Source organism: Poecilia formosa, unplaced genomic scaffold (assembly GCF_000485575.1).
Source record: "Poecilia formosa unplaced genomic scaffold, Poecilia_formosa-5.1.2 Scaffold172, whole genome shotgun sequence".
Classification (NCBI taxonomy): Eukaryota; Metazoa; Chordata; class Actinopteri; order Cyprinodontiformes; family Poeciliidae; genus Poecilia; species Poecilia formosa.
Genome location: NW_006800111.1, coordinates 695,262 through 834,133, shown reverse-complemented (window position 1 = coordinate 834,133; position 138,872 = coordinate 695,262). Strand labels below are relative to the sequence as shown.

General features: G+C 40.1%; 10 protein-coding genes across 16 annotated transcripts in view; 6 read left to right on the top strand and 4 right to left on the bottom strand.

Annotated features, from left to right (window-relative positions):
- The window catches only part of niban1 (niban apoptosis regulator 1), a 13,770-nt gene extending 4,383 nt beyond the window's left edge, over nt 1–9,387 (bottom strand). The window contains exons 1-9 of the mRNA XM_007565120.2: nt 9,224–9,387; nt 5,767–5,897; nt 5,437–5,574; nt 5,235–5,352; nt 4,144–4,308; nt 1,635–1,750; nt 1,453–1,557; nt 263–425; nt 1–152 (exon numbers count right to left, since the gene is read on the bottom strand). The exon at nt 1–152 is cut by the window's left edge and continues 30 nt beyond it. Coding sequence (XP_007565182.1) covers nt 1–152; nt 263–425; nt 1,453–1,557; nt 1,635–1,750; nt 4,144–4,308; nt 5,235–5,352; nt 5,437–5,574; nt 5,767–5,897; nt 9,224–9,278 — 1,143 coding nt within the window. The 5' untranslated portion in view covers nt 9,279–9,387. The remainder of the gene's footprint in view (nt 153–262; nt 426–1,452; nt 1,558–1,634; nt 1,751–4,143; nt 4,309–5,234; nt 5,353–5,436; nt 5,575–5,766; nt 5,898–9,223) is intronic.
- A 1,091-nt stretch (nt 9,388–10,478) lies between these two features.
- olfml2bb (olfactomedin-like 2Bb) lies at nt 10,479–22,018 on the top strand. Its single transcript, XM_007565119.2, has 9 exons — nt 10,479–11,100; nt 12,834–13,106; nt 13,210–13,317; nt 15,692–15,838; nt 15,948–16,152; nt 16,222–16,635; nt 17,279–17,455; nt 17,967–18,163; nt 18,818–22,018. Exons 1-9 carry the CDS (start codon nt 10,837–10,839, stop codon nt 19,205–19,207), a joined length of 2,175 nt encoding a protein of 724 aa, XP_007565181.1. The 5' UTR covers nt 10,479–10,836; the 3' UTR covers nt 19,208–22,018.
- Nucleotides 22,019–27,859: 5,841 nt separating this feature from the next.
- LOC103146993 (tripartite motif-containing protein 16-like) lies at nt 27,860–31,790 on the top strand. The gene is made up of 2 exons (XM_007565118.1): nt 27,860–27,942; nt 29,570–31,790. The coding sequence occupies exon 2, from the start codon at nt 29,807–29,809 to the stop codon at nt 31,469–31,471; it is 1,665 nt and encodes a 554-aa protein (XP_007565180.1). The 5' UTR covers nt 27,860–27,942; nt 29,570–29,806; the 3' UTR covers nt 31,472–31,790.
- Nucleotides 31,791–32,459: 669 nt separating this feature from the next.
- dusp12 (dual specificity phosphatase 12) lies at nt 32,460–36,641 on the bottom strand. Its single transcript, XM_007565117.2, has 8 exons — nt 36,440–36,641; nt 35,421–35,685; nt 35,143–35,256; nt 34,747–34,865; nt 34,536–34,635; nt 34,330–34,421; nt 34,032–34,111; nt 32,460–32,820 (listed from the first exon to the last, which is right to left on the bottom strand). Exons 2-8 carry the CDS (start codon nt 35,681–35,683, stop codon nt 32,677–32,679), a joined length of 912 nt encoding a protein of 303 aa, XP_007565179.1. The 5' UTR covers nt 35,684–35,685; nt 36,440–36,641; the 3' UTR covers nt 32,460–32,676.
- Nucleotides 36,642–38,261: 1,620 nt separating this feature from the next.
- prg4a (proteoglycan 4a) lies at nt 38,262–47,957 on the top strand. 2 transcript variants are annotated; one of them, XM_016678014.1, is made up of 16 exons: nt 38,262–38,317; nt 41,569–41,664; nt 41,745–41,848; nt 42,046–42,162; nt 43,026–43,139; nt 43,687–43,746; nt 44,092–44,154; nt 44,410–44,520; nt 44,612–44,836; nt 44,970–45,065; nt 45,137–45,223; nt 45,296–45,435; nt 45,957–46,116; nt 46,268–46,366; nt 46,455–46,589; nt 47,523–47,957. In XM_016678014.1, the coding sequence occupies exons 3-16, from the start codon at nt 41,773–41,775 to the stop codon at nt 47,717–47,719; spliced, it is 1,680 nt and encodes a 559-aa protein (XP_016533500.1). In that variant the 5' UTR covers nt 38,262–38,317; nt 41,569–41,664; nt 41,745–41,772; the 3' UTR covers nt 47,720–47,957. The 2 variants fall into 2 exon arrangements, with proteins under 2 accessions (XP_016533500.1, XP_007565232.1); XM_007565170.2 differs by lacking the exon at nt 38,262–38,317 and having other exon boundaries at nt 41,534–41,664.
- On the bottom strand, nt 47,921–72,113 carry tpra (translocated promoter region a, nuclear basket protein). Of its 2 annotated transcripts, none has more exons than XM_007565114.2 (55): nt 71,846–72,113; nt 70,844–70,948; nt 70,692–70,756; nt 70,021–70,111; nt 69,757–69,860; nt 69,426–69,590; nt 69,229–69,321; nt 69,050–69,130; nt 68,874–68,961; nt 68,642–68,779; nt 68,439–68,533; nt 67,988–68,185; nt 67,791–67,898; nt 67,492–67,715; nt 67,228–67,391; nt 66,898–67,007; nt 66,633–66,781; nt 66,387–66,549; nt 65,447–65,581; nt 65,135–65,275; nt 64,802–65,006; nt 64,511–64,707; nt 64,289–64,429; nt 63,193–63,309; nt 62,903–63,106; nt 62,622–62,809; nt 61,525–61,672; nt 61,251–61,388; nt 60,939–61,070; nt 60,328–60,458; nt 60,021–60,231; nt 59,396–59,488; nt 58,870–58,983; nt 57,254–57,358; nt 56,933–57,124; nt 56,803–56,841; nt 56,426–56,623; nt 56,190–56,301; nt 55,892–56,085; nt 55,453–55,523; nt 54,636–54,835; nt 54,337–54,543; nt 54,082–54,203; nt 53,554–53,628; nt 52,435–52,653; nt 52,148–52,346; nt 51,887–52,074; nt 51,352–51,423; nt 50,483–50,571; nt 50,236–50,348; nt 50,037–50,135; nt 49,811–49,952; nt 49,621–49,718; nt 48,435–48,524; nt 47,921–48,250 (listed from the first exon to the last, which is right to left on the bottom strand). In XM_007565114.2, the coding sequence occupies exons 1-55, from the start codon at nt 71,994–71,996 to the stop codon at nt 48,213–48,215; spliced, it is 7,449 nt and encodes a 2,482-aa protein (XP_007565176.1). In that variant the 5' UTR covers nt 71,997–72,113; the 3' UTR covers nt 47,921–48,212. The 2 variants fall into 2 exon arrangements, with proteins under 2 accessions (XP_007565176.1, XP_007565178.1); XM_007565116.2 differs by having other exon boundaries at nt 55,453–55,520.
- Nucleotides 72,114–72,414: 301 nt separating this feature from the next.
- On the top strand, nt 72,415–78,157 carry odr4 (odr-4 GPCR localization factor homolog). Of its 4 annotated transcripts, none has more exons than XM_007565112.2 (14): nt 72,415–72,515; nt 72,886–72,985; nt 73,573–73,686; nt 73,872–73,964; nt 74,148–74,254; nt 74,335–74,371; nt 74,625–74,768; nt 74,857–74,952; nt 75,405–75,452; nt 76,054–76,173; nt 76,257–76,359; nt 76,675–76,878; nt 77,251–77,304; nt 77,885–78,157. In XM_007565112.2, exons 2-14 carry the CDS (start codon nt 72,887–72,889, stop codon nt 77,953–77,955), a joined length of 1,290 nt encoding a protein of 429 aa, XP_007565174.1. In that variant the 5' UTR covers nt 72,415–72,515; nt 72,886; the 3' UTR covers nt 77,956–78,157. The 4 variants fall into 4 exon arrangements, with proteins under 4 accessions (XP_007565174.1, XP_007565172.1, XP_016533502.1 ...); XM_007565110.2 differs by having other exon boundaries at nt 77,248–77,304; XM_016678016.1 differs by having other exon boundaries at nt 72,431–72,495; nt 77,248–77,304.
- Nucleotides 78,158–78,907: 750 nt separating this feature from the next.
- dpydb (dihydropyrimidine dehydrogenase b) lies at nt 78,908–90,264 on the top strand. The gene is made up of 25 exons (XM_007565109.2): nt 78,908–79,250; nt 81,502–81,612; nt 81,700–81,782; nt 82,611–82,698; nt 82,780–82,941; nt 83,128–83,324; nt 84,353–84,434; nt 84,535–84,622; nt 84,719–84,826; nt 84,995–85,164; nt 85,244–85,454; nt 85,671–85,855; nt 86,154–86,369; nt 86,453–86,617; nt 86,826–86,894; nt 86,981–87,064; nt 87,194–87,314; nt 87,448–87,567; nt 87,978–88,120; nt 88,548–88,602; nt 88,690–88,811; nt 88,994–89,143; nt 89,216–89,278; nt 89,401–89,478; nt 89,613–90,264. Exons 1-25 carry the CDS (start codon nt 79,206–79,208, stop codon nt 89,775–89,777), a joined length of 3,081 nt encoding a protein of 1,026 aa, XP_007565171.1. The 5' UTR covers nt 78,908–79,205; the 3' UTR covers nt 89,778–90,264.
- Nucleotides 90,265–90,789: 525 nt separating this feature from the next.
- ptbp2b (polypyrimidine tract binding protein 2b) lies at nt 90,790–105,737 on the top strand. 2 transcript variants are annotated; one of them, XM_007565108.2, is made up of 17 exons: nt 90,790–90,907; nt 92,328–92,349; nt 92,481–92,532; nt 92,830–92,993; nt 93,095–93,166; nt 93,256–93,327; nt 93,451–93,609; nt 93,769–93,879; nt 94,315–94,483; nt 95,008–95,085; nt 96,521–96,633; nt 99,491–99,524; nt 101,680–101,772; nt 101,911–102,027; nt 102,524–102,623; nt 102,710–102,787; nt 103,171–105,737. In XM_007565108.2, exons 1-17 carry the CDS (start codon nt 90,900–90,902, stop codon nt 103,298–103,300), a joined length of 1,572 nt encoding a protein of 523 aa, XP_007565170.1. In that variant the 5' UTR covers nt 90,790–90,899; the 3' UTR covers nt 103,301–105,737. The 2 variants fall into 2 exon arrangements, with proteins under 2 accessions (XP_007565170.1, XP_016533501.1); XM_016678015.1 differs by lacking the exon at nt 90,790–90,907 and adding an exon at nt 91,444–91,623.
- Nucleotides 105,738–122,842: 17,105 nt separating this feature from the next.
- Nucleotides 122,843–138,872, bottom strand: part of chd7 (chromodomain helicase DNA binding protein 7) — an 86,804-nt gene continuing 70,774 nt past the window's right edge. The window contains exons 26-41 of the mRNA XM_007565107.2: nt 137,457–137,546; nt 135,262–135,365; nt 133,562–133,691; nt 132,841–132,956; nt 131,502–131,922; nt 131,199–131,407; nt 128,578–129,540; nt 128,168–128,328; nt 127,139–127,393; nt 126,888–127,058; nt 126,573–126,806; nt 125,443–125,658; nt 125,210–125,350; nt 124,751–124,855; nt 124,485–124,665; nt 122,843–124,416 (exon numbers count right to left, since the gene is read on the bottom strand). Coding sequence (XP_007565169.1) covers nt 123,416–124,416; nt 124,485–124,665; nt 124,751–124,855; nt 125,210–125,350; nt 125,443–125,658; nt 126,573–126,806; nt 126,888–127,058; nt 127,139–127,393; nt 128,168–128,328; nt 128,578–129,540; nt 131,199–131,407; nt 131,502–131,922; nt 132,841–132,956; nt 133,562–133,691; nt 135,262–135,365; nt 137,457–137,546 — 4,498 coding nt within the window. The 3' untranslated portion in view covers nt 122,843–123,415. The remainder of the gene's footprint in view (nt 124,417–124,484; nt 124,666–124,750; nt 124,856–125,209; nt 125,351–125,442; nt 125,659–126,572; nt 126,807–126,887; nt 127,059–127,138; nt 127,394–128,167; nt 128,329–128,577; nt 129,541–131,198; nt 131,408–131,501; nt 131,923–132,840; nt 132,957–133,561; nt 133,692–135,261; nt 135,366–137,456; nt 137,547–138,872) is intronic.

The following is a 138,872-nucleotide window of genomic DNA, read 5'->3' as shown; positions in this document are numbered from 1 at the left end:
GAGAGAAAAGGTGGCGTTCATCTGGGTTCGGAGTGTGTCCTGCATCCCCAGAATCCCTCCTCCGATGTGTTCGGTTAGCGCTTCGATGATGGAGGGCATGTAGGGCATCACAGACTCGCTGCACACCTTCTCTGCTTCCTCACATATGTACGCTGGAATACATCGGGACGTATTGATAACACATCCAGACGTGCGTTTTGCGTGTGGTTTACAAAGTCGTCGTCGTATTTCCTGAGTTGACGTCAACATGGAAGTGTGTTACCTCTGACTTTCTGCACCAGGAAGTCCTGAGAGGTCACTATCTGGTCCAGGTTGGACATGATGAGCGCCGAGCTGGCCGACGCAGCCTGACGACACTCCTCCCTCAGCGCCTCCAAACCTGCAGTCAGCTGTTCCAGCACCAGGGTGTAGGTCGCCTGAACCGTCTACATATAGAAAAATACAGAATAATATTAAATCGGGCCATGAGACACCTCTCCTCTAAGTTTAGGGTCTGATATTTGCGTCTCATTGCCTCTTTCTGAGAATCGACAATGACCGATTTGGCCATATCTTTAAAAGTCGCCCCCGTCTTCCGGTTTAAGCCAGGAGATCAAATTCAGATTTTTTTTTTTAAACAGGTTTTGTTTTGCTACACAAGTTATTCTCAACTTTGTTGCTGAATGTAAATTACTCACAAGCTGACCAAGACGTCAGGTCACAAATGTTTTTTGTGATTAAAAGCCATAAGAAGTCAGACTGCAGATATAGATCTGTTGCTCACATCATTTCTTGCAGCGTTTAATTTAAAATATTAAAGTAACTTAGAGGAAAATGAGACATGATTGAGTCAGCTGCTGATGTTGCTTGACTTGAGGTTTAAGCTTTAGAATAATTTTATTATTTTACTGTCAGGACTCAATCTTTTGCTTAGACAGAATTAATTTGTTAGTCCCAACTTCAGATGAGAAAAATAATTAAAAGGTTGTGTTCAAACTGCTTAAATCAGCAAAGTAATCTTACTGTGTGTAAAACTTGCTCTAAAGAAAAGCGTTACTATCAGGTAAGATAAATATTGAGCTACCTCGCCACAATGACAAGAAAAATATTTGGCGGAGTCCCGTTGAGGCTACAAACACTGCACAGATTCTCACAAATTTCAGTGGCTGCGTCATGCTGCGGGCCGTTTCACTGCGAGTCATGCTGGTATAAACGAATACCTTCAAATAGATCGACTTCACCACGAATCACCATGTCATTGTCTAGAAACGTGGTTGGATCACTTGCTATAGTTTAATTTACCAACAGAACAACAAGATACTTCTGACCAGAACTTTCAACACTATCACGTTTTGGTTTTTTTTATTGTTATTGTTCTTGACATCACCGTGTCAGAAACGACTAATCGCTACCCAAGGCGACAGCCTTGATTTTAACAACACACAAAACACTCTGTTTGTTAGTAGGACTTACTGCCTGCCATTGTCGGATCCGTTCCGTCTTCTTGCCCTTCATCTTCGACTGAAGCTGACTCTGTAGCCATGACAACACTTCCTCCATCACCTGGCGGGCCAGCACCTGCACACACCCCGTACGTGAGGCCCGCTGCCGACAGCTCGCAGGCAGACAGGAAGCTGTGGGGTAAAGTTGCTGACCTGTTCTTCGGTGCCCAGCAGCTTCTCCCAGGATGCATAGCAGCCTTTCTCCTGACGGTACAGACGCAGGGCTCGGGTGTACGCCTGGCTCTCGTGGGGCAAATCCTGCCAGGGGTCTGAGGGAGGTAAGAACTTTGTTAGGACTTCTGGAAATGACGATTGTCCTCTTTTAAAAGCAGACTTACCGAGTTTTGTTTGATAAATTTGAATCTTTAAATTTCAGCTAGTTTATAATCATAGTGGAACTGGTGGTTTAGATTGGTTTGGTGAGTAACCACAATGTCCTACTTTGAGTGCCTTCTCTTTGCTCCCTGACATATTTCTGCTGTTTGTTGTCAAATGGTGTCGATTAGACGATGAAAAGAAAATATGATGGTAAATATTTTCTCCATCCCTTGTATTTTTCATTTCTACATCAAACCAAAATGTACCAATCAGCATTTTTCTTACCATTTTTAAATGATTTTTTTCCCCCCATTGAACAATAATATTCAATGTCAATGTCAAATTTATTTATATAGCACTTTAAAACGGGTATAAAACTGCACCAAAGTGCTGTACAAGAAGAACGACAACACAAATGACAAAACAGAGTAAAAACAATACATCAATTAAATGCCAAAGCATTTATTCCTTTGGATAAACGTTATATTATTAGGTCATTAGGTCCTTTTTTTTCTTGCTAAACTTCAGTGTTTTGAGGAACAGAGAGTTTCGTTTTCCAAAGAGATGTGACCTTCCATTCTGTCATCGTTTCTGTGAAAGCAGAAGTCCAGCGAACCATTCACCTGGCGGATTTGATCGGCCTTTAAGAGACATCATGACGCGTGTGTAAAAAATCCCAGGAGACACACAATCGGAGACACAAACTTAAACAGCAAAAACAATATAAAGGTAGCGCCTATTTACTGGAAACCTTTGGTAACATTTTTTAAAAATAATTTCTTTCTTTTATTGCAGCAGGATAATCTGATTGGTTGCGGTTCTCTGACATTGGACATTTTTGTGCTTGGCTTAGACAACTGAGTTGTAAATTGAATTTGTGGATTATTTCTAAAATGTCTCAATTCTATGATCAACTCTAAAAGGTTAGCATAAGAAAAGTTGATAACGTCTTTGTTATAACAGTGCTTATTGACAATGAATCTTACACCATCTGCTAATTTAAAAGGAAAACCCTAAGTGGTTGAAAAGTAAGAGTATGTGGGTTGTACCCATGAAAAACTTGACCAAATCCTGTCTGCTGTTGCCAAGCCGCCTTTTCTGCACCTAATCCAGCTTTGTAGCATTTCATGGAAGTTTGAAGTTTGACAAAACAAGACATGTTGATCATTCAGCCTTTTTTCCTCCATTTTTTTTTAACAAACAAAGGCTTCAGTAGTGTGTGGAATAACCTCAAATAACCTTTGGGGTAACTATTCACCTCCTTGGTTTTTCCCCATCTGGTTTCAATTCTACGCTTTCATCTCTTTGGTGTTCTTCGAACTTTACAAAAATGTTGAGAGAGTTTAGGAGATTAAAATCCAGTCCAGTAGAAATATCCTTCAAGAGCTGAGATTAATGACACCAATGAATGGTGATATTTTGTAGACTTCACAGTCATCAACTTTCAATACTCACAGTGATGACACACATTGTGTGAAGATATCAAGACATGTAGCATCAACACAGTGGTGAAACATGCTTACAATGAGTAAGGCGTTGCGCATGAATCAAAACTTGGACGCAATAAAAAAACATTCATATCCCAAGACCTGTATTCAAAATCTTTACTTTTCTCCCTGATATTTGAAGGGGATATCGATCTGTCGATGGTTATCCATCACCGTTTCATGTGTTGTAGCTTTTTGGACGATTAAATGAGCAGCAGCTACTGGTGGCTATTTATGTCTTACTTCCTGTCAGCTCAGGATGTCTTTGCTCAGATATGTCATGCCTTGTTTTCGCAACGACCTCATGACAACATTGAAGAGGGGTTTGTTAACTGGTTTGTATCCTTGCTAACCGCAGAGGAAGTGAGCAGCATTAATATTTTTATCTGTCGCCAAGGCGACTGCCACAGCATGAGTGACAAGCTGAAGCTTGCGCATGCAGCTGCAGCTTTCGAAACAGATGTCAAGCTCTGCTCTTCAGCAGGCTCAAATATTTGTGCTTGAAACAGAAATCAAACTCGTTATGAAATAGTTGAAATCTAACGTGTTCTCTTCCAGGATTGCCCTACGAGTAGCTCCATTCGTAGTCAAGTTAACCCCACGTCATCACGGCGACATCACCGTGTTTCTTGGTTATAACACGGTTATAACCATGTGCTTTATGGAAAGCACATAATCCTTTCCATAAAGTGGAAAGGATTATGTGCTATGTTGTCTGCCTTGAGTTTAGCTACAAAAACTGCACAGCATGTCTCCTACAACTGATCACTTTTGACATTTTGTTATATTTATCACCCCCTTACATCAATCTACATAATGTCACCCGTGTTGATTTGTGCTGTAGGTTAGTGTTTTACCCAGGTTGCGGTGTCTAATACAGGCCCTGAGGCCAGACAGGAAGTGATCTCTTTCATCCTCTTGTTGAAACAGGAAGCAGGTGTGGCCTGTGTAAGGCACATGCAGATATACAGCAAACATATCTGGAGATGATGCCGCTGAAGAAGAGGAATCCTCCTTCACTCCTGGACAAACAAGCATCCATGTTACAAATCTGTCATTTTCAAAAGATAGTATTGATCTTTGAATTAGCCTGTGTTTATGTCATGCTTAAATGATTTCGAGAGGGTTTTAAAAGACTCCTGATGCTGGATTTAAAATCTATAAAATACAAAAACAAACCGTAACCCATGTGAGATGTGACCAATATTGCATTCGTATGTTTTTCAGATTCGGTTACATGACTTTATGCCCCCAAAATAGATGTTTATCTTTAATTTATCCAAGTTTCCTTCATGTTTGAAAATTATTGCTGAGTCTTTTTTTATAAAAATAGCCTTTTGAAAAATGTGATTGCTTCTGTTTTTACCTCTAAAAAATATGTCTGTCATTGATCTCGTTTTTCAAACTTCTCAAACGTAGCGTAGTTTCCACTTCATCAGTTGTCTCAAATATACAACATGGCCGTGTGTGTTCGCGCTTGCCTTAATGTGTGAATTATTCTAACCATTACAGTTTCCTCTTTAAAAAGAGAACAAGATGAGGAAGAGTGCAATGCCAGGCTTGAAGTGTCAAAGTGATTGCATGGAACGCAGGCGATAAGTGCAGAAAATTCAAGATCGGACTGCGATCCTCTTCCTTCTGGTGTGCAAACAGCAAAGTTACAATTGATCCGGTCAGGATTTGTTTGAAGATCATTTGTTTGAAGATCATTTTTGCAAGGTCTTGATTTATTGTGATTTATTTTATTGTGTTGTGTTTCAAATTATTTACATCTAGCTTTTTATTCCTGAGTGATTACTTTCCTCCAAATCTAGTTAGGCTCAAAGTAATTGTTTAAATAATTTTTTTCCTATTTCTTATTTCTTATTTTTAAAGGCTGTGGCAGTCAGTTTTTCCATCAGTGAAGCTATCCGTGTCACTGAGTGGGATGAAGTGTCGTATAAAGTACCATTGAGTATTCCTGCACAGATTTTCTCCAGGTGAGCTCTCGACTCTTCCTCGCTGGTGAACACGACTCCCCCTGCCGGCTGCAGGACCAGCTTAGGTGGAGATCCACGACTGAAAGTCTGGACAACAACATCCAGGGTCAAGACACCATAATCAGATGTGACGTAAACAAGAAAAAGGGGGTTTATTCTGTGTTGGTTTACCTCCGCGCTGTCGTGTATTTCCACTTTGTAGTCTCCCTTCAAGACAACATATTTCTCCTTGGATTTCTTTCCCTGCTCATCCCAGGAGGACAGCTTAACGCTCCCCTGGTACAGAACCTCATCGGCGTCGTTCTTGGGCTTCACAGAAACACACAGACAGAATCACACATCACGTGAATTTATATGGCATAGATGGATAAACTCTGAACACTTGCTTGTGGTTGTTTTTTTTTTGTTTGTTTTTTTGCACTGATTGCGTAGATAAAGGACACCCAGCATGAATCTTAAAACGTTGTGCTGATTGGATACCTACACAGTTTCAGTTCCTACCTTTTGTGTGAGCAATAAGCCCTTCCCGTGTTTCTTAGCCTCCAACTCCTGGCGAATGTGTCCAAGGTAGGTCACGGAGTACTGCTGGCGGTAAAACCCACTGAAGCTCTGAAAGGCACCGTCAATGAGACCTGCAAGCACGCCAGGAGAAAGATGAAAAGGTCAAGCAACATTTTATCACTCAGTTCTCTATAAAACAGAGTATTGTAAATTGCTGGGGAAGCGAAGAATGACCTTCCAATTTCTTCCCACGATCTCGAGAAAGAAAAACTTGTTTTCTGGTCATGTGAAATAGTTACTTTGGTAACCAGTGGTTGCTTTTTGGGATCATAAGATGATTATTGCCCCCAAAAATCTGTGACTCTTCCACCCAGTTTATTGGTAAGAGACCTTATGCCCCTCTGCTTATTTTTCTCATGGGATTTTCAAGCCATAAAGATGCTTTTCTTCACATTGTCAATTTTTGTTTTCACAAGCTGATGGAACATTTTTTTTGTTGTCATTACAACATGACAGAACACCTTGTAATAGTGGCAATAAAACTAGCAATTTTTTCCTCACAATAAAACAGTGTCCTTTTTAAAACTTCTCAATGAAGATAAATGGACGCAAATTTAACGCTCTTCTCCATCCGTTCCAACATTTCTGCTGTTAAGGCAATAAAACAGAAATATGAAACTGTTTTCTTGGGTTCATGGGGTTTTAGCTTGTGTTATTGTAGAATAGCGTCCCAGTAGCTTCGCTGAACAAGCTGATTGGTCTTCAGTAGAGAATAGAGTGAGCTTCTTAATCGAGTCATTCTATAGATTTAAAAGTAGACGTTGCCCTCATATTTTTTAGTAAAATTCAAGAATCAAATCTATGGAAGATGGGCAGCCTCACTGCAATGAATAACATACACTGTGCTCTTAAGTTTATGATCCTCAACAAGAGATGGTATGTAATAAAATCGGCAAAAGGTTCACTTACTGAGAAAAATACTAAAAAAGGTTATTTATGCCCTTAAGTGCGTCCTGTAGGTCAACGCTGTGCAACAGTCTTAGGTAAAGAATGATTATTCAAACTAGTGGTGTGGTTTTTTTTATCTTTTCAAACAAAAACAAGTTAATAAAAACTGATTTTGTCATATCTTTTTATAAATGAAACATCATTCATGAATGATTAGAGTGTAATCACTCATGACTACACCCTTCACTGGACACACCACGAGTTACTGAACAGCAAAACTCTTAATGAAACTCTTCACTTCACTAACCATGAAAAGAGTCTGACCTTGTAAGCATTCAAAGTAAGTTTGAGACAAATTTGCTTTTGTCGCTCCGCTTCATATTTCGATTTTCTTGCCAAATTTCAAAGAAGAATCAAACGTGACATGGACACATTTTACTTTTAAAACTCGTTTGATCATATTCCCATTCATCTTTCAAATGAACTAATTACTGTCAGTCATGGATCAAGTTCTTGGGGGATAGAAAAAAACAGAAATTGGACTTTTTTTTTTAGCATTCATGGTCAGGCATGACTTTTCCAACCATGTTGCAATGGAAAAATAGCTGAGACAGCAAAATTGAAACGGATGCAATGTCCTCATGGGCATTTATCACTAAATGGAAACCTGCACCAGGACTTGAAAACAGCGACTGTGTACATAAACAAAAAATAAATGTGCAAAGGACCGGGGCTTGTGTTTAAAGAAAGTCTTATAACAAATTATTATTTAAAGTACTTAAGGCTCATCTTAGATTAATTATTATTTGATGCTTTCCTACTTAGAGCTTTTAAACATGTGTTGTAGCAGTTAATAAGATGTTAAAAAGTGGTGCTGACAATATCTTTTATTTATTTTATTAAAAACGTTTCCATAAAAAATCTTTTAAGTGAGTATTTTTTGATTACTGAATTAACTTCCGTCTGATTCATTTGCTAAAACATGAACACAAACTCGTAAAAAATAAAAAATAAAAAAAAAAGTAAAAAATTATAGACAAACCTTCCTCAAGAGGATGAATTAAACAATCAGTTAATTCTTAGTCTGAACTTTTCAGTGAAGTCTTTATTTTCCCAATTGGACAGTTTTTAATTTGATTACTTTGTTAATTGGCTAAAGGTCATATGATGTTATTCAGATGCTTAGCATTTATTAGCTTTTCTAAGAAACACTAGTATTGACATAATATTGATCTTTTACACTTTGTAATTCCTTCCTAATCCTACACGGTGCTCAGTCGGTATCTATGTGACTCCTATAAGCAGTTCTTAGGTTGAAACCCAAATTTAGAGCTACATCGTTATGTGGATCTTGCCAGGAATTAACTGCTAGATCTCCAAACTCGCTCTCTCCTGATTTGTTTGAATGTGGATTTGTCATAATCTCTTGCTTAAAATGTGTTTACTCTGTGAGGCCAGTATCACACATTCTTTGGCTCGGTCTGACTTTCATCTCACAAACTGACCCAAACGCAAGGATACACAGAGAAAGATCAGACAACCCATAATAATATAATAGTTGGAAATAGCTGTAATTACATTCTCGTTTGCAGGGAAGATTAGTGACAGGATGTGTCTGAGCTGATAACACGTATAGGAATGCGCACATGGAGGAATAAACAAAAGCACTCGCATTTAAGGGAACCGCAGTGTTGGATTGGTTTGTACTTTGTTGATCATTTTAAGGTAAAATTATCATGAATAATCTGCTGCTAATTCTTCCCCCTCTCTATTTATTTTAGACGGAAATCAACTTGGTGGTTAAAGTGGGTGAAATGCAACAGCAAGGTCCTTGGTGTAACTGTGGGGACCTTTGCTGATTTGTCACACTCCTGCCCACATTTCCTGTGTGCCGCTTTGCCGAACTCTTTCCACTAAAGTCAAATACAATGAAACTTTCTCATATGATCTCAGCACTGCAGTCTCCAGAACTGTGACAGAGTAATTTATAGCAGTGTTTCCATCATTCTGGGGAAATTATATTTGCCACAGGACTGTTTATAGTTCTTATTATGTGGCTTGGGTCTCTTTTAACATGTCACAATTAGGCTTGGGTCCCCGTTAGATAATCAACTTAAAAAGATATACATAAAAACTGCACAGATTAGAAGATAAAATGCACAGTTCAAAATGAAAGCCCTGTTTTTTAATCCATAGTTTTCTAGATATAATGATGTATATAATATATTGTTTGCTATGGGTACAGCTGTACCCATAGCTGTAGTAGTTTTTGTGACTGAAACTACAGCTCCTGTTTTGCAGCAAAAATTGAAGTATCTAAATCATTCAAACTTACGTCCCTGCGGCTCTAACTTCTCTGCTCTCTGTTTAACATCTGTCTTTTTTTGTTTAGCGGTTTCCTTCCAGAAATCCCATACATCAATGCAGATCACACGCACAACGCCGGAGCCAGTTACGCTGCTATAAACATCTGATAATGAAAATATAGAAAGAATAATGTCTTCGCTACCTTTGATGTGGTTGATTTTGGCCTCATCCAGCAACCCAGAGGAAGATGCTCCCATGCTGTATGTTTCCTTTTCTCGTCTACAAAAGTTGCATTAATTGAATTCGTATGCACTGTGTGCACAGGAGCACATGTCAAGTGAGTGATTTACCCTGAAGTGTCAAGAAGTTTGAGCTCAGCTCATTTCCTCAGTTTTTTTTCCTTACTCAGTGTGTGTGTGTGTGTGCGTGTATGTATAGTTGGGCGGGGCTGTTAAAATATGAGGTGAAATGTGTCAACAGAGCATCAAACTCAAATGTCACTCCTTTCTTTGCAGGGCCATCTGCTGGTAGAATGTGAATTGAAACATATTGTTTTGCACAATTTTCTACTTTAATGCAACTGTAGAAATATTATTATGACTGTAGAAAATTAGTCAATGTGGAGCATGAAACGGCTGAGAAGAGCTACAAAAAACTAAAATATGGATCAAAGTTTTGAAGCATATACACGCACCATTATTACATACAAAGTATGTCAAAAATCTGTCATTTTACAAAACATGTTACATAAACTAATATGTTTTAATTTGTATTCCATTACACAGAAAGTGACCAACAACAAAGTAGAAGAAAATCAAAATGCTTCAAAACTTTGATCCATATTTTAGTTTTTTGTAGCTCTTCATATGCGTGTAATACAATAACATTCAGTGACATTTGAACTTTATTTAGGGTTTATTAAAGACACTAAATGATGGCAGTGTCTGACTCCTCTTTGAATGTGGTTAATTCACAACACAGCAGCATCTATAACAACCAAGCTACTGCAAGCATGCTAATTATTTCTTGATTCATTATTTTAATTCCTAAAAGGTTCTTTTATTCGACTTTTACAGTATGTGGGTCACATTAACTGTGGAAAATATAGCTACTAAAATTAATTTTTAAAAATTCTTTACCTATTTTAGCTTTTTACTTCACAACAGCTTTTATATGCATTGTAGTATCCAAATCGGTTAGAAGTTTCATATTTTAATCTTTTATATTTTTGATAAGTTACATGATAGTATGTTTTTTCGTTTGAATGAGTTTGTGTTTTGTTCGAGAAAGGAAAGATTTAAAAAAAATGCTTTCAGGAATATGTATTTTCAATAAGCGCGCTTCCTCGCATCTGACCAATCAAGATCTCAGTTGGTTGCCTAGCAAATGACAGAGTTGTTTTGATTGGCTGGCAAAGTTTGCCTAGTGTTCCATCTGAAAAGTCCAACCTGGATCTTCTCTCAGGCGCAGTCAGTACCGTGTGGACCGCCTAGGCAGTTCATCTTACTGACGGGACGCCGCAAAAAACAGATTTAGAATTAATTTTATTGTAATATTACAGTTCGTCAAGGCCTAACTTTATAAGTTCCTTTTCTATATTAGTTTTAGTGTCTTTTATTAGGATTCTCAGTCTAAAATGACTATTTAAAGACACTTTAAACCCCACTTTTTTGGAACCCAAATTGTATTTCCGATAAACTTTAAAGCGTTATCGCACGCGCTTGTATTTATGTATTTATTGTCTTCAGTCAGGTAAGAGTCGCTCGGCTGTTTTGGCAGAATTTACCTGCAAACAGTAACCACACAGTGCTGTTTATGTGGAGGATGTGGCGCATTCTCTCTGTGTTGGTTTTTTGCTGGACTGTGCGCGGACTCGACGGTCTGGCGGCGGATACAAGTCAGGACCGGGAGGAGTTGAATTTGACTGGACCCAAGGAGCTCGGTAAGCCGGACAAAGGTGCTCCGTCCACGGGGAGAGCTGACGACAGAGGGCAGAGAGACGCTCCAGCTGGGAGTCTGCAGCCCACCAATGCACCTCTGGAGGATGAGCTGGACAACCAGGAGAATATAATAAGCCAGGTCAGTGTTTAATGCATGACTATCCACCTTTATTATTATTATAAACACGGCTTAATGCATTTAATTGGGATTTTATGTGACTTAACTCAAACTAGTACTTAAGACATCTTTTTTTCCCCCTACAATTTAAACGCTTATGGCATACTTCACCCCTTTTACTCCGACATCACTACTGTAAATTAATGCAGTTGAGCTAGCTGACTTTACAAGTCAGCTAATTTACAGAGAGATTACCTCAGAGCATCAAGACCAAGAACACACAAAAGGTAGCTTTAGATCTCACATTTAGGACCTAATGCTACTCAGTCCATCATCTGACATTGAACCCATCAAAATGTGGTAACCCACCTGAAATGATTGGGTGGGCAAAGAGAGCAGTAATCAGAGAAGCTGCAAAGAGAATCACTATAACTCTGGAGGAGTTTGAGAAGTCCACAGCTCAGGTGGGAGAATCTGACGCCATGCAAGCTTTAAGGCATAGACTCCAGTAAACCCAATCTTTATGGAGGTGTGCTAAATTTTCCACAAGTCACATAGGGGTACAATAAAACACTTGACGGAAGGTTATCTGGTCAGAGAAAATGAATATTAATACTGCACTTTTTGGTCTGCATGCAAATGCTGTGTGTGAGGTTATAACTCCAAATATATCCAACGTCACAGTGGCCTAGTTTAGATCAGGGGTGTCAAACTCCAGTCCTAATGAATGGGTGTCCTACTAACTTTAGCAACTTTGTTGCTGGCCCAATACAGCAACAAGAAATGTCTACTAATGGTTCAATATTAGATTCAGGTGTGTTGAAACACAGCCACAGCTAAAAGTTGCAGGACACTGATCCTTGGAGACTAGAGTTCGACACTTTTTGCTTAGTTAGGAGCATATTCATGTGCTATAATGGTCCAGTCAAAGTCCAGGACAAGATCCATTTGGAAAATTAATTAAGAGATATATGTTTTAAACTTTATTTTATATCACATGCAAATTATATTTGATATGAGGTAAACTTAAGGTTATCTAGCCATGCTAGCTCAAAAGGGTAGATCATAAAAATAGGAGTTTATATATAGTTAGAACCACACAGCAATGGTTTGTTTTTTCTTTCATCACTGAGTCAGTTTACTGTCAATCTTATATAACAAGCAATTTCTTGCTGAAGGTTTTGTGTAACTTTTGCAAAACTTTCCATTTACTTCATCTCACAAAAGCCACAGGAGACAACAAAGCAGTTGAGCATTCAGGACATAAAGCTTTAGTTTTCCAGTTTCATATTCAAAACTGTATTTGGGGACATTTGTACTCTCATCACATCTCACTTGCAAAATAGGTCAGCATTTTATCAGTCCTTTAATTAAAATCTAAACCTTAGTTTAAATGATAGGAAACACCAGACGTGCGTGCGTGCATGTGTGTGTGTGTGCTCACATTATGGTAAGCGTCTGCATCCATCTGGCAGCTGGTTATGTAACATCTTTCCAGCTGTAGGAGCTCCAAACCAAAAAAACTGCCTGTTTGTAAACGGTTATAGCTATCTTTTCACAAGAGGCTCATCTCTGCAGCAGTTGCACACCATCAATCATCCTTCTGTTTACTTTATATTTTGACCAACAGTGATTTTTATTTTTATTTTTTTGTGATTATGTTGCACAAACTAACAAATGGGTGTTTCCACTTTATGTCGACTGTCTGGAGCAGAAAGGAAATCCTGAAAAAAATCCCGGTTCTTCCCTTTCAGCTGCTTGGAGACTATGACAAAGTTAAAACAGAGTCGTCTGGGTCCGACTGTGTGTGCCGCTGTGTGGTTCGACCAGTCAAGCGCTCTGACTGCAGCCGCATTCATGACAGCGATCCAGCATCGCTCTCCCAGGACTTTTACACTGTGGAAACAATCACCAAGGGGACAGACTGCAAGAAGTGTGTGTGCATGGCTCCTCCTTCGGCCGTCAACCCCTGCGAGGGAGAGTACAGGTTTAAAAAGTTACAGGAGGCAAGCAAAGACGACATCAAGGTAGAAACCGAAAACTGGCTTTTGGTAACTGGTCAGGAAGGAGGACGTTTTCTATAAGCAATTCTTTCTTCTGACATTTAGTCTTGTGTTTGTCTTTTCCAAGCTGGCAACCATCATTGATTTATTAGAAGGATCTATGTATGGACTGGACTTGTTAAAGCTCAACTCTGTCACGACCAAACTGCTGGCCAGAGTGGACAGCCTGGAGAAGGTAAGCGAACTCAGACCCTATATAGAAACGATTAATCAGATTAATCAATTATTAAAATACTCATTGACTAAGTTTTAATTAGAGTTTGCAGACTAAAAAAAGGGCCAATTTCTGAAAAAACAACGTATTGAGCCAAAACTTTACAAAAAAATATATACATTTTGTATTGAAGATAAAAAAAAACTCTTCTTTGTCTGTAAATGTGTTCTATGCAGAACTCCACAAGTGGCGTAATTTTAGCTTCACCCAATTTAAAAAAAAAATCTCCTATCAAGCACCTTCTGCTATCCAAACATACTTTGGAGGAATGCTATGTTGTTGTATTTTAGGTAATGAAATATTTATTTTCTTATTTTAAATAGGAATTGAATTATTTGTTTATTTATATTTTTTAATACATGTTTTTCTGATTTTGCATAAATAAGTCTAAGAAGTGAAATGAAAAATATGCACAAGGTACCAGTAATTTGAACCTTTCTTTCCCAGGGTGAAATTATTATGCGACACTATAAATGTCAAAACGTTTTATAAAATAATTATTGAGTCTAAAACGTGCAGTTTGTTTGCAATCAACCTCGGGTCAGAATTATATATTTAATGTAAAATTTATGCATACATACCAACTGTCATTTAATTAAATGTCCCTAAGCAAGTTGCAGAGAACTCAAAGGCTTTTTGTTGCCATCAACAAGCTTTTGGCATAATTCTGCCTGGATATTTTTTCCAGCGTTTTTTGGCAGAATTGGCAGCGTTCATTTAACTTGGTTGGTTCCTGGCGCAGGCCCAGCTTTAAAGCACAGTCCACAGATTTTCAATGGAGTTGAGGTCGAGGCCATTCCAGGAGGTTAATGTGAGCCTGCTTTATCCTCTCCAAAACCAGTTTTGATGTATTTTTGGATCATTTTCCTGGTGGAACACCCCACTGTGTTTTTGTTAGTTTGTGTTTTTCACATAAGCAGTTGAAACAATCAGTCCATTTGCTCCAGCTCAGACACAAAACATCCCATTCAAGGACTCATTCCTTTAAAATTTGTTGTAAGTAAAAGAATATAAAGAAATAGCAGAGCAACAAATAAATAGGTGAGCAATTGTATGTATAAAGCAAGAGTAAAGAGTATATCACATGTATTTACAACAATGATTTCTGTCATTTGTATCTAGCTTTAGAAATTGCAGAAGATTGTATTTGTAGAACTGAAACATTTAAAGGTTCAAAGGGCATTCATTTAAATGACTAATTGTTTTTTAATAGGTATGAATCAGCAACTTTTGTCTTGATAAACCAGGATCACATGATTGTTTTCTTACATGTCTTAGTCAGTTTTATGATTTAGCATATTAATGTTTTTGAGGGCAAGCGGTCAGAGATTCCACGCCTGATAGCCTGGTGAAGTTTCCTTCAGCATCTTAAAAGGGTTGAGCAAGCTAATTTATAAACCTTTTGACAGAAACAGTTCATAACCTAAAATGAACTGCCTTGACACGATGCCCACCAGGTTTTAAAAGAAGTTTCAAGCTGTGGTGGCCTTGAAATATTGCAGATATTAAATCATTTCCCTTTAATCTGGTTATTTTCCACAAGCTTTGATCAAATCTCTGAAAGACATCAAATCTAGATGCATAAATAATAATAACAGACCCCAGATCCTATCTTACTTTTTTGGTGAAGATCTTTGAAAATGCAGTTTGTGAATAAATTTAACCCTTTATTCAAAAACATACCTTGCGTGCTTTTGAGTCAGGCTGCATGCGGCATTATAAATGTTTTGAAGGATGTACATCTTACTAGTGATGTGTTTTAAATGTCTGCATTTCAGTCACTCGCTTCATCTGTTGATTAAAAATATACAAATTGGTAAACTGGTACGAAGGGTGGAAATATCTCATAATGTGCTAAACTGGTTCAAATCCAATTTGGCAAATGAAATTCTGGGCGTGCCAAATAAGTTCCTCAAAGGGTCTGTTCTCACCCTGCTATTATTTAAACTTTAACAATCATATAAAGTCTCTTACTCAGTTTACTATCATTGTTTTAAAAAATAGGGAAATGGGTGATAAATTATGGCACTGTCTCCCTGTTTTTAAAAAGATTGACTTTAAAATGTTGCAAATTGTCAGTAAAGCTCGGATGGGTGTTGGGATGTACTAAATTTCTGAATAACTTGTCAAACATGAACCTTGTAGATTGCTAAGATCATCAGAGACACGCTGACTCAGTGTTTCCAAGTCCAGAGTTAAAGAAAGTGATTCAGTATTTTTGTTTTGATGCTCCTCTGTTCTGGAGAAAACTGCCTGAAAACTTGAGATGTTCAGAAATTGTGGAATCCTTTAGATTAGGATTCACATTTTAAGTGGATTTGTTTGCGCACCCCAGGTTTTTACAAGGAATTTCACTGAAAGAGCAAAAGAGAAAGAGCGCATAAAGGATAAAAATAAGGACAAAGACAAGAAGGTTCAGCTGAAGAAGAAGAAAACCAGTGAGTCAGAGCGACCTGGAGCAGCTGCCGGCAGCCAAAAGCAGGTAAAAAAAAGTCAATCAAATCAGAATTTAAGTAGCAAATATCTCTGTGAAGAATCTTATTTTTGTGGCTGAAAAGTCAAAAATGTTTAGTCCACATTTTATCTTGCAGAAGAACTTTGAAAGTCAAATAAAGAAGAACCAACAGCAAGATGGTCGTGTGCAACAGGAGCCAACCAAGAACGAGACAGAAACTAAAGCTTCTGTCAAAGACAAGAACACTGTGTTCATTAGAGGAGTGACCTTCTACAAGGCAGATGAAGACAGCTACAAAGAGGAGGAAGACGGGGACCAGAAGAAAGGAAGAGGAAAGAATGGTAGTGTAATGGTAGAAGTGCGCTATCATTTTCAGAAAGAGGTCATATAATTTGTTCTTTGTCTTTTAGTATTCTTAATCCCGAAGGTTGCAGAGGATTTGCTGAAAATCGACAAGCTGCCAACTGGTACCAAAAACCTTGAATCGTCACTTCCTGTGAAGCCAAACCACAAGGGCCTGAACAACATTTCACCCACTCGTCAGCCGAAAGCTTCAACCACCAGCAAGCAAACAACAAGGTCAACTCCTGCAACCATCAGAGTGACTGAGCAAATCAACCCTACAACTCCGCGACAAATGAAACCCAAGCTTCAAACCAAGAACGGAGATTTTCCCTCCACCACACCTGTCACCCCACACCCCACAGATACCAATATCCACCCACCCGGTGAAGCAAACCCCACCACGCCACAACCAAGAGCCAAAAGCCGCCTCAGCTGGACGGAGAGCCCCGCTGACCAACCAAAGGCCACAAAAATGCCAGGTAGAGTTGAACCCGGAGCTTTGATTTTGTGATGGTGTAGACGAATGTCAGAAGGCAAATTTTTACGCTTGGGAGAACATCAAAGTTATGACACGCGTATCAACAAGGCGTGATTTTCTCAAGGTATGAAACCTTGGGTAATTTTATCATCATGATGTTAACTAAGGAATTTAAAACAAAAATGCATAGCAGAATCTAATTGCTTTGCTTTAACATAGAAAAAGCAGTAATTGTTTCTTCTGCTGCTAAAATAATATCTTTTTAAGCTGCATTCATTTTGCCTTCAACATTCTTCATTGGAAGTTTTTCCATATGGGCTAGAAAATGTATATATTGTTTTTAAGTGGTTAGTTTAAACACTTTTTGCCAAGCAATGGAGCTTTAAAGGCAGCTGTACCTTAATAGTAATGACAGATTGAGTTCCTCTAGTTTGCACTCCTAGAGTGTGTTTTTCTTGAGTGGAAATATTCCTGAAAATGATTAAATTTGTCTTTCATGGACGTATGCAGGCACAGAGCGGCTACTCTGTGCTCAAAACATCCAGAGTAAAGGACAAAAGAACTGTAGCAACATCATGATGGAATATTTTAATGTTTTTGAAACCGTAACATTTTAAACCCTCTTCTTTTTCTTTACCTGTCAGGTGTGTGTAAGGACACAGTAGCGAGCATCTCCGAACCGGCCCGGCAGACCTCTTACGGTCTCAGTGATGGAGCCTGGATGAAAGACGCCCGTGGCCACGGCAAGGTCATCTACCTGACTAACGGTCACTATGGCAACAGCCTGCTGGAGTTTAGAGACATGGAGGCTTTTAAATCAGGTATCTGAAAGACCAAAAACCTCTAAGAGTCAATTTAATAAACACTTATTATGAAATAATTCTGCTAATTACTAACATAAGATTCTAAATACCAATTAAAACATCAACACTAACTATTTGTCCGATTATTAGGAAAATTTAAGTGCAACACTGATCTCTTTCTCTCTGACATGGTGCTGCTGTCTCTGCTCCTAAAGTAGATAATTAATGATTGATAATTCTCCTGTGCAGTTGCAAAAAACAAGAAAATTATTGTATTTTTCTTGAATTTGTGTTTGATAAATTTAAAATCTTTAGGAGATTATCAAGTGGTTGTCTGCGAAATCAAAAACATTGGCAGAAATAAACAGGGTGAAAGTTTAAATTGGAAAAACATTTCTATAATGCTTGTAACGTCATCTCTAAGCAATACATGTCTAATTTGCATGGTCTAAATGATTTCTATGAATGATTGACGAGTTTATTAAATACCATGAATTTACTGGATGGTGTTTTTACTGTTTGTACTCAGGCCAGATGAGTAATTCGTACAAGCTGCCCTACGATTTCACCGGAACAGGCCATGTCGTGTTTAATGGCGCTTTCTTCTACAACCGGGCGTTTAGCAGAGATGTGATCAGATTCGACCTAAGACGCAGATACGTGTCTGCTTGGACGACGCTTCATGACGCCATCCTGGAGGAGCAAACTCACAGGACTCAGACTGAAGTAAGCCTGACCTGATGCCAGATGAACCAGAATCATTGAAAATTATGTAGTTGTAGAAGGTTCTACTGTATGATACAGTAACATTGAGGGAAAATACCACATTATAACACAACTGCTCATTATTTGCAGAGTATTCATTCAAAAATTTAAACCTAAATGTATAACATGATCCCATTGTTTTTAGTTAATGAATAGCAGAACAACGACTCCATGTGGGATTCCTCACAGCTCGATTTTCGGGCCACATCATATCATAGATATAAAAATATGTATACACTCTCCCCAGCTCTGACAATGGAGCACTAAAGCATCTCTTATCGTCTTATCTGTGTGTTGATGGCATAGAGTGAGTGTATAGGTTCAAATTTCCAATTCTTGACTCCTCCAACTTAAACTTGGAAAAGTGTGAAGAGTGAATTCATCATTTTTGATCCCAAAAACCTAAATGGGTTAAAAAGCGACACTCAACTAGATTTAGCGTCATGCAGTTCAATGATGCTAAAGACCACAGGGCAAGTAAAAATCTAGCTGTTGTTATTGGCGCAGACCTAAACTGTTAAAGTCGAGATAAAATGTATCAATAAATCAAGTTATTAACCTTCTTTTCTGCATGATTTAAGTCCTCAGTAATTTGCAGCCCGTTTAATTGTCCAGGTGGAGTTTGCTGTGGATGAGTCCGGCCTCTGGCTGCTCTATCCCGCTCTGGACACGGAGGGCTTCCACCAGGAAGTAATTCTCCTCATCCAGCTCCATCACAGAGACCTGCAGCCCATCCACACCTTCCGCACGGGCCTCCGACGTGGCCGCTACGGCAACACCTTCCTGGTTTGTGGCGTGCTTTATGGAGTGGATAGCATGGAGCGTCGCTACGCCAACGTGACATATGCCTTCGACACACACACGCTTACGCACACCGTGCCGAGCCTGGCGTTCACAAACATGTACACACACACCTCCCAGGTGTCCTACAACCCACTAGACAAAAAGCTGTACGCATGGGATGATGGACACCAGATGAATTATGATGTCATCTTCGCTTATTAGTTTGACAGGAGGTCAGCCTTAGCGGACAGAAGAAATAAGCTACTAACAGAAGATTCGACTCAACTGTGTTTTGTTTAATGACAGCTGACATCACTCTGCTGCAGTCAGCAGTGCAACATTTGATCGGAATTTTAAAAAACAAGCTCTCTCTATGATTTATCTCAGCCTTTGTGTATCTGCCACTCAGAAACATGCAGTCTTTAAAAAATTACTGAAAAATTAAGCATGCATGACCCTTTAAATATCAAGATATCACAACTACTACAGAAAGTTTAGAAGTGTATATTTAAAGAAGAGTAGAAACTGTTGTGAATAAAGCATTGAGGAATTTAAAAAAATCAATACAGATTGATTTTTTTTTTTCTATAGTCAAAGCCGTAGAAGCTGATCCCAGATTAAAAACATCTGCTTTCTGGCGTTTTCCACATTTTAAGGGATTGTCAGTGATAACCTTTTGAAGTTAGCTCTAAATGGTTTTCCACTTTGCAGCAGCTTGTAAAATCCTGCAGGAAAGCTTCAAAATTAGAGTTATTGTCTAAAGTTAAACCGTAAGACAGCAAGTTTTCTATGCCTGACTATCCACCTTCATGCAGAAACGAGCCAGTCCTAAAGACTAACTATAGTCTCGTAACATCTGGTAGTTTTTTTGTTTATGAGCTTTGGCTTTCTCAGTTTAACTGACTAAATAAAGTTTTATGAAGTTACCTATAAAGGGTGTAACCCCAACATAAAAACTGATGAATCTGTAAAAACCCAAATCGCAGATAGCATTTGTTAAATTTTGCCACTTCTTTGCCAACCCAGTGTACAGACAAGGTTAATCGCGACTGATTGCCTGCAAGTTTTACTTTTTACTTTGTTAATTTATAATAAATGTCTGAAAAGACCAAAAAGTAACCTGCTCTTATCCAGTCCTTCTCTGTTTCTTTTTCTTTGTTCGTCATCTGCATGCCTGTCCAGCCTGTTGTGGACATTATTTTTAGGAGCTGATTTAGTTTTCCTGGAAGCAACAGAGCCACTGGAAGAATCCCAGAGTGGAAAATAAGCCCAGATGCTGGTGTACGTCCGACTGGGAGTGCTCGGGGCACAGACGAGGCCATTTATGTCTTAGAAAGCCTCATGTAGATTCAAACAGGGTGACGGGTAGCCATTTGTAATTCAAACAGGCTTTGCACGCCCCTCCAGCCTGGCTCGGTTCAACTTGGCTACCTTCCTCTTTTAATGTGAAATGGACTGTAAAGGATGTGAGTGAGTGACCAGAAGAAAAGTGTTTGAAGCAGCAGGAGTTTATATCTGCTTCATGGATAACATCATTGTCCTTTTGCAGCTTCAGACATGTGGAGTCAAAATATTTCACTAGACTGGAGGTTTACCTTCCAACACGAAAAGAACTGTAAGCATAGAGGGCTACATTGGAATAGTTTAGATCAAAAATATGTTAAAATGGCCTAATCAAAGTCACCTAAACCCATTATCTGTAACTTGAAAACAAATATTCACAAAAGCTCTCTTTCTGGACGTCCAAAGCTGAGAGAAATATCCCAAAAGACTTCCAGTTGTAATTTTGGTGGAAGATGCCTCTACCAAGTAAGGACACAAAAACATGAGACACTTTTTAGATCTTTATTTAAAAAAAAAAACAACCTTTAAAATCATAAATCATTTTCTTACAACTTGACATTTATGTTGCGTTAGTTTATCGCATGAAATCCCAACAAAAAACATTTTGTAGTTCCAGTGTGGCGAAACGTGGAAAAGAAATTGCGAATACTTTATGTGTCCGAATGAGGGGAAATAATTCTTCAAAATGGCTGACTAACGTATGCACGTGTTAAGTACAAACACATGAATTCCTGTACAAATGTTCCACTGAAGCCCTTTTAATCCTCAGGACATCAAGAGTTACGTAAGCTTCATGTTTCAGTGGTGGTCTGCGAGCGAGTCAGTGAGTGAGTGAGTGCGGTAAATAACCACCAAGCAGGATGCAGGAGAAAGACGCTCATTCAGACTCCTAGAGCTGAGCGCAATGGGGGCATGTGTGTGTTCTGTAAAACTGCCTGTCCCTTAACTATTAGCTCTCCACCTCATGAGAGCAGCAGGACCACACATGCACATCTGGGCACTCTATAAGAAACTTAAATCAAAGAAACAGAACATCTGCATCACAGCACACACACATGCATACAACAAAGAAAACTCTGGTGTTTAAATGTGTATCCCTTTGTGCCGCTGAGCTAAATTCGGACAGAGTAAAATAAAAACAGTTGGAGGCAAAAAAAAAAAAAAGGAACGAGATGATGGGGGATCAAGATACGCGGGTCATAAATGCACTCAGTCACTCGGAGGTCATTTATATTTAACTGTGCAAAATGACAAAGAGCGGCTGAGGTGGTTTAGAGTAAGAAGTCATGGAGGGAAAGAAAAAGAATGAAAATATATCAAGGCAGGGGAAAATAAGGCTGAGTGGGAAGATAGAAGCCAGAGGTCACAGGAAATGTGTGGGAATGAACTAGACTAGACCTGAAAAACTCTCAACTCAAAGTGAAGTCAGTGCGACTTTAGGGCAGAAAGCAAAGACATCATACAAACATAAAACATGTTTTATTACTTTTAGATGAAAAAGCTATTTTGGGGTTTTTCCTTGAAAAAGATTTCAGTCACTGACTTAGTAAAGTTATATAAAAAATAAAGGCTTTTGACTGTGTAAAGTACCACTGAGAAAAAAAAAAAAAACAAGTATATGAGGTCTCTGATGGATTGGTAGGACTCACTGGGAAACTATTGATTTGTTAATGTTTTTTTAATTTAGAGGGAAAAAAAGGCTTGGAGCAGATTCTCCAGATTCTGGTACAGATTTGTTCCACAGATGCAGCTCAACATTAGAAACAGGTGTGTGTCAATGCCAGTGGGGCTTAGAGTTAAATCCTCCATATGTGTGCTTTCAGTCTTTACCAAAACAACTACACACAATACGAAGGATTTCCCTCTTTTATCTAAACAGCTTAATTCTATTCAGAACTGACTCTTTGCTATTATCCTGACATCATTTAATTTACATTTCGACTTATCTCAGGGATTTGATAGAGCTGGATTCTTAATGGTTCTGTCTGTTCGATAAATAAATTAATGAGACTTTTTTAGCTGCACTTGTATGTATTCGTATTGAGACATTTTGTTTTACTAGTTTGACCTCTTAAGACCAGTGGTTGCACTAGATTTTATTTAAGGAATACCTGAGTAAGATATGTTAAATACAAATGCAGGCCACACTTTTCAGATTAAAAGAATTAATCAGCTTCAAAGAAATCTAGTAACTAGTCAAGATGTGTTCAGGAGTTTGAATAATTTAACGACCCTGCGTTTTTGTGTGTGGTAGGCATAATTTGACAGGAAGTACGTCAAGCAAAAGTGATGATGTTTACAAACTTTTTTATTTGATAGTATTTTTCTGAGGCCTAAATGCCAAAAATGATGCCATTTTATGCGCGTTTGTGGAGTAATTTAGCAAATAACTGCCTGGGATACAATGTGGGAAAGCCCTGGTCTAACTGAAGCATTGTAATTGTTTTCAGCATTTCACAAGGATTAAAGCTTTGAGTTGTGTTGTAATGTTTTAGTTTCCATGGAAACCCTATACTGTTTGAGAGAAAATACTAGAAAGCAGCAAAGCGGATGAGAACGGAGTGAGCACAGAGGGCAGAAATGAAAAAAATAATCGAGGAGAGGGGAAACAGGACATGTGAGATGAATGAGAGGAGGAGGAGAAGGAGACAGGGGAGAGAGCTAATATGCAAACCAGACATCAGGCTGCAACATCTGTTCCTTCACTTTGAGCACCTCAGACAGAGACGAATACGGCCAAGGCACTGATAGAAATAATGCTGCTGGCTTCTGCTGTGGAGACGGAGACGATGCAGAAATATCGAGCACATAAACGCGAGGAATCGGATGAAAGCTTGGAATATTTGGACGGCGATGTGTATTATTAATTCACACTTCAGTCACACTCAGAGGAAAATATATTTATTACAATGTCTGTCTGTTGCCTAGGAAATGCAAAAGAAACTGACAAAAAAAATGTGATGTGGAAAGCTGAGAAAGAGTTCTCACACTAAACTGCATGAACTGCACTTCTCAAAGACATTTTTTTTAAGACAGCCAAAAACTCCTTTAATGCCAGAGACCACAAATTGTGATAATCACTTTTCCCCTTTGGCCCAACAAGAGCAGCAGATTTCTTTTTGAGTGTAATTCCCATCCAAAGTTCCCATGAGCCAAGACACATGGAGACCACAGAGTACCAAGGTCAGGGGTTTAAACCTGACTCACATGCTCCATCATGTGACTCCTTCACTTTTAACACACCAGACCTGGAACTCCTTAATGGATCAGGTTTCAGAACATGGATCACTGTGTTGTGTTGCTAATATTTTACGAATTTAAATTACTTCATTGCCCAAAAAGGATTATCAAGCCAGGTTAGTTTGTGCAAAATGATGCACAAATACCTAATGAATACAAATGTATGTGTTATGTATTTTAGCTCTATTTAAAATTAATTTTAAGTTACAAGATGATGCAAATATGGAGAAACTTGAATAAGATTTATCTGAACAGCACAATTAAATAAATGAAACGCTGTATAGTTGACCTGAGCAGAAGCTTAATGCATCCAATGACAAACACTGAGCTTAAATTAAAGTACCATGTAAGAAACAAAGATAAAAAAGCTTCATAAACAGAAGAGATGGGCGATTTTAAAGGCAGTTAGAGAGACAAGAAATGTAAACTCTTAAGCTTAAGAGCCTTTTCTGGAAAATAGTGTAAATAAAAATTAGTCTTTCACTGTTTTTAAAAGATTAAGCCAAAAATATAGACAAGATAAGAGCATACCAGTCTCTCAGAGCCAGAGGGATGTGTGGATTTAAGAGAGCAAGCACAAAACCTTTTTATTCTTCAGTGAACAGATTCTAATCAAATGACGGCATTAAAACGTGTTTCATGACATTTAAATTGTTTAAATGTCATGATGTTTGACATTTAAACAATTTATTGACAAAATAGTAAATGGATTGAATTTAAGTAGCACATTTGCAGTCATACTGACCGCTCAAACTCTACAGACACATTCACTCACACTTATACAGCAACTTAGGTGGGCAACTTAGCATTAAGTGCTTTTCCCAGCAGCCCAAGCTGAAGTCACACACTGCAGCCTTGATGACTACTCTACCACTGAGCCACAGTCAATATTTCTGTTAAAGGGTGTGTAAATACTAGTTTACCTTGCTAGTACTGTGTTGCCCTTTGACCTTCTGAATTGTCTTAACTCCTCATGTCTTCATGGCACAGATTCAACAAAGTGTCCGAAACATTACTCAAATATTTTGGTTCATATTGACGTGATAGTTGTTGCAGACGTGTCGGCTCCACATTTATGATGTGAATTTCCTAAAGGTTCTCCATTGGTGGCACAACAACTTTGAACCTGAACAGTCAGTTGAACTAGAACTCCGACACCAGTGCTGCCCTACTGTTAAGCTACGGGGCTTGTTGTGCTTCCTCCTGCTTCGGAAGCAAAAAGCCCGAACCGTAACCCCTTACCTGGTCTCTGACACTAGCGACAGCAGACACACATAATACACTTGGAAATAAGTATGAAATAAGGTAAAAACATTGTCCATTAGAATGGATTAAAATGTTTAGATACTTAAATAGCACATTTTTAGAAGAAAAATGTCGGAGAATATTGCCTACTAGTGTAACCCAGGTTAACATAGCCTCACTAAAACTAAGCCTTTTATTGTGTTGTAACCCCAGATTCTATGAATATAGGTGCAGCCGTTTATCCCTCATGCGCAGCACAGCACTGAAAAAAGCTTAGTCCACGCCCATCTATTGTATAAACCGGTGGGGCCCGGTTTATACAGACCGGGCCCCACCCCGGTCTGTATAAATAACGGTAAGAGCGGACAAACGGCTCCCTAACAGCCTTTTTCTTCAGCTATTCAGGAACCAGTGAGGCTCACAGCTTAAAGGGCTGCGCCTATGCTCATAGCATCTGGGGTTACAATACGTAACCAACATTCTACCCTACCCCCAAAGTTCCCCCTCTGCTACTGGCGTCCTCCAAGGCTCCTGGTGCCGGCGACCCCCAAAGTTCCCCCTCTGCCACCGGCGTTCCCCAAGGCACCTGGTGCTTGGAAGGTGAGAAAAAATTTGGGGAGGTAGCCTATCAGCAGGCTTCACTGACCTGTCAAAGAAGCTTGTGGAAAACCTGAAAGGTGGAGGCCTGAGATTGCAGGGAGAAGCCCGAGAGAAGAGATAATAGCCAGGTTATATTTAATTTATTTCACTTTTTTATTTATTTATTTTTAGCATGAAAGTCCCACTGGATAAACATATTTTCTGTCCGTGACTCGAAACTGAGCTAGCTGCTAACAACATTAGCACTCTGAGGACAACCACGCTAGGGCATAAAAATAATATATCTTACCTTACATTAATGTGAGTCAAGTTGTGTTGCCTGCCAAAATAAATAAAACATGTTGGAGAAGCTTTTATTCATTTCCTTGTTATTGCACTCATTCTTAACGTGCTGTTAACTTGATTATTCTTGTTCTCCTTAAAAGCTGTGGCTAATAGTCAAACCACAAAAAAAGATCAACCAAGTATTTCAACAGCATTTGTGAGAGAAAAAAAAATCTGCATTTTCTCTTTCCAAGTACATCTGGTGTCTGAATCACTGAACTTGATTTCATTACCACAATAAGTCAAATGTCAGGTTTATTTGCTGACACTGCTGTAGACATTCAGCACCATAAAACCGGGAGCACTGGCATGGATCTTCAACACTTCTACGCTCTCAAAGTCTGCTCAGATAAACAGATCTAGTTCAGCTAATAAAACACGAGTACATCATGAACTTTCTTTAATTCAATTACATGCACTTGTAATTCATTAGCCCTGCACTTTAGATTTGTCTGCTACAGAAGACAGCAGACAAGATTGTACTGCTATGAATAAACTTGCTCTTGTTCAAACAGCCATAATGTTTGCATCACAATTCAGTAATAAGGTTTTTCTACTTTACTTTCATGTAATATTATTATTCAGTATTTTTATGCTAGCAGTGTTTTTGGCAAATATGTACATAAGCCCACTGCTTTATTTAAAACAACCATACAAAGCAGCTGCAAATGGATTAATTGTATCAGGAGGTTTCCCTACTACATGATTTTGCACCACTCTGATATCCACCGTGACAAGACCAAGACGAGACCAAGTCAAGACCAAGACCGAGGGAAGTCGAGACCGAGTTAAGACCAAGACCAGCACCCCGCGCTACATGACACGATAAAATGTGAAATATGATTGATCTGAAAGATTCACATTCCTATAAAAACAGCTAGATATTAAATACTTAGAGCTGAAATAAACTTAACCAATATTGAAAGCAAAACATCTCTACTACAATCTGCCGTGGTCTCATGCCATCCCTAAAAAGATAATGCCCTGGGCATTTGCCCATATCATTCATGTCAGAAACTACCAGTCTGCACCAGTAAACATAGCGATTAAGGCAATGCACTAACTGTAAACAATGCCCAACTATGAACACTGACCAAGGAGCAACAAGCAAGAAGTAACCAAGCACAAGGCGCTCACCCTGACTGTTCTGACCCTCTCTCCCGCGACATGAAGCAAGGCAGCACACAGTGCTGTAATGTCTGCCACAGGACAGGTGACAAAAACAATCAAAGAGCAATGTGCATGCTCTGCGTGCTCTTTCGTTCTTGTGTTTTAATTATTTGAGAGTTGAATAAATATCAATGTATATAATTAAATAAAAAATAATGATAGCTACTGCAGTGTTTGCAGAGCATTAAGAACAAAGAACAGCTCTTGGTGAGGCTCCAGTGCGATCTTCTTAGTAAAGAGCCGTTCAGAAGAATCGGATTATTCGTGAATGTCACATTACTATATTGCAGACCCTTGGACACAATGTTGTCCCACACATGGGACAACATTATGACTTACCAAACTGCGGTTTGGTAAGTCACGTTATTGCTTGGATTTTAATATTTATGGTTTGCATCCAGTGAAAACAAATGTGTTAACAAATAAACTGGACAGTATGCTGTACATTTATTGATATTTTCACAGTTGCGGTCTTGACTGGTCTTGAAATAAAATCCCGAGTCCTCAGTGCCCAAGACCGAGACCATCAAAAAAAATGGTCTCAAGTATTACAGCACTGGTCACAGCAGAACAAAACTGGAACAAAGTACAAAGATATTGCTGATTAGCTAATGGTTTGCAGGTGTGATAACAAATAATCAGCACTAAGAACTCAGAAAAACCCAAAACAACACAGAACCCTGACATGATTGTAACATGTTAGTCAAGGCGGGTTACTTTCTGGAGGCTTCTTCTTGTTAACAGGGTAGTTCTGGATTTTGAGGAGCTTCTGTTAAAAGGTCATAGGCATAAATCCAAATTAGTTATTCTCATGGGCAGTGGTCCCCAAAGTCGGTCCTCAAGGGCCAGCACCCTGCATGTTTTAGGTCTCTCCCTGGTTTAGCACACCTGCATCAAATGATGGCTCATTAGAAGGCCTAAGAAGAACACTGACATGCTGAAAAGGTTGTTACTACCACCAGGGAGAGAAATAAAACATGCAAGATGCTGGCCCTCAAGGACCGACTCTGGGAACCACTGCTCATGGGCAAAAGGTAACAGCGACTCCATGAGGGGCTAAGAGCCAAGTGGACTTCTGCTGCCTTAAAACATTTAATTTGTGGACCATTAAGCCAGAAGCTGATATTATTTTCAGAAGAAATAGAAATATCAATCCTATTGTTCAGTTGATCTCTTGTGAAATTAATCTCCGTGATCAACTGATATATTTTTATTAATATAACCTAAGATCTGGGTACCATAAAGACATGTCATTTTAAATAATTTATTAATGCATTCAGAAATACAAACCAAAGCTAAACTTAATCTAAAACTGGGGGGAAGAAGCCATGTTGATTTTTTGTGTTCATTTGTTGTCTGTCTCAGTGAAAAGACTGATGCTTCAAAAACACAGCAGAAAACATGTATTTTACCGTCTCCACTAGGTGGAGCCACAGTACACCCTGAAACAGTTTAAAAATGCACTGAAAATAACTTTAACAAGCAAGTTTTTTCAACAAAATTATGCTACTTTCTTTTACGTTTTTAAATGTTTTATCAGACAAATTGGATAAAACATCAAGTAAGGCAGAGTACTTTTCTCTCTCTACCTATGTAATAATTGTATGGACTGTCAATCTAGGATGTAGCTGAAACACCAGGAGTAATTTTAATTTAACTATGAAGCTTTGTGTTAATTGCTGTAATTTTAATTTAACTATGAAGCTTTGTGTTAATTGCTGTAATTTTAATTTAACTATGAAGCTTTGTGTTAATTGCTGTAATTTTAATTTAACTATGAAGCTTTGTGTTAATTGCTGTAATTTTAATTTAACTATGAAGCTTTGTGTTAATTGCTGTAATTTTAATTTAACTATGAAGCTTTGTGTTAATTGCTGTAATTTTAATTTAACTATGAAGCTTTGTGTTAAATAATTGCTGTATTTGATAGTCTCCTGAAAGTAAAACTGTATTTGTTTTTAATATGTTCCAGTCTTAATATTTGGGTATTTAGTTTGTTTAGATTTGACACTCTTGACTTTCCATAGTCAGTTCATTTCTTAGTTTTAAGGCTCTTGTAATTCCCATCCACGTGCTTTTAGTGCTACACTGTAGTATTTTGCATCTCTTTCCACAGACAGTAAATTTACTACCTAGGATTTGTGTGTATTCTTAGGTTTGTTAAAGCATTATCCCACAATTAATTTAATGTTACTTTAAATTTGTTATTAAAAAACTGACAATAATAACTTACTTTGATATCTTTTATTTTCTCTGTTATTTAAAGCTCAACTGTGATTGCTGGATTGCTTTAAATTACTTGATTTTCAACAGGATTTCTAGTCTGTTTTTATTGGAGAACAGAACAACGCAGTTGTAAAACAGTGAGGAACTGGTTTAAGGATAAAGTAACACATTTCAATCAAAAAAAACCTAAAAAGTCTCAACATTTAAAAATGGGTGTTTTGAAGTTTTTTTCTGTCACTTCACACGGATGTGGTCCCAGCACACAACATGTTTCAACAGTTGTGTTGAAACATGAAAAATCCTCTTGGTTTTCTACTTAATCTTGTCACCAAACCAGCATGTTCAAACACTGAAGAGCTGCTTAACTTGTGGGTGTTTACATTTCCTGAATCTTGTTCAATAATGTTCTATAACAAATCTCTCTGATCTTCACAGAGCGGCTGGATTTGTACTGTAAAATCACACAAATGGAGTGTGTTGACCAATTAGGAGACCTCTACTGACAATTGGCTGCCCTAGATTTTAATTAGGAGCATTAACATAACTGGAAACAAATGCATGCCACACTTTTCAAAAACAAATATAGAATAGAAAAAGTTAAAGAGGCACAAACATTGACAGCTTTGTACAGCACTTCATACTGACAGAGCTCTTGCCGCTCCTCCGTCTGGAATGAAGTTTATCTTGATCAAACCTCCGGCCCCTTCAGGCTTCCTGGTTTTAATTCTCCTCGTAGTTCAATCGGCTCACAGAGAGCTTTATATGCTGTCGTGTTTTACTCTGGCTAACATGGCTCATCAGGGAAATCCTGAGCACAATGAGAACTTTTGCTGCATGATCTGTCTGGACCTACTGAAGGATCCGGTGACGCTTCATTGTGGGCACAACTACTGCAACAATTGCATAGAGAAGTACTGGGATGAAAAGAAGCTGAGTGAAACGTACAGCTGTCCTTTGTGCAGACGGAGCAATAGATCCAGGCCTAATCTGGCAAAGAACACCCTGCTAGCAGATGCGATAGAGCTGCTTGGAAAGAGTCAAGCTGCACCTAAGCTTGGTTCCTCTTCTGGACGTGAAGTATCAGATTCTAGAGCCAGAACCGAGTGTAAAACCTATGAAAAGATCGAGAAGAACGTCTGCTCCAATCACAAGGACGAGCAGATGAAGTTATTCTGCCGCACTCATCAGACATGTATCTGCAGCCTCTGCTCAGTGGAGGAGCATAAAGGCGATGACATAGTTTCAGCTAAATCAGAGAGGACTGAGAAGCAGAGAGAGATTCACTCGAACCTCCAGGAGATTCAGCAGAAGATTAAAGACAGAGAAGAAGACATCAAGATGCTTCAGCAGGAAATGGGGACTATTAATGCCTCTGCTGAGAAGGCAGTGAGGAGGAGCAGTGAAATTTTTGCTGAGCTGATCAACCTGTTGAAGAAAAGAAGCTCGGACGTGAAGCAGCAGATCAGGAAGCAGCAGAAAGCCGCCGAGAGTCAGATCAATGAGTACAAAGCGAGACTAGAGACAGAGATCTCTGAGCTCAGAGGGAGAGAAGAGGAGCTCCAGCAGCTGTCCCGCACAGACGATCACGTCCAGTTCATCCACAGGTTCTCGCTGCTGGGAAAACCCGACAAAGCCACAGATTCCCTCAAATTTAAAGAAACTCCTCCGTGTTACTTTATGGATCTGATAGCATCGGTGGCAGAAGCTGGAGGCAAACTGAAGCGCTTCGTTCATGAGGAAACCACAAAGACGTCAGCGATGGAGACGGAGCTGAACGTGGTGATGTCACCAGCCGAGCCCAAGACCAGAGCGGACTTCCTGCAGCGTTCCCAACCGGTCAGCCTGAACCCGAACACGGCCCACAGAAAGCTGCTTCTGTCTCTGGGAAACAAGAGAGTCACGCGTGCCAACAAATTCATAAGTCCCCTTCATCCTGACAGATTCACAGAATGGGCCCAGGCCCTGAGCACAGAGAGCTTTACTGGCTGCTGTTACTGGGAGGTGAAGTGGACTGGGAGAGTTACAGTAGCTGTGGCGACCAGGAGGATGAGCAGAACAGGAAGGCAAAGTGAGTTTGGGAGCAACACGGAGTCCTGGGCTTTGGAGTGCTACAGAGACTGTTTTGTATTCGGACACGATGGAGTAAAAACATGCGTGTCCGGTCCCCAGTCCTCCACGGTGGGCGTGTACCTGGACCACACAGCAGGGAGCCTGTCCTTTTTCAGTGTCTCCGACAGCATGGAGCTCCTCCACAGAGTCCAAACTACGTTTACTCAGCCTTTACACGCCGGGCTTTGGGTTGGTGTTTGTGATGGATCTGCTGCTGAGTTCTGCTAACAGTTTTTACGAGGCATCTTTTCAGGCCTGATGAAAACAGAAACACCCCATACTCTGCTGTTTTTCATAGAAGACTTGGGCTGAAAGTTTTCAGGAGATGGCCGAATGTCTTCCAGGGGAGCAGGTGGATTCTTTGCTAAGCGGGAAAAAAAAGCATGTTTATTTTAAAAAGGAAACAGACGAGGCAGAAATGTTGGTAGTTTATTCATTGACTTAAAGCCAAAATTGATTTAAAGAACAAACTATGCTTGAAAAATGTAAAATATGTTGAAGTGCTTCTACATCTTCATCTTCTACATAAAAAAGTAACTTTGTGTACAAGTCTTCTGAAGATGTTTGATATTTGCAACTCCAGGAGAGCAGGAAGAAATTTCTCAGCACTGATTTCAGAAAACGTCTAACTTTTAATTTGATTATAGGTAAAGGAAAAGAAAATGAAATGTGGATTGAAGCAAAACAGACTTTAGCTGAATCTAAAGCATTGCACCTCTTCTCATTTTGACAACCAAAAACATTTGATGGACTTTATTGGGATAACATATAGTGCATAATTTTACTTTTCTACTAAAAACATTTAAATTATGCAAATGCATTTAGCCCATTTTATTGAGTTGTCCCAAAATAAAGTTTTAGAACGACAATTATCTTCCAAAATCTCCTAACTGATAAACAGAGTCCTCTGCTGCTAAGCTAATGTTAGCAATGTTAAGGCCTAAGAGGTTTATTGGAGAACATTAGTAAACAGACAGCAACTAAGCGGAAGAAGGAGCTCTGGTCGGATGAGATGAACTTTTTGGCAAACAAGCAAAATGCTTTGAGTTTTATAGTTAAATTCTCAGGTAACGATGCTCCTTCAGTTTTGAAAAGAAGTGGCTAAGTTGCAAAACTTGTACTTTTAACACTTTACATCACATTGCTGCTGTAAAGAGATAAATGTCCCATCAATAAGTCAAAGCTTCATTCACACAACTGAAGAAATATCTATATGCATTTACTGAGTGCCACTCCATTTTTTTTTTTAATTTGAATACAAAATTTACAGGTGTATTACATTTACAGTCACATGTAAGCTCAGCAAAGATATTATTCACTGAAAATAGTTCTTATAAATTTTTACATTTTTTGAGATTTTTACATTTTTACCATTACATAAAATGTGAACCATACTAAGATTGGCTCCTGAGTGAGGCATGTGTGTGTGTGTGTTATTTCTCAATGTGAAGCAGCCGGATCTCGTCTACCCTGTTGCGATGCAGCTGGAAGGCGGGCATGACCCAGCGGCCGCACGAACACTGATCTCCACACCAACTGAACGAGCCCAGCTTGGAGCGACATTTTGGACAGAGCAGCTGCACAAACACAGAAACGATGTGGGGGGTTTTTTATGTGAAGTCCAAGGAATGTTATCCAGTCAAAGTTTATTTAAGCAGCACATTTACAACAACCTCAGCTGACCAAAGTGCTTCACAATAATTATATCATAAATAGATAAATAAAATAAGATAAAATGACGTTTGATGAAAACAAAATGCAATAATAAAGTTGGCTGTAAAATGCTAAAACAAAACAAAAAAACCCAGACATACTTAATTTCAGCTGCAGCAATTTCCGCAAAACTCAAATCATGTAATTTTTTTAATTTTTTTATCTTTCTTTCTTTTTCTTCCCTTTTTGAAGCAAAATAGATGAGTTTTCAGTCTGGACTTAAACTGACCTACTGACTGAGAGAGAAGGAGACTTTTCAGTCTGGGTGCTGCACAGAGAAAGCTCTGTCACCTCTAGTCTTCAACCTGGTTTTAGCCAACAGAAGCTGGCTGGCTGACCTCGGGGCTCTGGGTGGAGCAGAGGGCTGCAAGAGCTCACTTATCCTCCAGACAGCTACTGAGTCACATTTCAGAAAATATGTCCCTGTGGTTCAAAACCGTTGCAATAATCTTATTTATACGATGCATAACATTTCAGAAGAGAAAGTTCCTCAAAGTTCCCAGATACTCCAACTGACTTAAAAAAGTTAAATAATAATTACAAAGTGCTTGATTCATATTTAAATTGCATTAATGACCAGAATTTTTTTTTATATATTAAATAATTTTCTTTTTTTTTCTAATCTTTAGATATATGTTTATGTTGTGATTTTGTCTCTGTTGTGTTCTTTGTGAAAGGTATCAATAAAGACTGTGTGTTTGCTCAGTAAAAAGAAGAAACTGTCTCTTCTCACTGGAGTTTTTTACCCACTGAATAAACAGTATAGTGGTCTTTGTGAGATCACTATGCTACTGCAGTGAAAGATTCTTTTTGCACATATTTATTGCATATTTTTACACGCATCACTAAGTTCAGAGTGGAAAACAATGCAATTTATGGTCAAATTAAAAAAATAATTTATGTTCTGGTAAGAAAAATGTTTATACTATTAACTTAGTATGCATCTGATAAATATCTCAAAATGATTCAATATTTTTGGACAATTTTCCTCAACACTTTCTTACTGATGAGAAGTAGACATGTTTCTGTGGTCAGAGCTTTTCTTTCCCCGTGTGTGACTCTAAGGATGCCTTACCTGTCCATTCATAACTCCAAGTAACGCCGGCTCCATCCACTGAACCGGCTCGATGAAGTACGACGTACACTGGACTTCTCCTGGAAAAACACACCACAATTCATGTTAGAGACTAAGAGAGAAAATCCAAGATCAACATGTCCATAATGTCCTGAAACATGGATAATAAAAGCAATTCCCCCCTGCCCCCCAAGTACTACCACTAATACGGAAACCCACTTTGATCAGGAACTAAGACACATCCAGCTTGGTGGCAATGATGCGTATGTTGCATTGTGAAGTAAGAACTGACTCCTACCTGTGAGGTTACTGGGCTTCTTGTGACTGAAGGCCGACGCTCCCTCTCCTACAGAATGACTGAGAATACTGGAGCCGCGAAACAGAGTCCGTCTGAAGAGGAGACAGTGGAGAACAACGCAGAAATAAACATGAGTGAAACTGCAGCTTTAGCAGCAGCAGTTTCACTAAGAAAGCATATTGAAGTTGAATGAAAAGTCAACTTGCCTGCATTTTCTGCATCTGTAAGACAATTCAGAGGAGTTGGAGTGGGCGGGATCACATGCAAAAATTTCCCTGGGCAACTCTGCAGCGCCCTGCTGTAACTCTGCTCAAACAAACAGACCAGGGAGAAGGAACAATTAGAGAAAAAAAAAAAAAAAAAAACACAAAAATGATGATCTGCGTCAAATGCAAGGAGTTTCTCATCTGTGTCTACCCGGGTATTTCTCTGTGACCTTCTGCAGTCTGTACTGTTTGTAGGAAGGACTGGATGGATCCACTTCGCAGTGCATGGCTTCATAGAGATGCAGCTGCTCCTCAAAGCCACTGTTCACCCTGCAAAAACACATCTGGAAACTTAAAACTGGAAGCAGCAAATTTTTGCTCTCATTGTAACACCAAGGAGAGGCACGCCTCTGAGTTCCTATCTGTAACCATAACCTTGACATTTTTGGAGTTTTATACAAGAAAAGTTGTTCACATTGGTTCAATCAAGACAACGAATATTTGTTTGTTCATTTGTGTGAAATTAGACACATGAATTTCATAAGTATTGATCTGACTAAATAAAGTTTTATCTGAGAACAGAGCAGGCAGACTGACAGACACTCACTGGACATCCTGTTTGAGACTTTTCAGTTTGTTGTACGCCTCAGCGAAGCCCAGCTGATGTTTCTTCATCAGATACGCTGTTACGATGGTGGCACTGCGGCTCCGACCCGCCTGGCTGGAACGTGTGTAAAAGCAGTGAATAAAAATAAGAGCAACAGAGAAAGGTACTCGCTGATGTGAGAGTAGGGAGTGTTTGATTCGATTTAAAGAAAATAAGAATCTAATGACAATTCTCAGGAGAAAAGGTGTAGTAATTCACCTTTGACCTCCGACCCTCACCAGTGAACGAGTGCTGCCCCACCCGCTTTAACCGCCTCCTCAATGAAGACAAAACAGGCATCCATGTGACTGAGGAGATCAGACGCGGCTTCATCTAGAACGTCGATCCACTTCCTGGAGAGCTTCCTATCAGCAGGGAGCAGCAGGGAGGGATCCACAGAGTCCACAGACAGGATGTGAGTAACAGACGCAGCGTCCAACGCCTGCCTGTCGTTCAGGTCGCCCGCAGTGCCGATGTACACACCGGCGTCCACCAGCAGCATGACTGCAGAGAGACAAAAACAAAAAGTTGTTGGATCATGTTATTTTTTAGTTGATAGCTTCTTCAAAGACTTATTCTGCTTTTGGCCTCATTCAATCTTGGACCAGATCTGTTATCTTGTTCCAACATCTTTACAATACTGTGGGACTTTAGAAAAATGTGCATTAAATAATGAAACCCATATACTTTTCAGCTACTGAAGTATTTTAATTTGTTCTAAAAACATTTCAAAGCATCTTCAGTGCAGAGAAAAAGAACTTGGACCTTCAACATTCAGTCAAGGAGGTTATTTTTACCTTTGATACGGCATTAAACATGTTTGTTATTTCGTGTGAAAACAAAATTAATTATTAAAGCAACTTTGAACCTGAGTGAAGAATTTATTTCGAAGGTGTAAAATATAACAGAAATCCTAAATAATGTTCATATTTAATGCCCTCTACAAAATCTTGAACTGCAATTTGTTTAAAATGCATAAAAGTAATTTATGAGATTAATCACTTTATGATTAATCCATAATTACTGCAATCACAATCTAAGTGAACTCTTTTACAGCAGTGTGGGTATTTCAGTAAACACATTAAAATGTAAAGCTAAAAGATTACGCAAAAATTATTTTTTGTGCCGATAAACATCTAAAATAGTGAAGTTGTTTGCTAATTTGTTTCAAAGACGTTGCGACGAACTATAAGGATAAAAACTGTAATCTTGAATTAATCACAGTAAACAAGCATGCTGTTTTAGTCTGCCGACCCACCTGATTAACAAAATTATTTCTTTTCCCCACAAAATCTGCAGCTTTCAATCTGGCCTGATGAGCCTTGAGCATAAAATGTTTCGCTTACAGTGGAAGCGAATCTAATAAAGAAAAGTTGAGGCAAATTCAGAAGTAAACGAACGACAGCAGCAGACACTGTGGTGTTTGGTTCGTCGCTTAAAGAGTACGGTCGGAAACATAAGAACGTACTCTTGCGTTCCGGTTTTCTGTGGTTTCCTTTATTTCGGGAAAATCCTCTGCTCGGAATAAATAAATAAATAAATAAATAAATAAATAAATAAATAAATAAATAAATAAATAAATAAATAAAGGGGACAGCAGTATGTATTGATAATTATATTATTGTCTTTAGACAAAAGTATTTTCATCTGTCTCAAGGCTTTCAATCTATCTGACTGATAAAAGTCTGTTAGTCTGGAAGGGTAGGTTTTCTTTTTTAGGGAGACACATTTGAATGAAAAGAATCAAACATATTTTACAAAAGAAGGTTTATTCTCACAATACTAAAACCTCAGTTGTTATCTGAATGATTACATTTCAAGTAGAATCAATAACTGAACTATTAGCAATCACACTAATCTGACAATTAATTAACTAACAAGACATAACAGACAAACATGCAATCTAGATACCTACAAGAAATTCTGACAAGATTTGAAAATGAACATTCAGGTTTTCTTTAGTTGATAAAAGACCAAACAGCCCGTCCCTGTGGAAAGGTAAACTCATGAACAAACTAAAAAAATAAATGCATCACTTGGATTTCTAAATACCTCACTCAACTTCAGGAAAGTTTAGAAAAGACATGTTCCAACTAGAGATTCATCCATGTTTGTATAATTTTTTCTTTTGTTTGCATGTGTCATCTGATTTATACATTTTACACAAACTATTTCTGGTCAATTTATCTGGTCAATAATTCCTAAATCAAACTAAAAAAAAATCTTAATGTGATATTTTTTCTCACTGAATAAATGTTTTAATAAAAGTTTGATTGTTGATGTTTCAGTGACATGCTGAATGCAATAAAATATGTTTGTCATATATGTAATACATATATGTATGACACACAAAAAAAGATGTTTTGAAAAATGTAAAGTAGTAAAATGCTGCATAAAACTACATAAATATAGTTAGAAGCTCATTTTCACAGCCAATAAAACAAAATCTTTTTAAATTAAAAGAAAATCTATAAAAACACACCAAGAAGAGATTTTTTTTATTGTGTTTTGTAATTCTTGTTTAACTGGGCAAGAATAATAAATTAGAAATAAAGTTATAAAATAGGAAATTTTAAATAAAAACGGTTGCAGTGTGCTCATTTCATGAAGTCATTAGTAAACATAAAAAAGGGTCATTCTTTCCACACTGGCAAAATAAAACTTCACCATGAAAGTGACCTCAACTATAAAACCAAAGAGCAGAAACAGGGAGGAAGATACCAAGAACATTAGGTAATGTGCGTGTTGAGTCCATCACAGAGTTACTACCTCTGAAACTGAATGAAGTAAGTTTATGGTTATTCTGTCGACTCCTATTATAGCAGCTACAGACACAATGAGGCACATTGTGTCTGCAGTGAACAGTCTGACTTTGTAGTTCATTTTGAAACAATTAAATTTGCTTCTTCTTGTCATGTTTCTCACTTTTAAACACACGATGGCTGTCTGGTTTGCTGTCTCTTGACACTTAGAACATGTGTGGTGCTCTGAACCGCCCGCCAGCCTTCGACCCACAGTCTGTAAATGGTCATAGTGTGGGGTGTTAATAAAGTTTTATGAGCTTCTTTAATCTGACCGCCTGACCAACACAGAACAACCCTGCTGGGACTACACCCCTCCCAGAGCGCTTATTAAGGTATAATTAACTGCGAGAAAGGAAGTATACGAAGACAAACACAGAGAAAACACAGTGGAGTTCAGCAGGTGAACAGGAAATAAGTGGGTGTGTTTGTGCGTGTTTGTTCTGTTGACTCGCACTGATTGCGCTATTGCTCTACCAGATGCACAGTTGCACAATTTTAAGCCATTCGATATAAAAAGTTTCGAGATTTGACCAATTTAAATTCTCTGTGTGCAACTGTTGCCAACAGCTACAGTGTTTATTTCTCATAAAGGTTCACATTTATACTGTATGCTAATTAAACTATTCAGGGACCAGTTAGTAACTATGTGTGATCTCTCACTGTTTAGGCAGGAAGCACGAAAACATTGTTCATTCTTAAACAGAAATGGTCTGAAATCATGCCTATAAAATGTTGTCATCTCTAATAAATTAGTATATGTGCTACGACGAGGCTCAGATTAAAAAAAGCCTTTCATACAGCTTGCGTATTTGTTTTTTGTAAAAAAACTTAAAAATAAATGCATCTCTATTGGTGTAGCAATACCTCACAAACACCATCAGAAATATATTCTGTGTTGAATTAATTTCATTTTAATTATTTCTGACACTTTTCATAATAATTGTGTTATGTACTTACTGTTGGTATTGACTGTATTTATTGACAAAATTTAGGTAGCTAAGTCATTCTGACCATGTTTGTAAAACCTTGGTTTTCAGCAAGACAAATTACTCATTGTCCAGATAAGGCAGGAAAATTAGCCTGTAGGCACATTTACAAAAAGATGTTAATTATTCTTTCTCAGCCAAATAAATTAAATGCAAATTAATTCAAGTGTGTACTTAAACATGTCTTTGTGGCCAAACCAAAATACATCAAGCGGTGATCAGACTTGATCATAAATACATCATTTGCTTTTGTTATGTCCGTCGAAATGAACTATATTGATGAATGCCAAATACTCAATTCCTATTAAACTGAAAGTCCTTGATTCATTGCTTGAATTGTTACAAACAAAAATGTTGAAATAGCTGTCGAAATCTGTTGAGCAAATTTTAACAGTTTCTTTTTTTTAATCTTTCATGAAAATGTCTCCCAACCTCAGTTTTAATGATGATATTGTTTAGCCCTTTCATGCATGAATTATGATCCTTTGTGTCAGGATTTCTTCCATTTTTCCTTTTATTTCCGTAAGGCATAAAAAAGTAGGAAAAAAATTTAATTTGTTTTTGTTTTTATTTTTATTTTTTTAGGTGTTCAATTGTAATTTTCTCCAAGTACAAAGTTGTTCTTTGAAAAATACATCAGTAGTATTGTTCTTAGAGATTATCTCATGTCACAATATTTGTTTTTTACCTGCAAGAATTGACCACAGTAGAAGGAGGGACTGGGTCGGCCATATAGGATTTAACAAAAATAATTTCTTGCATTTGCAGCTGATGGCCAGTAGTTGATGGTGCATTTTATGATGCATTAGTGTCCACTTCAGTGGTCTGTGTGCATTTATGACATAAAAATTCACAAGAAGCACAAGAAAATGGCTTTTAGACAGCTGTCCACTGCAGTGACCACTATGCATGAAAGGGTTAGTTGTACTCAGAGGGCGCTTCTAACCGTGAATAAATTTGTACTTTTATTTTCTGCAAAGTAGAAATGTGAAACATACGTATTCAGCATCTTTCACTCAATTACCTCACCTACTGTAACCGTAGATTACCATGTAAGATGATGGATGGATGGATGGATGGATGGATGGATGGATGGATGGATGGATGGATGGATGGATGGATGGATGGATGGATGGATGGATNTTTCATGAAAATGTCTCCCAACCTCAGTTTTAATGATGATATTGTTTAGCCCTTTCATGCATGAATTATGATCCTTTGTGTCAGGATTTCTTCCAATTTTCCTTTTATTTTCGTAAGGCATAAAAAAGTAGGAAAAAAAATTAAAAAAATTTGTTGTTTTTATTTTTTTTTTAGGTGATCAATTGTAATTTTCTCCAAATACAAAGTTGTTTTTTGAAAAATACATCAGTAGTATTGTTCTTTAGGGGTTATCTGATGTCACAATTTTTTTTTTTACCTGCAAGAATCGACCACAGTAGAAGGAGGGACCGGGTCGGTCGGCATGCTTTTTTGTCTGTCGGCCATATTGGATTTAACAAAAATAATTTCTTGCATTTGCAGCTGATGGCCAGTAGTTGATGGTGTATTTTATGATGCATTAGTGTCCACTTCCGTGGTCTGTGTGCATTTATCACATAAAAATCCACAAGAAGCACAAGAAAATGGCCTTTAGACAGCTGTCCACTGTAGTGGACAGCTGTCTGGACTATGCATGAAAGGGTTAGTTGTACTCAGAGGGCGCTTCTAACATTTGCCGTGAATAAATTTGTACTTTTATTTTCTGCAAAATAAAAGTACATATGTATCTTTCACATATGCCGAATATGTGAAAGATACATATTCGGCATCTTTCACTCATTTACCTCACTTACTGTAACCGTAGGTTACCATGTAAGATGATGGATGGATGGATGGATGGATGGTGCCAGAGTGAAACTATAATCAGTCAATCTGTCAGACAGCTGGATAAACTTTTAAAAACATTTTTTTTGTGTGCATGTTGACTTCCGCAGATGAGACGGAGGAAACCTAAAAGAATCAGTTGGTCTGCTGCATAAAGCCGTCGTCGTCTTTGTTGCCCCGTTACATCAATTTCTCATTTCACGCTCCTTCATCTCACCCCTGCGAAAAGCCAACCTCTCCGAGACGATGTTTACGACCTGAAAACTGAGATGAACAATTGAAAGTCCCCTACAAAAATGTTCAAAAACAAATTACTTCCGTTTTGGCTCCGGTTCCTCGTTATTTAAACTGGTTGGTTAATGGAAATTTCAACCCAAGGGCAACAGGTGGGAGTGGGATCCTACGTAACTAGAGACCTCAAATGAAAAAGATGAAGGGACTTCATTGTTTTTATTTGTAAAGCAAGATGACAAGGAGATTTACAAGCACCTCAAAGGTATTAGATTGGATTTAAGACGTGTCCCAACAATTTTGTTATATAAATACCAATGAAAGTAATTAGAGGGATTTGAAATAACTTACTTTCTGCTCACCGTCTAGAAGCAACTAATCAAGCGTAGGAAGCATTACTGGCAGCGTAGGACGTTTAAAAACACCTAGAGAGTTTTTAATGAGTCTGAGGGTGTAGCATTAGTGTGTTTGTGATGCTAATTAAAAGTGTCCTGTGTCAGTGGCTTTCCAGATCCAGATGCGTCATCCTGTTCCTCATATAAAAGTCCGACAGTCTGACCCAGTGACAGAAGGAGGAGAGAAGCGATACAAAGGAGGTAATTTACGGTTACTGCTTTCCTGCTATCACTTCCTTCCTCATGTTGTTATAATTTATGTGTCCTTATCGTTGTTCCAGTCAGATTTTGTTCTAATTAAGACCCAATATGGAGAAGATGATGACCAAGCTGAGGTTTCTGCTGCTTTGCCTTTTTGCGACCTATGCTGCTGCTGCTGCACCAGGTAAGGTCTGACACTTTCACAGGACTGAACTTGGCCTTTCCGATGTTTAAAAAAACCAAAAAGACATAAAGAGTCTTTTTAGATCTAATATTTGTCTGCGCATCATGTTTCCTAATATTATCTGCTTATAATTTATCTTGTTATGCTATTTCAGGACTTTCCAAGATGTGAATTACATTTAACTTTGTTGTTTTCAGGCAGCTGCGTCGGCCGTTGTGGGGAGGTTTTCACAAGAGGTCAGCAGTGTACCTGTGACTTCAGCTGCCTGCAGCACAAAGAGTGCTGCCCTGATTTCCTGGCTACCTGCACCACCAGTAAGACACTTACTGCATCCAGAGCACTTTTCTTTTCCTTTTTTTTTCTTTTTTCTTTTTTGCACACGCCAAAGTAAAATTTATAGTCTAAATGTATGGACTTTTTTCAGTATATTGTATCATGAATATGAATGTCGCATCTGGATCTGACTAACATTTGATGTTGGGTTCAATTCCTTTCTGTCTTCCCATCTCAAGATGGAAGTTATATGTAAATAAACGTCACAAGATTTTCTTAAATTGTTATTGACCTTCTTTTCGGCTGAAAACGTAACTAATCTGATTGATATTTTATGTGAAAAGGCTGTTATTTTAACTGAAGACAGCCAAACTTCTTTTAACAAGTTGTTTTAGTTTCCTTCAGTCTTGTTGCAGTTAATTTATTTTAACTTTTTATTGTTAGTTTTCTGTGGTTACAACTTTTTGCCAGTTTCTGCTGATTTCTTGTCCGCTCATCTAAAAATCTCCCCAACCTCTTTGGGATTTCCTAAATTAATATTTCCTCCTTATATTGTGTTTATATATTTCTGCATATTGACTGAAGGTTTTCACTACTATTTTAAACAGCTGTTTCTATTTCAAACTATTTAGACTATAAGTTAGTTGTATTAATTGACTGTTTTATTAATTTTGTAGATTTTTTATATTAATGTTTAAATTTTTCACAGTACTCTTCCTATCCTTCCTTTTGGTCCTCTTCCTTCAAGTGATCATTTTAGAGGCTTCAATATTTGTTTCTTGATCAGAATAACATTTTTCGATAACCACTGAAAATTTGATCTCATAACATGTTAGTTAAATAACCATTCAACCCAGCTGACTCAGACAGATGGGAGCTGATCCGTGTTTCTGGGTCTTCTCAGCTCCGTCGTGTCGGGGCCGCTGCAGTGAGACGTTCAGGAGAGGTCGGACGTGCGACTGCGATCCGCTGTGCGTCCAGTACAACACCTGCTGCCAGGACTTCCAGCTGCACTGCGGTGGGAACCTCCTCATATTCCTTTGGGGAAAAACTCTTCATAATCCTCGAACTTTTTTTTTTTTAACATAAAATTTATTTTAGCACATAGCAGGAAGGTATGAGGAAAATTATTTTTTTTCTGTTCTGAAGACTTCACATATAAATTAGAGAACGTTAGTGGCACAATAAAGACAAAGCAGACAGTTTGGAGGAAGGTTGCATTGGCAAGACATGGCCATTGAACAGGCCAGAAAATAAAAAAACATTATTCAGAGAAGGAGCCCAGAGGCCTGCAGTAACTCTGGTGGAGCTGCAGGGATCCACAACTCAGGTGGAAGAAACTGCAGACAGAACCATTTTTTGTTGTGCACACAACAAATCTGGTCTTCATGGAAAAGTGGCAAGTAGAAAGTTAAATCCCAACAAAAATCACTGATGTTTGTGGCTGGATGGGCCAAAATGTGAAGAGGTATCGATACTTTTGCTAGGAATTGTAAACTCATGCTGCCGAATGATTAGTGATGAATTAGCAAAATTTTGTTAATATGCTGCTTTTGTCTCCACAGATGCCGCTGTGAGCGTCCCACATCATGGAGGCCCCCAAACTCTGAGGACCACAGGCTCCAGTTAGCAGAAATATTTATGATGGCGATAGTTTTACAAATAAAAATAAAAATACTTTTCTATCAGCCATTAGTTTGCAGGTTTTTCACACACAAAAAAAGAATTGGGATTCAAATTCTTAATTATTATCTCCCAATACTTTGCAAAGTCTCACACTGACAATATATATAGGACATGTTAATGCAGTCAGACGATGTTCAGAGAAACAAAAGCATCAATTCAGAGAACTGACAAAAACACATTTTTGTAGAAATGTCAACCCTGAATAAAGAATAACAGTGGTTCTTACTTAACATGTTACATCTACCAAATCACCTACTTGTGTTTTGTTTTCTCATCTTTACCAGAAAACAGGAACCCAGACAGGAGTCAGCACAATTCCAACAGCGAGAGTGAGGAACGGTACACAGGTAGGTCGATGCAATAAAAAATGGCTTAATATTTTTTTTATAATTAAACTTAATTTCAAGTTTAATTATAAACTTGAAATAAAAAAAATGAAGTTGTGCTTATCCTATCACCTGAAGTGAATCTGTTTTATAGTCAGAACAAATAGTCTAACAGGAAAAGGAGAATTCATTGTGCGAACATTTTGAGAGTTAGCCACATCAGTCAGAACACGTTTCTATGGTGATCAACGCTGTGTTGTTCGTTAACCTCTAAAGGAAGAGGTGGGCGTTGTCCTCAGTACCCGGGAGGTCAGTGTTCAGGAAGGTTTGGCCCCACAAGCCCTCTGCCAACTGGCTCACTGGGCTCCAATCCTCCTGCTGTTCCAGGTAAACATCTATAAGTCTAACTCCTTTCAATACTTATAATTGAATCTTGGATCAGAGCTTAAAGATATTTTCATTTCTTCCCGTCTTGCAGGTGATGGTAACACCGCGGTAGGCCCGCTGCCCGGTCAAGTGTCTACCTCTCTGGGTGGGACTCATCAGCTCTCAGCAGTTCACCTGCCCCGGCCCAGCAACGGTGCTCCGGTTCTGGATGGCAGGGTTCCTGTTGGCTCCTCCACCAATGGAGCTGAAGATGGGAAACTAAACGTCCATCTGGTGATCGCCCCAGGCGGCCTCAATCCATCTGGGCCCAGTCAAGGTAAGTTCACATAATTGATAGATTTTTCTCTCACTTTTACTTCTTTGTGGTTTAATAGTCAATGCAATTCGCTTTTTATTGGTAAAAAAAATTGGTAAAAAAAATAAGCACTCTGCTCTTTTATTCTCATCAGGAGGTCCAGCTCAACCCAGACCCAGCACCCTGCTGGATGTGGCCCAGGCTTTGGGTCTCTCTGTTGGACAAAGAGTCCCTGAAGGACCTGGGACAGGTACGGTTAGTGATCTTATCGAGGCGTCTCTTTTTGATGGGATCTCGCTAATTTTGCATGCTTTTGTGTAGGACTCATGTCGAATGCCGACCTGTGCAGTGGATCCCCCATCAACGGACTGACCGCTCTCGGCAACGGCACCGTACTGATATTTAAAGGTCAGCTGTCTGATCATCAACAGGTGAGTTCAGTAATTGTGGATAAAAGTGTGTAAAGCGTGTGTGTTGCAGGCAAGTTGTTTTGGGCCGTCGACTCCGTCGGAGGCTCCATTGGTCCTCCGCAAAACATCAGAGACACTCTGGGGGTCTCGTCACCCATCGATACGGTCTTCACACGAATGGACTGCAGTGGAAACACCTACATCATCAAGGTATTAAACTCAGATCGAGGTAATCCCATCTAACATCCCGTCAGGCCTGGAGCTCACTGGATGTCTCAGCTGAATCCAACACCTTGGATGAAAAACCTATTTTAGCATGTTTGATCGTGACAAGGGGTCTCCTATGAATATTTAATTTGATTCATTAAATTAAAAATAAGATTCTCAAGGAGGGTTATGAATCAGAAAAGAGTCCAGTCTGGATTATAAGTTCATATTCAGGCAGGAGGAATAGTACAAAATACGACTTGTGTATTTTCTGCCTTAGACAAATACTGTAAAATATATTACCAAAGCTTAACATCAGAGTTGTTTAGCACTGCTGAAAGCCAAGTAGCAAAACAATTTGGCTTTAAAGACCTTATCCGACCTCAGCCTTTTTTTTATCACTACATTCTGCCACAAACTAGACATTCTTAACACGTGACCCAAATTAAAATAAGTTTGACAGACCAGTCAGTTTACTTCATGATGATGGGAGTTTTTCCATCAGCTCTTTGTCCGTTGCCCAGGGAAACCAGTGCTGGCGTCTGGATGAGAACCTGATGGTGAAGCCTGGCTACCCGAAACCTTTGACCTCTGAGTTTCCAGGTCTGACGGGTCCCATCAGCGCTGCTCTGGTGGTGCCGGCCACCAGGAACAGACTGGAGACCATTTTCTTCTTCAAGCCGGGTGAGCAGGAAGCAGCCGCTCACTGACAGGATCTAACAGATTTAAATCTACGCGTCGTCATCTCCAGATGACGATACGACAGATGGAGAGTATGTCTGGTTTCAGACAGCGACTGTTTTGGCTTGTTAAAACTAATGTTGTTTCTGTCTAGGAGACATAATGCAGAGGTTCACCGTCCTCCCAGGCAGCTCTGCGTCCTGCAGGGACAAACCAAAAAGCTCCACGCTGAAAAACTTTGCCCAACAGGCCGGTCAGTAAAACGGATATTTTGATGCAATCATGTAAAGGAGATTGCATCCGTTTTGCTTAAATCCGCTCTCATGCCGTTTGCATTTCAGCCGCAGACGTTCTTCTGAGCGGGGAGATCAACATCAAAGTTTCTCTGACGGGCTTCCCATCCCCCGTCACCTCCGCTCTGTCCATGCCCGCTCCGCAGAGCACCAACCCGTACCAACTCTTCGTCTTCTCTGGACGTAAGTACCAGTCCGATCCGGATTATAGACCATGAGTCCTCAGCAGTCTTCACACCCCTGGATTTCATTTTACAATTTGTATTTCAAAAAGTTTCACGTAACGGACCAACACAAATTAGTGCACAGCGTAAGTGGAATGACAATTTTAAGTGGTTTTCAAAACTGTTTTATACATAAGAGCATGAAAAGTGTGGCATGCACTTGTTTCTTCAAGTATCCCAGGTAGAAATGACTTTTACTGTAATTACAGCAAATCTTTTGCGATACATCTTTACCAGCTTTGCATATCTAGAGTCTGGGAACGTTCTAGAAATTAACTTGGACTCAGATAGGATGGAGAGCATCTGCAAAAATCAATTTACATGGTTGCCACAGATCATGATTTAGGTTAAGACTTTGACTGGGCCGTTCTAACATGAACAAGCTTGTTTCATTGAAGCACCGGCTCTGTGATCTGGGTAATTTTTGAACTTCGTCAACTGATTCTCCCACCATAGCTGTGGATCTCTGCAGCTCCTCCAGAGCAACCAGGGGAGTTTGCTGCTATAAAGCAATAAATCATATGATAAAAACCCTGATTTGTATTTTTTTGTGCTTGTAAAACAGAGAAATTGACTGGGTGGAAATAAGTTTCAAGACACCGTCATTTAAAAGCAGCGAAGTGCAGTATTCACTGGAACATCATCACAAAAAAATCCTTTATTTGCTACAAGGATTCAGAGATCAGTACTTAAAAACAAATAATAGAGATAAAAAAAAGTGAATATTGAAGGTTTATAATCTAAAATAAATGGTGTAATGTGATTTGAGAATAATACTGTGAATTTTTCACTTTAAATTTAAAGTGTTGCATGCCCATTACGTTACCTTTTTCAAATTTTACATCATATAATCAGTGTATGTGTAATCCTGAACTCTTTGTTGTCTACACAGCTCTCTATTTCAGAGTCCAGATCACAGGAGACCTGCCGGTTCTGGTCAAACCTGACCCCCCCGCCTCCCTCACGCCTCCGCCCAACCCAGTCCTGAGCCCTCTCGTCATGGCGACCAACCCTGCCAACCCAGCAGGTCAGAACCAGAACTCCCCCCACCCGACCAACTCCATCAGGTTCTGGTTGCGCTGCCCATAGGTGCCTCCAGTGGAGAACGCTGGTTTCCTGCGTCAAGATACGTCAACAGGATGTTCTTAAAGAAATGCTTTTTGCAGTAATTCACTGCTTTTCAACACTTTAGATGATGTAAAAGTTGTCAAATTTGAACCATCCGATTTTCCGTCTTTCTATACAGCATCTAAGGACTATTAGAAGAGAGTCTTCACATGACATTGCTGCTATTTGTTATTCCACTTTATTCTTAAAAACACCTGCAGAATAGGCTCTAACAGAACAAAATAAAAAACAAATCAGGACAAATTACACCAAACCTCACTGGATTTTACAATCAAACATGTCTTATATGAGAAAAGACAACCTGTTACGTCTCCTATAAAATTGTGACAACTGATTTTTATGTGACCTTCAAACCTTTTGAAACATTGAAGTTAAAGTTTTTTGTTTTTTTTTATGTCCTCAACGGATAAAGATGAATCTGCAGGTAAGATCAGCGACAGGCCACACCCCCTTTTCATGTGGCTCCGCCTCTTCCTGCTCGAGAAAGTCCTCCTAAAATGAGAGATAAAAACCTTTTTGACTAAACGGACCCATGCTGTGATTAAACATGTTCATGTCATATATGCTGCTTGTTGCACATCAATAAACTGCTTTATCATTCTACTCTTGAGTCACTGGAGTTTAATTATAACACAATCATGAAGCAGAAGGTTAAAAAGGCGTCGGTTCTCCTTACCTGTGCGACTGAGGAACCGTCCTCTGCCTGAGAGGATGCCCGTCTGACGCTGGCTTGTTACTGAGCGAGGCTGACTGTCACTGCTGGTGTCTGGTTAAACAAACAATAAAATCAGGTGATTTTACTGTTAAATAATGATGATGGACTACAAGCTGCAACATCAAACCTGTTTAGATAGTGAGGGCATCAAGTGGTTAATAGATCGATCAAGTGTATTTGTATGCCACATTTCAGCAGTTCAATGTGCTTTACATCATAAAAGCACAAAAATACAAAGTCGTAGGACACAGTCCACAATTGAAACATTATATTTTGACAAGTGAAATGGTTACACATCAGAATGTTTCAAACTCCTGTTTAAGTGGGAAGATTATGCTCCGGGTGAACATTTTGGGGGAAAAAATGCCCCTTCAATAATGGATGCTGGTGAATTTTGCAGAAATAAATGGACAACATTCAGACAGGAGACGAACAAACCCGACGTGAGCCTGTATTACTGCATGATGTCCTGGCAGGTTCAGTAATCCACGCTTTTAACTCATCTCTTCACTGCCTGCCTTTTACTCTTAAAACAGCAGCTATTAAAGCTGCCAGAAGTAATTAATTTGTGACATAAATGTTGCTAATTTTACCTAAAGACGGTGACATGAGGTGTAAAGTGAACATTAATGGTCATGACTGTCGCATTGGGTTCTTGTTATCCCAAACAGAGTTCGCTTTTACATGACGAAAAGCTCATGTGACTGGAGGCCATTTTTTAGCTCCAGCATCAACGTTGAGGCATTAACAGAGTTTAATTGTTTGTTGGCAAGGTGCTTCAGACCAGTAGACTTATAATTCATCAGTGCTGAGTGGAGACATGCCACGCTTTAGCTTTTTGGAAAGGTTTTTACTTTTAACCCTGGAGAGATACGGTGTGTGATTGCTGCATAACAGACAGGTGTGTAAGGGCGATTTGATCATCAGACTTCTTGTACAAACTGATGGCAGATTTAAATCAATCACAGAATCGGTGAGTGAGGATGGGATTGCAGCTGTTTTATTATATCGAGCTTTACATGTTGCAAACAGCAGCACCTCTTGGTTGAAACCTGAGGAGGCTTAAATAATGTAAACCACAGTAATCGAGAATTTACAATCCAGGCCATGATTTAAGATTAAAGGATTATTGAACGGAGTAAATTACCAGGATCTTGACTTGTAGACGGCAGGGAGGCATCATCGTGCTGCTGTCCTGTTGACTCCATGACCATCTGGCCGTCCAGAGAAACGTCAATATCTGGACTGAATGCAGATACGAAAACGTTGGAGCTTCCATATTTTCCCCTGATTTAACACACTACATAACATAATGAATTCCTGCATGAGATCCTCACCCGTCTCCTTCCTGCTCCATGAAAACCTCATCTCCATCATCTGCAGCAGCAGCCATCCCAGTTGAGGCGGTTACCATGGGAACCGACTGGGAGGCCAGGTTGTCGCCACTGTCAGAGGGCATGTTCTCTGTAAAGACCGTCACTGAGGGAAACAAGAGTGTTAGCAAACAGGGGCATGCCAAAGAAACAAACAAAAAATAAATAAATAAGGTATGCGTCGGCTCACCTGGTGCAGCCACCTGTAAAGGTGTGGTAGGGACACTCCTCCCTCCGCCATCTTCATCATGAGCAGCCAGGAAGAGAGGAGACTCATACATCCCCAAGCCTACATGTACAAAAGCTTTGTTTATAGATGACATTACCGCTAATAGGTTGGTGAAGTCTGTGTGTGTGTGTGTGTGTGTGTGTGTGTGTGTGGTTTGCACCTCCTTGCGACGCCAGCTGTCCCAGGTCCGAATGTGAAGCTGATGCCTGCTGCAGCAAATCTTCTGGAGGCCCGAACCTGAATCTGGTGGAAAGACCTGCCACCTGTGGAGAACTGAGGAGTTAAGGGCAGAGAACACGGTTAGCTTTCGTCATTCCCACACTACTGGAAAGGAAGGAGAATAAATGAGCGCAGCGCCTGCAAAGATTCCTCCATGGGAAGAACAACAGGATGTGTATGACTCTTACTGTATAGCCTCGGCAAAGCCATCGGTGCGGTGTGGGACCACCAGAGTGGGAGTACTGGGAACCATTCTGTCATCGTCATCAAAGAACGGCTGTAGAAACACGCAGACATGCTTGGTTGACTTTACCTGCTCAATAAACTTCACAGGAACTGATCAGCCATGAGATTTTATCCTCTGACAGAACAAGATACAACATGACGTTCTGCCAAGAAGGTAAGACATTACAAGTCAGAGCTTAGTAGTGGGGAGTCCAACAAAAATCATCTGAAGAAGCTATCGATGTGTAATTTTTAAAATAATTTAAGCACTGATTGTATTGCCAGATATATTGGCATATCTGAAAAGTGAGTTTTTATGTGATTCTCAGCATTTGAGGGCCTCCAAGTCCTTCCACATAAAAGTGTGTAATATGTAGAGTATGTGTATTGGGATGAGGTGTTGTACAGCATCAGAACTGAGTTAATATCTTAATAATTATTAAGGTCTGATTAAATGTTTATAAGTGCCCCCTGGTGGCTTGAATAATTATTTCCAAATTATATAGAAAATAGTTTAGAAAAGAGCTGGAGTCACTCCAAGCATTAAGCATGTAGAGATGATTGAAAGTTCAATACGGCAGACAGAGTGTCTGCATAAAGCAGCATGAGATCAAATTTATATTCTATATCTGCTGCAACATTTGTGTTGTTTGCTTTTGGTGCTGAAACAGTGGTTTACATGTGCTGCCAGACTTTAAGTGCCAATGCCTAAAACGGTAACTTCTTCCTAAATGTAGCAACTTTCTATGCTTGTTCCTTCATTAATTAAGCTGAATGTCAACTGTAAAGTCAATCAGACTAGTAATATAGTCAAACATGATCATTTTCTTACCATGGAGGCTAATCCAGGAGTTAGTTGAGGTCCACGACCCGATGATGGTCTACGAAGTTGAGAAGGCTGTCTCTACAGAAGAAAACGAGACGAAAAAGCAGACATTTCTATCACAGGAGTGTAGATGTGTTTATTGAAAACTAAATTAGAAATTTATATCAGAAAGCTCCAAAATTAACAATGTTGTGATTGCAGCAATTCCCATTCTAGCAGCAATATTTTGATTGTATTTTTATTTAAATGCAGTATAAACTATTGCTCTTTAACATGATAGTGGTGTAATCTTCTAAAATAAAGCAGCTGCTTTGCAGAGTGAAAGTTAAACTCGTATAAGTTTAAAATACTTTTATCGCGTCATCGCAAGTACTTCAGGACTTGGAAGATGATTTAAAACATTTGAAGAGCTGGAAGGAGTGTTTTACTGTTCCCTTTAGTAAAGAAACAAACACACCACTGACGGTGCGTACTCCAAACAAAACCTCCTGTTACACAAGTCAAACCTTTGTTAATATAGAATAACAGCTTTTGGTTTTACCTGTGTGTGGGGGGGTCCCAGTTCAGGGGCCGGAGCCTGGATGAAGAGCCGGGGTGACGGCCTGCGCGGCTGGGAGAGGCGGGGCATCAGGGAGGAGGAGCAGGGCGAGTGTGCAGAGGAGCAGGCTGGAGGGTGGTGGAGGTAATCCCTAGCAGATCCGAGATCTGCTCCCCAGCTGGTGCCTTCTCCTGAAGGAGACGGCGACTCGGTTAGGTGAGGTCACAGGTGTGCAGGAAGCGGTGCTGCGGGCTTTGGGCTTACCGCTCTGTGAGGGGTCAGCAGGGCGCTGCGAGCTGGAGGGGGCGCCACTCGCATTCTCCTCAGCGTTGGAACCGTCTGAAGGAGCGGCTTCCTCTCTCTCATCTTCAGCCTCCTGACTCTCCTCGTTGTGCTCCTCTCCTCCTCTCATCCCGCTGTCAGCAGCTCCATCATCATCTTCTTCGTCGTCGTCGTCGTCTTCCTGAGACAGCGATGAACAGAGAAAGTCAGTAGCCGAGACGTGTGTGCATCTAAAAAAAAACACTAATTGGTCAGAAAAGACGACAAACCTGATCTACTCCTGCTTCCTCTTCATCCTCTTCTTCGTCTTCATCCTCTTCTTCCACTCTCTGGTCCCCGTCTTTGCTCTCCCTGCTCTCGCTGTCGGTGTCGATCACGATGACGTCTCGAATTAAAGGCAAGCCCTGGGAGCCCTGGTCAGACGGGACGGACTGGGAAACTCCTTCGTCCTCCTCAGAAAACGCCTGGAAGGCTTCCTCTGGCAGCTCCTGCACAGCAAACACGGACTAATTGAAACACATTCATGTATATAACTTTACAGTTTCTACATGTAACAAAATCGAAGGGGAAGCTTGGACTTCATGCTTTCTCAGTTGTTTTCATTCAGGTTCGTAGTATTTGTTAGATTTTTTTATATATATATACATCTGTGTGACGCTTCTGCCTCATTTGCTCATTTGTGTAAATGAGGCACACTCTATTTATTAAATTAATGTATTATTTAAAATGTGAAAATTAATCTGTCCAAAAAAAAACAACAAAAAACAATTAAATAGAAGTATGACCTTAATATACAGTATGTGTAAAACCTGCTAACAGGTTATTATTTCCAAGCTGTTCTCTTAATTTGATAAATGAACTTCATCAGGATTCTAATTTTTGAATATGACAAGCAGATGCTTTTCGCAAAAATAAAAAGAACGTCTACAAAATGCATTATTTAATGAGGTCCTATCTGATGCAGGGTTTCGTTTCCCCCAGTGTATTATAAGCCTGGCAGGCCACCAGGCTTTATTTGAGCCCCCACCAGGTTAAGCATTACTTATTTATTTAAGTCTTTTTAAAATTTTTGCATTTTTTAAGACTTTATAGTTGATTTTCAGGTATTAATCTTCCAATCTTTCAAATAATATATAATTATTAAGTGAAATTTTTAAATTCCCTGTCAACTTTAAACATTTTTAACTCAATAACACGACAGACTGCTGGATGAATCACTGCCCTAACAAGTTTTCTGGGGGAAACCTGGTGATGTACTGATTTGTTCTTTTTTACTACAATGTGGAGTTAGAGTGGTGTGTCAGAAATATTGTGTAAATCCTACAACAACCTGTATTGTGTCTATTTTCTAGAAAACAGTTTTGCTTCATGTCTCTCTGAGAACCGACCCGACTGTCATCAGGTGAAACCTGCTGCTCTCCCATGTCCCCCAGCTCTCCTTCCAGCTCCTCATCACCCTCCATCTGCAACAAGGAAAATTACACAGACCTCATTTTTGTGCAGTAATTCTCATTTTTAAAGGAACTGCAAAACAGTTTTTAATACATCAACAATCTTTAGCAAAGGCAGAAAAGAGAAGACTGAAATAGCAGATAATATTTTTAGTTTCCATTTGATCTTTAATATGAATACACTGTTTCAACTAAAGCCAAATGTGCAAAGCATGAAGAACGGTTTGACAAACCATCGCCTTCATATAAGTTTTGAATTCAGACTTTGTGCACTTGTAGTTTTATACCAGACAACCAACTTTCCATAGAGACGGTTATGAATTTTTCACAGTTCAATAAAAGTTCCAACATGTGACAGAAATGGATGTAGAACAAAGTAAGAACTGAGAAACATGGCAGATGATGAGAATTTAAATGAAAAAGGTGTTTATAGTGTTGTTTTAGACTCTGGGTGTTTTCTTTTACCTGCAGAGCGATTGTTGGTTTCAGTCGTAGTTTTTTAGTGTTGGGAGGTGTTTGGGAACTCTCCGGTCGACTTTCCTCTTCCTCCTCTTCGGTTTCTCTGCTTCGCTTTGAGCCAGGTTTAGCTACACCAAAACAAAAACTTGAACGTCAGCTTATGCACTAAAATCAACCATTTGTGTTTTCGCCTTTGCGTTTTTTATTGTAATGTCTCAAGTTTCAGGGTTGACTGCATCTGAAAGCGATGTTGCTGATCACCTGTTGTCGGCATGCAGGAGGAGGATGAGGAGGATGTGGACGGACATTCTGCCTCTACGCCGGATCCTGCGTCCTGATTGGCCGCCTGCTGCTGGGTGGGCTGAACGAAGGCCGTGGCCTGAGTGCTGGTTGGCTGAGTTAAAGAGGCCAGAGGATTTATGAGGGAAGAGCTGGTGGAGTGAACAGAAGCTCCTGTAGAGATGAGAGCTGCAGAGAGAAACACATTTTACCCTCTCGCACCTAAAGTTACATTTGAGTTGTTTATTTTTACTTTATTTTAAAAGCTTCTCTGTTTTTACCCTCCTGACTCTCTGTCTGTGTAGTGGGCATCACTGTGGCGGTGGGTGTCGGGATGGGGACAGGTGCAGGTGTGACCATGGGCCTGATGCTGGCGCGAGGGGTGGACTTGCTGCCGGTGGACGGACTCGGCTTGTTGCTGGGTGACTGAGTGCTTGGAGTGGGCCGAATGTTGGCGGTGGGCGGCTCAGAGGTGCTCAGGCTGATCACGGAAAAATGAACATTAAGACAATCAGTTTGAGTCAGGCAACGAGAAACTGACTTTTTCTAGATCACAGGTGTCAAACTCGAGGCCCAAGGGGCAAAATCTGGCCCGCCGTAGGTTTTTATGAGGCCCTCTAGACTCCAAATTACATCAGTAAAATTCAAAAATTCACACAGGCTCAACGAATCGCCACATTCTTTCTGATTTTACCCCAAATTTTCTCAAAATTGGTCAGAAACATTGAGTTTGAGTTTAAGCGACTGCTGCCTCAGCCTCACTTGATGCTACATTACATTTTGTAATTGATATGTAATAAACAGTCACACTTATCATACATTAGCGCAAATATCGTAAAACTTTCTTGCAAATATTTCCAAATTATCACCACAAAATCTGTGATTTTGATTGCAAAAAACACAAAATCACAAAATCCTGGAGGAACACCTACTTAATGATATTTTAACACAATGAGCTGACGGCCCAGTTCTGGATCATTTCTCATCCATCCCTGAAAACCAACATGTTAATGAGTCCAAATGGAGGTTTATTTAATCCTGCATAAAACAACAACAAAACATTCAAAACAAAAGCAAAGTCCTAGGCGTCGGCGTTACCTTCCCCTGTCTTGAGCAGGACTCTTCAAAGAAATTTGTCTCTGGTCTGAAGATCTGGGCTGATCCGACTGCTGAGGTAGAATAAAAAAAACAAAACAAACAAAACAAGTCAATAAATGTATAGAAGAATCTGCTAATTTTAGCACATAAAACAAGATGCAGTATTTTAACAAACATATTCGATAGCCATATCACAATAAATTTTACTGGATTATAAATTGTCCCAGAAATTATTCCGATAAACAATAATATCGCTGTTTTCAAGTAATGTATCGATAATGCCCTCTCGAAGTCTAAAACTCCACACAGGAACTGGAAGATATTTTAAATATCCTTTTAATAAAACACAACCACCAAAAAGAATAAATAAAAGTGAAATAAAAACCACTGGGTGTTTTTTTTTTTTATTCGTAGTTATGTGAAGAAGTCCATGATGCACCTTGGCTCCGCCCTGATCCTGAGTTTCCTCCCGCCCATCGGAGTGCGCTTGTGTTTCTCTCAGTTCTCTCAGCTCTCTGTCCATTCGAAGAAGTCGTCCTTCGTACTGAGACTTGAGGGCGTTCATCCTGACCTCCAGCTCCTCTTTGCTCTGCTTCAGCTCCTCGTTCTCCTGGCTGAGCTGCTCTTTGGCGCCTGCAGGTGAAAGGTCCAGACGCTCAAAGCAGCAGGCTTCGTAAACAATCAAACAACTACATGCGGTTAGTTATATCGTCAAAATATTTTCAGGTCCAACTTACTGTTTACTTGGTTGATTTTTAATTTGGCTCCCAGAATGGCCTTTTTGGTCTTCTCCTCTTTCTCAGCCATCTGCAGTTTGAGCTGATCTTCTCTGTTCTTACTCTCAGAAAGCTGCAGGAGAGAACAGATTAAATAAGATTCAAACATTAATACAACTATTGTTTTTACTTATGTCTTCATGAAGGTGCAGAAGAAACCAGTCAAGAATGGATTGCATAATATTTAAAGCGAGCACCTCCTGTTTGAGTTTGGTCAGCTCATCATGCATTGTCTGACTGAAATCTCCAGCAGCTGTGGAGTCACTGGCCTGGGTAGACTGGGTAGACTGGGAAATCTGGGTGGCAAGTGCTGATTGGTTAGCTTCATGAGCATGCTTAGCTTCAATTAGCTGCTCCTGCAGTTTCATAATCTCTGCTTCACGCTCAGAAATGGTCTTGAAAACACACAAAAAAGTAAAAGAAAATAAATGAACACAACATGTACAACTGGATCTGGCAGGTAAATATTCCTAATGCAAGTTTAACTGAGTTATGAAACAATGCCTGTTTACACACATGCATCATTAAATTAACTTTTGGAAAATATTTTGTGCACACATCAGAAGCAGCAAACCTTCTGCAGGTTGTCCAGTCGGATTTGAAGCTCAGCCACCTAGTGGAGGACATCAGATGAAGAAGAAAAATGATCAGATACCTTTTAAAAAAAGAAATGGTGTGTTTAGAAAAAGTTAACTCTGACTCACCTTGTTTTCGGCTCGACTCAGAGAGGTCTTCAGGTTGCTGACCTCCTGACCATGGTTCTGCTGGAGCTCCTTCTCTTTAGCAGCGTTCTGCTGGACGGCCTCTTTAGCCTGCTGAAGCTCCTCCTGCATCTGCTGCATCTGGTTCTGCCGGGCCTGGGCCAGAGACTGGACTGATTTCAGCTTAATCTGTGTCTACAATCAGGAGGGAAGGATATGCTGTATTAAAAGCATAAACACAATTGCATAACACAAACGTAAACGGAGAAATGTTTTGTTTACTTCACTAAACAGAGCAAAGTCCTAGAACGGTTTTAGTCTCACCTGCTGAAGTTGGTTTTTTAATTGGTCAAATACTTTCTGCTTCAGGGCCAGCTGGCTCTGATTCTGCTGCAACTGGGTCTGGGCCTGAGTCAGCTGGGACTGGGCCTAAACAGGTAAAAAAAAAAAGGAAAAAATGATTTTGAGCAGCTTATGTCCATTAAAATTAGAGATAACATCTGACGGCATCCTGCTGAAATGTGGTGTCGCGCTAAAGCGCTTTCAAAGGCTAGACACATTTATAGATCATCAATGATGGGCTGAGCCTGTTTTGAATAAGCTCTTATTGATGGGAGAGAGAAACTGAATCAATCAGAGAAATGTGCATTTGTCTTTACATATTTTACTTGAAAGTCAGAGTAAATTGAAAAATCATTGATTCCCTGAGATCAAGCTGGAGAAGAAGTGAAACTTAAAAACATGCAATTATTTTGCATATCCCTTCAGAATGGGAGAACCTTCCTTTCTGTTCTCCTCATCCTTGAGTTTCTCTCCAGCTTATACCAGTTTATGCACATCTCTGGCTTACACCTGTAACTTTGAACCAAAACCGGTTCAGATGAGTTCAGTAGAAGAAAACAAAAACCCCTCCTCGGAAAACTTTTATCGGTTTTGTTTTTCCCCAGTAAATAAGCCAAAGTTTTATTTCGTCACAACAAGCCCTTTTTGGCTTACGAGGTTAATCTCGACTGCGACACCAACAATGCTTGATTAGAATCAAAAGACGCATTTTAATGCCGCACAAACTCCTTCCAGCTGCAAGCAAAGCTTTTATTTTCACCAAAATGCCCCAAAGTGCAGCAGTAATTTATTTACTCAGATTTATAACGGAAAATAGATTTATTTAAACAATAACCACAATGGAAAATAGAGGTAACAGAAGAATATTACTATCTGTGAATATTACTACCTGTTTCATGGATTCAAGTAGGAAAAAAATACATTAAAAAAACTCTTCAGTGAATGTGTGCACTTCCATAAAAAAAAAATTAAAAAAATTAAAAATCTCTGCAGCAGTTTCATATTCTTTTAAACACGCTGGCACATTCAAAATAAATACTTGATGGAAACATCTAAAACTATACGGAATTAGCCAAAAAAAGGAAAACAGGAATTTTCTTTTGGAAATAGTTTGACAAGGAAAACAAGCATGTTCACCTTTAAGTGTAAAACTTGTGCAGCTACAAGTCCTTTGCTGAAACTGCGCTAACAAACATCCTGTGGTTTAGCTCTTTAAAACCAAAGCAATCCCAAACAGGCAACTCTGTATATTTTGGCAACCAATTCCTCCACTTTTGGACATTTTTGTTCTAAATTGTCAAATCAGTCTGTGTATGTTTACAAAGTCCAAACATCTCCTGAGCGAATATATGACCTATTATCATTCATTTGACTAACAAATATCGGTTGGGAAAATTTTGCATTTCGTCCAACCTCAGTGCGCTGTTAAAAAAAAAGCTTTTAAAATGAATTTCACTCTTTCATTCACGGAGAGAACATGCAAACTGCATGTGGTGAGACCACAGTTTGGGATTACAGTAGTGCTAACCACTGGACCACAGTAGAATGCAAAATAACACAAACAAGCCCTAAAGCATCTTTCTGTCTGTGTGTGTCACCTGTGTCAGCTCGTTCTGGCTCTGCGTGAGCTGCGTTTGGAGCTCCTGGAGTTTTTCTTTGCTCTGCTGATGTTCCTTCTGAGCCGCTTCCAAGTCCTGCTGAAACTTCTGAGCCTGATGGAGGAAAACAAAACAAACAAACAAAAAAAGCATTAAAAGGTCACTGTGCTTTCCCCAAAATCATCTCGTACAAATAATTACACAAACATGATCTGGAGTCAAACTAAATATTTGTAAATTATATCCATATTTTACAGAGAATTTGCATCTATAAAATGTAATAACATTCACAGCTATTTGAGGGATAAAAGGACTAAATTTCCAAATGAGTTATAACCCTTCTTAATCAAATTCTTTGTCTAAATGAGCTAAGAATGCCATTTTAACTCAACATACTTGGTTCTGCTCAGGAAAATCCTGAACGAGGAATGCTTAACTAAATTAACCATGTATGTCTAATTTTTTTTTTCCAAATGATGCTCCCTTTTTCACAAACTCTTAAATTGCATCCATCTTTTGAACTCACCTCCGCCTGCCTTTTCTGAGCTTCCTCCTTCAGAGTTTGTATCTCATCCTGGGTCTTCTTCAGGTCGTCCTTTCCAGAAGTTTCCCCGGCCGTCTGGAACCCAAACTGATTATTAATCACTGCATCTTTCATTCACTCTCTTCAACATTAGGTCTGTAAAGTCACAGAGGTTTCTACTCCATTAGCATAGGTCAAAGATTAAACAGAAATAAAGAGAGGAACAATTAAAAGACCCACTAAAATTACAACACACTGCTTTAGAGAGATGTTATTCCCCGACTAAAACCCGAAGCCATGAAATTAGGTAGACATAATCTAAACTAAATAACATATTTGCATATTTTTAACTCCACTACTGGTTAAAATTGAATTAGATTTTTAGAACTACATTTTGATTTTTTATAGAAACAAAGTAAAAAGTGAAGCTGTGTCAGATGTTCACAAAAGTAAAACAAGCTCAGGCTGAAATGAATCCATTTTTAACATAAATCCTTCACACACAACCAGTTGATAAGCACCAGTATTAGTGGAAATAAGCATATAAAAGGTATTATATCTCTGTATTGATTAATATCAGGCCATCAATCGTTATTTGACCAAAGTGCTTCCAGGATCTCCTTCCTACCTTATCATTCTGGGCTTTCAGCTCCTCGTACTGAGTCTTGTAGCGGCGTCCAATCTTCTTCACCTGAGTGATGGTCCTGTTCTTCTCCAGAATTTCATTGTTTTTGGTTTCCAGGTCTTTCTTCAGAGAATCTTTTTCCGATGTCAAGCGGACCACGGAGTCTTTGAGCCCTTGAAGCTGGGCCTGAGCTGAATTACTGCTGGCGTTGGATCTAAATCACAAAACAGAACCAGAGGAGCAAAAATAAAACCGTGTGCCTCTTTGTGTTCTGCAGCTCCACAAAGTGCGGCAGTGAGGCGTGTTGTACCTGGCCAGCTCGGTCCTCAGCTTAGCCGCCTCTTCAATAAGCTGCGCTACGCGTTTCTGCTGTGCCTCTTTTTCAGCTGTGATCTTCTGTTTCTCCTCAGCGTCTCCCTCTTTTTGTTGGCTGACCAGGTGCTGTGGACACAAAGACTGAAATTTACTCAAACTGAAAAGAAATTAAGACAGAGACAGCAACACAGTGGAAAAAAAAACACACCACAAGTACATATATGTAAAGACAAGAATAATTTTCCATTCACACAAATATCCAAGTTCTGTAAAATGGCAACTAAAAAGAAACCTTGTTACCCGATAAATCTTTGAGTTCACCTGATTTTCTACTATTCTGCACAATTTTAGCCTTTTTTTAGCTCATTTTTAAAGCACAAATAAGAAAACAGTTCAATAAGAATTTACAGCATGAAGGAGAGATGCAAGTGTGGGACCTTTGATGGACATTTGAAAATACAGCCAGGCTTGTTTGCTATTTGAAGACGGACTCAAAAACTCTAGAACATTCTAAGTTTTCCCACATTATAACACAAAACCTATTCTACAGCTGAGACCTGGACCACTGTTGATAAAACACCAAAAGAGCAACCGTTTCCTTCTTACTTGAACTTTAGCCTTCCAGCGTTTGAGGTCGTCCTCCAGTAGCCTCTTGTCAGCCTGCAGGGAGCCATTTTTCTCCGACAGTATGGACAGAGAGTTATGCAGGGGGGCGATGTCTGACTGTAGCTTTGTTACCTTGAAGGAAGAAAGCATTTATGATCAACGTCTTAAATGTCTTCAATTAAGCATCTGTAATGCAACATTTCAGTACAACTGAAATACCAATGATACTCTTTTCATTGTAATGAAAAAAAGTTAACTGTGGACAACCAGAGGCAGCAAGAGACAGTATGAAAGTTAGCGCTTGGTTCTTACTTTAGCCTGAGCCTGCTGAAGCTCCAGCTCCAGCTTATCTCGGTCCAGTTTCAGCATCCTGTTGGTTTCTTGCAGAGCACTGATGCTCTCCATCTTCTTCAGCTGTTCCTGCTGCTCACACAGAGTCTTGCTGGTCAACTGGGGAAAGTTTAGACCACCAGACATTTATCATTACTATTTATTCTGGCTTTACTTTTCCTGAAAAGCATTTCTGCATTTGTCAAAGGCAAGACAAAAGGATAAAAGAGGTCAAAGAAGTCATTCAGTCTCGTACTTGCATCCTCTCCCTCTCGGCATTTAGAGCTTCCTGCAGCTCCTTCAGTTCTCTGTCTTTGTGCTCGACTTGCTGTTTGTAGCGAAGAGCCTCTCCTTCAGACGCCTCGCACTGAGCGACGGCAATCTCCTTCTCACGACGCACAAACCTGAACAACATGCAAACACACTGAACTCGGCAACCTTTACCTGGCACAAAGTAAAACAATCACTAAAGCACTGCTGTTTCACTCCGTCAATTGACAGGAAAAACGGTTAACACCTCAGAAATCTGGACTGAAAATAAAAATTTCATAAACCACAGCTTATGATTCATAATAGCTTCATTTCAATTCCCAAAATACTGTATTTTCCGCACTATAAGGCACATAGAATAGACGTTACAGAAGAGGCTGGAGTTACGTTATACATCCACTAGATGGAGCTGCACTAAAAGGGAATGTCAACAAAACAGTCCGACTCCGGTCGGCGAGGAGAGCCTTCCGCGACTGGGCCGAGGCGTGGCCGGACAATGGTCACCCTTCTCCATTGGCGCACAGCGTGTTCGTGGAGAACGTGGTGCTAAATGACCTTCAGACGACCTGATTCTAGACGGTCAGTAGGTTGATAGGTCAGTCAAACTCTATTAATAAACCAGCGTTCTGACAACTATCCCAGCATGCACTGCACGCTTCTTCTAGGAGCGAAAATGAAGTCGGCGGCTGCTTACCGTAGTTGCTAGACCTGTTGTGGCTCAATATTGTTCCATAAAGCGCACCGGATTATAAGGCGCACTGTTGGCTTTTGAGGAAATTGAAGGTTTTTAGGTGCGCCTTATAGTGCGGAAAATACGGTATACAAAAAACAGTGCTTTATTTGGCATCCAATCCAAACAACCCTGGATTCAAAACCAAGAAGGAACTTGAGATAAAAAAAAAAATTAAAAAAAATGAAATAACCCCTTTGGCTGGAAGAAAAAACAACTAAAATCCACTGGACCACATATTAACCTTAATGATCAAGGAGTTAATTATTCTCAAAAAAGTCATTTTTGTTTAAGAAGTTGCATAATTATTTGGCAACACTCGTGTTAAAGCATATGCAGTGAACCCAGCTCACCTAAGGATTTCCAGAATCTGTTCAGTGGTTTTCCCTTCCTCACTAAACGAAAGGTCCAGCTGCTGCTGCTGCTGCTGCTGCTGCTGCTGCTGGCGACTCCTGGCAGCCATTTCATCCATCTCCTGGTGCAGGAGAGTATTTTGTTTTCCCAGTTCCTCAAAGCGAGATTTCATACTGGACAGCTCTTCCTGCAAAAGAGTGGAAGTAAATTTGTTTCGACCAATCAAAGGCTAATGTAATATACATCTTTCAGCCTAAGAACACATCAAAGACGGCTGCACCTTTAGTCGCTTCTCCACTGTACTCCAGACATTAGTTTTGACTTGTAGGAGGGAGGTAGCTTTCTTCAGTTCTTCTTCGATCTCCCTCTTGCGTGCCGCTTCCTGCTGGGATGTTTTCTTCAGCTGCTGCAGAGCCTCCACATCGGCAGCATGAAGCATCAGCTCTCGTTCGTACTTGGCCTGCGCCTCGCCAGCTAGCTTAGTCTGAGGGAAGAACAGAGTTTGAGTGAAGCCTGATTTCTGGACAGATCAAGCTGGAATTTTAAGAAGCTGGTTTCTTTAAAATGGACCTGCAGCAGGCTGTTCTGTGTGGCTTTCTGTTCCTGTGTGACGGCGGCGGCAGCTCTCTCTAGGGCGTCCTGCTGTTCTGTCTGACTGGCCTTCAGATGGCGCTGCAGCTCCAAAACCTCGACAAACAAATCAGGTTTAGACTCACTCCGAATGACTCATCTATAACTACAACAGGCTAGAAAATACACAAGAAAACATTTATCAAATAAACACCCAACTAAGCAATTAAAAGTGTTCTTATTAATCTAAGTGAGGGTCGATATTTTAAGGGTGCGTTCCCACCAGCCTTGTTTAATCCACTTTAATCAGATTCTAGTTCTTTGGTCTAGAAAGTCCGGTTTGTTTGACGAGGTGCGAATGTGCAATCAAACTCTGGCGCTAACCAAAAAAGCAAACTCTGCTCCAACAACAAACCTCGGTCTCGGTTCAGTTGAAGTGAACTCTGGTCCGGTTCGAATTCAAATGTGAACACCAAACTAATACAAATCCAAGAGTCGAGGACTAGCAGGAAAAATTACTTGTAGAGTTTTTGGCCAAAGACAAAAGAGAAATCCCACAATCGCTAAAATCTGACGCTGCTCCATTATTTTGTTGACATTTTGTGATGAAGTTGTACTCGGTGTCTTCTTCAGAGGTTTTTATTACGTTTCCTTCTGCAGAAAATCCTTGTCCTCTCCTCCACAAGTGAAGAGAGGAAAAGGATTTTCAAAGGGTTTGGTTTGTTTGAAAGGGAACCACACCAGCTGAAAATGTAACAAATGTTGGAGCTTTTGTCCCCAACTGAACTGAGTCTACTGAACTACGAGGTGCTAAAACACCCTAAATGAGTATGTTGTCAACAGATCTAAAAAGGTTTGTATTTTCTGACAGAAAATATTTAAAAAATATACTGAAAAGTTGTTTAAGTAGTGTTTTTCACTGATGACAGTTTTTAGAAAAACTGATGAGCATGAGAAGTTTGCATCGCCTTTTACTCTGGATAATATCAGAGTGGATCACTGAGTTAATCTAAAATCTTGTTCGATTTCAGGAAGACATTGTCTTAAAATGCCAAAGGGAGCAGGTGGCCCCTCATCTCCTCCTGTACCGTCTTACCTGTTTCTCCACCGCATCCACAGCCTTCTTCCTCTCCTCCAGCTCCTGCTGCTTCAGCTTCTCCACCTCTAGCATCTTCTTCTCCAGCTGCTTCTGCACATCCTCTGACTGCTTCAGTCGGACCTCCAGAGGAGAGCGCGACTGAAGAAAAGACGGAAACATTGAGTACGTCTGTGTTTACTTTACTACATTCAGAAAACTTGGGATGATTGTGTCGTCTACCTCCTTTTCTTTCTTCAAGCTGTCTTCCAGAGTTAGAACTACAGATCGGTACTGTTCCACCGTGGCGTTAGCGTTCTTCAGCTGCTCCGCCAGCTCAGCGTTCTGTTCCTCGGCACTTCGTAGTTGAGCCTTCAGGTCCGAAAGCTCCTGCTCTGATTGGCTGGGCTGCGGAGAGGCTGCTGGGACTGGGGAGTGCACTGCGGGAGACGAGCAGAGCCGCAAACACCGTCATCACCGAAACTCAAAGGTTTGTCTCTAAGAGCTGGACGTATCACGTGCAAACATACGCACCTCTGAGTGGAGCCCGCAGGGCGGCAGATCGGATAATCGGGGTGGTTGTGATGCTGGAGGCGGTGGCGGCTTCGGAGGAAGACGCAGACGCCAGCTGAGCTTTCAGCGCGGTCACCTGCTGCTCAGAGCCACGCAGCAGCTCCTTGGTCTTCTGCAGCAAGATGTTTTGTGTCTCCAGCTGCTTCTTTGCTTCCAATAACTGGGCCTAGAATCCAGGAGGAAGGAGCAGAATAAAAACAATTATAGTAAATAGTGCTTGAAGATCTAGCTACGCTGTGCTTAAGAATCCTTTTAAGGAAAGAAAAAAACGAAAGAAAGAAACATTTTATGTACATCCATGGTTCGTCCGAGGGCGTGTCTCTGAGCAACTTCCTCCTCCAGCTTGGCCTTTATTGAGGCCAGTTCAGCCTCCAGCTGTTCGATTTTGTTGTTAAGTCGCTGGCGTGTCTCTGTCTCTGTACGCTCCATGGCCAACTTGAGAAAAACAAAGACAAAATTAGACGATTCAAAAGAAAATGAGTGTGTATTATCAGAAAAGAAATTTACTGAATTAGATGAAATATTTAATTTTAAACAGTCACCAAAAAGCCTTCCTAGTAAAACAGGAAGAGAGGAAAAAAAAAGGGATCCAGTTTGGTTCGATACCTGTATGGTCTTCAGGTTGGTCAGCAGAAGGTTCTGGTTGCGTTGCTCAGCCAGGACGGCTTCCTTCTCTTTACTGATCCGACACTCTGCCTGCCGCAACATGTCTCTCTCTTTAGTCAGGTTCTCCACACGCACCTGCAGATCAACGGGAAGATGGGAAAAGAAAACGCAGTCCTTGTTAGTGGTTCATAAACTGATGACGTACAGAAATAAATCCACAACTTTTATCTTACCAGACTTACTGGTATAAACACAATCTGGCAATGAAGTTTGTTAAAACTTGTTTCAAGAGTTCAAGAAAAAGATCTCAAAATAAACTGGCAAATGTAAAGTTTTATTTAACTAAAAAAAAATAAATATCTGTATTTGCTAAAAGATAAAGCAAAAAAAGAAAGCAACAAATGAATGCAAAGTCAGATGAGAGAAAAAGTAAAATATAAACTTTACAAAAGATAGTGAACTATTCAAAGGTCAAGTCTTGTCAAATCCACCTTTTCAAAGTTGTAACTAGCATTTTTTTTTCTGCTAAAATGTGGATAAGACTTGGTAGACGTCATCCTTTTATGAAGACAAATGTAGGTACACAAAAAATATTGAGTTGATTGAAACTAATTAATTGGTAAAATTAAAATGTCAAAAATTATCCACTAAAAATAAAGTCTCTATTGAGACTCAAGTTTTATTTTCTTCCATTTTCTCAGGCCTTTAAGTTATGAATTCCTAAATTTAATCTCAAATCAAGTATTCGAAAAAGCCAATAAAACATGGTTATTGCTGACCATGTTTTATTGGTCAGCAATAACTGCAAGACTGCAGAGTCTTGCAGTTTTATTACATCAATCCAACAAATTAGCGTTTGCTCCCAGTTGTGAAAGCTCCAATACAATCTGATGTTTAAACTTAAAACAATATTCCCAATATTCTTCTTCTCCCTCCTCACCTGTTCCAGTGCCAGTTTTTCACTGGCCTTCCTCAGGTCCAGGACCATCGTATGGATGTTGTGCTCGTGCCGCTGAGCTGTGGCGGCCATTGTTTGGTTACTCTTCTGTAGCGCGCTGATCTCTCTGCGGTAAGCTGACACAGTTTCCTGAAGAATCTCATACCTGGACAAATAGATGCACACATGTTTTAGGAGTTGAGGACAGAAACAGGATTTTTTTTTTTTTTTTCAAAAACAAAAACAAACCTCTTGTTACTAAAGTCCAGCTGCGAAGTGAGTTTGGCGTGGCTGGAGCGGAGCTCCCCCAGCTGCTTCTGCAGTCGGTCGTTAGTTTCGTTCAGCATCCGGTCATTCTCAGCCTTCTCCTTCTTATACAAGGTGAAAGAGTCGTTGAGCTGGAAATGAACAGATTTACTTTCAGAGCGGAGACTGGAAGGAGATTTCCGTAATCCGTTCACCGTGTTAGAACAATAAAATGAGGGAAAGAACCAAGCATTGTGAAAACACGAACCTGTTTTAGAGCAGCTTTTGTGTGAGCGGTCTGGCTGGACTCTGCGGCTGCGGCTCTCTGAGGAGTGGAGCGAGTAGCCGGGGCGGAAGGACGGAGGACCAACTCCTGACCTGTCAACAAAAACAAGAAATTATGACCTCTGTTAATTAGATGCTTCCAGTTGCATCTTTCGTTTAATCAGAGTATGCTTTTAAGTTGTAAATTTGCCATTTCTGTACATTTTCTTATTCTTGTTTTTATAAAAAAAAATTCTGTGACTACATTTGTCTGCCCCTTTGTTGGTACAATAAGGGACAATAGTGGATATTTCCATCAGAGCTCTGGTGTCACCTTGAGGAGGTAAGCTGAAGCCAGTGCTCTGAGACAGCAGAGCCTTGAACATGTCCCTCTGCCGAGCGTTGGAGTCGGCCAGCTGTTTCTGCTGGTTCCTCTGCTCTCTCAGCTGCTCCACCTCCTTCTGTAGTTTATCCACAACAGACTCCAGCTCCGTTGTGCTACAACCAGAGATAAAAGAAGAGAAAGAAGAAGGCCTTTTCTTTTAGAACGTCTGTGAAACGCTTCCAATGAAATAAAACCAACTGATTTATTTCTTACCGTGCGTTTTCCTCCCTGGACCGCTCCCTGCTCTTCTCCTCCTCCAGCTCCCGTAGTCTTCCCAGCAGGCTTTGGTTCTGTCTCTGCAGCTCCATCACGCTGCGAAACGACAGCTGGCTCGAGCTGTTCACCTCCGAGGTGCTGGAAATGTCGGAGGAGCTGCCGTCGTCTTTGGACACCTGATTGCCGCGCGCTTCTTCCAACTCGACCAGGAGATTGCACAGCTGGGCCAGGTGGGTTTAACACGTTAAACTCCAGATCTGGGTTACTGCTATGAATTCACACTGGATATCCGATACCTGTGCAGACGAATCCTCCAGTTGCCTCTCAGCCTTTAGTTTCTCTCTCTCCATGGCGTCGTAGCTCTGCTTGGCTTCATCTTTCTCTTTTTGCAGACGGTAGATCTCCTGGTGGCGTAAAATGTTTTTGCCATTTATGAAAGACGTCACTTAATGCCACCAAGTGAATAAATTCATGGGCAAATAACTTGACGCACCGTTCGAGCTTGTTCCAGTTTGTTGCATAGGGAAGCCATTGACCTCTGCATGCTCTCGTACTCCTCTCTCTGTCGCTTGAGCACAGGAGCTTTGGACTCCACCTCCTGGACTATTTCATCCAAGACTTTGCTCACCCTCCTCGTCTCCTGCTTCTCAAGCTGAAGCTGGGTCTGACACTCTGCGTATGCGTTATATAGCTAAGGGAAACACAGACGGGGAATGTTTTACTCAGGAAAGTGGTGTCTGAATATAAAAAAAAAAAACTCAACTCCAAACTCTCTCAGTGGTTGGAAATAAAGAAATGTATGTTGATTTCTAGCCAAACTAAGCTGAAACAATTAATCGATTACTGAAATAATCATAAGCTGATTTCGTAGGTGATCAACTAGAGCAGTAATTAAGCCAAAACTGTACAAAAATCAACTTCAGTTAATTGGGTTTATTTCTTACATCAAAAAATTTCATGCCAGGCTTGACAATTGCAGCGATGGCAGCGGCTGATGGACACATGGAGTCCAGCTGCTCCTCTGTCAAAGACGACCCGCCTGCACGAGGAAAACACAGAACATAAGCGCTAAAGTTAGCACTGCTACGCTCCACCTTCAACAGAACGAACACGGGCATCTGCAAAGCGTGCGAGTGAATATTCGTACAGCAGTTTTTTCCGGCAGCCTTTGTCGTTGCATTTTCCAGCTCCTTCTCCATTTTCTTTATCTTCTCTCTGAGTTCTGCCTCGACTCTGACTTTTTGCTCTTCAGCATCTGAAACTTTCTTCTCCAGACCCTTGTTAGCTGAAAAGTCGTAACGTCGGTCAATCGCAGGTTATCAGAGATGAATGCCATATGGAAAGCTAAAGTAAAAAAAAAAAAAACTCAGAGGTTCTACCTTCTCCCGTCTCTTTGACCAGCTTGCTGAGCTCCTCCACTGCTCTGCTCAGCTCCTGGTTCTTTGCCTCCATGTCAGTCGCTGCTCCCTGCAGAAGGAATCACCCCACATCGAGTTTTCTTTTTTAATAATTAGTGCTCAGTAATCAAGAGCTTTAAGATTTAAGTGGTTCTGACCTTATAGAGTGATGACAACTTTACATGAGCGTTGAGCTCAACGCGATATTTCTCCTCCATAGCAACCTGTTCATCCTTTGCCTTGAGGGACAGATGGTAAAGGAAAAAAAAAATAAGCATACATAAGGGGGGGAATCTCTTAAAAACAAGTGTACATATCTAGGACTAGGACTAATTACCTGTTTCAGTTTGTTGTTGAGATCTTCAGCTCTTTTACTTTGGCTTTCGCCAAGTTCTTTCAGAGAAGTGAGCTGACTTTCAAGTCTGCTCACCTGTTGAAGAGAAATATTACAAGACATTAGGAAGCTAAACAGAACAACAAAACCCAACCCTAACATAGAAGCCTGAAGCATATCTGTGTTTAGCTGTTCGCCACCTGCTCGTTGCTGCTCTGCAGACTGCCCTGCAGCTCCAGTATCTCCTTCCCCTTCTCTCTGTTGGTGTCCAGTAACTCCTCAGTTTTGGTCGACAGCTCTGCAGTTAACCAATCAACTTTCTTCTCCAGCAGCTCTTTCTCCTGCTCCATTCGTTTCTCTCGGTGCTACAATTACAGCGATATATTGTCTTTTAGAAGGTAAACTGCCTCTTAGGCTTCATAAAACTGCCTTGTAAAAGCATTAACACCCTTAATCCCATCGAGTGGATTTTATGCGACAGACCAGTAAGAAGTAGTACATCGTTGTGAACCGGAAGAAAAGCTGTCAGACCTGCACAGAGGCTGTAGATGACTGTATTTCATCCAGCTTTAGCTGGAGCTCCATCTTTAGTTTGTTGGTGTCGGTCAGCTTCTCATTCAGACGTTTCATGTCCTCTAAAAACACAAATGTCACAAATTTAGGAGAAATAAGGCAAGTCTTCTGCAGCTACAAAACAAAAACCTGAGATGAGAAAGCATCTCTTGAAAAATAATGGAAATCAAGCCGTATTAGCACATTGTAATATTTCAACAAGGACCTGAATGACAAAGTTACCTGTCAGGTTCTCCACCTCCTGCGTTCTCTTCTCCAGCAGCCTCTCCAGTTCTCTCTTCTCCGCCTCAATTTCATACTTTGCCTTGGTTTGCTGCAAAAAAATTAAAAAAAAAAAAATTAAAAAAAAAATTAAAAATACACAGATGCAGTACTATAACAGTGAAAAAATCTAATTTGTTATTGTTTCAGTGATTAAAACAAAAAAAAATTTGAACGACTTTATTGATCTAACAAAAAACCTTAAAAACACACTTTTAACACAACCATGTTTGTTTATAACAAAGCTTCATTTGACCAAATGCTGATGTAAGTTCAAGTGTCATCTGACCACAAATAACTGTGTTTGGCTGTATTTGCATAATGACCCACATTATCCATACACTGAATCTACCTTGCTGAACCCATTTTTTAAATAAATATGTATGTAATTAATTTCATTTTGGGTTTAAAAAAGATATATTCTTGGACTAATTAATTCATCCTGACAAAAAGGTTAGAAAAGAACTTTAAAATAGAGATAAGAATAGATCACATAACTTTGAATGGAATAATAAATGATGTTAATCATATTTAGGAGCAGAGCCGTCACATCCAGCAAATTACTCAGCCATCAGTACCAACCAGGGAGAGGAGTAATAACATTAGGTTTGGAAACTGTTCATTTCCTTTACCTGTTGTGGTCGTTTTTCTTCACTGGTCTCATCCTCTGTTCCTTTCAGAGAGCTCAGCTCTTCATCTGCACAAAGAGAAACATTCAGATGAAACGTTTAGCAATGTAAGGAAACCGATTTACTGGTTACATAATAAATACAGGAGAACTCACTTAGTTTTTTATTCTCCTCTTTCAGGATCTGCAGGTCGTTTGTGGCAGAAAGGATCTGTTCTTGGCTCTCTGTCAGCTGTTTCTCAAAGTCAAAGTATCGTTGCTCTGCAGGTACAAAATATTAATCAGGTAAGCAGGGATACAAAAGAATATCAAAGTATTTTTTTATGTGGAAAAAAAGGTTGACAAAGAATGTGTAAATTGCTTAAAGGAATATTATTAGCGCTTCAAATTTGTGATAGAATGAAAATGAATGTACATGGCTGCTTTTGTCACAATTTATGATGTTGACAATTATTTTTAATTAACACATTATTTATTTTTGTAGTAAAGACACTTTTTTTCTACACCACAGTGTGTTACCATAGTCTGCAGGATGATGTCTGTGTCACCCAGTACCACTCATTGGTCTGTTTCCCAAACTTTATCTCTCTTTGAACTCTCTTTACTTGTCTTTTAAGAATTTCACTCTATACTATGTAAAGTTAGACAATGTCATTTCTCTGCCATATTTTCCTAAAACATATATGATATATATTTTTATATTAGAGACTATAAGATTTAAGTGTTTCCATGAAGCATGAATGAAATCCCCCGCACAAAAACTAATTTAGAATTAGCACTGTTTTTTCTCTCTCTCTCTCTCTTGGGCGTTTATACTGATATATTGTTAAGAGACCGAAAAATTATTTTAGAATATTTTGCATTATTTTGTGATTTCAGCCTTCAAACAGAAGATTCCTAAGCATTGTGTGATCAGAAGGTGTTTTCTGAGCCTGTGGGAATCCCTCTCCATCGCCGAAGTTAGCCTTTAGCATGGCACCGCAGCTAGCACAGAAAGGGTGATTTTTATCCAAAAATGGATCAAACACGACATTAGTTTGTACACCGAATGACACAAATAAAGACATTCTAGCAGTCAGGAGTTGTCTACAACTGGTTTATATCATTTTAACACTAATAACAGTGAATTATAATAGTGGCTAGGTGGATGTTACTCACCACTGTCTGCTTTGAACCGCTCATGCTGCGTCTTTAGCGCCTCGTTAGCATTCTGCAGGTCTGCTACAAACTTCTCCAGCTTGTTCTGGACGCCTTTCGGGAGTTTGTTCAACTCCGTCCGCTCTAGGGCCTGCAGTAAGACGACCGCCATCTCCACCAACTCCTCCCGAAAAACGAAATAAATAACTGGACGCCAAAGTCCTTAACTGTAGTCCTGAAGCGTATTCTATCACCAAAACTGAAGAGTACGAACGACCGAAGTCTGAAGCTACGTTAATAGATGATACAGGAAATACAACTTAAACTTTCAAAATAAAACTTTTTGAGTGAAATGAATGATTTTCACTGTTAACAACAAGCACATGTGTTGACATCGACATTAATTTAGTTGAATAAAGTTGCTTATGCTTTATAGTGTGACTTTTTAGGTGCATAACTACATCAAAACTATAGAATAAAACAAAGCGTTTGAGTTTTATTTTGAAGAACACATGGAAGTACTTTTTAATTTTAGATCTAGCTTGACAAAATACTTTGACCCTTTCATAACGATATAAATATGCGACGGATATACGTCACAAAACAACTGTTGAATTTGTAGTTTTTTTCCGCTTTTTGCTTTGCTGACGAACCACAGCCAGTTGTCAGAAGTGACTATTGTAGCTTTCAGGTTTGTACACATTTCACATTTGCTCCTGTAAGGAATTTTATACACAGTGTGAAATTTATTGAACTAAAACTTGTGGGTTCTTTTTTATTTGTAATCGTTCAAAACTATTACATATAAATGTAGCAGGAACAACTGACTAGCTAGTAAGGTACACAGTCAGGTTCTTATAATCGACGAGTTTGAGTTTTCCTTCACGTAATTCCGTGACAAAAGGGTGGGTTTTATTTCAAATTTAAACCGTTGTCTTATTTATTGGTCTATTTGTCTGTTTTAGCGCTGTTCCAGTCCTTCACGTGTCTTTCCCACTGCAAACCAACAAACATAAAGTATTAAAGCTCGTGACTCTATATACCTTTTCTTTCTTTCACAGTATGGGTCGGAGCTATATTGTTGAAGATGATGTGGAGGGATATCTGTCCAAACTATGTTCACAGCTAGCAGGTCCAGTCACAGGTCTGCTTATTGGACAGGTGGGTCTTTGTCCAATACATTTCCCTACTTCATACTTATTTTAAGATTTCTCAGTTCAGTTTTGTGGTAGATCGACACAGAAGTTTGGATATTTGCAAAGTGGAGCAGTCTCTGCCAGCTAAGCAGCTAGAAACTAAATATTTAAATGTGAACAGAAATTTTGATATCTCCACAGAATCTCAGTTCGATTTTGGTTTGAGCTTTGACTGGGCCATTCTAAGACACAAATGCAGCTTCCTTAGATACCATGTTTATGTAGTCCACAAAGTACAATTTTTGTGCTTATTTTTGTTAACGACAGCTACTTTTCATGTTAAAGTTTAATAGGATATTTGTCCCAAATACATAATTTGGTAGATTTTTTTTTAAGTTGGAAAAAAGACACTGAAATTATTCAATAGAGCTACAGAGTGGTCCCTGGATGTCAAGGGGCTACATTTTTAAATCCGTTTCAGAGATGATGTCTTGTGTATATTTAAAATCTGTGCTTTCAAATGATTAATTATTGACATAGTTTAATGTTTTGTGAGCATATTTTGTGTGTTGGGAAATTATATCAAGTAATGTCAAGTACTAAATGTTTCAGAGCACGGTCCAAAGGGATTTTGTTGTTATGACAACAAGGACACCCCAAAACGACGAGTCTGCAGACGGCGGGAAGTCGGTGGACAAAGAGTGGGTGTCTGAGCACGCACGACAGGTAAGTACATAGATTCACACTCAGCCACTGCACTTGTAGATGTTTTGAAGTCTTTTGCATGAAAGGAGTTAAAAAAATACATCCATGAAATATGAGTCAGTTCCAGAGGTTTCACAATATGTAACATGGAGAAGTCTGGCTGAATATTTGTCAGTGTTTAAACAGCAAGCCCTTGTTGTTTCCAGGTATCCAGGATGCTGCCTGGAGGCCTGTCTGTGTTGGGAGTTTTTATAATCAGTGAGAGTGATGCCAAGGACACTCTAACCACACTCCGACAGGTAACGGGACATGGCGGATATTTTAAAAACGTGAAAATAGCTGGAAATGGTCAGCTATATACACCGATAAGATAAGACATAACCTTATTAATCCTCCACCATGCTGGAGCTGACATATCAACCCAAGAGTCTGAGCGCTCTCCCTGTGTGTGTGTGTGTGTCTGTGTGTGTCTGTTTGGATAGTTGGTGTTTTCGGTGGAGAACCTGATCTCCTCGGAGCGGCTCTGGACGCCCGCTGATGATGATGTAACAGACTGCGTCACGCTGCACGTCAACCCCAAAACCAGGAAGTATCCTTTTTATCCCCACAGACGTGATGTTGTCTCTACCTCACACTGTGTGACGGTCTCTCTTTAACCTCTACCATCAGAACTGTCTGCAGAACGTTTGACGTCAAAGACCCCAAGGTTTGTGTGTATTTTGTCTTAAAATGCAGCGGCTTTGATCTGCAGCTGTTACAGTCAAACCGCTGTGCTCTCCTTCTATAAATGTGTACGTCAGTTAATGCTTAACAATATCTTAAAATATGGTGATTAAGTTTGTTGTTCACTACTTCTTCTTTTTATGTTTAGCCTTAGCTCAATTTAAATTTAATGCAGAGTAATGGAATTGTAAATTATGATCCACTGAGTTATTTTATTTAGTTTTTGTTTGTTTCAGAGTGTGGCCAAACCAGCAGACTGGAAGTACCAGTCAGGTGTGTGCTCTTCCTGGGCTACGGTGTCCTGTTGCCTGAGTGTAGACCTGATGGTACCACTCCCAGAAAACATGGCCTTCACAAGAAACATGGACGATTGCCTTAAGGTTAAAAAAAATATCACCTACTCTGATTCATGAAGCATTTCATACAGCAGCTTGACTGGAACTGGTTTTAGCTTCTTGTTTGTTTCAGGAGGAGCTGAAAGTTTGGGCACAGCAGATTGAAAGGGGAGTTTGTCTCATTGATGGAAAGAAGCTGCCAGAGGACTCGGAGCTCAAAGCAGGACAGGTTGTGTAAACATAAACGCTACAAGTTAATAAATCTGCATGCACATGATGATAAAAACAGATTATTTGGAGTTGGATTTAATGGTGATTATCTTCACTGAAACTTTCAAGTTGACTTCTGCTGCCAGTTTGATTAAACTTTTAGCTCTAATACATGCAGTGTTCTCCAACATGCTTAAAAATTAAGTTATTCTCCAACTTTAATGCATTTTATACTTGGATATAAAAAAAAACAACGTAAAATGCCTGGAATATCTACCATTTGTTTTATAATAAGATCCTGCTAACAAGTGAAGTCCACCTATTCTGTGATGATTAATTAGAAATTAACACTCAGCAGAAAAAACTAGAATAGCAAACAAACCTCTGTGCATCTTTTGGGCTGTATAATGTCAGATTATGTATAAAAGAGAAAAGTATATATTTTTTTTAATCTACTTTGTTTCCCTCCAGAAAAAGAATGTGAGACAGACCATCTCAGCCCAGTTGCTCATCACACCGGTAAGACACGCACAGCATCAGCCACATTTGTCTGCACTCCTGGTAGAGATGTCTAAAAAAGCTTCGTTATAAAGTTGCATTAAAACCTTCTCATGAAAATTTTCAGTTAAGTCCATTTATTTGTTGAAATTAATTAAGTGAAACTAAATAACTTCAGGCTTACGAAGCGTGTTTCTGGACACTGAAAGACGCTTTGCAATGAAATCAGGAATTCAAAGCGAGCAGCATTTACATGTTTTTTTTGTTTTTTTTTTATAGGAGTAAAAGTAACTTTACCATCTGTGATTCTTCAAATTAATCAGTTATTTTTGTTAGGTTTAATCTAACTTTTCTTTTTCTATTCCTTAATAAATGCACTCAATTTGGAGGATGTATTTTTCAAAAATTTTCACTGTAAAATTTTATTTGAATTAGTTTTAATTACCTTTTTTTTTTTTTTTTTTTTTACTATTTTACATCATTTCCAGGCATAGGAACAAATGGGGGGTCACACAGAGAAATCTACTCTGTTGTATTTTGCAAAAACGTTCCGCTTTGAGTGAATAGAGATTCTGAGTAAAGTGATATTGGGTCCTTTACCTGAACCTCCTGTGCGTTGCAGGATGTCCAGACGGCAGCAGATGTGGTTCAGCGGTGCGGAGGCTGCGTGTCGGTCAGAGGAGCGATCCACAGCAGAGCTTTCCTTCACAGCAACAAACCAAAAGCTAAACTGGCTGAGAAGGTGATGCTTGTTACAGGCTGACAACATGCATAATTTAAAATAATTTGTCAACTAGTAGTAGTTAAAGTTTTTGTTATGAGCAGCTGCTGAAGAGAGATATCGTTTCTACGGTGGCCACAAGAGTTCAGATGCTGCTGGAGGAGCCGCAGAAACAAAATGAGGAGAACAAGGGCCGGAAACAGATGGGTATGAAGTCAAACTTCACATGGTGGACTCAGTTAGTGAAATGATTATTGCTGTACAGATTTATGTTTGAACTCAGGGCTGTGAGGAGGTTCAGAATGACCCAATTCCACCAAATCCAGTTGGTTTAATGGCGTATGGCAGGTTGTTAGACCTGAAATTAAACACAAATTAAGTTATCTGAAGATATTAAAAATTTTACGATAATTAAAAAGAGGGGGTGCAGTAGGGTTCCATTATCACAAAATCATTAAACTAAAGGAACAATGGATAGATTGTTGTTGTAAAAGACGTTTCTGCTCTTGTCTGCGGCTTCAGAGCAGTCCTGCCTCCCTCGTCGTGTCTTCTGCCCAGTGAAATCCACTGGCCCGCTGAGTGTGTGTGACTACCAGTTTAGCGACGAAGGATTGTCAGAAATGACCGACCGGTTCAAGGAGATGTTGGACATGGACGCAGCCGAGGAAGACTTGGACGCCACTTGCGAAATTATTGCAGAAGTCATAGAGAGCGAGGCGACAGAAGGTACTAACAACGCTCTGCTGTGATTTGCTGAAAGGGCCTTTTTTATTAATTGTTTTTAAAACCAAACAATGCAGTCAAAATAAGTCAAACGGGTAACAAATTTCTACATTAGGAAATTCAGCTGATTGCATCCAGTCATTAACCTACTGCAATTCCTCATACTGACTCTGCATTACTGTTGCTTTGCTATGCTGGTGTATAATAAGCAACATTTACTAAAGCAAAACACAGAAACTTCTTTTCAAGCACAAATCTGATTCAAAGTTAAATAAATATCTCTCATTTTCACGCTGAATAACTTGGCTGTGAGTGCAGGTGTGATGTAACAATGGGTGCCTGATTCATTACATTATATTTGTGTGTTTCAAGAAGAAGAACCAGCAGAAGAGAATGAGATGCTGGATCCCTGGAGAAACAACTACATTGGTGAGGTCCTTCTGCCTACGTTAGACCACAGCAGCTAATTCAATTCTGCTGTTTTTACTTTGTTGTCTCTGATCTTTTCTTTGAAATGAGCCTTAATAAACACAAAAAGCAGTTTTCAAATAATGATTTTATTTATTTATTAAGGGATAACATCTAGTCTCTGTGTTAAAACACACATTACCCCAATTGTTTGTTACACATTAATGCACATTTGTAGCATTTTAAACTGCTGGACCTGATTGAAACTATCGTTTTTTGAGGATCAGAATTCCCATCCTCAAACTGAGCATATTAGCAGCAAAAACAACTCACACAAGCAGGGCATTTATTTCTGTATCAAACCACATACACATGGATACAATTAAAATCACTGTCAAAGAATGTTTAATTATAAAAGACTAATGAGGTTTTATTTATCTATTTTTTTGTCAAATGCATCCTGTACCAGATAAAACCAGTTTATTTCAACTCTATGCAGGAATATTAAAGACTGAAAATCCTTCTAATCTAACAGTTTCTTTGTTTTAGAAATGGATTGCTGCATTAACATTTCAAAATCCTCCTCCTCCTCCTTGTTTAGGTGTTGCCATGGCTACTGCTGTCGCCCTGCTGGCCTTGGCTGCATCAATTATGTATCTGAGCGACGTCTGAGGCTCTGTCCAAACACTAAAATGAAGTACTTTGTGTCAAACACTTCTGGAAAATCTCTGACTGATTCAGAGAGCAGAAGGCGGCTTCCCAGAGGAGATGGCGACTCCACTCGTTTGAACAGTTCTTGTTGAAATTGAATGTGTTTTACATTACATCCTATTTGGAGAAAAAAAGAGGCTTGGCATTAAACACTTAATAAAAATTTAAAAAAACACTTCTTAAGTGTAAGAGCGGAAATACTATCTAAGGAGTTGTTTGGCGGAAAAAAGACACTGGCGCCTCAGCAAGACTTTGGCTCCGCACTAGGTCAACCTGACCGAATTCTTTCCTTCCATTTGCGTGCAAAGCGCAAATGGAGCCAGAATTTACTGGAAAGGATGTCTGTTTGTGCAAGATAAAATCAACAANGTGGTGTAAAAAGTGTTTTTCTATTTTCTCAAACAGTGTTAAATAAAACTAAATATTTACAGAAATTCCTACATCCGTGTCTTGAGTTTTTCACTTTATTACATAAAAGGCGTTTTTTTGGAACCTCAAAAATATTATTAACAGTAATAATTGCTGTTTTTAATAATAATAGTAATAGATGTAAAATAGAATAGACACTGAAAATAAAATGGTTAGGAAGACTTTTATGTATTTTAAGTGCAGGAGGGGCTACATGATGGAACAATGGTTAGCATTGTCGCCTTGCATCTCTAAATTGCTAAATTGCTCCTAGGTATGAGTATTTGTCCTGTGCGTCTCTGTGGCATCTTTTAATAGACTGGTAACCTGTCCTGGTGTACCCAAACTCCTGCACCTTGTGTGAACAAGCAGACGACAGACGGGTGTAAGAGCAAGAGGGTCAGGATTCAGATTTTTCTACAGCATGTGAAAGCAGGAAAAGTGCAGAGCTCAACTCTCCCTCCAGAGGAGGAGCCTGAGGCCGACATTTTTCCCCAATTATTGTTTGACTTGTCCAAGTGCACAGTGCACAGAAATGTGCACCCAGCTCTGCTGAACTTTGACCCTCAGAGCGATAACATCCCCATTTGTCCGTTTTTCTTTATCAGCTGAGCAACCTTGGCATTTGTGGGACGTCAGGCTGCTGTCCAACCTCTCTGTTGGGAAGGGAGTGGGCCGGTGAAATATACGACCTCCTGTGAGAGTTTCAGTTGTGAGCTTGGCAGTCCTGGACGGAGCTTCGGACGGCTAATCCACAGCTAAAAGCCCAGAATATTCAGATCAGCTTAAAGCAAAACAAGAAGATGAACAGAAACATCAAGTTGAGTAAAGATCTCCCAGACATTGAGGTAACTTGTTGCATGCATTTTTATTTGGGTTGCTATTAAAATCAATCAAATCTTTTGATTAGCTGTCTATATTATAATGTATCCATTGCACACAGTGTGAATTATGTTTTCAGAGTGCATGTTTACCATGTTATTAAGCAAGACCAATGTTTCTCAGGCACTGGCACCCCTGTTAAAATTTTGGGGGATTTGAGGTGTAAGAATATTGAGGCTATGATAAATAATTAAGATTTTTTTTCAGCATATAATGTGACATATCTGTACAATTTAAGTGGAAAAAAACTATTTAATGGGAAAAAAAAAAGCTGCCTGCATAAATTGGGATCTTTGAACTTATTCTTTGTTGAGGCACCTTTTAGTTCAATTTTAGCCTTTTGTCTTGTGTTTTCTCCTGTTAATTGTTGTTTATTTCCCCCACTAAAATTGCCTCAGACTAGTCCTATGATACAAAAGTATCAGTCAGGAGAAGGGTACAGAATTTTACAGCATTATTTAGACTTTGACTTAAGAAAGAGTCTTAAACTTACATGAAGTTTAAGTCTTAAAATTAAGACTTAAGGTTATTTTTTTTTTAAATACAATCCTTTATATTTTAATTATCGTCTTTTATAATTAACTACAAACAGAGATTTGTGAAATAGTCTCCAGCACTGATTATGAAGCTCAACAGGGAGTTATTTTGCATACAACAAACCAGGATAAGTACTGACCTCTTATGAAATCATTTTACCAAAAAATAAAAAAGGAGACTTTTTCTGGGCTTGTGCTTTAGAAATAATTCCACATTTGTTGTTCATTTACTTTCAATCCTTTAAATCCGCTGATTTAATCCACAGCTAAAACCTTTGTCATCTTTAAGTTTTAGTTTGAATTTAGAAGAATTTTACAGCTTTTAATCTGGAAACCTGAGATTTCCTGAATGCTCACACTCCCACATAGCAAGTGTAAAAAAAGTCTAAAACTGGATTAAAGACATCAGTGTTTAAAGTGAAACAATATTTATCACACAAACTCTGAACATAATCATACTAACATGAATAAATCTTTTCGAGTCACTTTATTTAGACCAATTATTAACACTACAGTCTTCAGCAGCCTTATGTTTTTTGCAAATAGGCAGGATGAATAAAGAGCCAGAAACCATACGGTGTGGTTTTAACCTGAGTGAATGAACTTACGTAAGAAGCCATGTGATGGGTGTACAAACTGCAGACAAGTAGCACATGGTGGGGAGCGGGGAGCCGAGTGAGCACGTGAGCCGAAGGACCAACAGTTAACCATTAAAACCTGCGTTTGCATAGACAGTAAAGCAAACAGTGAAAAGCTTCTTGGTAATGTTTGGATGCCAGTGACTGGAGGAAAAGGCTCGTTGTAGCTACTCAGTAGATATAAGACTTACAGATTTTAAATAAGAAATAACATAAGAACAAACTGCATAAAAACAAAATATAAAAAAAATGGCATTTTCATTTCTGCTGTCATGCGTTGATGGAGCAACAGGTCACTTCTCTTTGGCATAGTGTCCTTGCAGTTCATCGTTATCTCAGCATGTTGAACCTATGAGCCTCTCTTCCAAGAACGTTCCTGTTTTTGTATTTTCTTTTCCTTTTTTTACCAGCAGATAACTGTCTGCTTTTCAGGCAGATAACACCAGAGGTTCTTATACAGTGACATCAATCAATATCAATCTTTGGTTTGTTAAAATAAATAAAAAAAGATTTAAAAAGTAATGAGTCAATTTTAGTAATATCATTATGCGTCTTTATATTTGATTTTGAATTATAACAAACAAACAACATAATAACCTAAATTCCAACTCTTACACTTGTTTTCATTTGTCTGGAAGGCACAACATTATATACCACGACAAACAGATTACAATTATAATGGCATGTGAATTATCTTTTATTGGTATTAATTTGATATGTTAAATAATAACCAATAATATTAAATGTGTTTTCACTAAGAGAGAAATATGTGCAATTAAAAATAAGAGACTGAAAACATCAGTGTGTAGTTAATCTTTATTATGTATTCTAAAAATGAATTGTGTTAGTGAAATTTAATTTTTCAATAATATTCCAATTTATTGCACATAACTGTATTTTCTGATTGAAACCTTAAAAGCAAGTCCAGTGAGCTTTTACTAATAAACATATAGGTGGAGATAAAAAAAAAAAGAATAATCTAAAATAATCTAACTCTGTTGGAATCTGATAATCTAAAATAATTATTATTTTCTTCTTTTCAGAGCATCCTGGCTCTGAATCCCAGAGTGAAGAGTCATGCTCAGATCTTTTCTACTGCAAGCAAGAAGAAAGAGAAGAAACACTGGAAGAGAAACCCTGAAAGAAACTGTGATGTAAGAAAGTCACACGCGACTGACACGCATCGGAGATGTCGGTGTAACTGAATAGTTGGCGTGTTGCTCGTCTCTGCTTGTTTTCAGTCTTGCCTGAAGTTAGAAAACAACTTTGATGACATCAAGCACACAACTCTGAGCGAGAGAGGAGCTCTCCGGGAAGCACTGCGGTAAAAAAGAGACAATGTTGTTTTCTTAAGCAAATGAATCCCAGGCACAGAAACAGCCACATTATGCAACATAAATAAACTGTCTGAGATTAAATAGGTTATGTGTAACAATAATTTGTAGCAGCAGAGAAGAAAAAACATTACGGATGCTGGATGCTGGTAGTGCCTCTCCACAAAGCAAAATGTAGAAGTTTGAAGTTATTTTAAAACAAAACTCTGTCAGGAGAGATTTTAATGATAACTAAACATGCAACTCTTCAAGCTCAGAACAATAAATGTATATTTTTTCCAGTAAGACCTGAGCTGCCTCAGGTTCACTCATAACTCAAAGAACTAAAAGTGCATCAGATTGTTACGACAAGCTGAACAAGGCCAGAAAAGTAAGTCAATGCTCTGCATGTTGGACCTGAGATGTGAGCTTTTTTTGTTGAGAGCATTTTCCAAAGAATTTACTGTGCCACTTATATATTTCCGTTCTTTTTAGTAGTTATTTTTATATGCTATTTTGTTTTTATTTTTCTCTGATACTCTACTTATTTTTTTTATCATTCTTTTCATTTTAAGATACTTTAAATTGAGTTTACAAGAACTTTGAAAGCTTCTAAAAAGTCTTAATTTCCTCCCAGAATTTAACAGTCTTTTGAATTAATTTTTTTTTATATCCTGTGGTCAGTTTGTTGAATGTTGTAAATTTTGTTTCCTTAAAAGTACTAATGAAGCTATGCTAATGACGATGCTTATTTGTTGAATCTCTTGGGATTACATCATTAAAAACTTGAACTTTCTGAAAGAAGCAGTTCATTTAATTGAACCAAAATCTGTTTTCAGGTGTCTAAAATGTGCCGATGCTCCCTGTCAGAAGAGCTGCCCGACAAACCTGGACATCAAGTCATTCATTACAAGTATTTCCAACAAGGTGCAGAAGCAAACAATCAGATCATTCCTGTCATAAAAGGACAGGAAAAGAATTAAAATAGTTCGTGTGTCTGTGTAACAGAACTACTACGGGGCAGCGCGGGCCATCCTCTCTGACAACCCTCTGGGTCTGACCTGTGGGATGGTTTGTCCCACATCAGAGCTGTGTGTCGGGGGCTGCAACCTGTACGCCTCTGAAGAAGGACCCATCAACATCGGAGGGCTGCAGCAGTTTGCTACTGAGGTACAAATATCGTCTGCTCCAGGAAAAACACTGAAACATCAGGTTGATTTATGTACCGGGACATTTTATTCTTGCGCCTTTACTGATATTGCTCAATCGTAATCATCCTCAGTTATATTAGCAAGCAGGAAATAAGCTTTTAGAGGTGTGGACATAAATGTGCACTGTCTTTGTGTCTCTGTACAGGTGTTCAGTAAAATGGGCATCCCTCAAATCAGGAACCCTGAACTCCCAGCAGCCAATGAGATGCCAGAGTCCTACCACGCTCCCATTGCTCTGATTGGCTGCGGCCCAGCCTCAATCAGTTGCGCTTCTTTCCTGGCCCGTCTGGGATATGATAATATCACTATATTTGAGAAACAGAAGTACATCGGAGGATTGAGGTATAATAAATTCATACCATCTGTAAAAAGTACATTTATTATTCATATTAGGTGGCATTTCATTTAATTTATTAGTCTATTTCTGTAGGAACAAGTGTTTGATGTCAAGAAATACAGAGTATGTGAATGTTTATAGTCTGACTGTAAGCAGTTGAAAACGGACTACAAAACACAATGACATCAGATTAAACACGTGGTGCTGAACTACGACTAAACAACATGATCTATCCTCCGAAAGTGATTTGGCTTTCATTTAAAATGAACTAAGTCAGTCAAAAATTATTTAATCCCATTTACTCTGGCATCTCTAAAAATCTAGTCATTACCATCTACCAAATCTGACAGGCTGTTCGGCTACAACATTAGGAGCAGCAGAGAGATCCATTGTATCTCTGTTTCTAGGACATGAACTCCATAAAGTCTGGAAACTAGGGAAAAGTCACCAGAAGAAAGATGAAGGAAACTATAGAAATAGAAAACCTGTATGTGGCTGCAAAAAACTCTTCAGACTGTGATGGGAAGTCACCCTGCAGTAGGATAATCACCTTAAACATATACATAAAGATACAATCTAATAGTTTAGATCAAAGCATATTCATATTCATTGATTATATATTAGACTGATTATCTAACCTTCCAACCTGACTCAGCTATGCTTGGCATTTAAAGAAGAAGGGCAGCTCTAATTGGGGCAAAATGTGCTTCTATAAAGAATTCCTGCAGGAAAACTGAAAATAAATGCATCACACACTTTTCAGATTTTTACTTGAAAACCAGTGTTTTCAAGTAAAAAAGACTTGCTTTTTTCTTCTTCTTCTTAATTGTAGTAATATAATATTAATATTTTACGTTTGTCTATATCACTAAATTCCAAATAAATGTATTGAATTTTATTTGTTTTATTTGTATTAGTGCTTACATGTGGTACTGCAGAGAGTTTGCTTAATCTTTGTACAGAAAAATGTGACAAAAGTACCTCTGAAAAAGGGGAAATCTTGACACTTCAGTGCTTGAACTTGCTCTTGCAGCACCTCAGAAATCCCTCAGTTCAGGCTTCCCTATGAGGTTGTCCAGTTTGAAATAGATTTGATGAAGGACCTGGGAGTGAAGGTATTACTTTTGCATTCTCGTGGCACATTTTCCTGTTTGTAGGAGTTGTTGAGTCTTCACAGTTTTCTCAAAACGTGTGTGTTTACTGTGGTGTGTGCAGGTGGTTTGTGAGAAAGGTTTAGGTGTTAATGGAATGACTCTTTCATCCCTGAAAGGGGAGGGATTTAAAGCTGTCTTCATTGGGATTGGTGAGTTGAATCCACTCATCATTACCATCAGTTATAATCCACATTAAGATTGTGATGTTCGAGAATGTCTGTCTGTGTGTGTTTGCATTTCTCCAGGTCTGCCTCAGGCTAACAGGGCCGAGATCTTCCAGGGTTTAACTGTGGACCAAGGCTTTTTCACTTCTAAAGACTTTCTGCCTGTGGTGGCTTCTGCCAGTAAGAAAGGTACTGTGAAGTCAAGCTGCACGGTCCAACCAATTCCTGCAAATGAACAGTTGTGATGAATGAACAATTACCTATATTACGTGAAAATACCAACCAGTTTCTGTAGCTAAGTTTCAAAAACCAACGTTTAGTTTGGGGAAATATATTCTAAGGCAAAATCCTGTGTAGGTATGTGTCAGTGTCGCTCTGCGCTCCCGGAGTTAAAGGGGGTGGTGATCGTGTTGGGTGCCGGCGATACCGCATTCGACTGCGCCACCTCAGCTCTGCGCTGCGGAGCCAGGAGAGTCTACGTCTGCTTCAGGAAAGGTTTCACCAACATCAGAGCCGTTCCTGAGGAGGTGTGACGAGAGATGATCAGACACAATGTTTTAAAAACAGATCATTTGATGACTGCGCGTGTTATTTCTGGTTTGTCAGATGGAGCTGGCTAAAGAGGAGAAGTGTGAGTTCCTGCCCTTCCTGTCTCCTCGTGAGGTCATCATGAAGAACGGCAGGATCGCCGGGCTGCAGTTCTGCCGCACCGAGCAGACCGAGGAAGGCAACTGGCTGGAAGACGAGGATCAAATCATCAGGCTGAAGGCTGATTACATTATTAGTGCCTTTGGGTCCATGCTGAATGACCCACAAGGTAAGTTATCTACAAAGAATCGTGGTATTTCTATGTCATTACAACTAACATAAATACTTCTAAACTTAAATTTTTAACATAGATAATCATTAAACATGTAACTATTTAAGCTTTATAAGCAACAGGATATTTTTGATGTGCAATGTTAAAAAAGCATCTAAATCCCTTTTCTGGTTTAAAAGTGTCCCACTCCACTCTTCATGCATGTTTTTGCAGTGACTGCAGCCATGGCTCCTGTGAAGCTGACCCGCTGGGGAACTCCGGAGATCAACATGGAAACCATGCAGACCAGTGAACCCTGGGTGTTTGCAGGAGGAGACGTTGCTGGTTTGGCGAACACCACAGTGGAGTCTGTGAATGACGGCAAACAGGCTTCGTGGCACATTCACAGATATATGCAGGTAAATCCGTCCTAGTCTGGTTTATTAGAATCTATTATCCTTAACCAACTGTGTTCACATTTTACTTGACTGTATAAACAACCTTAGCATTGTTCCAAACATTTGGTTTCTAAGATTCAGAAGATTTTCTTAAGATTTACTTCAGGATTTGTGTGATCATTTTTGACAGTCAGACAGGTCAAAACAGAGCAGATATGTTAATGATCCCTGTTGGAGGAAGGTGTTGCTGTCATGCAGTCTGGCTTAATGCAGCGATGCTTATAATTCTGAAAAGAAATTCCATCTGTTGTTTTTCTAGTCCCTCTATGGACACACAGTGGACACCGTCCCAAAGCTACCTTTGTTCTACAGTGCGATAGATCAGGTGGATATCAGTGTGGAGGTTTGTGGTCTGAAGTTTCCCAACCCATTCGGCCTAGCTTCTGCTCCTCCCACCACCAGCACAGCCATGATCAGACGAGCCTTTGAGCAAGGATGGGGCTTCGCTCTGACCAAAACCTTTGGACTGGATAAGGTATGAACGTGAGCGAGTTCATACAAGAGTGAACTCAAACCGAGACGACCTTCTGAATGGGCTGTAAAAATGCGTTGCTGTAGGATCTGGTGACCAACGTGTCTCCTCGTATCGTGCGAGGCAACACCTCAGGGCACGTGTATGGACCGGGTTTGGGATCCTTCCTCAACATTGAGCTCATCAGTGAGAAAACAGCAGCGTACTGGTGTCAGTCTGTCGCTGAGCTGAAGAAGGACTTCCCTCACAATGTAAAGGATAAGTCAAGTCTTCAATAACATCTGCTAATTAAACCAGTTTGGACGGTTATTAAAGAACTCTTATTTTTAACAACATGTACTATATTAGACAGACGCACACAAATGTTTGTGTGTATTGTGTCTGCAAAACCATGTGAAGCAAACAGAGGAAATCATCAAGTTGTTCAAAATGTCTAAAAACTTTCTTTATCTTGCCCAGATTGTGATCTCCAGCATAATGTGCAGCTACAACAAGGAAGACTGGACAAAGCTCGCCAAGATGGCTGAGGTGAGAGAATCCACATTTTATTGGTTTTTATCCCACACAAAGTGTGATCAGTATTGTGATGATATTGTGAATATGTGTGTGTTTAGGAGTCAGGAGCAGATGCATTGGAGCTCAACCTGTCATGTCCTCACGGGATGGGAGAAAGGGGAATGGGACTGGCCTGTGGACAAGTATACAGACTGCCAAAGCTTTTTGTGCCATAAGTTGTTATTAGAGTTATTATTATTTAGACCTTTAAGCACACAAGCTTTGCGAAAAGACTAATAACCTCTTTGACGTTTTTAATTTTGTGTTGTCAGGACCCGGTGTTGGTGCGAAACATCTGTCGGTGGGTGCGTGCAGCAGTTTCCATTCCTTTCTTTGCCAAACTTACACCAAATGTCACCAATATTGTTGACATTGCCAAAGCAGCACATGAAGGTAAAGGCTTTTCACCATAACTTTTTTTTTTTTTTCCTTTTTAAACGTTTACAGCTAACTTTAAGAACACCAGAGTAAAAAATGGACAACTAGCAGAAATGGGTTTATTCTCGTAACTTGTCGTGTGTTGTAGGTGGAGCAGATGGAGTGACGGCCACCAACACTGTCTCGGGTTTGATGAGTCTGAAGGCTGACGGCTCTCCCTGGCCATGTGTTGGTGTGAGCAAACGCACCACGTATGGAGGAGTGTCTGGTAAATATTCAGTTCACCTTCTGGGAAACAATACAGAACAATGTGACACAATTTATCCTGATTCAATGTCACACAAAGCTACACAACAAAGAGGCCTGTGAATGGACTTGTTACACAGTAATGCTTCACAAAATATTTGGGATGTCTATGAGCTAAAGGCTGAAATGAAAGAGTTGATAGGAGTAAAAAAATGTAAGAGCATATTGGAAAATTAATTGCATATTTTAATTTGTAAATATGGAAACACAGCATTTAAGGAATCCATACAATGTGAATTCAATGTAAAAATGACTGGGAATAATTTGTTAAGCAATGTTTTAGCATCTTATTTGTACAGTAGTGTACTCCAATAGTATAAAACAACTCCCTCTAAATGGAGTACCTACTTTTCTAAACACTGCTGGTTGCAGGTAATGCCATCAGACCCATCGCTCTCAAAGCCGTGTCAGCCATTGCTAGGGCAATCCCCGGTTTTCCTGTCCTGGCCACCGGTGGTATCGACTCGGCAGAGAGCGGACTCCAGTTCCTCCACGCTGGAGCCTCGGTGTTGCAAGTAATGACAAAAATACATGTACTTGTTTTTCTTCTAATGTGAGATTGATCCACACAATAAATGCTTAGACTGTAAATTCTCGTGGACAAAAATTACATAGTTGACCATAGTTGTTACTCTGATGTTTGCAATGCATTAGCACTCCTATTTCTACCAACAACGGTGCCAGCAGTTCACTTCTTTCTTGTTGTGTGAAACAGTCACTGTGAAGGGAAGCAGCTGGAAGTCTAAATTTTCTTCACATAATCAGTACATGTTTTACTTAATAGAGTAAGATACAATAAGTGGCTGTTAAAACCTTCTTCTGTGTTACCGATAAACAACCAACCATCTGTTTGATGTTATTTTGTTAAAATGGTAGTTTGAGTAGAAATAATCTGTGTATTTAATACAAAGACATCTGTCCTCATCTATCTCCTTATAACAGGTGTGTAGTGCAATTCAGAACCAGGACTTCACGCTAATTGAGGATTACTGTGTTGGTATGTGACGCCACCTCATTTTGGACCTATTTACAATCTTTAGATTGTTTGATTCCAGCATCATGTTTAGTATAAGTATGTGTTTAGGTCTGAAGGCCTTATTGTACCTGAAGAGCCTGGAGCTAAAGGACTGGGATGGTCAGTCTCCTCCAACTGAAAAACATCAGAAAGGAAAACCAGTTCTCAAACTGGGAGACCTGGTTGGGAAGGTAAACAAACAAGATCTTGTTATAACTGCATTAACATTGATTAATGGATTGGCTGTTGTGTTTGTAGGTAATCTCTGATTTTTGGCAATTTAGTGGTAGCAGTACCATTGAAAATAACAAGAGGTATTTGAATAAATATTTCATAGTTCCTATTTATTTTTGATGTGTGTGTGTGTTTATAGACCCTTCCTAGCTTTGGTCCATACCTACAACAGAGAACTGAAGCCATAGCCAAGTACAAAAGTGAACTCAGAAAAGCTGATAAAACAGATGTGACAGACACAAACGTCAATCGTGTCAACCAGCCCAAAAGACCAGTTCCTGCTGTCAAGGTAGCTCACAATTTTGATACAGAATAATCAATTAATTTTCATTAATTTAAAAGGAGCTTGCTGTTTTTGTAGGATGTGATAGCCAGAGCACTGCGTTACATCGGAGCATATGGGGAACTTAACAACATGGAGCAGGTACACAAGCTGTTTTCACAAACTATAGCTAGTTATTTTTCATTTAAACTTTTTTCTTCCAGATAAAACACAATTTAAGTGAGGACACCAACTAAAAAGTCTTATATCATATGTCATTTTAGGTCCAGGCTCTGATAGACGAAGATATGTGCATCAACTGTGGTAAATGTTACATGACTTGCAACGACTCAGGATACCAGGTACGCCTTTCTGTTAAATTAAAAGCATTTCTCTGTTATCAAAAATATTGATTTTAACATAGTTTTGTTTTTTGTTTTTTTTATCAGTTTTTATTTGCTGGAGAGATTAATATGATTTCTATATATCTACCCAGGCTATACAGTTTGATCCAGAGACCCATCTTCCTTTTGTGACGGACAGCTGCACAGGATGCACTCTTTGTCTCAGTGTCTGCCCCATTATAGACTGCATCAATATGGTTACCAGGACAACACCTCATGTACCTCAGAGAGGCATACCCATTAGCCCTGTCTGCTAAAGGGATTATAAAACAGAACAAACCAATTAAATGTTGAGATTAAACATTTTTGTGCTTTAGTTTGAGATAACTGCTCTGGCAAACTGTGTCACGGTAAATCAAAGTAGTTTCAAAGAAATTTTATTAAAAAGAATAGGTAGTAAGGCATTAACTAATTTGTACAAAAATATTTAATAATTTGTATTAATTGTATTTGTTAATAATTTGATTAATGTTTATCTTAACTTTGTGGTTAACTTTATGGCTATCTACTCATCAATAGGGTAACTGAAAAAGCGTATAGCATACACTGTATATTCATGTATAAAAAAAATCATCCTTACTGTTCTTCCTCATGGAGTTGAATAAAGCTTTGTTGTTGCAGTAAACCATCTGTACTTTTAGGTGGAATGACACATTAACTGGATTCTTGTTGCCAAAACAGAAGGAATGTATGTGCATGTTTGTGATTAAGAAAATGTCAGAATTAAAAATGTTACATACTGATGTAAGGCATGATATAAACTTAAAACATATGTACTTTAAATATATTGTGGAGATATGGTTTTTTTTACAGAGTGCATATTTTCATAAACTAAACAAAGATTCCTGACTGTGTAGGAAAGACAACTACGTATGGAAGAGGATTAGGGCCATTGGAAAAAAGAAAAAAAAAAATCTGATTTTAAAGTCAGAACTGTTTTATTTTATTTTTTTTCCAGTGGCCCCAATCCTCTTCCGTAGACAACCTTTCCTACACAGGAAAGGTTGTTATTTTTACAATAACTGTAAAAATACAGTTATTGTATTTTTAGACTTCTAAAAATACAATAACTGACTCAGTTTCTTCAATTTTGTTTAATAATGCCCTGCTGGAAGGTGAAGCTTTACCTCAGTCTTAAACCTTCGCTACCTCTAACAGAATTTTTACTATCATTATTATTATTAGTAGTATTAGTATTATTATTTGTAGTAGTACTAGTATTAGTACTCTCTGAAAGATACTCCCTACCGGAAGGTGGCGTTGAAGCGCCCTAAGGTTAAAGTTTGTCCCCAGAAGGAGAAGCACGCCCATTTTGCTTGCACAGTGTATGTCGAAGTGTGCTGGCATATCAGACAGACTGAAGAGGACAAAGAAACGCAATGGACGGGTAAATGTCATTATAAACCAAACTAATGCTTCTGCCTTCACTCTGCATAGTTGTATGTGTGTGACAGCAGACATTGCGACTTGGATTCAGCTTTTTCGAAGCATGCTACATGTTAGCTAATGTGTTATACCTTCGTTCTGAATCTTGCGAAAAACGTGATACAGCCAGCAAGCCTCGGTTAGGCAATGTGCTGCATATCCTGTCTGTATCCAGGCGTATTTTCATTTCACAAGACATTTAACCTCAGACGCTGAAGCTAGGAGTGTAGGGGAACGATACAGTAAAAAAAGAAAGAAAGAAACGTATTCTCAATAATTTGCGTTGTAACGGTAGCTAGCTGTATTATTATCTAGAAAAATAGACATAAAGGACTTTCATTACATGTTGACACCATTGTAGACTTTATAATGATGTTAAAAGCTGATAATAAAGCAGTTTGTTATGAGCCATGCTAATTGTCTGTCCACCTGTCAGTTGGTGCTGCTAGCTTAATCCCAACTGAAATAACGGTCCTTTGTTTGTTTGAGGCCAGTCTGCTGCACAGGACTGAGACTGTGATCAATGCACGGCTTTATCTCCGTTTCCGTCAAGCCTCACTGCTGAAAAACAGCTGCTAGGGTCAGAAATTCAGTCACTTTTTCATACGGTGATGACCTTATATAGGGTTTGCGTGGGATCAAGCCGCGTTTGTTGTGGACAAAACGCAACATTTCAGAGTAAAGAAATAACGAAAGGTACAATATTGGTTAATTTATGTCCTTGAATTTGCATTTAAACATGTGAGAAATGTTACTCACAATCATATAAAAGTTTACAATCAAAATATATTTCTATTTATTGCCATGAAACGTTTATCTTTTGTTGTTGTTAGCATCAGCTAATTAGCTTGTAAGCTTGTCAGACCCCATAAGGTAATGTTTGTTACTGTACAATGTGATATTTACGCCAATTTTTAAAAAAGCAGCACAATATTCTGCCTTTAACCCTGCAAAAAACATGTCCAGCTTGCATTTTTTTCAAACTTAACATCCATCCAACCATCATCCACCTTCTGTTATTCTTGGTGGGTTGGTTGGGAGGGTGTGGTGCCTATTGTCGACTGTCATTGTTAAAGTTGTTAATGGAACAAAAATTGAATTGTTTGAGTTCTTAATCTTGATGTATTCAGTGAATAGAAGAAAAAATAGGGTATGTTATGTTCAGTAATTTTGGACTGGATGAATGAAACAACTAAAGCTGCCAAAGGCACAAAATGGCAAGGAAGCGAAATGACCCACACTTATTTTATGATTTAGATAAAATTACATTATTTTCAGGTAAATATTTATAAGTAAGTAGTGCTGAGACAAATTTGTAATATATGCAGAAATATTCTCTCTGCCTTTGTTTCAATATCTTTTGTTTCCCATTCTATTTCCAGTGATGTTGCAGTTGGTGTGAAGGTAAACTACTTTACTTATTAATAACAAAACATTTTTTTTATTAGTCGGTGCTGTCATATCTGTCCAGTTCATCTTGTATTCAAGTTGGAGAGTAAAAATGTGACTTTCTGCTTTTTGTCCCTGTTATTTAGAGAGGCTCAGATGAGCTGAACATGTATAGTAGCAGCCCCAACTCAATGACAGGTGAGTTTGATCAAACCTGCTGACACACTTTATTTAAACATCCGCAATATGTTTTGTGCTCAGAAAGAAGGTCAGGAAATGACACGGAAAGTCGTGTTCTGTAAACAACTGAACCTCAGCAGATTTCAAATAGATAGGTTTGACGGGTTTTTTTTTAATTCAAGGAGTTATTTACATGTCCAGCCTGCTTGCCCCAGCTCCCCTTGTGATGGCTACAGTCGCTCAACTTTTGGATCGAGACAGCATTAAACTACAACGATTTCTGTTTAATGTTTTTGCTTGCGAATCTGTGTTCAGCAAACGGTAGTGACAGTAAGAAACAGCGCCTGGACGAGTCCCCTCCCTCCAGAGTGCTCCACATCCGAAAACTTCCCAACGAAGTGACAGAGACGGAGGTCATTGCTCTCGGCCTGCCCTTTGGAAAGGTCACCAACATTCTGATGCTGAAGGGAAAAAACCAGGTAGACTCTATAAAGTCCGAGCACATTAATATAGGCTTACTGTATAATGTTGCTCTCTCGGTTTTAAATATTGGCGATTTCATATGGTTCTTGTTTTTTAGGCATTTCTAGAGTTGGGCACAGAGGAAGCAGCCATCACTATGGTGAACTACTACACAGCTGTAACACCACAGGTCTGAACTCAGTGTTTTTATTTTTCTCATTTATTAATACATCATTTTGCTGTTAAACATAGTCATGTATTTTTGTTGTTTTTCTTCAGGTCAGAAATACTCCTGTCTTCATCCAATATTCTAACCATAAAGAACTGAAAACAGATTCAGCTCTGAACCAGGTATATATGGGCCTCAAATTTCGTTTCAGACACAGAGCTTCCTTGAATCGACCATTAACAGACGTCGTAGCGGAAGAGTTTTGTCATTCTAATGTTGTGTGCTGTTTATTTTGTCCCACCCAGAGAGCCCAGGCAGTCCTGCAGGCGGTGTCAGCTGTCCAAGATGGCAGCTCTCCATCCTCTGACCAGGGCGTATTGGAGCTCGCTCCGCCCCCCAGCCCGGTGCTGCGAATTATTATCGACAACATGTTTTATCCTGTAACACTGGACGTTTTACAACAGGTAAACTCGGAGCATGTAAAACGTTAACGCCAATAAAACATTGTTTTTTCTTATGGTCTTTAAAAGACCCATGATGGAATGACCTGATAATATTCATTGTTTTCAAATAAGTCCTTTTTATGTTTTTTTTTATTTATTTATTTTTCTCCTTTGTTTCAGATTTTCAGCAAGTTTGGGACCGTTATGAAGATTATAACCTTCACTAAGAACAACCAGTTTCAGGCTCTTCTGCAGTTCAGTGACCCAGTCAATGCTCAACAAGCTAAACTGGTAGGATTCCAGTCAACACCGTGACCCACTTTGATCACATGATCTGATCCCACCCAATGATCATTGACTCCTTCAGTTAACAAAGAATTGAACCACTTTTAATGAAACTTGAAATTTAGTTTTGATCTACCAAAACACAGATGTTGCTGGTAAAGATGATGCAGCATCAGCTGTCACTTTCTAGGTAAAAGAACAACATGCATTATTACTTATTTAACTTTTAGTTTATTTACTGCATATTCTAATTGATTATTATGGTTCATGAAAAAAAAGTTATAATGAGGCTAAATCTTCAAACTCCCTTGTTAAAAATGTTAAAAATCACTGAATTTCTTTACTAAAATTGTCACTTTTACATTTTTTTTACCTTATGCATGAAAAGACTAAATAAAGTACGATCATTGGTGACGCTCACACTTGTTTCTTCTACTCTAGTCGTTGGATGGACAGAACATTTATAATTCGTGCTGCACTCTGCGGATAGACTTCAGTAAACTGGTCAACCTCAACGTTAAATACAACAACGATAAAAGTCGTGATTACACCAGACCCGACCTTCCGACAGGAGACGGAGAGTCAACCAACAAGGATCATTCTTTACTGGGTAAATGCTCATCTGTTATTGACTGTTTTTACAATGTTCATTCATATGATTTTATTTGCTGACACACATTTTTTTTATCTGTATTTTTTTATATATTAAAATAGTTGATAACTTAATGCTACTGTGCATACAGACATGTGCTAACTGTAGATTCATGTCTGAGGAAATCTTTTAACTTGATCAACATGTTAAGGATGAATGTACTATAGATTTCCTAAAATGATACTACAATATGCCATAAATTGAGGCAAAACGAACTTAACTTGCATCTTATGTAGAAGATCGTGTTGGAAATGAACCCTAATGATTAGAAAGTGGAATTTGTGGGAAAGTTAAGGTTCTACGCTATTCAAGATAAATACGTCAAATGTAAATGATGCGTTTCTCACAATGCTACCCAATTGCAACACTGTCTTATTATCTTTTAGAAGATGCCTGTGTCATTTCTGGTGAAAAACACAATTTTAAACCTTACTCTGCTTGGTATATGAGCAGTTGTTCATACCGTTGTTTTTGTCTTGTAGGTACCCCATCTGGAGCTCTAGCCTCCTACTCTAGTGGAGGAGGTTACTCATCATCTCTCTCCCTCTCACAGGGTGGAGGTACATATATATTTTTTGCTTTTAATTTCCATCCACTTGTCTCTCTCTATATGTCCTGCTAGGATAATTGAAAATGTCTTCAATTGATCACATTCTCAGCGATTCATTGAGCTAAATAATAAAAAAAAAGCTACATAAGAAAAGTTACTAGAATCTAGTAATATAGCTGAGCATGGGTGTGTCCGAATTCAGGGTCTGCATCCTTCGAAGGACGGATTTGTAGCCCGATTACGTCATAGCGTTGCGACAAGGCCTGTCCGAATTCAAAGACTCCTTCAAATGCATCCTTCAAATGCGTCCTTCTTTTCCCCAGATTTGAAGGATGGGCCCAGTGTATCCTTCACGGCCCACGATATCCCATAATTCATCGCGAGTTCCAACTGGGCGTTCAGGCAGAACAAATTATTTAGCTTTATAACACTTTAAATGACACAACGTGATTTGGTACAACGTTTTTAGGCGAGAATGTAAGTGTGTAAATCTCAAATATCTGCGCGGTTCATCAATACATCACCTAATTGCAATATTGCTCCGACATTTTCGGACCTGTCTGCTGCCGCTGCGTTAACAGCCAGCTCCCCTCCAGCTGTCATCTGGCCGGGCGCTCCAGGTTTGGTACACCGAGAGAAAACGCCTAACTCCTGGCACACTGTTATAAAAACTCCCGCTAGCTTTCCCCAATGAGTGGGAGTTAAACACCGATATTATTCAGACAGGTCTGGTTGAAAAATGTTTGGTTTATAAAGTATTTTTAAAGTATTTCATCGATTTGATTGATTAATTAAAGTTAAGCCTTCAAATATAATATGTTTATTTAACCGTAATGTCCTATCTGCGATGTGGAGAGTATTATATTTGTAAATGAAAAATTTGTATTCCTTGTAGAAAAGTGCAGTGCACATTTAAACGTTTTAGAATCAAACTAAGAGATTTCCTTTTTACTATGGAACATCGTTTACTATAAAAAGTGAAGAATAATATAGAAATCAGTAATACATGACTGAAAAACAAACTGCGGCTCCGTTGTTTTTTTTTTTCTTCTCTGCTCTCTGCTTCACGCTGTCACGGTTGCTTGGCAACATGAGTTACGCTGAGGTGGGGGCGGGGACAGTTGGTGAAGGCTAGACCTGTCTGAATCCGCAGATATTTTTCTTCCGGTCTTAGTTTATTCACGGCCTTCGAAGGACCCGTCCTACGTAGACAAGTCCTTCGAAGGATGCAGACCCTGAATTCGGACACAGCTCATATCTCTGTTATTTTTTGCCTATTAAATCTATGAGGAACAATTATTCCATTACGGCAAAGAATGAAATGAGAAGCTGTTTGTCTTTAAAAAAAAAGTTCAACTCATTCTAGTTTCTTTGTTGATTTTTTTTCCTTATATTTTGGTTTTGTATAATACAGACTTGTTTCTTACCCTGGGCTTTCTCTTCAGGAGCCATCAGTCCCCTGAGCGCAGCAGCAGCGGCAGCGGCGGCTGCAGGTCGCGTTGCTCTGTCTGGATCCGGAGTGTCAGGAGTCCTGTTGGCGTCCAACCTGAATGAAGAGGTACACTAACCACAAGCAAAACCTTTCACACTAGAATCAGTTCCATAGGCTCTAGTTTTGCTCACTCATATATTTACGATATATTTAACAGTTTTGGATGATTCTTCTGAGTTAATAGTATACATTCTTGTGTGGGTGTGTGATTGTATGAGTGCTATGCATAACTTATGTTATTTTTTTATACAAGTATGGATCCTTCACCTCAGAAGTCTCTTTATTTCCTTGTAACCGTACCGGATTTTTACAGCGACAGGATGACTGTGGAACATAACGGTTTACAGCTTAGTTTAAGTAAATAATTTTATTTTCTTTGTCACTTTTTCTAACTCTTTCAAAGACTATTTTTGGAGGAGGATTTTTATAAATGCAAGCACACTGAAGAAACCCCACACTAAGACAACAGTCTGTTTTTTTAAAGCATAAACTGACTTTGCAACATGGTAAACACAGGTTTTTAGCACCATAATAGTGTGGTTTGCTTCTCAGAGCGTTTTTACATTCGGATGAGGATTTATTTCTTTACGAGAGACTCAGCCTTAACTTGGCAAAGCTCTTTTTCTTCACACAAAGAATTGTTTTTGTGCGTGGGCATGTGCATGAATTTTTTATTTTTTATTTTTTTCTTGCCATGAACTGTGATGTTCTAAACTCTGAGGTCTTTTTAGCTAATTATGTCCAACCACTTTGTCCATACCAGGTAGTACACCTTCAGTTAAACTTTTGACATGTTTTTTTTTTTTTTTTTCCATTTTTCTGTACCTGACAGATGAACAAAATTTATTCTTTTTTATTTTTATTCTTACAATTATGTTTATTCTCAGTCACGTTTTCTGAATTCCAAATATGTATCTACTTGAATATCTCTATCTCAACTGTATCTGCTATCCTTTCTTATGTTTGTTGCTGTCTTTCTCTCTCTCTCTCTCTCTGTCTGTTTCTCCAAGTACCTGGTGAGAGGATAAGGCCAAGGTGCAGGAGTTTTATCTTGGCCGTATTAAACCGTCTCACTCTTCTATTTACCTCAAGACCGGGAGACACATGCCAGCAGTGTTGCGTTTGACCACTCTAAAAGGGTTATCAATACAGTAAACCAATATGCTCTAAGAGCATTTTAAGCGTTGGCTTTGGTTATGCTGATGCAAGGAGTAATCTGTGTGCTTTCAGTATTGCGCAGTAGAAGGGGGAAAAAATGTTCTAAAGCTATTCTGGTGGTGATTCAGAAATAATTTGGTGAAAACGTAACATTGAAATTATGCCTCACACTTTTAACAAGAATGTGGTCGCACTTTGTTTAAAAAGCAAGAATTATGAGCAGTGATAACAATGCAATAAACAATAGGAAGTGGTTCATTTCTGGTGGTTGAGTTTCTCAGTTACTCATTATTTAAAAAGAAATCCAGATATTGTTATCAGCCGTTTTATTTTGGTAATGTTTCCCTGGCTACTGCATTGTCATCTATGTAGGTGTAATAGTTAAATTATTAAATTGAACCTTCGATTTGCTCTGCAAACATACACAATGCTGTTTGTTTTTGAACATGCTTGAATCGAAACCAACTCTGCAATATCAATCATGGATGTTCAGCTAACCTTTACTGCTCATAAGATGTAGATTTTAGTGACTAAAATGCTCATTCTCCAAGATTAGACAACAAGGTAATGAAAAATTAAGAGGAGATTTAGGATTAATCCCAACCAATATAACTATGGTAATATTCAGTCATTTTACAGGCCTAGGATATACACTTTAATTTCCTATGTAAATTAAAGTGGTTGAGTGTTAATTTCAAGCTTTGAATGTTGAGTCGTGTCACTTGTTCCTCATCTCTTCACTCTGTCATCAGTTAAAAAAGCCTCTAATGCTCCATGTTACCAGCATTACACCACATGCACAGCAGGAATGAAACCAACAAACCCAAAGACGATTGTTTGTATTTATGTTTGAAAGCGAAGAGACGCCACTTTTTCCTGGGTACCGAATCCAAAATCCATCCACACCCATCAATTGGTCACACGTCTGTTTTGTGTCGGCATCGACCCCCACATCTCAGCGTATGATTTATTTTTGTTACGCAGGACTCACGGTGTTTTTTTACCTAAGTCCTTTAAGCATTAGAAAGCAAAGGCCGTGTCATCTTGGAGTGATAAACTCATCAGTCTGACCTGCTCATCACGTTCGGCAGTCCTAACGGTGCCTGGTCACCTTCAGCCATCCGCTTCACGGCTCTCCTGTTCTTCACTTTTACATGCATCCAGCAGAATGAGTGTGTGTGTGTGTGGGCGCGCGCTTGCTCGCACGCGTGCGAGTGTGTGCTACTGAAATAATGGAGTGTGACTTTGGAGTCCTTTATTTTGCGTGCGTGCTTTTTGACTCAATCAGCAATCATTCAGACTCCGTTGATGTTCCACTGATGCTCTGTTTACTGACCTCTGCTTTGGTTTTTGTCCTCCTCTCCTCCTTTCTCCCCTCCCTGCCTCCTTTCTTCCCTCCTATGCTCCTCTCATCCATTTTTATTTTCTCTCCATTTGACTCTCCCTATAAACCACACATTCTTTAACGCTAAATCTTCTTCTGAACACCTTTTCTCTACTTTTCTCCCCCAATTACTTCTTTCTATTCCTCTCACATTTCTTAATCTAAACTGGACTTTGGCTTTGCCATTCTGACCTCACCCTTCCCACCCACCCCCCAAACCACCCCCTCCATTTTTGCTTCACCCCTCATCATCATGGAAACAACCACCACCTCCCCCTTCGTCCAACGCTGGGCGGTCTGATCTATACCTTCGTCTCTCCTCTTCCTCCTCCTCTGCTCCTCCTCTTCCTGTCCTCTGCTCTGCGGTCTCTCTCTCTAAAGATGGTCACGCCTCAAAGTCTCTTTACCCTCTTCGGTATGTTCAATCTCTTCTATTCTATCTGTATATCTCTCTCTGTTAATCCAGTTTTGTTCACTTTCTTCAGTGATGTGGTGAGCACTCTGCTCTTCTCTATCTGCCTGTTTTTTCAAGCTCTTCTCTGTCACATTGTACATTGCAAAGTTGAAATGTGCTACTGTCTTTACACTGAAAGAGCAGTGAGTCTGGGAGATTGTCTCTTTGGTCAGCTTATCTATTAATTGATGAGAACAAAGACACCAGAACCATTAAGGTCTTATGAAACCTTTAGCCTGCTCCTTAGCTTGTAGGTTCCTGCTTCTTGAGTTAAAATGGGGAAAAAGAAATCCAGCCAGATCTCTTGGATAAACTTTATAACGTTGCTTTTTTTTTTTCTTTTTCCTTTTTTTTTTTTTGACTGATCGAGAACTGTCCTGCTTTCCTCGTCATCCCTTGCGTTTGTTCCTAACCTCCCCATGATCAGTGACCTGGAGAAATATTGATTTTCCTCAAACATAACGTTCCAAACATAAAACTCACTGGGGCTTCCAACTAATGATTATTTTAATTATATATTAACCTATCGATTTCTCTAATAATTAATGGAATAAAAAAAAAACCTAAGGTTTGCATTGAGCCACTTTTTAATAGAATATTAGAAATACATTAAAATATGCAAATGAAAAAAAATATTAAATTCCTTTCTTAAGTAAGAAAAAAACATTTCGTTTCCTAACATGCAATAACACAGTAAATCTAAACCAGGTAAAGATAAAACTGCACCACTTCAGGAGTTTTGGCCAAAACATATATTTACAGATAAAAGTGTTTTTATCTTTAATTCAAAATATCTATATTTCTATGTGTAGTTTTGGTTTTATTGCTGCTCTTAATGGGGTTTTTTTTTTTCCAGCAAATTGCCTTTTTTTTAGTCTGTTTATTATTAATCAAATACTAAATTAGTTGACTATTTCAATAATTGATTCATCACAATTAATCCGATTGATCCCTAATTTATATTGGGATTTCATTAGATTCACCAACTCATGCAAAATGAAGACAAATTACACAAGTTCTGACATTTTCTGCTCCTGAAAATCTGAAAATTGTGGTATGTTATTTGTTTTCTGCCCCATCTACTCTGAGATCCCTAAAATAATAGACCTCTAAAGCTAACTTGAATGTTAAATAAAATCCAGGTCTGTGTTAATCTAAGCAAGTAACATGAAAATACCTGATGCTTGAAAGCTTACATGTGAGTGAGATGGACACTAAGAACGTGTGTTTTTGTTTTTGCGTGTTGTAGCTGTTCTAACGCCAATATTGAGCAGATATGAGCCTAACTATGAGCCTAGTTTACCAGCACAGAGCCAATCTCAAACTCTCTGCGAAGCTGTCCCCACTGATGCTCTGCAGAGTAACATCTGGACAGGGAGCCAGGTCCTTGAGGGTTGATGTTCTCACCACATTAATGGGTCAGTTGATCACAGCAATCCAGTGTACTCACCAGGACTAGCTCTAGCTCTCCCTCTTTGCCTTTTCTCTCTCAAATTTGTAACGAGTTGTTGTGGTCATATAGTTGATCTCTCTTTTTCTAAAACTGTGCTGTTGGGATTGCCTGTCATCCAAGCCGGGCACAGATATCTCTAAAGTAAAAACATTTACCCCCCCGCTCTCCCGCCCTACAAAAGCATTAAAGGAACTCTGTTGATTTTTTTCTTTTTTTTTTCGTTTGTATCTACATAAGTGTTACCAGCAGCAGCATGTTCTTTCAGGTTTAGTAAGTGTTTTCTTCCTGCACCGTTTTACAGTTTAACCACCTAATCAAGCTGCACTCATGCCAAACATTAACCTGCCAGCCGGTTTGAGCTGTGTGTCAGTGTTAAAGTTCAGCTGAGGTGTCGCCACATTAAACGACTCAGATCATTTCAAGCACTTGATTGAATTGTAGTAGAAGTCAAATGGGAAGAGTCCATCTTTTCTTTTCATTTGTCTTTCTAGCACTAACTTGATTCCTTTCATCCTTCACACCTCTTCTTTTTTTATCTTGGTCGGCTCCATCTCTCCTGCTCTGTCTGTTCTATCCTTCTCATCTACTCCTCCGCCCTCGTCTCTCCTGCTCTCTCTCTCTCTCTTTCTCTGTCTGTCTCTCTCTCTCTCTCTCTCCCTTCAGGTGTCTATGGTGATGTCCAGAGGGTGAAGATCCTCTACAACAAAAAGGACAGCGCTCTGATTCAGCTTTCTGATGGCAACCAGGCTCAACTTGGTAAGATGTGGGAACGTTGTAGGTATAAATTTATTTCTGACAGTGTGTTAAATTCTATTGGGAAGTTTTAAAGTTTTGGGAAGTTTTAAACTTTGAAGCTTCTCATTTTCCCATCGTCCGTGTTTTCGTTGCCCGCAGCAATGAGCCACCTGAACGGTCAGAAGGTGTTTGGTAAAGTGATGAGAGTGACTCTGTCGAAACATCAGACAGTAGCTTTGCCCAGAGAAGGACTGGACGACCAGTTACTCACCAAAGGTAAGATGATTCACATTGTTATGATTTGAATTTTGTTGCTTTTTAATATATATTATAAATATAAACTTTGTAGTCTTGCATTTGTTCCAGCCATTAGTTGGTGACGGTCTCTCCTTTTGCAGCAGGATAATCTACAGCACAGAAATAATTTCATATCTGAATGTCTAAAAACACATAATAGTTTTTTTTTTTTTATGTGGCCTAGTCCAAGTCCAGACTTGAATCTTAATGAAATTCTGTGGCAGGATCTTAAACTGGCCTTCCAGGCTTAAGACCCATCAAATGCAGCTGAAATAATTAATCCTTTAAAGAAGAGTCGACCGAATTGATGAAAGAGAGATTAATGAATTGACAACAAGGTGAAACACTTCGGTTTGTTTCAGTGGCTTCGATAACCGGCTAAAACAACAGAAGCCGTCGGCTCATCCTTGTGAAGCAAGCAGCTCCAGAACAATCCTGTTGTCTCATGTGAATGTTTTGTTTTTTTGTCGTACAGATTTTTCTGGCTCCCCCCTCCATCGCTTTAAGAAACCAGGGTCTAAAAACTTCCAGAACATCTTTCCTCCATCTGCAACACTTCACCTCTCCAACATCAGGTAGCAGGAAATTCAGACGTATTACTTTGCGGTCTGGATCGCAGTTTTTTCACCCTGTAAACGTCGATTGGTGTTTTTGTTCCTAGGGATGGAGTTGGAGAGGACGATCTACGCCGGCTGTTTTCCAACAGCGGAGGAACTGTCAAGGCCTTTAAGTTTTTTCAGTAAGACGTATTTCAGATCAGTCAGAGCTGTTTTGAAGGGTCCGACCTGTTAGTTCTGATTTCTCTTTGAGTTTGACTCACAGGAAATTGAGGTGTTGCAGCAATGTCCCAGTCTGATCAGATTTTATCTAAACTCAAAGGTTGTTAAGGATCCTCCACGGATCCACGTTGCTGGATTTAGGGGACGGGAGGAAAAAAGTTTGCATGATTTAGTGGGATGTGGTGATCAACAGTTTGTCACAGGGAAATTTGCTGGGTTTTAATCATTAATTGATATTTGCATCACTAAATAAACAGTTTTTTTTTGTTTGTTTTTTTTTTTTTTAACTAGCATATCCGGTGTATATATACAATGATTTTTAACTGCGCTGTCTTGCTCACAGGGACCGTAAGATGGCGTTGATCCAGATGTCGTCGGTGGAGGAGGCAATTCAGGCTCTGATCGACCTTCACAACTATGACATGGGAGGAAATCACCATCTTAAAGTTTCCTTTTCAAAGTCCACCATCTAACCCGCACACCAAACTCCTAAACAACGTCTTTGACTAGCAAAGAAGCCACTACCATTTTTTTTTTTTATTATTATTATTATTTTTCTTTTCTTTGAATAGTTTATTTTTTTGTTGGTTTGTTTTGTTGAAGTATTGTAAAAATGCAAATTCCACTAACTGTGTTTTCTTTCTTTAAAGCAGTGAAAACTGTCCTGCGCTCGGTTTCTTTTCGAAGGCGTCTCTGCTTTGACCTTTCCCTCCTCTTTAAAGAGCAGCAAAACACCAGCTGAATGTTGTTTTCTCTTTAGTTTCTATAGGTCTCAATCCACTGCAGTGTCACTGTTGAGTTTTGTTACAGGTGAACAGACGTTCTTTAAGAAGTAAAAACTAGTGATTTTTAAGCCACTACTTGGTGCAAAGTGCTGTTTTGATCTTGTGTTGCTTCACACAGAAAACCTGTGACTGTTCAGGTTCCGGTTCCCTTTGGATTAGTGGAGGAGGGCTGAGGTCTCCTTTCATTTTCTGCCCCACATTATGATGCTTTGTAAGCCACCGAGACATTCTTCATGCTTCAAAGCAAATCACAATATTACCCTTTTCAGCCCTTCACTTGTGTGAAGTGCTCAGATTTTGACTGATACAGTCTCAGTGCTTCATTTCACTTTGATCAATCTCACCATTTACATTTATACAGGTCAGTTTATTTAAAAAAAAAAAAAAGAATCTACACTGAGGGTCACTCTGAAAAATAATTTGTTTAAAGTAGGACCCTCAGGGTAAATACTGGGGCATGCAAAGTTTTGGGCATTTCTGATCAAAATGTATTTATATTTTAAACTCCCTGAAGCACTCGGTGTAGCATAAGCTTCAAGTAAAAACAGTAACCTGTCCAACTATGTTTAAAAGCATAATGGCCGCTTAATTTAGATACTTAGATTTTAGTTCTAGATTGACTTGAGATTAAAGAAATAAATTGGATATTAAGTCATCTAATGAATACAATTCAAGATTTTGTTATTAAAATCTGTAGAAAATACTAACAAGGATTTAAGATTTTAAATTAAACCTTTGAACCCAAACCTTTTTGCATGGTCTTAAAAGAATGCCACATTCCTAATTAAACAAAACGTTTTCATTTAAAGGGACAAATCTTTTTTTTTTTTTACTTTTTTTACTGTTTCACAGAAGCAAATATAACCACACTGGCTCTCATTAAGCGCTGTTCAGCAATCCTCCGGAAAAACCTTTTGAGTCCCATCTGTAGACGTTGCTACACAACCCAGGTGTTTTGTTGTTTTTTGATGCCATGCATCGTGTCATTTGCAGGTCTTCAGTTTCCAGAGATGCTTAGAGACCACCAATATTTCGGTGTGTTTGTTTGTAGCTTTTTATGCACAGATGGTTTCCTTAAACCCAGCACACACCGTCTCATATCAAGTCAGACAGGACAAGGACATTTTATGAAAAATCGAAGGTAATTTCCTGTCTTCTTTGACCAGGAGAGAAATTAATCAGTCACTCTACTTGTTATACGGAACGACCACAGATTTACCGACTCAAATTCTTGACCACAATCCCCTCATGGCAAAAGATTTTGTCCAAAACCGTTTATAAACAGCAGTGTAAACTCATGGCCGTCATTTGAAAATTGCCACCATTTGCGGATGACACCTTGGTGTTCCTGAATCCTCCTCTTTTCACTGCTGGATGTTGAATGTATTGATGTTGCCACACTGCAATCGTTGCCGGGGGTCACCATGCAGAGCTTGCTCACTATGAAGGAGGAAGCCTGTTCAAATCGCATCTCCTTTGTTCGAAACGCAGCTGGGTGCATGCTACTGCTGTGTTTAAATGAGGTTTCTACATGTGATTCTGCTTTTGGTCTCTGATTTTGGGAGATCTGTTGGGACCACATGTGCCTTTAGTCTGTGATCTGGTTTTACTGGTGATACTTTAGTGTATAAACGGATCATTTTATTTGGTTACGTTTGCTGGTTTTGTGGTTTGAACCTGTACAAAGCCAATTTTTGAAAGTTTCGTCGAATAAAAAGCTTCTGACTGAGTTCAGCTTCGACCTTCCAATTTTCAAGCATTTTCAAGTGATGCTCAGGAGGCTTCAGCGCACTCGTCAGAAGCTTTCCTCATGATTCTTGATTTAAGACGGAGAAAGACAAAAAGGCAGACGTTGCAAAGCCGAGGTGAACTCGAAGCTCGAGGGCGTCTCCAAAGTAGGTTTCATTTTCCCAACAATTTCTCATAGCTGACATTTTTGTTTTTGAGGCTTTATTGTAAATTTTCTACTTGATTTAAGTCTGTTTTGTGAAAAGATTTCAGACTAGCACAAATTAAACTCGTCTTTTCTACCAACAAACGCAAGTAAAGTGTTTTTGTGTATGAACTCGAAGCCTTTGATCTCATCTGTATCTTACCTGTAATAAACTTGTCTGTTCTCACTCTGCTCAGTTCTGCCAATCTCACTTCTTTCTCTCCACTTTTCTCTCTGTACTTTCTCAAATTAGACATTCTTACTTTTTTCCAGAAGTGAAACGAGGACATTCTTGAGTGATAATACATCCAGCTTCCACGGTTTTCTCACATTACAAGCAAAATGCTATTTCATTGGGATTCTAGTTGCAGATTTGTTTACATCTTTTCATATCTGTGTCATGAATGCATAAACAGCAGTTTGAAAATGGTACGTGCCCACGTTAATGATCCGTTAATACATCATGGTTGCAGCTGGAGTACTTGCGTTTGCACTTCAAACACCGAGGACTGAGGGAGCTTGCTGTGGATAAACAAGGACACACACTGATGAAATGTGACACAAATGGAGGCTCTAAAAATCTTTTTTATATATAAATAGGTCTTGATTGGATTTGTTTCCCAATGGCCTGTTTGTGAAGTTGGATCCCGCGCTGCTCAGTAAAATCTAAATTACTTTATAATATGTGAGACCACTTTGGGGAGCAGCTTGAGACCGGACTGTTGAGTGGGAAATTAGCACTAAGTGAAACCTTTGCTCTCATCTCTCCGTCCTCTTCCTTTGATTTCTTTATCAAACGGTCACTAATGAAGCTCTCATTTCAGCCCAGTGAGCCTCTAAAAGGGAATAAGGGGGAACAAAGAGGCAGACAAAAGACAGCAAATCTGGACTGATGAACTCATTCTTGGTAATTAGCCGTCTTTGGGAAAGCCTGAATGGTTTAGAATGGAAATACTGAGCAGCACACACCCATCCGAGCCAAGATCTGAATCGTGTTGTAAACATCACACTTGAATATAGAAGAAAACATTAACTGCTCTGACTCCTGTTTGAAAACAAGCAGCCAAAAAAATTGTCATATTAAAAAAAGAAAGTGTAAATAGGACAATTTCTAATACATAGTCCACAATTCTGTTTTTTGTTCTTTTATTTTTGACGTTTTAACCCTGCCTCAGAAGTTAATCTTGGGCTTAACTTTAATACTGATCCGATAACTGCATATTTATGTATTATATGAATATTATAGTGACCTTGAAGCCCCCTGCTGGAGTGGGGGACTCTAAGCAGCTACTAAGTTGTTTGCATAGGGCTTTGGCAGTCTGGTTAAAGTTAAAGCAAAACTCCACAAACGTTTGACCTTACATTTGTAACAGTGTTTTTGTCTTTTCAGAAAATAAAAGTAGTTAAATAACACTTATTTAATCGTAAAACACAATGTAAAAGTACTGACTGAATTTTAATATCTAATAAACTACTATTATCCTTGTCTGCATTTTCGGATGAAAAAAATGTAACTTTTGCTACATGCAGTTCCACTGTTCATCGCCAGAGGTCAGTGTAAACCATATGTTGCAGCCTTTCGAAGACTAGAGAAATGGCTTACATCATAACTAATAAAACCAAAGAAAAAATAGGTAAAACCTTTACCTATATACAAAAGGGAAATATTAACATCAAAACACAAACAAAAATAAACGTATTTAAGCTGTAGCGTTGTGAGTAAGGGTAAAACCTGTGACACGAGCGAGGAGTTTCTATTGTTATCAATCAGCCTAAACCCCCCGTGTATATTTTATAACTGGACCCTCATTATGTGACCCAGCAGACACACACGCGTCTAAAGAGGAGAATAAAGGGGTGATAGAGTTACAGTAGTGAACAACTGCTGTGTCGTGCAGATGGTGGATGGAGCTTCACGCCAGGTGCAGATTCTGTTGAGCCCTGCAGGTGGTATTCAGCTGAGTTAGCCGCCGTCCCTCTGCCTCCTACGTCACTTTCACCTGAAACACCTGTTGATGAACACGAGCTTCATTTAAGCTACTGTTAAAAAAAGAACATTCAGAAGAAAGTTTTGTTTTATTTACTTTGACTTGTTTGCATCTGTGGAGTGGATAAATCAAAGAAATATTTGCAGCAAAAAAAAAAAAAAAAGACACCAGGGTAATTAATTAACGAAAGGTTTCCCACAACAGGATGCCACAAGATACAGCATCTTTAGAAAGTGCAATGAAATTCTGCTTTGGTGTATTTGGATCCATGGCATCACAGCTGATCAGCTGGTATTAGTAAATAATAAGATGACAGGTGTGTATTCAAGTATTCAAGTCTGCCTTGACAACACGCTTTAATCTGTTTTATTCTTTAAAATTGTTTCTTAAATCCATCAGCTGTTCTCAAATGTGACTCAAATGTGTTACATAAATCGTATGAGCACCTTTAAAGGAAGGAAGGAATTTGAAAAACATACAAATATGCAGGAAAATCAAATGGATGTCCAATCATACGCTGGGGGGAGACTGTAATCTGAGGCGTAGACTTGACCTAAATAACAACACAACAGCAAAAGTTTTAGAAACCTGATTGCATCATGTTGTTCTACAGATGACAAACTATGCGAAATGTCTACATTGCTATTGTATTTATTGTCTCTGTGACACCACCATTGTAAATAGTTTTGAAGCGCTGAAGTTATGTGCTGTTTTTGAATGTGTTTGCAACGCTGTGACTGAGCTAAATTAAGTTTACCTCATCTACATTAGAGTGAAAGGTAATAAATACATGCAAGCTGCCTGACCAGATTAATGTCACATTGACAACTTAGCCCTTTGAAATCTAGACCAAACATTAACATATTAACAGAGACGTTCTTTTTATGGCACTTTCCTGTTTCCTTTCAAAGAGGCCGACCTCCTGCTGAGCTCTTTGGGATGATTTCCTGCCGTAATATTCATGATCCATTCGCTTTAAGGGAGAAAAGAAGACAGACACATTTTACTGGCAAAATGCCACCACTACAGCAACACACTGCTGTGAAAAAGCATCTTCCAAACCTGATTGATCTACCTTAATTGATGGAATCATATATTTTTTCTACCAGAAAGTCCTGAAGGAGGACTCCCAGCAGTCAGTTTGTTATTTTGAGATCAATCAGACAATAACCCAGAATCCACCTGACCAAAACCAAACCTGACCAAAACTCAATTCACGCCTTAATCCTGAACCTAATCCCAAAAAAACCAGTACTTCTTCTTGTTGGGCCCCATAAGGAACTGTGGGTCACCACCACATAGATTTTACTGGAAAAATTGGCCTTACGAGGTGAAAAATGTCACAGAAATCAAGCTAATTATGTCTCTGAATCAGTTCAGTTCTGCAAAGAAGAAGAGCGGGTCAAAGTTCATCCACAGGTCTTTACTAGTTACCTCAAATGCTTTGGTTAATCCTAAACAACCAGTTAGGATTAGGGGGCAACTACTTTATTGCATGAGACCATGCTGGTGTGAATAGCTTCTCCTTAATACATGAAATAACCAATAACAAAATGACCTTTTGTATTCAGTCTTTATCAGATAGTAAAGATTGTAATGGATGGATGGATGGATGGATGTAAGTAAGTAAGTAAGGAAAGAAGGAAGGTTTTGTCTGACCAATAGCGTTTCTCCTCTCTGATGACCTCACAGCCCCCATCCCCTGCCCTCCTCCATGTTGTGTGTGCGCTCAGTGATGCAGATGATCCTCAGATCTCATCCCCTCCCCCGCCGGGCCTTCATTTTCCTCACTCACACAGTCCTTGATGGAGCGGGGGAGAGGGCAGAGAGAGGGAGGGGGAAGCGGGCGGAGGTCATTAGTCAGGGGGAATGAAAAGAGAGCAGCCGCCCCAACACACACACACACACACACACACGCACACACACACACACGCACACACACACACACAGAGAGAGAGCATGTACAGGCCTCATCCATGGGTGACAGCTACATCAGTGTTTGTGATGATGTGACCCCCCCTGTCCCCCCACCCCACCACTACCAACAATGCTCCATTAAGACCCAGCCTGGTGTCAGAGGAGCAGCAGTGAGCAGGTTAGCTCCTCTGCTGCCGCGATGTGTAGTAAACATGATGGAAAGCCTCCTTTCTTCTCGCAGCCCGAGATCTGGAAAACAATACAGCGCCATCGATCAAACGGAGACAGTTCTCACTGTAGTGAACAGAGAGACGGAAAGCAGATCTGGAAATTAACAGATCACATGACATTCATTAAAGCCTAATTATCGTTTGGCTCATGTGCTTTTAAGTGCTGAAGGACAATAATCCCATTCAGGTTTCACACAGCGCAGGCTTATATCTCTGTTTCAGGCCTGACTGACCCTGTTATGTGTTGTTATTCTGTCCCAACTAATGCAGCCTGACCGTGTCCTAATTTTTCATAATAAACTCTGAAGATGTGACATTTCTAACAGTAGAATTCAACATCTGTGACTACAGACAGTGAAGGTGAAATGGAGAATAAGTGGGGAAAGTTCAAGGCAACTGGACCAGCCTGGACTCCAAAGATGGCTTCCTTCAGATTAGTATTTGCTTTCATACTGTGGTGGAACAGGGAGGGACTCATATGTGGTCTTTCTGCTACTCTTTCATCATCCTACTTTATGGTTTCTTTAGATGGGGGTGGGGTGGGGGTAAAAGGTTCTTTTAGACCTCCACTGGTTTTCTGATAAACTCTCAAGTAGTGTGGTTGTTTCTTACTTCCAGTCTCACTGAATCTGTTTTGGGGCTTTTAAAGGGGCAGTATTATGCCAAATGTAGCTTTACATCCTCTTGTGATGTTATTCCCTTATCAAAAACAAACCTGAGTGTTGCTTTCTTTCATGGTTGTTTGAGAAATCATTTAATCTCCCATGGCAACCAACTGTGCAAACGCCTGGGTGGACCTAGCTCCGCCTTCGAGACGCGGCTTCCAGGCTTCCACCTCACAAAGCAGCCCTCCCTCATGACTCCTCCCCCATTCAGCTCCTTAAGACTAGCTGGTGTGCAACTGCACACCAGCTACTTCTCAGTGATCATATTTCATTTTTATTGCATTTTCATAACAACTGAAGTTGACATGGTTGCTTCATTGTGTTATAAAGTGGAAAGCACATAACACCTTTAACACTTGAAAGCTGAATATAAGTTGCACAGGTAATCGTCTCCATAGCAACAGCACCAGAACTCAAGAACCTGGTGACAATGAGGGTTTCTGACTTCATTCAGCGTGCTGCAGTTTTGCTTTCAGGGTTAATTTGCTTGGACAGTCAGACCTGTTGCCAGATGTTAGTGTCCTGTTAATTCAAATTGTTTTGTCTTGTCTTGAAACCCATTAAAAGACTCATCAGCTGCTACAATCATTTTTTTTTCTAAATGCCTAGTTATTAAGCATTATTATTATTGTCATGTTGATTGTACTGTTGATATAATCTATTTCTGATTCTTGAATCTCCAAGTGTTTATATGAAAATATCCACATCCTGTTCTGGAATGTCCTATTTCCTTTTTTTAATTTTTTTTTATTGCTGTTTATGCCATGCAGTATATTTTTGTCAGTAATGCGATATCAAAATCTAAATATTTCCATGAGTACTTTTAGTAATATACTTCTGTTTGCTCTGAATAAACATAAAATCATGTCTGCTGAAATCAGACATAATGGTACAAAAAATATATGAAAAAGAATAATACATATGCAAAGTATCAGGTGGACAAAGTGGCTGTTTTGTGTCTTAATCTTTCAGGATAAATCATCTTTAGCTGAAATGTTGAGATTGTAGAATTCAGAAGGAACTGTAAAAAAGAATCCGTTTTTTTTTCTTAGATTTTTAGTTTATTTTTACATTTATCTCCTTCATAAAACCGTCCATTTGTATTTGGGGAGAGCCGCCCTTCATCATATTTGGTGCAATAATGCAAACAGCATGTGACATTTACCACTTCCTTATAATTTATTACTCCGCCTGCTGCATTCAAAGACCAGGTCATATGTAATGAACATATTGTATTAATGAGATTAGCGCCTTCTTCGGCCAGCAATCCGTCAGTCCATCTGTCTTTTCATCCGCTTGTCTGTCCCCTCATCCATCCATCAGCGCTCTCTCGGCCAGCCAATCGATACCTGATGTCAGGATGAGGTAAGTGATGACTTCAGAGTCATTAAGTGATATGATAGGCGGACACGGTGCCATCAGCAGCCGCAGCTGGAAATGGATGGACCCCAGACACCCTGGCTCGTATTTCACTGGTCCCTCCCTCTCACACACACACACATTTATACACTCCGCAGACACACACCAGCCCTGCGAGGATCTCCTATCTCCTGCCATAGAAATGGATTTTTCCTCTGCAGACCACAGGCCAGATTCATATCTCTATCGATTTAGATGAGGAGATGAACTGAATGGGATGAAATGGGATCGGCCCCTGAAATAAATTAGAAATTAATCATATCGATCAGATCCAGATACACACATGGCAGCAGTTACACATATAGCGCATGATGAGTCTGGCTGCAGCCATGCAACGCTCCTCCCCACGTGAGCCGTAATCTGAAATTAATAACGCAGCAAAGCTGCTGCGAGCGCCGTGAGTCTCCTCAAACCGCTGGAGGTCAATCACAAGGGAATCCTGGTCCTTCCTGCAGCTGAGCGGTTCCAGGAGAAGATGCTCCAGTCGTACGTTAGCTGTCTGCTTCTGAGGTTTTCAGGTGTGATGGTAAATGAGGAGAAACTCATGAAAGCCGTAAACCGGTTGGTGTTAGAAGATTACAGCCTGATCAGTGATGTCTGGCAGGTAGAGCTGATTGCAGAAGTATTCATAAACAATTACAGATTCTTTCACATTCATGACTTCAGTGTGTTTCACTGGGACAGAGCAACATGGAAGAGAAGGGATTCAAGGTCGGATTATTGTCCAAATGAAAGTGTAACGTTCTGTGAAGGCCTCAGAGGTTTCTTGCAGAACACCAGTGAACAAAAAAGCAGCACAAAGTCCAAGGAGCACAGCAGAGAGGTCAGGGAGAAAGATGTGGAGAAGTTAAACAGCTAAATCCTAAACTTTGAGCATCTCATAGAGCACAATCATCTGAAAATGGAAATACTGCAACTCTATCAAAACATGGCTGCTCACCTTATGTATTCTGAGGAATATAGAGCCATTTTCTAGCGCCATCTAGTAACTATGTTTCTGTATATTCCAAACATGACTTAAAAGAAATTTGACTTCACAATTTAACACCTTGAAATTGGACCTCTGTCTCCTTAAGAAGCTTGTGCTCTTCCTGACACTCCTCATTCAGAATGTCATCAGAGCAATGCTTCTCCATTAAGTCGTTCCACCAGGTGTTTGCTAATTGCTGCTGCTGCTGCTGCTAGTCTGGAGGAGCTGAGCGGAGAAGGCACAAAGGAGGCAGAAACGAAGAACTGACCCAGAATGCGGTACAAACATATCATTTCATTCCCATTAAAAAACAATTTAAGTTTTTGTTTGTAACTTGAATCAAAGCAGAAGTTCAGAGACGTCCATACGTTTTGAAAGGCGTTTTATACCAGCGTCTTTAACCAATTACACATCGGACTGCTGTTTTCTGCAAATCACCTTGTAATCTGGAGAATTTAAGCTGTTTGAAAAGAATCCACTTAAATTAGCTTCAATAACCTTTCATGTATTTATTTGCAGAATAAGACCCAACCATACTGCAACCTTACATAAACAGGGATTTTGTCAGACCGCTAACAGGTCTAGGTGTTATCCCGCCATCTCTCTCTACTTCAGCGGCCTTGCTTCTTTAGGAGACCAGTAGTCCATGCCACTGTTGCATGCTTGCATTATGGTTCCTGTGAGTTTTTTTTACAACCCCAATCAAGTAACTGTCTCATAGAGCTGGTTCTCACAGGCAATTCCCATAAGTGAAACTTAAGTGGTGTTTAAGTGCTTTGACTGACATTGAGCTTTCTGTCCCACTGAGACTGACATAGAAGCAACATTTTAATCACGTTGACAGGAAAAATGCAGAGCAGAGACACTGCATGCGTCTAATGCGCGGAAATGGAGTCAATAGATGTATTTTAGTCCGCTTTGTTTGGTTGAGGCTGTGTTCGAACTGCAGGATTCGGCGGATTTAAAAACAAGCTGCAGAAACTCAACTGAAGCCGACAGGCACTTCTCACTCTCTTCCTTGTGTTTGATGCTAGTTTGCACGACCAGCTACTTACTGGGTAAAGCGCGAGTAAAAACCACTTGAAGGAAATGAAGGAAATAAGCGCAAACAGCTTCTAAAGGTGTTGCATTTTCTGATTCTGCAACACGGCGCCACTTCTCTGTGCTTTCCTAAAACTGTGTTTTTAAGGTTCACGAATGCTTCAAAAGCTTGAACATGAACTAAAGCTAAAATAAAACGAATCCTTTGTTTTTTTTTTAATCCTTTAAGAAGCTGGCAATGCTTTACATAAATATTAGCCTTATTCCACTTGAATAAATATGAGTTTACACTTAAAAGCCTTTCTTTGCATCAGCTGAAGACAAAAGAAAGTAGGGTTACAACACTCAGAAGGACCTGTAATGGCCACTCCAAAACACAGACTTTATTGTCTGTCAGTATCTAATTTGGTGATGTGTTTCGGGACAGAGTCCATTTAGAAGACCAACTTGTGCCCACGCTTGCTGATGTATCGTAATGTTTCTTCAGTTTTCACATTCCAGGTGCCGTTTCTTTCCTAACGATGGCGTCTGTTTTGTAAAGCGCACCGGTCCTTCTTCCTGCAGCAGAACACGTGAAAACAAGCTGCTACTAACCCTGCTGGGATGATGTTTGTCCACGTTTTATTCCTCTGAATGAAAAAAATGGGAAAAAGACCAGCAAACGTCTAACATGGGATCGCTTGTCAGACACGAAAAAGTTTTACTGAAGCAACCATATACGGACGTTAAGGTCTAGACAGACGGACGTGTTCAACAGAAAATGCAAATTCCTTGAAAATTATCTGGTGACAGATAGAGCTGTGAACAGGTCTATAGTTACTTAGTAAACTAACCACATAAAGTCAATGATTAGTTAAACATTAATGAGCACAAAACAATGAATAACCGACTGTACAGGACATTTTACTGTTCTGAGTTTAGGTGTTTTACTAATGAAACTAAAAATGTAGACATTTGACACGTGAGCCAAATGAGAAACAAACAATTTGAGTATTGATACTTTAGAAGTACACTAAGCTTTACAGGTAATAAAAATATGAATATAACGAAGCAGAGCTTGATTGGGAAGTGCCTGCAAACAATCCTGAAAGATGGTATCCAAATAAAGCATAAAATGAAATTGAAAAATGTGCATTTATTGTGAAAATGCATGGAAGGAAGCTTAGTAGTAGGAAAAATGTATGTTTTTGTTTTGTTTTTTGTGCAGCGAGACTTGGGCGCAATGCTAGTTGTTCTGAGTGCCATCATTTTAAATTCACCTTTAGCTCCAACTCACAAGCTGCTTCAAGCTTCATACTAAAGTTGTATTTCTTTCAAACATCACTATTGTTACTATTTCTCAGCATATGCTAACAGATCTATGCTAACAGGCCTTTGTCGGTTGTCCTAGCGTCAAAAGCTAACCCTAAATCACTCATGTTGCAGATTTTTCAAGTTATCTGAGACTCTGAGGAAACCAGTTAACATAGTAGGATTTACAAATAATCTGGACTGAAACTGTTTGGGAATCTGAAAGCGGCAATGTAGAAACATTATCAGGAACTTAAACCTTTAAAAAAGTACTTAAAAAGGCCTGTTGGACCTACAAGCTGATTAACTACTGTAGCAGCTGAAAAACACCTAGAGAAGGGTTTACTTGTCAATAAACATTTAGATTATAACAAACATCTTTTAAACAAGAGGATGTGAGGTGCAGCTCCAGTATTTTCAGAATATTTGAGTGTTTATTGGGATCTGCTTGATGCTTTGAATCGCTAGTTTGAGAAAACTTTCTCACGTTGTCTCAAAATACGAGTTTGATGACTTGGGGTTCGCTTTTAAATTGTGATCTCAGCTCCAAAATGATTAATACAAGTGTCCTCAAAAAAGGTACTCATGTAAGTGTATCTGTGTATGTGTGCGGATTGGTAATTGAATCAGTGGCTCTCGGTGCCACATTTCTGCCATTTGTCTCCCTTGGAAACAGGAGAGAGAGACATAAAACCCCCGAGCAAACAAGGGGGACATCTGGACCTGTCTCTTCCTCTCTCCTCTTCTCCTCCCCCGCTGCTCCTCCCTCCGACTTGCTCCTCTCTTTTTATCCTGTTCTCGCTGCGCTCTGTCACTCTCTGGGGGCTATCAATCACCGCTGCGATGACTGGGCGTGCGGCTGGCCTGTAGGTGGTCATGCCGACGGCAGATGGCTCTTTATCGCTGGAGCCCTGGCCTCTCCATGACAACCGCAGAGAGCAGGAAGTGACACATCCAGCCGAGTGGAGAGAGATTCATCTGGACAGGAGAAACGTACACACACACACACACACACACACACCCACACACACACACACACATACTTATATTCCTATTTATGTGGTGACCCATGCTGAGCAGATTGCCTTTGCGGTCCCTTTACACTAACTTCTCCTGCAGAAGCTGAATATTAAATCATATTTAATAACCATAAAATGAAATAAAGGTTTTATTTAAACATCAAGGGCACATTATTTGGGTCTCCACCAAAACTGTAGCAGTTTAACAGGTTAACAGCACACACAAATGTTGCTATAAACACAAACTTATTATGTAAGAAAAATGGCAAAAAAGTAAATAAATAAATAAATAAAAACAAGGCAGTCTGCTGTGAAAGAAAAATATGGCTGTCCTTTCAATACTTTCGTTTTAAAAACCTCAGTTTACCTCACTGGGATTTTATGCGGTAAGTCATAAAGAAGACAGTGCTCTAGCTAAACCAGAACCTTCATGCAAAATGCTTTCTGGATTAGGAAACGCTACCCAACGCCACCGACACACCGATCCAAGAGTGAGGTATGGCGGTGGCAGCATCATGCTTTGGTGATTTCTTCAGAAAGGGCAGAGATTACTTCCCACTCAATCTAATGGAGCTTAAGCTATTGTAGAAAGAAAAAAGCAGACCAATATTAAAAATGCACACCTCACTTTTTAGATTTTTATTTCACTTCACAATAATGTACTACTCTATGATATTCAACGACAAAAAAAGAGTAATAACAATAACAAGTGAGTTAACAGTAATAAACTCACACCCTTTAAATGTGAGTTTAAAGGGTGAATTGCTTTTACTCTCTCCCCTGATCTCTGCAGCTCCTCCAGAGTCACCATGAGATGAGATGAACTGACCTGGGATGAAACAAAGCTCTGTGAGATCTTTCCATGGCATTTTTATATCACTGTATGTGCAAAACCAGCAACCAACACATATTTTTGCCACATATTTGCTTTCAATTTAGCAATACTCCATTCATCTTATTGCAAATGTATTTATTTTAAAACGTATTTATGTGTGGGATTTGTCCGGTGCACGGTTTGACGCAGTGCCTCTCCCCAAAAGTGATATCTGGATTATCATCAGCGCTGCAGCGTAGCGTTGCACAATAAGGCTGGATGTTCACTAATCTGAGCTCATTAATTTACAAGTTAGCTGGCAGAGCAGAGCCTGGCAGAACGCTCTGAAGTGGTGAGCAGTCAAGAAAGACGGAGCGTGTTGACAGAGCTGCTGAAGACTCACCCAACAATCTCTGCTTAACAGTGTGTTTCATCTGACTTTATGCACAATCAATATAAATGTTGGAAGTGATTTTATTCTGCCAATAAATAGATTATTGCAGTGTTATGTTACAATAAGCATTTTCACATGCAGCAACCCAATAAAGGCAGACAGAAATCTGGTAAATCAGACATTGCTCTTCAGATTCCTGGAAGGAGAAATGAGGGTAGGAGACGAGAATGCATGCTGTGTTTCACTGTGTGTGTGTGTCTGCGTGTGTGAGTGTGTGTGTGAATGCGTTCGTGAGTGTGTGTGTGAGTGGTATGGGGCGGCTGGTAGATTTCACGTCCCACTTCCTCCTGCAAGGCGATTAGGCCAGACGTCTGTCACACACAAACACACACACACTCACCCCGATTCTCTACTGCCTGCTAAAATAAACACACCTCCGCTCATACACCTCACATTTCTCCATCTATGTGAGGACACCCAACTGACTTATTTAGTCCAACTTCATGACTAAAACACACCTTCATTACTTTTACTAATTCGTGCAGAAATTGGAGAAAGCAAAAGAAAAAAAAGAAACATTGTTCGAGTTAAAACCACCTGAACCTAAAATACTAAACTTGTGAACCAAAGTCCAGTTTTTGTTTTCTGTTATTAAAGACACGTTTGGGGAGTAAACTTAATGTATTAGTTTAAAACTGGTTGTTGTGTGGTGCATTAGGCAGATATGGACCAGTATTGACCCATTTAATAACACACACACACACACGCACGCACACACACACACACTACGCGAGGTTTGCCTGTCAGTTTGTTGGTTGTCAGCAGCTCCAGTGGGAGAAATGCCATCTCTGACAGCCTGGATGGACTGCTACATACATGTCCACACACACACACACACACACACACACACACACACACACTGAGTGATTATTTCCAGGGAAGTTATTTCACCTCAGCTTCACCTTTGGAGTCACTTGCAGCTCTCGTTTCCTGCAGACACGTCATAAATAAAAACAACTGCAGCATCAGCATCAGACCAGATCATTTGGTTTTATTCAAACTGGGCGTCTCTCTCTTCACTCAGGCTAGCCCTAAGCGTTTTTTTTTTTTGCATTTGGGGAATTTTTCTGTGGCTGAATTCATTGTGTTTCATGCCACAGCCGACTTTCCCGTGGCGGTCATGAGAATTTGAACTGCTGGTGTGTTGGAAAGGTCATATTATGTAATCCTCCAGGCTTGTACCTTTAAACGTGGCCGAGCGAATCACAGGCGCCTTGACGAGACACAAACTCTGCAAACCTCTGGGGTAAAAACCAAACCCTGACACCTTTTAAATGAGCCACTTGTTGTGATTCTTCAACAATTCAGGTTTCCCCAACAACTTAAAGGGACAGTGCTATTCGCTCTGGGTACGTTCATTTAACACAAATCCTGATTTGAAGAGCCAAAGACCAACAAACAAGGCTTCATAAAATAATTAGCAGCTGGTGTTGACACTTTTCAATCTAAAAAATGAAGAAAGTGGGCATGTGCAAAGTGATTCACCTGCTGTGGTTTATAATAATCATGGCCTCAAAAAGTATTAGGATTCTTTATTACCAATAACAATTATGATGAAGTGAAAAAACCTTTATAGCCACAAATGTTTACTTTACGATGTCCATTATTAATATGACAGTGAATAATAAAATAGCAACGAAATTCACATAAATACTAGTCCATTCTCCTTCTGACCATGTCATACCTGCCAGACATGGATCTGTCTGCCACTGGATGGATCATACTAGCCTTGCGACAAGTTTATCAACTCATGATTCAAATTTTCTACAGTCAGGTCCATTGTGAGGAAACGCGACTCCAGGAAAGACCATTAACCGGCCAGCGGTTGCTCATTGTTACTTTGGTTTGTTTGAGAGTCAAAATCTGTTATATTCCAAAAGAGATGGTAACTGTCCATACAAGGACCCAAACTAAATGGATGAGATACCACACCATTCTCGCCGAGCCTTAGACCAAAACAAATTAGTCCAGGAAGTGTGCAACGTAACGCATCCCAAATTGATTCAAGAAGTTGTGCACCATTTAACCATCAAATTTGGGAAGGTTCCATATTTTAAGGGATGTGTGGGAACTCTAATCATCACAGTTTATGCAAATGGCTTCTTTTTTTATGAGCCTTTGAAGACTCCTCTGTGATCTTTCTGTGCAAAAACTGCTGCTGCCCGAGAGAAAAGTAAAGCAGTGTGGAAATCAGTCAGAAAGCTTTACTGAAACTTTGTGTTTTTGCTTTTTCTCCCCACTATTTTACTTTTAAATCAGTTCCTCTTATTGGAAATCTTTCACATCCTCTGTCCTGGGTGAGTTTCATGCAGGAAGGTCATTGATGGCGCATGACCTTCTACCTCCATGCACTGTCTGAACAGTCATAGCTGGCTGTGTAAACAGATGCCCAAAGCAAACATAGAAGTTTAAAGGATTCGCACAAGCATTTTTGTTATCTTGTGCTCAGCTCTTCCTGAACTAGCCATTTTATACAGAAAACTTTATTTAAAAAGGTGGATGAGTTTCTGTGAAAATATGTAGGTCAGGCTTCAAATGGCCAGCGAAGCTTTCACTTTGAGGCCTAACATGCAGATTGGTGTGTCAAAATCTGATATTTTCTGGAATTTGAACTTAAAATTTAAACTGGAATCAAAAGCAGCTTAGGCTAGACTTCTAGTTTTATTGGCTATTAAGATATCTTGGTAAATTTGTGCAATATCTGCAGCCACAATAGCTCAATATTTTACACTTTTCTGAATCCTTACCAATGCACTAAGAGCCTAGCAGACATTTTTAGCTGCTAGAGGGAATAAAAGTTTTATTTCCTCATCACAAACAAATTTTTACTCCCTTTCTCTGTCATGAAGAAAACTTATTTGGGTAACGGATGGTTTGGAACAAATGCAAATTTAGGAGCTCGTCCATAACGTTTAACCTTTTTAATCCCGCGTTATATGGAGCTCTTCTGTGGCCGTGTTTTCTAATGTAATATTTAAGAAGATCACTGACTTGAGCACAAACTGCAGGTAACTTGGAGAAACAGCTTCGGTTTAAGCAAGAGGATAAATCAACCTGCGACCAAACCTGGAGATCAAACTCCAATCTGATGGGAATCTAGACAAAAAGGAACACCAATATTACTCATTTACCGAGGGCTAATAATTAAATATACATTAAAAATGGGAAAAGTGTTTAAAATTTTGTAACGTTGGTTGGCACTTCCCGACTACCGTACAATAAGCTAAACACATTTGGACTTTTTTGCCCTTTAGTTATAAAACGTTAATACCTTTTACAGTAACGAATAGTTTTAGGCTAATCCACTGAAATTGTTTTTCAGGCTAGGTTTAACATATTCTGCCCTATTTTAATTCAGTTCCCTGAAAGTGACATAAGCCATATTTTCAAGCCATTTGTGGTAAAAATGCAAGGTCAGAAGATAAATTATTAAATATAAAACTGTTTTGTTATACTATGCCTCCATATTTCCTTTAAATAAGCAAAAATATTCACATTTAAGGCTCAAAATATTTTCCAACACAATGGCTCCTTCTGTGAATATTTGAGAGATCTTAAAAGCCTGAAAGCAGACTTTTTATGACCTTGCAGAAACATAAAATTTATTGAAATTTCTTCACAGTGGCTCTCAAAAGTGTCCCCACCCTGTAAAAGTGCCAGCTTTGTGGTGTAAAAAAGTAACTAATTAATAATAAAAAAAAATTCCACACTTGCAGCCACAATTGTTCTGCACAATTCAACTGGAAAACACATCAGTAAGGTGGGGGAATGTGGAGAAAAATAAATAAGATGCAACTGCCATGTTGCACAGCCTTAAATAATTGCTGAACCCTATTGTTTTCTTGCATGTATTTCACTCAGGTTTGCTGTAAATAATGAGACAAAGACAGGGAGTTGGTTTCCTAGGCGAATATCATGATTCACTTTTATTAAAAGCATCATAGCTACAATTCATCATACATGATGTCTCAAAAAAAAAAACAGAAAAAAATTACACAAACCAAAAAAGAAAAAAGGAAAAAAAAAAACATTTACATGGTATGTCTGTAAACTTCAAGGCTAGGTAAGAATTTTGAGGTAATGCTCTTCAGCTTGCTGGCTAAAAGTAACAAAATGTCCTTTGTTTTCAAGAAAAGTAGCTAAGTAATAAAGGTACCTGATTAACTTTACTCTTTAACACCAGTGCATCAACAGGAAAAGAGTGAGACAAAAAAATTGATTGCAGTACTTATTTTGTCCTCATTTACAGTTTGCTTCTCTACTCATACGACACTTGTGGTTATTCATAGGGTGAGCGTGTTGGGAGAGTGATGGTGGAACATTCAAAAGCTGCCTCGGTTATTGCTGTCTCAGCGTTAGAGAGGAGAACGAGGATCTTTGTGACGGTGGGGGGTTCGAGGGGGTGGTGGTTGGCGTGGGTGGAGGGATGGGCGGCGGGACGAAGACCTCCGACTCGCTTCTATCCCTGGCCGCAGCGCTTGTCGTTTTCAAAATGTACTTTTAAATATTGGAACCACTTGCAGCACTTTATTCTTCTCAGACACTAGAACTGGCCTTTGAGGGTTGTTTGTGGGAGGGGTGAGGGGGGAATAAATTAAGCACCACTCGTGCTTTCAAGTACTTATAAACTTAACTTAGCGAGCAGAGTTGAACTACATGTAGAAACTTTGAGAAGTCCTGTCTCAGTCCTGTGTTTGTGGCCAGGCCTGGTGTCAGTGTGTGTGACTAAAGCAAACAGTCTTTAAAGAAGGAGATCGCCACAGGGGAGCAGCACTCGGTCTGGAGCTACCGGGACGTGGAGGAGGATTAAAACTACATTTCGACGGGGCAGCGACCGGGAAATGACGCAACGACCTCTTTAACGAATCGACCTGAAACGTTGCATCCCTTGCTTTTGGACCGCCGCTCCAAATTCATTCACGAAGGCCCTCCCCCCCTTTCTGAACAGGGGTGGTGGTTGTGGTGGTGGCTGGGTTTTGGCAGCATGAAGCGGACCAATCAGAAGGCCTGACCGGCGGCAGGACCCAGCCCGCCCGGCAACCCCGGGAAAGACGAAACAAGACCAAACAAAAAAGAAAAACAAGCAGCCGCCTCCAAAAGGAGAGAGACACCAATCGGATGTGGCAGTAGGAAAGACTCCAGACTGGTTTTCAGTGTGGGACTGGGTTTAACAGTATCGATTCAGCGTGCACACAAACAGTCAAAACGAGGAAAAAAAGGGGAAAAAAAAAACAAAAAACCAACAGGAGAAACAGTCACATGACCTACGAGGGGTTAGTGTGTAGTGGTATCCTCCTGAAAGTGTGTGCTGCTCTTCATCAAGTATACACCTGGATGGTCGAGAGACGGAGAGAGTCTGGTTTGATTTCCTCATCAGAGTCTACCTGGTCTGATATGTGAGAACTTAAAACATCTGCTCTAAAACAGAGCATCTCTATCGATTCATTTTGCAGCAGCTTTATCAGACAGACAGCAGGATGAGCTGTAATGCTGTTTTTCTTTCTTTCTTTGAGAACTGACGTCAGAAGAAGCAGCAGGAGCTTCTTCTGGTTTGGATGAGACGCTGCCGGCAACAACATATCAGTCCAGACAAAAAGGAGAGGGAGGCATAAATGACTCGAGAGCTGAAAGCAGCAATAATAATATTAATTAGAATAATAGTACTATTGGAAAGATGTGAAGTCCTATTTTGTGGAAAAAGAAAAAAACAAAAACAAAAAACAAAGAGGTGGGTGCAGAGTTGACGGCGCGCACCGACCGGAGAGAAGGAAACAGTCTTTGAAGGAGAGCCGAGCTCGGCTGAGGATTTTTCCCTGACTACACTATCGATCAGAGAGATTTAACTTAATACAAACACATCTCGTCCTCTCTGACGCATAGTAAATACACCTGGTTAAACAACAAAAACGTGAAATAGAAAACGTCAACAAAAGGTCAAAGGAAAAACAAAAAGTTTGTAATAGTTTGGATATTTCTGTTGGAGGCGTGTAAACGTGCAACAGAGGGAGGAAAGTGTTCAAGGCCAGTCAGTTTTTTTTTTCTTTATCTCAACGTTTTCCCGCTTCAGTCACTCGTTCCATTCTGGGGAGACGCCGCCGCCGCCGACTCCTCCGGCAATCCTCCGCCCGTCGCACCTTCCTCTTTCTGCTCCGCCGAGTCCGTCTCCTCTCCCTCCTCCTCTTCCTCTTCCTCCTCGTCGTCCGCAGCCTTCCCGTCGTCCCTCTTGTCCCCCTCGCCGTCTCTCGGCGGGTTTGGGGCAGCGGCGCTGTCGCCCAGCGCCCCTGCCATGGCGCTCTGCAGCTCGGCGAGGGAGGCGGTGGGGAAGCCGGGCAGGCTGAGGCCGGCCAGGCCCGGCGGGAGGAACATGGAGGGATAGAGGAGGCTGGGCGCCATGGTGGACAACAGGAAAGGGTTGAACGCCAGGGAGTTGGCCGACATGCCGGCGGCGGCCAGCAGGGCGGCTGTGTCGCCGTTGATGGAAACCTCTGCTGGAGCCTCGGCGGCCGCCATCTTGGGGGCGCCAGATGCGTCGCCGATGGGTTTCTCTGTTTTTTCTGAAGGAACTTCTCCCTCCATCTTCCTCTTCTTGGTCTTTTTCGCTCCCTCCTCCTCTCCCTCCGCCACCTCCTCTTCTTCGTCATCATCATTTCCCATCTCGTCTCCGTCGTCTCTCGCCTCCTTCTCCCTCTTTGCCGTCTCCTCCTCATTGCCTCCGTCTCCCTCCAGCGTCCCGTTGGTGTTTCCGGAAGCGGCGTTGGCGTTGGAAGCGGCGTTGGCGTTGGAAGCGGCGGTGGCAGCGGCGGCTGCCGCCAGGTTACCTCCAAATAGTCCTCCAAGGCTGAACATGTTGGGAATGGCGGCGGCCATGTTGGGCAGCCCTCCCATGCCGGGGATCATGAGGGGCAGCATGGAGGCGGCGGCGGCGTTGGCGGCGGACTGTTTGGGGTCAGCAGGCGGCGGGAAGGCCATCAGACCAGCAGCCAACTGGAGCGACTGAAGGCTCTGGAAGGACGACAGGTCCATCCCTCCGAACAGGCTGCTGAGCAGCAGCGGGTTGATTCCTCCTGCGGGACACAAGCGGAGTTAAACTGAGCCCAGATCAGATCCGACTCCGTCCGGAGCAGAACTGTACCTGCGGAGGAAGCGGCTGACGCCAGCGACGCCTGTGCAGCCTGTGCTGCCGCTGCGGCCTGGGCGGCGGCGGCTGCCTTCACTATCTCCGATTTGGGTCGCCGCCCTCGACGACGGACGCCTTCCTCTCTGACAACAGGGCCGGTCAAAAGGCGGTCAAACATGGTTTCCGGGAGGAAACCCTGAGAGGAGGAGGAGGAGGAGGTCTGTGGTCAGAAGGCAACTTGAGGAAAACCGCAGCAGAGTCGATACGGAGGAGACACTCACCGACTGCTTGACGATGTCTGTCCAATCAGGAGCGATGGAGAACTCCGGGTTCTCCAATAACCACCTGGGGAGCTCCTTCATTGGTGGAGCCATGGCCCCACCCATCTAAAAACCAGGAAGGAGAAGCGATCAACAGATCGTCATCTTGACCATCAGGCGTTTGTTCCTCAGAACCCCTTCTGCTTTATTCCTTTACAACGTAAAGTTTCAACCACAGGCTTCATCAAATTGTTTCTTGAATGCACTACCAACTAGACTCTTTGTAAAACTTTACGTTGATTATGTCAACTGAAGTACATTCTGACTGCCTGAAGGAAAAACTAAATTCATAGAACTTATGACAAACAAAAACTACACATAAATGGCCCCAAAAGTAACAAATTAATCATAATTTGACTTCTTCGTATTGCTTTATATTCTCCTGTCGTTTCGGAGACGCGCGTCAAAACGGACGTTTACCTTGCGTCCGTTCCGTCTGTTGACCACAGGGACTCTCTCGTCCCCGGTCAGCGTGTTGATGTCGATCTTGTTGGGGTTTCGACAGCGATGGCGCTTCTGCTTGGGCTTGGAGAACTGAGATAACAGCAACTCCTTGCTCTTCTAGAAACGAGAACAGAGAGGTGAGGCGTGAAGCACAGCAAAGTTAAAGGACTGAGAAACGTCAGCGAAACGATGAATAAATGAGCGTTTACTGGTGTGAATCCAGTCATGTCCATGGTGTATGTGGGATGCTGTCTCAGCCACTCTCCCAGGTCTTTGCTGGAGGCGGGCGTCTCCTCCTCCTCCAGGCTGCCCGAGACCAGAGAGCGGGCGTTGGGGCTCTGCTCGGGGACGCTGGTCGGTCTGTGGGACTGGGGCGCTTCCTGGACCGCCTCCACTCCTGGAACCTTTGTCCCGTCGGAATCATCCTGGAAAGGACGAAGGATTAGTTTAACGCGGCTTGGAGAAACCTGAGCACATAAAACATCTTTAAAGGTGACCTAGTATGCTTTACTTGAACAGGTTAGGATAGTTCTATAGGATATGCAAAACAATTGTTACGTTTTTGCACCAAATCATTCTTAGATAATGAGATTTTAATCTGGTATTTTGAGCTCCTTTCAGAATGAGCTGCTTTAGGGCGTCTTGTCACTTTAAATCCAAATAAGCTGCTGCTGGCAAAGCCACCCAACTCAATGTTTACACTGGCACAAAATGGCTGCAAACAGATGCGCAATTATACAGCAGTACATCTTTGAAAAGCAGGAGTGGAGCCTCCTGCACAACCAACAAGAATATAAAACAAGTGCATGGTCTGTTTTTAGAAGCAGCAGAGACTAGAGATGCACCGATCAGATATTGATACGTGTATCAGCCTTGATATTGAAAAAAATTCTAGATCAGGTATCGGTGGCAATGTGCCTGACCAATAAGGCAGATCTATTCAGTCTAGTTCTATGCTTTGTGCTGTAAGTGACATCATGCTTTCTTATTCATTTTACATTATATTTAGATTACATTCCTAATTGAACTTTCTCAGCCTTTTGCAGAAAGGTTTGCTGTAGTTCATTTTAGTCAACCTTCTGTCTTATTTATTTATTTTACATTGTCTGTGCAATTAATCCTCATTGCACAGACTGAACAAGCTTGTGAAGCCTTTGGTGTGTGCTGGTACTGGTTTACGTCTGTGTTAAAAAAAATAACTGAAGTCAATTCTGTATCAGATGCTAAACTTCAGACATCTTTGTTGGTATCTGAAGTGACAGAAGACCCAAGATGGAAGCACGAAAACGTGCAAAGTGTGAGTTGAGCATAATGCGTCCCCTTTAACTCTTCAACGTACCCCGGCTGCTCTCTTGTTGCCCATGAACAGCAGCTCCAGGCCCTCCACATTTTTCCTGCGGCCCCGCCTCCTCTTCGTGATGGGCAGGTCGGCGTCCAAAGAACCGTTGGCTCTGTGTCCGGAAGGCGGGACTTGCTGAAGCAGATCCATCTGGACCTTGAGGGAAGGGTTCGTCATCAAGGCGCTGGGGAAGCCGGCCAATGACGGAGAAGCCTTGTGGTGGTGGTGCACGCCCTGATGGGAGAGTTTCTGTAAGTCGCCATGAAACCGTCCAGCAGCTTGCAGGGAGGCTGGACAAGGACTTCCTGTGAGCACCTTAGTGAGGTCGATGGCCTGGTTCTGAGACTCTGCGGCGGCGTGGCTTTCCCTCAGCTGAGCCACCATCTCCATCAGGTTGCGCCTCTTCGCTGCTCTCTCTGCCTCGATCTCGATCTTTTTCCTCCTCCTCCTCCTCTGTCGAGGCACCGTCAGGCTCAGAGCGTCGTCCTGAACACAACACTTGTGACGTTTAGCGATCAACAGAAGCAGCCTGCCAAACTCAGGATGTCACTCGCATCAACACTCACGTGAACCTGCGGAGACAGCGTCTTGTCATCGCTCCCGCTGTACGGCGTGTGGATGCCGGCCATCGTCAGCTCGACCAGGCTCCGTCTCTGCAGCGGGCTCTCGCTCACCATGGCTACGGCGGCCGCGGTTGCCGCAGAGCCGTGACCCGGCAAGAGGTTGCCAGGGAAGTCGAAGACGTGCCGTCTGTTGACGGGCCACTTGCCCTTCAGGACAGCCTCGCAGATGTTGTCCAGCCTGTTGATCATCACGCGGTCCTGGACAGAAAGAAGAGGCAAGTTTGTTTGTTAGGACGTTTCTGACTGCAGGGAGTCGACACCATTTAAAACGTAAACCGTCTTTTAGACGATACGAACCAATAGATTCAACTAGAAAGACTCAGTATTGGTTTAATTAATTTAAGCCAGTGGTGTCCAAATTCTTTGCAATAAGGGCCAAAATCTTTATGTTGGAAGCATGTGTGAACACAAAAATGTTATATTTCTAAATATAGAAGTATAGAAAAAAACTTTTTGGCCCCGTTTTTATTTTATTTGCTCAATACTGAGCTTAAAAAAAAAAACATTTTTATTGAACTGGACAAAATTATTGTTTTATTGTTTTTTTTTGGTAGAAAACAGAAAACAGTTTAGCAGATTGTACATTGGTACAAGTTTTTTTTTTTTTTTTTTTTTTTTTTTGAGTTTTGTTATTTCGGATGCTTGATTTGCTTTTCAGAAGAAGCTGGTCCATAATTGTGGTTCTCATTACTCCAAAAATAGTATGAACGCAAAAACATTGATAATAAATATACATCTTTTTTGCAACTAATGTGATGAAGTTATTTATCTGTAAAAATGTTGCAATAAAAAAAAAAATAAAAAAAAATCATAAAATCTGCATCAAACTCCTATGCTTGCAGGTCGGTGGGGCCGCCCAAAACCCTGCAGAGGGCCACAAATGCCGCTGCAGGTTGACCAACGCTGAAACATTTGAGTTCTACGGCAGCCAAATAATCAACACTTTTGTGGCGGCTCTTGTTGTCGACGTACCTTAGGCCAGAAAGAGAAGGCGTAGGTGCGGTCCTGCAGGGTGTGCAGCACAGACGTTTCCTGCAGGTCGTCGGGACAGAACTCGTCTCGGGTCTCGTCCCGTACAGACGTGCTCAGAGAAGCGATGCTCTCCTCGTCAAAGTTCTTCTGCCCTGCGCTCGCTGCGAGGAGAGAAACAAAGTCACATTCCGAAGTCTTCATTTAAAAAAAGATCTTTTAAATTGTTATCAAGGGATCCAAACTCATTTTATTCTCCTTTCTTGGAGCTGATGCTCATTAAGACACTGACGAGTCACAAGGGGAAACACCAGAAATAGGCCGGTAGCTGGGTGTTGGGGTCAGAAGAGAGATGGGGCGACGGGGGGAAAGAAAAGCAGCAAAATAAAAGCAAATAAAGGATGTCGAAGTACCTTCAGCCTGAGAGGACTTCTCCGATTTGTCATCTTCATCCAGCCTCTCCTCCTCTTCCTCTGGGCTTTTCTCAGTTTCGGCAGACTTTGGAGATTTAAGACATTCAGAAGTCTCCTTCTCCTCGCCGTCTTCCTCCTCTGCAATCTTGGGGCCAAGTTGTGCTTCAGCAGAGGATTCTGGGAGCTCAGTGCCAACGTCTTTCTCGTTGCTAAGGTGATATTCAGGGCTTGCGCTGCTCTTCTCTTCTGTCATGTCGTGATCTTGGTCATTTGTCGTCTGACTTTCTGGTTTCGTTTCGTCGTCGTCTTTCTCAACTTTTGGCAAAACGTCTTCAGCTTTGACCTTCATGGGTGAAGCGGCTGCCTCCTCTTTCCCTTCATCAGCATCGTCCTGGTTTCCCTTTTGCTCAAGGGATTCAGTCTTCATACATGGAATGTTGCTGGAATCTTCCTCCTCCGTTTCCATTTTTACCTCCACTTCTGTTTTCTCTTCTTCCATCTTTACAGCCTTCCCTTCTTCCTCCTCTTTAGCTGCGTCCACGGCCATGTTGGCAGCAGCAGCGGCACTCTCCAGCTCTGCAGCCGTGAGAAGTGGCGCAGAGGCCGCTTCTGTGATCCCCGTCCCGACTTTGCCGAGTTCTCCGAGAGAGCCGATGCCGCCTCGCTGAGTGGTGAAGCGCTGGTGGGCCTCTAGGAAGCCCAAGGTGGGGTCGTTGAGGATGTGATAATCCGTACGGCTGACGCCGTGTTTCGAGGCCCCAAGGAGGAGGTCACGGTCATGGCGTCCGCACTCCCACCACTCGGGCAGGTCTGGAGACGGCTGGCAGAGCTTGAGGCGCTCGGACAGCAGCGGGTGAGGGAGGACCTGCTCTCGGATGCGGCGCAGCAGCTCAATGCGGTACAAGGTGCGAGAGGCGCGCTCCTCGGTGATGGGGTCAATGATCAGGGTCGGGTCTGGAAGTTCTGAGGAAAAAAAAAAAAAGAAAGTCACAAGCTAAGAGAGACAAACATGTAATGCCTTGCAAAAATGATTCCCTTTTCACGGTTTGTCTCATTATAAACACAAATGGCGGCGTTTTGGAACAAAGAGCTTAATTAGCTTAATTATAAATCGTAAGGAGAATGATGCAATGATTTCAACATATTTTACAAATATATCTGAAATTTCAAAGGGAATTTATAATCAGCCACCCTGAGTTAGTACTTTGCAGAATCAAAACTTTTTACATCTTTAGATTAATGCTTCCTGCCCATTATTGTGCATAAAAACTAGGGTTGGGACTTTAACGTGTTAATTTTGATTACATACATTTTAACACATTAAAAATTTTAATTTCTTTGTCAAGTATTTTTTTTTTTTTTCCAGGGGGAACCTTCGTATTTCCTCGTTTCTGGTACACCTGTAAATGTGATGCACAAGCTACATCTGGTGATGTTAGCCCACACTTCTAAAGATTTTTTTTTAAGCTGCCCAAATGATCAGTGATTTCTGAAATACTCATTGAATAACAAATTAAAAACAATAAATATCTTTGTTCATATATATAAAAGCAATTAATTGCACTTATTTACAGAACCTCCAATTAACTACTACAAATAAAGTCCTGCCACTAATAAACCACCTCAATTTCAGTCAGATTGGGTGGAGAGCTTGAACAACAATGTAAGAGTCCTGTCATGGATTCTCATTAGGGTTTAGATCTAGACTTTGACCATTCTAACATATACATTTTTTTTTTAATCTAAACGCTTCTGTTGCTGCACATCGAGTGTCGTTCTGCTGGAAGCTCAAGTCGTTAGCAGCCTCTAACAGGTTTTCCTCCAGGATTTCCCTGGACTTAACTTCATCCATCTTCCTAATAACTGTGACCTGCTTCCCTGTCTCTGCAGAAGAAAAGCATCCCGACAGCACAACGCTGCCAACAGTGTTTCACCCTGAGGATCGTGTGTTCTTGGTGATGAGAAAGGCATTCGGTATGTTGACCAAAGAGGTTAATTTTTTTTATTCTTTCTCCTTGTGCCGTCTTTAACGGGACTTTGGTGGATTTCTTCTTGCCACTCTTCCATAAAAGCCAGAACTGAGTACAACTTGCCATGGTAGATGGACGGTTATGTTAAGGTGGGTTAGCGGTTTTGTGCCATGTGCCATTTTCCATTTACACACAAGTCGACTCTTTTTGCTACTACTGAAGGCCTAAATTGGCTTCCTTTAATTGTTTTTGAGGGATATGAAAGCAAACAGGTGTAACACAACTGCATGGCACAGATGTTTTGGAAAAACCCAACCTTTCAGTCGTAGTGTGACAAAAGAATAAACCACTTCTGTGTTTGTGTCATGAAGGTTTCCCCCAGAAACCTCGCTAAGCCCGGCAGTCATTCATCCAGCGGCCCGCTGGGTTTTTGGGTTAAAAAATGTTTGAAGTTGACAGAAAAATGTAAAATATTACTCATAAAATTATGAGTTATTAAAAGATTGGAAGATTAATATCTGAACACCAGCTATAAAGTCTTACAAAATGCAAATAATAAAAAAAAAAAACTTAAAATAAATAAGCAATTCTGAGCCTGGTGGGAAACCCTGCATTATGATCAGTAAAACTTTCACAGCTCGTTTCTTTTACCTGTCTCGGTCTTGACCTGCATCCTGCAGACCCGTTTGCACATGGCAATGAACGAGTAGTAATATTTCTCCAAGCTCTCATCTGTTTTCTTGTCCAGCCGGGCAAACGCTCTGAATTGGGCCCAATCAAACTTTTGACGCTGCGTATCAAACACGACTCCAAAGGTGGACACAACGCGGTAGAAGTCTGCCTCCTCACGACGCGTCCATCTGAAAAAAGATAAAAACAAATACCCATAAGGTGTTAATAAGATCAGGTTCATTTTAAAACTCTGCGCAGTCTATCCGTTGAACACAACAGTACCTTTGTCTCCTCTCTCTATAGTACAGGGATCCATCAGACATCAGGGAGTTGGCCGTCATCACTGGCGAAGTCTCTGGCAGAAACTGACCACCTTTGGCAAAATAAGCGCTTCCTTTAGCCAAATACGGGCTTCCTTCTGTCATGAACACCCCCGTGCCATCCTGGATGTACGTGGTGGCGCCTCCCGTTTCAGGAACCATGGGGATGGAAGGCAGGAACTCCCTGCGTCGTCGGCGGCGACCGTCGGGTCTGTTGAGTGCCTCCTGACGGAGCTGCTCTCTGCGGTTGGAGCGCTGGTAGGCCGTGATCAGGCGGCGAAGCCTGGCCGTCAGGGCCGAGGCCGCTGGCCAATAAAGTCGCTCGCTGGAGCCAGAAGCTCCGCCCACAGACGGCACGTTTTGGCCGTTCTCACCTGATTTGACTGCGAGGGAAGGAATAAAACTTGATGTATTTAAACTGTTTTCATAAAATCCCCTGATATGCATCTGCTGGATACAGGCAGCTAATAAAACGCCGATATTTTATGTCTGCTTGTATTTTGTTCCAGGTTTGATGGTCTGGCTCCTGTTTGGACAGCTTAGTCCAGTAACTGTAACAAACTGGGACATATGGGACACATAAAGCGACATTTGTGAGCTGTTAAAAAAAACAACAAAAAAAAAAAAACAAAAGCTAACATTTGCTGGTTTAATGATGTGTTTTATTGGAAAATGCTGAATTGTTCTTCTGCCAGTTGTTTAGAGCCCTGTTAGGTAATTTATTACAAATTAATGTTTTTTGTTTTTTTTTAATTTATTTTAATATTCGGTTCTATTAATTAATATTCATTTCTTACTCACAGAAAGACCTTTAAAGTTTTCATTTAGGATGAATCCATTTTATTTGGATGCATAGTCTGTTGGCTAGTCTATAAATTCCCTCAAGTCAGGAACTGTTTTAGGTTTGGTGCTCATTTCAGTGTCATTTCTGTTTTAAGCACATTAACCTTTTTATTTAACATTCTCAGTGAATTATATATAAACCAGGCAAACTCATAAAACAATTACATAGACATGCGACAGTTACACTTATTGCCTTTTATAGGAACACATTGTTTTTAGCGTCAGCCTCGGGGACCAACTAATATGAATTTAAGATGTCAAAACTGTCGTCTACTGCAGGTAAGATATTGACTACACGTCACCTTTTACCAGAACCTAACTTCAAAAATCCTAAACCGCCCCTTTAAAAGTGATGAGTCGGAACACATGAAGCAAATCCTTAAAATTGTATCAAACCTTTGCAGTTTATTGGCCAATATTATTCTTTTCTCATCATGATTTCCACTGGTATAAATTACCTTCAGTCTCGGCTTCAGCTGCATCGTCTTTGTCGTCCAGGGGAGAGTTGGTGAAATCGTCCAGGTCATCTTTGAATGGCATACGTATCGGTTTATACTCCGGATCCTCATCCTCACTAAAGACGTAAAGAGATAACCAAGAAATTAACTTAAAATTTAAACAAGGAGTTGATCTAATGACAAGTTATCATTAATGCTTCGGGTGGACGATATGAACTTTAAGTTTTATAGCAATATTTTGTGGTGTTATTGTGATAACGATACAATTTATTACTTCTTTTTTAGATAACTGTAAGATACTGCTATGGAAAAACAAACCGTTTTATAATATACTTCTTTAGAAAACCAGTCACATAAAAAAGTGTGACCTGTTCACAGAAACTGCATTTAATCACATTTTCACATTTATTGACGCTTGCATTGAATAAACAATGGAAAAAACACTACAATACCTTTCATTCATCCAAACAATAACTGGAATTTATTGTGCCAACAATAAATCTAAATTCATCACGATAAATGATAATCGATACGATAAATCCCCACCCCAAATTACTTTCTTACTACAGAGGAGAAAACATCAGATGCTAATACAATACAAAGTGTCACGTTCAGTCTATGCAAAAATGAAAAAAAAAAAAAAATGGTAACAAAACTCACAAAAAGAAGCACTAAATAAGCTTTGGTGAGAGCAGGGCTGCCTTTTGGTCAGCTGTCTTACCCCTCAATGCCATCTGCCATCATGTCAGAGCCCCTCTGTTCAGCGGCGATCGCTTTGGCGTCTGGCATGCCCACTCGCTCCAAGAAGCACAGGGCAGGGTCGGCACGCATGGAGTTGTACTTCTCATAGCCTGAAGAGATGGGGGAGAAAAAAAAAAGAGAGGATGATATATATACGAATGCCAGGAACACAGGTCTGAAGGTGTGGGAGAAGCTGTGGTTCACTTCAGAGAAACTAAAAAGGTTAATTTTAACAAAGGCTGAAGGCAAACTCTCGGGAGGAAGGGAAATAAGTTGTGCTTTCTAGCTTAAGTGTTCAACAGACGGAGAGCTGTGCAGGCAAACACATGCACACACAGTGTCCATATTAAATGAAGGAACAGACAAAAACAGCAGCAGAAGGGCAGACCCCAGGAGCCAGCTGCTGACAATACACAGCCTGCGTGCATGCGCTTGTGCACACACTCGCCTCTGGCCTGCATGTGCGCGCACCGATCCAAGTGAGCCTGCAGGTGCTTATTTGTGTCAGAGAGAAGAGAGGGAGGGAGAGAGGGAATGAGCAGGAAGAGGAGTAAAGTGTGTGCGCGTGTGTGCATGTGTTATGGAGTCCTGTGAAAGTGAGCTACTGAGTGTGATAAACTCTGCGTGTTTGTCCGTTAGGAGCGTTCAGGCAGAAAAGATTGGAACGTGCAGATCCTACTGAGACGCATCAGGAAGTACAGGAGAGGGAGAGAGGAAAGAGAGGGGAGGGAAAAAAAAAAGAAGCGGAAGGAATGAGAGCAAAATGTGAAGGAGGAAAAAGAAGGAGGGAGAGGACAGGAGGAGGAGCAGCTCAGCAAAACAGCCACGCCATCTCTTTAACCTTTCATTCATCTCTCTCTCTGTCCTCTCTCTCTCCATCAAATTTCCATTAGGAAGATGTAAGGCAGCGCTCCTAACCGTCGCTCCGTCTCACTCTCGCAGCTCCGCGCCCGCAGCCAAACGTTAATCATCGGGGCCTTTATAGGCCATCACTCTTCTGTATGTGTGTGCCGAGCGTTGTTTGGTGTCTGCGCACAAAGCTGGGTGAGTATGCGTGTGTTAGTCCCCCTGAAGGGCCTCCCTGGTGAATAAGGATTATGATTAACTACGGGTGAGGCCTTTTGTGTTGCGCTGTGTGTGCTTGTGCGTGTGTATGTGTCCTAATTGAATCATAGAAGGCGGCAATGATGGAAAAATTATAACAATTATTCCAAATTAATATGAATGAGGGCCTCTATATAAAGCAAATCAACTCTGAATGCATTAACCAGGTCCACACCCATTGGTCGGTAATAGTTTTAACGCAACATTTTCAGATGTTTAAAATAATAAAAACCTGCAGGGTAGAGAATTTGGTAGTGAAATGCTGAGGTAAACTTTGTTTATAAGTCAACACCTGTAACTGTGTGTGTTTTGTGCAGCCAGTGGTGAAAACAGCCATCAATCACCCTCCCAACTGCACTCCGAGCCTGCCAGCTGCGTACCGCCGTCCCCATGGCAACACCAATCAACTGGTGGCAGGACAAGCGGGAGGTATGAGCGCTCGCCCAGTGTGTGTAGCTGCTTGCGTGATGCTTACTCTGCTGGAAGCCACTGGAGTGTCTGAGTGTGTGTGAAGGTGTTGACATTATCCAAGCGTGCAGTTGTGTGTGTGTGCGTGTGTGTGTGTGTGTCTGTTACCGTGTTTGAAGACGCCGATGAGCAGGGACTTGTCAGCCTCCGTGTCCCACCAGTCAGCTGGGACCTCAGCGTGGAACGGCTGAGGGATCCAGATATCCAACACGCTGAGGAACAGAGACGACAGCACATTATTATCAGCCTGAGCTATTAGTGGGTCCTTCAGTATGAAATCGGTTTAGCATATTCATCCAGAAAAGGAAACATCTAAAAACAACACACTTTTATGGGACTGAGACATTAAAAGCTGACAAAAAATTTAAAGTACAGGCATTAGTTCACAAAAAATGGTCCTTATATACTGGAATACCCAGGATGTAAGGAGATTTATTAAAAAAAAACAATTTGTTAGTTTACTACTGATATTACATGTTTGCTTTTTTTTTTACTTTCAAATCAGTCTGTTATGGTAAAAGGGGAAAAAAGTATTTTAAACTATCTTAGTTCTCATGTAGCAATGAGCAGTTCATGAAGAAAAAATGGAAAATGCTACAATCTGAGTTGGCAGGTTGAAGCTTTACAAAAACCAGGAATCAGATGCTGCTATCAAATCTTGTACTGAATCCATTTTGAACCCATTTATAAAGTTCTCAATTGTCATAAAATGTCTATTTTTAAGAAGTTTAAGCCCCTCAAACTGCATTTCCTTCTAGTGCAAACACGACTGCAATACAAAGCTAAAATGTAACTCTATAAAGGGAAATACTAATGTTCTTCCAGTCACTTCGAAACTCAACTTTGGTTTAGAAATGGCATCAAATAATATAATAAATTAAATAAAAAATTGTCTAAGATATAGATTACTCACTGGAGCTATCGCTACAAATTTTGCTACATCATTTCCAACTTCAAAATAGGAAATTTCAAATTCTTAGAAAATGAAGGAAACGCATTTTAAAAACACATCCAAGCAACCACGCAGAGATTATTTTATTATCGCTTAAAACGTTTGGAAAAGGCCAAATTTCGTTGATAGCTTTAAAATTCCAGACAAGATGGTGGAAAATTTCTTTTTCTTTTCCGAAGTGGTGCTCGTTATAATAACCACTGCTCTATGAGTCCAATCAAGTCCATCTGGTTTTGACCATGCACGTAATTAAACATTTTTTTTTTTTTTGATGCCTAAACATAGAATAATTGCACAAATATCCTCCATTGTGGGAAGTGAATTGTATATCCAGCCATTTCTGGAGAGAAAGGGTACGAAACACAATAGGAGCAGAAAGACTGAGGGTGACAGGAGGAGAGAAGAAACCGGGGAAACGGTCCCTTATCTCTGCAAACAGCAGCATGCCTGGCCTTGGCAAAACACACACCAAACGTGAGCGCGCCAAGACTGGCATGCTAAATCCCCCTGGCATATGTTGGCACGATGGCACCCCGTATGCTCTTGTCTGGCACGCGCTGACAAACGCACACACATTCGGGTCTGTCACAGTAGCCATTGGAGGAAGGGAGAGGGGGGGAAGAAAGAAAAGAAAAAAAGGAGGTGGGAGAGGAACAACTTTGAGTGCACATGCTCCCCATTATAAATGCATTCACATCTGGGTGGCGGGGCAAAAGGGGGATGGGAGATGAGACTAAAGAGCACTGCTGGAAGAAAGAAATGGACAGATGGCAAGGAAAATGTAAAGTGAGGAAAAGACGGATAAGGGAGGGGAGGGGTCGTCAGGAGGAGGTGAAGGAAGCAGCTCCTCTAACGTTTACATCTGGACCGCTGCACTGCAGCGCTTGCTGCCATATTGGACCCAAAAAACCTTCTAAATAGGTCAAATGGTGATAAAAAGCTTATTTTTTCCAGATAAAGTGTGTTTTGTGTCATCAGAATAGGAAGCCTTCTGCCAAAGAGGCCAGTAGCACACACTGAAATACACTTTAGTAATAATTCATCACTTGTTCTTAAAAATATCCACTCATGGCACGATGCATGTGAGCTACAGAGTCTCTCCATTAGCTTTTAAACTCCCTTTTGAATTCTAGGAAAATTCCTCTGCAGAAGCAGCATGACGTCTTTTTCTCTGTCAGGTAACATCAGGTTGTCGTACCACACACAGGGTGAGGAACGTCATGGATGCACAGGACGGTTATGATACTATAATAACACCTTTCAGGTTATTTACGGCTTCAAAACTGGAACTTCAGGTCATGCTTAACTCTTGTGTGAGGTGAGAGAAAGCCGACATGAGGAGTTCACCGACCTGGAGTCGGCTCCTTCCAGAATGCGCTCAGCCTGGTCGCCGATGACTTCCTGCCGCAGATAATACAACATCCGGACTCTCAGCAGAACCCTAGAAAATGGAGAGGGAGAGAAAAAAAAAAGACTTAAAAAGTATCTCTTTTCCAGAGTTATTAGCTGAGCGAAGCTCTGTTGGCTTGTGACAATTTCACAGTTAATTATCTTGTATTTAATGTAGCAAAGTGAATTAATTATGTGGGGTTCCAGGCAATTTCCAGAGTTTGTACTGCTTTTTATCATAGTAAAAACATGAATATAAACGTTTTCTATGAGCTTTCCACAGCAGTCAATCTAAAAAAACAATAAAGCCATGAATACCACAAACAGATGGATGGATTTGACAAGGAGGCAGAATGATACAACTGTGTTTGGAAATACAAAGGCCACACTTTATTTTCCTTTTTCTAGCTAAAATATACCAAATATTTTTTTCCCCCACATTTCCAGACAGCAGATTAACCATATTGATGTTTTTAACTACTTTAAAGTGCATTTGGGTGGTAAAAAAAAAAAAAAAAAACAACACAAAAAACTGCAAATATGCAAAAAACTACAAAGGGGATCCACTTTTTCTCTTTGTTGCTTTTGATCCCCAGTCGGATAAAATACAGTAAATTTGAACCCGATATGATATATTCCAGTTAAACAGGTCGTAGTGAACAACAACTAAGAAAATAGATTCTGTATACTAAACGTCATTTAGGTGCATCAGAGTAAAGGGAGTTGAATACAATGCATGTCCATGCATATTTTTATTTGTAAAAACTGCAGAAAACTTCCACTTCACAGTCATGCGCTTGTTTGCGTTGCCCCCCCAACACCTCACCCCCTGACAAGCTACGCTATAGTTCGTGGTGGTAATGTGACAGATGTTTTCCAGGGGTTGCGGGTGGAATAATTTTGCAAGGTATTGAAATTTTACAGCGCCCAGTTATGTGATAATTATGTTTTTGACATTTCAACTCTCAGATGGAGAATCTGACACACTTCCTTCTGCACATCAGAGTTCTGCTACTGTCATCAAATGAACCGTCCTTCCTCTCTCTCTCTTCTTCTCTCTCCCTCCGTCTCTCTCTCTGGACACAAATTACAGATGTTCAGCATCGCAGATCGCTGCGAGCATTTCCTCCGGAAAAGAGAAATGAATCACTCCAGGCAGCCGGCAGCTAGAGTCAGATGTAATCTCGTGACACTGGGAACACAGCTCACTATCTGGGAGATTTGCTTCACTGTAAACATTTGTCACCAGATTTGTCACCAGCAAGAAGCAGTGTTGGGAGCAAAAGACAAGAGGGGCCGAGGCGGAGGCTGAGAGGATGGAGCAGTGCTGGAAGGAAGGGAACAGAAAGTTTGGAGAGGAGCTGAAGAGGAGGGGGTG

Excerpts from the sequence above, each read along its gene's own strand:
- dpydb (XM_007565109.2), top strand. The coding sequence starts at position 79,206 with ATGAACAGAAACATCAAGTTGAGTAAAGATCTCCCAGACATTGAG. Across the intron at positions 82,699-82,779 it reads TTACAAGTATTTCCAACAAG|AACTACTACGGGGCAGCGCG; the intron begins GTGCAGAAGCAA and ends TCTGTGTAACAG. Across the intron at positions 82,942-83,127 it reads TGCAGCAGTTTGCTACTGAG|GTGTTCAGTAAAATGGGCAT; the intron begins GTACAAATATCG and ends GTCTCTGTACAG.
- ptbp2b (XM_007565108.2), top strand. Across the intron at positions 92,350-92,480 it reads ATGTTGCAGTTGGTGTGAAG|AGAGGCTCAGATGAGCTGAA; the intron begins GTAAACTACTTT and ends CCTGTTATTTAG. Across the intron at positions 102,788-103,170 it reads AAGGCCTTTAAGTTTTTTCA|GGACCGTAAGATGGCGTTGA; the intron begins GTAAGACGTATT and ends TCTTGCTCACAG.
- odr4 (XM_007565110.2), top strand. The coding sequence starts at position 72,887 with ATGGGTCGGAGCTATATTGTTGAAGATGATGTGGAGGGATATCTGTCC. Across the intron at positions 73,687-73,871 it reads TGTCTGAGCACGCACGACAG|GTATCCAGGATGCTGCCTGG; the intron begins GTAAGTACATAG and ends TGTTGTTTCCAG. Across the intron at positions 76,360-76,674 it reads CAAGGGCCGGAAACAGATGG|AGCAGTCCTGCCTCCCTCGT; the intron begins GTATGAAGTCAA and ends CTGCGGCTTCAG.
- LOC103146993 (XM_007565118.1), top strand. The coding sequence starts at position 29,807 with ATGAAGTTTATCTTGATCAAACCTCCGGCCCCTTCAGGCTTCCTGGTT.
- olfml2bb (XM_007565119.2), top strand. The coding sequence starts at position 10,837 with ATGTGGAGGATGTGGCGCATTCTCTCTGTGTTGGTTTTTTGCTGGACT. Across the intron at positions 11,101-12,833 it reads AGGAGAATATAATAAGCCAG|CTGCTTGGAGACTATGACAA; the intron begins GTCAGTGTTTAA and ends CTTCCCTTTCAG. Across the intron at positions 16,153-16,221 it reads GAAAGGAAGAGGAAAGAATG|TATTCTTAATCCCGAAGGTT; the intron begins GTAGTGTAATGG and ends TTTGTCTTTTAG.
- tpra (XM_007565114.2), bottom strand. The coding sequence starts at position 71,996 with ATGGCGGTCGTCTTACTGCAGGCCCTAGAGCGGACGGAGTTGAACAAA. Across the intron at positions 68,534-68,641 it reads GGCTGCCGGAAAAAACTGCT|GCGGGTCGTCTTTGACAGAG; the intron begins GTACGAATATTC and ends TTCCTCGTGCAG. Across the intron at positions 63,107-63,192 it reads CACAGAACAGCCTGCTGCAG|ACTAAGCTAGCTGGCGAGGC; the intron begins GTCCATTTTAAA and ends TTCTTCCCTCAG.
- prg4a (XM_016678014.1), top strand. The coding sequence starts at position 41,773 with ATGGAGAAGATGATGACCAAGCTGAGGTTTCTGCTGCTTTGCCTTTTT. Across the intron at positions 45,224-45,295 it reads CACCGTACTGATATTTAAAG|GCAAGTTGTTTTGGGCCGTC; the intron begins GTCAGCTGTCTG and ends TGTGTGTTGCAG. Across the intron at positions 45,436-45,956 it reads GAAACACCTACATCATCAAG|GGAAACCAGTGCTGGCGTCT; the intron begins GTATTAAACTCA and ends TCCGTTGCCCAG.
- dusp12 (XM_007565117.2), bottom strand. The coding sequence starts at position 35,683 with ATGCTGCTGGTGGACGCCGGTGTGTACATCGGCACTGCGGGCGACCTG. Across the intron at positions 34,422-34,535 it reads TACAGATGCAGAAAATGCAG|ACGGACTCTGTTTCGCGGCT; the intron begins GCAAGTTGACTT and ends TCTCCTCTTCAG. Across the intron at positions 32,821-34,031 it reads TTGGAGTTATGAATGGACAG|CTGCTCTGTCCAAAATGTCG; the intron begins GTAAGGCATCCT and ends GTGTTTGTGCAG.